The 144179-nt window shown below is 40.8% G+C and overlaps 3 protein-coding genes across 3 annotated transcripts; all 3 read right to left on the bottom strand.

The window, feature by feature from the left end:
• Positions 1-39018: 39018 nt before the first annotated feature.
• Positions 39019-110621, bottom strand: iars1 (isoleucyl-tRNA synthetase 1). The gene is made up of 34 exons (XM_034218904.1): positions 110531-110621; positions 107988-108111; positions 105261-105417; positions 105025-105144; positions 104247-104329; positions 103781-103898; positions 103523-103670; positions 100077-100164; positions 99444-99504; positions 99114-99209; positions 96131-96253; positions 88194-88285; positions 87011-87109; positions 83194-83320; positions 79959-80032; positions 72321-72515; positions 71921-72007; positions 71239-71322; positions 69685-69829; positions 69073-69193; positions 68712-68803; positions 68252-68329; positions 67683-67804; positions 57843-57945; positions 57367-57450; positions 53516-53690; positions 50087-50199; positions 48198-48293; positions 46325-46501; positions 45984-46104; positions 45745-45870; positions 42703-42846; positions 40719-40871; positions 39019-40146 (listed from the first exon to the last, which is right to left on the bottom strand). Exons 2-34 carry the CDS (start codon positions 108104-108106, stop codon positions 40064-40066), a joined length of 3804 nt encoding a protein of 1267 aa, XP_034074795.1. The 5' UTR covers positions 108107-108111; positions 110531-110621; the 3' UTR covers positions 39019-40063.
• Positions 93300-96111, bottom strand: LOC117547990 (vimentin-like). The gene has a single exon (XM_034218905.1). It carries the CDS (start codon positions 95290-95292, stop codon positions 94156-94158), a length of 1137 nt encoding a protein of 378 aa, XP_034074796.1. The 5' UTR covers positions 95293-96111; the 3' UTR covers positions 93300-94155.
• Positions 110622-115765: 5144 nt separating the features above from the next.
• rpl29 (ribosomal protein L29) lies at positions 115766-117970 on the bottom strand. The gene is made up of 4 exons (XM_034218900.1): positions 117897-117970; positions 117409-117461; positions 117158-117222; positions 115766-115951 (listed from the first exon to the last, which is right to left on the bottom strand). The coding sequence occupies exons 2-4, from the start codon at positions 117443-117445 to the stop codon at positions 115850-115852; spliced, it is 204 nt and encodes a 67-aa protein (XP_034074791.1). The 5' UTR covers positions 117446-117461; positions 117897-117970; the 3' UTR covers positions 115766-115849.
• Positions 117971-144179: the final 26209 nt, after the last annotated feature.

Below are 144179 nucleotides of genomic sequence, written 5' to 3' on the forward strand. Positions count from 1 at the left end.
TCAACCCAGTTCAACCCATCAGTACTGCTCACTGTCCAATTCCACAAAATTCCCAAACAATGTCAAAAAACAAAGCTTGACAGAGCATCCTACATGAAAGCATATTTAATGTTACAGTTGAACTCCTTCTGAACCTGCAGCGAAGCCAATCATCTCACATGTTGTCGTTCCCTCAAGACTAACTAAAGCAGAGAGGAGAAAATAATGAAAAATGAACAATCTCATCTTCAATGCAACTAGTGTTGTGTATTGTCCAGGCTCCTGTGACAAAGAGTATTATGATTCAGGGTAGGGCTGTACAATTAATCGTATTTTCATCGCAATTACGATTTTGGCCTGCCACAATTACGATAATCAAAAAAAGCGATTATTTTGCTTTGCTAGGTTGTGACTAGGGGTGTTGAAAATAATCGTTTCTACGATGCATTGCGATGCGGACGTGGACGATTCGGTCTCGATGCAGTGACGGAAGATAATCGGTTATAGCGTAGTAACGTTGCTTCCTGATTTTCCGGCCGCGGCTTTACTATAACGTTTTTTTTTTCTGTCACTTTAATATCAAATCGGTCGGTGACGCAGAGATCAGGGAACAGACGTGACAGCGGCACAGCAACACCAAACACGGAGCAGTCTGCTTTATCCACCAACACAAGAACACCAGTCCAGAACCAACAGCAGAAGGACCCGCTCTGAATCACTCCGTGTCGCTGCGGCACAGGGATTTATGTTTTTCAAAAATAATCGCGTTACAATCATGTCAGGTTTTTGGTGGATTTAATTAAGTCTTGGATTGCAAAGTATGAATGTCCTCTATCAATTTTCAGACGATATATACGTGTGTAAAGTTTGTGAAGGCAGGAGGAAAAAAGCTTCCGCGATCACCGTCTCCTCTCCGTTCCTCCAAACCCCGCCCTGAAAATAATGAGTGACAGGCTGATAGTGACCCGATAGAAACTTTATTATTCACTTAATCACTGAGATATAATGAAGCTAATTTAATCTCATACATTCATGGGATTTATGCAACAGTAAGACAGAGAATGTAAGTGTGCACCCACATGCACTATTTTAGTTGTTATGCTGTTGTAAATACTCCTGTTGTCTGCTGTGTTCAGACTCAAGTCCTGTGTGTGATGCCACATTCAGGACCTTCAGTGTCCTTTTTTTAACAGCAGACCGTTGCTAGAAGCTGCAGCTAGACTGCAGAAGCATAGTTTTTTTGTTTTTGAGGATGGAACAATTTCACACACAGATATAGGGATGCTAGACCTATACAATTCATTTATTTTGGTTTATAAATGAATGTCAAGACATTTATGTTATTGATTTCTGAAGCACTTTCTAAATAATAAAAAGAGAGTTCATATGTATTTACTGCATGTATGCATTGATGAAAAATAAGCCATGTGCAGTAATATAGAAAATTGAGGATGCAACGCATTGGTATGAATCGTGATGCATCGGGATATCGAATTCAATCGAATCGTTGAAAAGATAATCGTAATCGAATCGAATCGTGAGACCAGTGAAGATGCACAGCCCTAGTTGTGACTGCAACATATTTGATCTAATGTATTTGTATTTATCATATTAATATATATAGTAGCTTGTGGAAGTGCGCTCCAAAATATTTGTTGATCTTGTTTATTGGTATTTATTATTTATGTAAATGTATCATTTATTTTTGTATTGATTTTTCAGTTGAATTATACGTTCAGGGTAATCAACAGTTAAAAATATACTGTTCAAATTATTATTTGTGTTTGTTTTAAAGTTCAATAAATGGATGTTTTCAAAGTCAATGAATAATCGTATTTAATAATCGTGATATCAATTATTGACCAAAATAATCGTGATTATGATTTTTACCATAATCGAGCAGCCTTAATTCAGGGGTAACAATTCAATATATCACAATACTGTAAGCAAGTTGATTGAATTATTTTAGGATATTTCTTTCCTATTGGGCATTATGCAGGTAAAGTTATTGGTTATTATGACGCTTTAATACTTAAAGAGTGATTACTTTGATCTCCAATGTTGGATGTCTGGTCAAGCTTTTCCTCTGCGGGGCTCATTGTTGTTAGGGTGTTCATAGTTTATTTCTGCCAATGAAACACGCCAATATACTAAATTGTTTTTATTTATTTAAACAAAGGCATAATTAAAGTGTAATTGGCGTATGCCCAAACATCGTGCAACACCAATCAACCGTGAGTAAAACCGACTAACACGCCAAGCCATACGCAACCTTACCCATTGCGTTTGCCTGTTGCCAGTGTGCTACTGAATTACTTTGTATATTGAAAAAAGTATTATAAATCATCCAATAAGCGTTGAAACTATAAGAAAGTAAACAAGGTAAAAAATATAAAAGAGGTAAACTCTCTAATTCAGGATGTCAAGATAGTCCTGACGTCCCTACATAGAAACACATTTAAGAAGGCGCAGCTCAGAAAGAAATGTTCCTAAGTGCAAAAGCTCCATTAATGGATTCAAAAGTATACTCACCAAAGCCATGATGACTTAAGGTCTGACATAATGAAGGAAGCCCTACCAAAAATATAAAAGATTTAAATGCCATGAGTGTCCCATTGCGTGACACATCTTTCATGACCTTATAGAACGAGAACATCATCTCACACCCCAACGAGCAGCTCCCTCGTAATGTCAATACTTACAAAAAATGAACAGCAGCATGCCTTTAACATCATGGCTATATTTATCTTTGGCAGTATACGCAAGAAAAGCGTAGAAGATATGCCGCACATTTAGCATACAGTGTGAAGTATGTAAGTCTGGCCCAAAGCAAGCCAGGCTTCTCTTTCAAACCTTTTGTGAGTATGACATAAGAGGCGAGGTCTTTGTTGTATAGACCTTTCACCCCTTTAGCTATAAGGGTTCTCTTATCCTGCATGCAAACTCATCAAGAGCAGAAAAGGTGACAAAATGCACCCGTTGCAACACAGTCAAAACGAGTCCTTCCAAAAGGAACAAATGTATATATACCAATCAACGTATACACTATTGTAATACATGCGGAAAGGAATTGGTGATGATTTTCGTAATTGATCATTTAGCAGATTTGGGAAAAATGCCAATGTAAATAAGTTATTTTCCATTTCTGACAAGTCGAACTGTTTGCCCCTAGTTTTAGTCGTTGAACTGAACCAAGGTACATAGCTCCCGGCACCATCTCTGTGCAAATAGGAAATAAAATATATTTGAGAAATGTTCTTGTATGAGTAAGACGATAATCACATTTACAAAAAAGTGCAAATGTTCCCTTTAGTAAGAGGATGTAGTAGAGGTACACACTTTAAACACCTGCATAATTTCACATGATATATATCAAATCTATATGACAAATAGCATCCATTTCATCTTTGTGTGTACAGATCTTCTTCCAACATCATATCATGCACACTTAACATGGTCCATGGGATTCATAAGGTATACATCAGGAACAGAAACATTAAGAAATAAAATAAAGACAACAGAAGTGATAACGAGTCCTGAAAACACAACATATCTGGCAAAACAGATTTGGGTTGGTATGGTCTATGCATGCAAGAAGGAAAACATTATTGAAGAACAGACAAAGAAATGCAAGATATGATAGACGAAATAAAAAATGGTTGAAGGGGATGCAGATGGATGTGTTCTCGTCTTTCTCAAAGCTCCAGTAGCTGTTCGTCTGTAAACAGTAAAAACAGCACAACTGGATCTAAATAAAAGTTACAGGAGTCCAGAATGAGAGAGAAAAATCAGTTTAAATGAATAGAAACGGGATTAGCAGCAAGTAGGTTTATGTGAAAGTTAGAGCCCCCTCCACTACAGTTTCAACAATGTTGCAAAAAGAAGGTGGGCAGGCATCCAGTATAACCTCTGCGGCAGAATAGGATGATATATAACTCTTTCTCTCTTTACTCTCACAAACACACACAAAGTGAGCTTCTGAGGGACAATGAGGTGAACTTACTTACTTTTGGAAGGAATAGCACCAAAAGTAAATGTGTGTTTCTTTGCAGGTGGTCATATGCATGTCAATAAACCCTACTTACATCCAGATATAATTGCATGAATTTGGGAATATTATATACAAAGCAAATGTATCTATAACATGTGAACAGATAAATTGCACATTGTTGACTGTGGACTGAATGACACCTTAGAACAGGGGCACCAAATACAAATCTTAAAAGTCCAAAAAAAAAATTCAATAGGACAAAGGTCCGTTTATTACGGTCATTTAAACCTTTAAAGAATTGCAACAAGAATCTTAACACGAGGTTGCAAAAACAAAAATAATCTGTATGCAGCAGTTTTCATTGTTATTGTGTCTGTGCTTGACCCCTCAGAGTCGCAGTGTAAGAGCTGCACAGTTATGAATAAAGGGAGCGGCACCCTCTTTCATTCAGCATTCCCATTATTGCTTTATAAATGTCTTCCCCCCTTGTGTGTCCACTGAGGTTCGTCAGGCCCAACACATCTTCAACAAACTCCTCCTTTGCCTCATCATAAAAAACACCAGCAACTGAGCATTGTCAGTGGTGTCAGTGGACTCACCCACAGCTAAGGAAATGCACTGTGCATTTTTTATTCCATCACAAAGCTGATTAATCAAATCACCAGCCAGTATTTATGTTCTTCTGGTTGCTGTGGAATCTGAGAGGGGGATTTGCTTGATTTTATCTGTTATTTCCTCTTTTTGTTTGCCTTCAACATGGTCTCCATCACTTCAGTCATGCATTCTTTTATACTTCAGTTATTATCCAGTGGAAAGTCCTACTGGCCTAGTTCAATCAAAGTGGTTACTTTTTTTGGCTGGGCAGTGTAGTTTTACACACCGTCTTATTTGACTTTCTCAGGACTTAAAACAGTTTTTTGGGGGCAGACCCCCTCAAAGAAAACAATATATTTACACACGTAAGGTCATCATCTTAATAGTTGTGTATGCTCATCCGTGAGCAGAGCATCAAGTTGACATGTCTATTACAGCTGAATGCGGCGATTACCATCTTGTTCAGCAAAACGCCTCACAAACGTATTAAGATCAACAGCTTTAGTGCGTTTTGATTTAATGCTGAGTACAGCCAAACTTGACAGTCTCTTCTCTGTCATTGTAGACCGCAAATACCTCATTCCTTCAGTACTTGGGTCAGAATCGTCTATGGTCAGAATGCTTCTCGTTTTGCACCGTCCCGTTCAAATGAAATCGCCGTCAATCATATTTCCACGCTCGCGCCAGGGCCGGGGGAGGGGTTACAAGACGTGCGTCTTGTGCTGCATTCAATTGCACTCGGACATTAGAGACTTTCTCTCATAAATGTCTGATGAGCCACAACTTTTCTTTCAAAACAAAGCTGCCAACTGGGGTGGCAAGGCTTATTTTTAAGGTGGCAGTTGCCACCCCGGTAGGTGAAACTATAGGCTACTAGCTACAGTACAGATGCAACTAGATGAGCTGTTAACTCTCGATCTGACTTTTTTTTTTTAAACTCTCGCTCTGACTCAGACAGGTTGAAAGAGACGACACACACATTTTTCCCACCGGCATTCGGCGAAGACCCGCCCTACTGTGCCTCTGATTCGCAGACTGTTGGTGGGGGGAAAAAACGCTGACGGGATGCTGAATGTGATTGGACCAATGCGTGCCGTTGACAGACACACACAGACAGTGGAACAGTCGGACATGCAGAGCGCTGTTTGCAGTGGACATAGCGGAGAATTTTGACTCGTTGTTTTGTGGCGATGTCTCGCAGATAACACAGATAATACAGATAATACATATGAAAAGTATAATTTGCTCAGAGTCCAGAGACAGTTGTGGTTCGGTCCGGACCCGGACCGGAGTCCGGACTTTGAGGATGCCTGCCTTAGAAGTTACTTTTTTAGATTTACTTTTACAGATTCTTCCTTAAGGGCATGGTCCAATCCATTTACACTCATTATTCAAAGGATGTTAGGCTCCAATTAATTGCCGAGTGTATTTGGGAATATGGATCCGGAGAACTCTGAAGGGCTCCTCCAAACAAACCAAAAGGCATTACATTAGTTTTATCATGAAATCTCCTCTACTGCCACATTGAATCTTTTACATTTAAAATAATTGCGGGAGGATTCATAAAAGTCCATCTTATTAAACAAACAAGCATAAAGCAACATTATCGGAATAAGGGACGGAAACTGGTGAAAACTGGTTCAAACCAAACATTGTGTATCCACTAGTGTTCATTTTGTCAGCTATTTTTTTTATTTAGTTTAAGTCTTAGTCCTGTATCAAATGTCCTTGTTAGTTTTAGTCATATTTCGTCACCTTCCTCCTGTTTTTATTTATTCAAGTTTTAGTCGACTAAAAGTCTGAGCATTTTAGTCTTATTTTAGTCAAAGAAAACTAACTATTTTAATCTACTTTTTGTTAATGAAAACTGTTGACATTTGAGTCTTTTTTAGTCATCAGATTATATAGAACATTTCAGACAAAGTAGTCTAGCCAAAACCAATAATTTGGTATTTTAATCAAACTTATTTCACAATAAGATTATATCTTATCCTTATTTGATGAAAAACACAGGTTGAATGATTAAGAATGCAGCTTTGCAGAGAGTATCTGGTCAGGTTTGTGGTGTTTTTACCAGCTGTGTTATGGCCACATTGCTTCCCTTCTGATAAAACAATGCATTCGCTTTTTTTCTTCGTCTCATTGTAGCGAAAATGGGCCCAAATATCGCCTTGTTTCTTTCTCCCAAGCAGTGGTAGCGTTAGACTGTTTCGTTGTCAGTCATTTTGACAGACAGGATCGTAACATTTCCGTCATAATCCATTATTACCCGTCGGGTCTGTACACAACACGTCACTCACTCGCGCTGACGGGGGGGGGGGGGTAATATTCGGTTAACGCGACCACTGCTCCCAAGCCCTGTTGCTGCCATTTTCCTTTCTGTTAAATAAGGTTAATTAGATCTGAGTCTTCCTGACAGTTCATATTGTGCCACTTGCCGGTGTAATTCAAATGTACCGCCGTGCGCAGCACAGACACACAACTGCTGCCCAGCCGTGGCACCGGAAATGGAACTGCTGGGAGAACAACTGACTATCAGATGTAATCTTTGATTATATTTCGTCTCCTCCTTTTTCGTCAACGAAAGTAAAGAGAGATTTTGGCAACGTTTTTATTTAGTAAACTACATTTTCAACGATATCGCATGTTGATTTCGTTACAGTTATTGTTTACTGACGTCGGTGCCGTCCTCTAAATAATCCAAAAGAGAGGGGAAATCAATTAAGGGAGGGTTACAACATGTTTTGGCCAATGAAATGCATGTAAAATGCTCTTGTTATTCACACTGAACAGTTAAGAAACTCTCCTTCCTCTTCTTCACTTCTACAACATCATCCTATTCTTAAATGTTTCTACATGTCTCTCGTTCACCTTCTACAGTAGCTGCAATCATTACAAGAAGCTAATTAACTAGGCCCTATGACTGAACTGAGTAACCCCATGAGCAGACTGGGGCAGGTGGCTATTTTAGGAAAAGTTTGCTCTTAAGTCAGCATAGAGATACTATGCATAGATTGGACATCATTCCTCAGCCCAATCAGAAACAAATACAGCTGGCAGAGAGGAATATCTAAATCCCTGTATTTCTGTGGAGCAGGAACTCTGAGTGAGCACGAGCGTGCAGGTAGCTCCTCTCTGTGCTCCGTCCTGCGCTGTTCTTTGGTGCACTGAGTGCGTGGGTTCATTGATTGTATCTCTCTCCTGGCACTTTAATGGCCGTGGTACACTCGTCTCTGGACCCGGCATTAGCATGGTCAAGTTATTTCCTCTCAGGGGCTATTTCCACTGACCGAACAGGATTTTTCCGTTCACTCCTTCAAAGTAGTACAAGAAAACGGTAAGCTGGGTTTTTCCATTATTTCCTGTACACTGCCTAGTGATACAGGGTGCCCAGCACTTAATAACAAATAATAACTTAGGCCATGAGATGAAGTTGAAAGCTCTGGAACATTTCCAGTGAATGGGCCTTGTGCAGAAACATTTAATGTCTAACTATTTTCAAGGTCAATGAATCAAGTTCACTTTATCATACTGAACTTTCACCCCAGCATATTTTTAGCATATGAAGGACTAGTCAAAAATAAATCCACAAATGTATATGTTATGGTGGAATGCAGATGAAAATAAAGCCTGCACAGACTATTGTAAACTGCACCACAATCAAAGGTATCTACAAAACATCAACAATTATACAATAAGATTGCTGAATCTCCTATACACGGATAAAGGAAGATTGACGAAAAATAGCTTGAAGTTCAGGAGAAGGTTGGGAGGGTAAGTGAGAATGGGGAAAAATAAATAAAAAAGACAAGAGGGAAAATTGAAGTAGTAGTGCTCCATCGAGCAGTTTCTCCCCTGCAGTAAAGGATGAATTGCTTGGGGGTAACTCTATACACAATCACACACAAACACACACTATGCACTGCAAATAATTGGTGTCATGAAAACTAGCCTGCCAGTCCACCAGTAGGTAGTATTACACTTCGACCCCTCACCCCACCTTCTCCCTGCCCTCCACTCCCATCCCTCGGGGGCATTCGGTGCTGCACTTTTCAAGCATCTTCAGTCCACTAACTGCACAGATCTGTCCTAACCCAATGATTCTTCTTGATAGTCAATAAGAAATATTGAGAATCCAAAAAAAAGGAAACCGCCCTTCCTAATGGTTGAGAATTAAAAGTATGTTGAATACTTTCGTAGTGAAAAATCGGAAAACTGAATGTAAATGCTGAATAGTTCCTGTCCAGAATCTAAGAATACAAACAGAAATCTGGAACAGATGATATTAATTACATTTTGATTAAAAAGGTAACTCCTGTTACTATTCAGGAAGCCCCCTGCGGTATGCCATTAGATTACAAAGCCTTGAAACAGAACATATAGCCACATGATGTCTCCTTAAAGACCAGAGTAGAGCGCAGCAGGCGGGCTGTGTACAACAGTGTGCGGCGCAGGCAATGAATGGAGCAGCAGATCACATTGCAACTTCCCATGTAGGGGCAAAATGAGGCTTGGGCACACATTTCGCAACACATGTAATCTTATTTATCATCATATTAGTGACAAGGCATGAATAAAAGACACTTCTTTTGGTAATTGAAATCTTCCAAATAAAGTTAATTGGCCATAAACTCATCACCATTAGCCAATGTATTCAAACTATCATCCAACTAACATCCACTTAGACATGTATGCACATGTGTGACTGTGAGAGAGTGTGTGTTCAAGCCTCTCTCAGGAGACTTTCCAGTCCCTTCATGTTGTCACAGGGTTTGGCCCTGGTCTTGTTTCTCCAGATGTTCCCACCATCCTGTCTCTCTCTTTTTTTTTATGTCTGCCTACTCTATGACTTTCCATTTTCAGGGATGAGAAACTTACTTTGAAACTTTCCATGTCTTGCAGTCTGCTTCCTCTGTCAAATGCAAACACAAACACGGCCCAAATCCCCCCCCCCCCCCTTTCCCTTTGTAACTGATGAGTAAGAGAAATGTTTTAGCTGCAGACAAATATGTATCTTCCTCTAACATTTCCCTATTACAACAAATGGAAAGCATGGCGTTTTAGCATGGAATCAAAAGCAGTCAAGTATAAGGATTAAAAAGACAGTGACACTAAAAGTAATGCCGTATTGAATTTTTTGTTTCAATAAGCCTTGTTATAACACGCAGTTGTGTTTTAACAAAGTTTACCATACCTAACTAAGTTTTTGTACAGGTCAAGACTGTTTTTAATTCTATACATTGACACTGTCATAATAGTCCAAATTGTAATGCTTTATATCCCACAAAGTCACTCACAAGCCATTCATTGCTTTAAGGGAACAAGAAAAGAGCTGACAAAGTGATGAACCTCATATTTCTTCACATTCCAGTCTAAAGCAATGCTGATTATTGAGCCCATTGCAAATATAGTTTGATACATTAAGGCATACAGAGATGTTAAGTGTTACCACTGTAACATGGTAAGTGCAACTAATCCCTTTGTGCCTTCTCCATAGTAGAAAACACAGACTCAAATTAAACAGAAAAGTCATTGTTTTAAAATAATTTACTTACAGTGAATCGGCAGAGAGAGAGAGAAATGCAGTGACGCTGAAAAGTACAGTTTTTCCAGATATCCCTTTTGGTGCTGATGATAGTTGTAGTAGCAGGGCGGCCTGTCCAAGACTAAATATAACCTGGAGAGCTTGTAGCAGCAGCAGACAGCAGGCCGAACTGGGCTTTTCCACGCCGCGTGGACAGTGTATTTGCCATAAGCCAACTCATTCTGAAAGACTGGAAAGCTGCACAGCACAAGAAAGTATAAGAACAAGAAGCTTCACACTAGGGCTCTATCCCTAGAACAAATGAAAGGAGGGAGGGAGGGAGTGAGAAAAGGAGGGAGGGAGGGAGAAAAGGAGGGAGGGAGAGAGAGATGAAGGAAGAGAGAGGGAGAGAGGGGCAGGGAGGGACAGAGCTGGTGTTGTGTATATATAGGACTTGCGAGCAAGACCTCTTGTAATGAAACCACAAACTGACACACACAGTCAGAGCCAGTCAATCTTGACAAATATCAACATTGTACTTACAGGGATTCCTCTTATTCTGCAGGCGGTGAGTATATGTTTGATTTAAGGTATCTGGGGATTCTGGGGTTTAGGGGTAGTTGTTTGACTTACAAAAATAAAAGTAAAATTAGATTTCTAAATCATGGCCAAAGTGCATTGTTTCATAATGTTTCTCATAATTAAGACCACTCATCATTAGGCTCTTTGCTTGAGGTGATGTTGCTACCTGTCACTGCCAGACTTTTGCTCAGTTCTCAACCTTGCTTTGATGTATTCCTTTTTATTACCAGCATGAAGATGAAATAAAGAAACATAGAGCGTTGAAAAACTGGTAATGTGAGTGTCATTTCACCTTCAAGGCTATGAAGCTTAAAACTTGGCTTTATCCCTGACTGCAATTTATCACTTTACTATCAAGACCAAAATGTGGACGCAGCTAAGGAGCTGACACACACCTCTTACATTTTCAATATCTTGGAACAGGAATATCAAAATTGCCAGCAGTCATGAATTAGATGAGGGTAATAAGTTACGGTAACAAACCAATTTCATTTTACTTGATTTAGTTTTAGCAATAATAACATTTCATTTGCAAACTTAATTTAACTCTAAAAAACACAATTACAATTTTCTCAAATTAGTTATTACCTTTAGATAATGTTTAGTTAATTTTAAAAATCAGGTAAGCTTTATAAAAAATACACAAAAAAGAGAGTAGGAGACAGTAATGGAGGGTTGACAAGTGAAAAGAAAAGTAATATCTAAACCAGGGGTGGCAAACTCATTTCAGTTAAGGAGCCACATACTGCCCACTTTGATCTAAAGTGGGCCGGACCAGTAAAATCATAGCATAATAACCCACAGGCCCTACATAACGACAATATTTCTGTTGAAGTGCAAATAAGTAGGCTACAAGTACATTCAGAAAATGTCCACATGTAATGAGACGCAAAACGTTATGAACAAACTGAAATCTATTGAGACAAACAAGTGCAATTTCAAGTGCTACACACATGTTCTTTACAACAGATCACAGTTTCCACCTGAACTGACTCACCACAAAATACAAATAAAAACGTGGGAGCTATTAAGTGAGGAGTTTGAGTTACCTCCCTTGCCTTGGAAATATAGAATTTCTATATTGAAAAAAAGTTGGGGCAGTGCAGCCACAGTGTCACATCAAATCAAACTATTGTTTGCCTAATGAAGCTGCTGATTTACATTATAATACACAATGTTCAGTGACATAATAATATAAAATGTTCAAATATTTCAGTTTTTCTTATTTTCACAGAACTGAGGTCACAGAACAGTAGGTCAACTCACTGATTAATTTGCTCCTGAAACTTGACATCTTTTAGCCCTCACAAGGGCATCAATATCAGGCTTAAAATCCTGACTAGCAGCCAATTTAATCATTTCATTCAGGCACTTGTGTGTAAGTCTTGAGCGCAGCTTTGTTTTAGTAATGTTCATTACAGAGAAAACCTGTTCACAAAGGTAGGTGGTCCCAAACATGCTCAACACTTTTGCTGCCAGGGCTGTCAATTTGGGGTATTCTGGCAAAAGATACCGATAAAATGTGCCCAAGTCCGATGAGGCAAAAGTGTCCTTTAAATCCTGATCACATATAAGTTGATTATCTCAAGTTGTATGTCGACGGGCAGATCCGCAGCCTTAACTGCAAATGGCGAGCGAAAAACTGCAAACTCTGTCTCAAGCTCACCAAAGACCTGAAACCGCCGCTCAAACTCCCGCAGCAATTCCGTAATTTTGTCTTTGTACCGACTCATGTCAGCAGTAACTCCGGTCATATGCACATTTCTTAGATGAGGGAAATGAGCAGGGTCACCACTTGACAGCTGTGTCTCTCACAAAGCCAGCTTCAACTTAAATGTGCGAATGCTGTCATAATATTCTGTGACAACTTTTTTGCGACCTTGCATCGTTTTGTTCAGATTATTCAAGTGCTCTGAAATATCCACCATAAATGCAAGGTCCTGCAGCCATTCTGTTTTTTTTTTTAATTCATGCACTGGCTTACCCTTTTTCTCCATGAACTGTCCAATTTACTCTCATAGATCAGAAAAACGCTTCAGCACGGCACCTCGGCTCAACCACCTTACTTCAGTGCGATATGGTAGGCTACAGGTGATGTCGGCCCTCTGGCTCGGATGAAATTAACAGTTTGGACAACCACTTTCATGACGTGATCCATTTTTAACGTCTTGCAACACAATGCCTCGTGGTGCAAAATACAGTAGAATGTCCAAAAACGATCTCCTCCATTTGCTGCTTGTACTTTATCCCTGAATTTCGTCGCAACACCTGCTTTTATCCCGATCATTGATGGTGCGCCGTCTGTAGCCAGACTGACAACACGCCAGAGTCCTGCACGGGTCTGATTTTCAAGACCCGCTCCTGCCCCGCACCCGTGACGTGCAATACCGAACCCGCCCCGCTACCCGCACATATTGCCAATTAGTTCCGCAACCCGACCCGACCCGTCGGCACAAGATCCGCAACCCGACCCGAACTCGCATAGCCTATATATGAGCAGTGAAAACATGCAATCATTAACACACGCAGTTGCATATTTGTCTCAAAAAGCATGGGATGTCGGTTATTTTCTCCATCTAGGATGACACCAAAAGCCTCCCAGGCGTTGGATTTCGCTCTTGAGGATGTGTTATTGAAAATGTTGTATTCTCCGCTAGAGAGCTTCACCTCAGCCATTTCGAATGTGGCGCGCACAGCAGCAGATTGATGCACTGCAGAGGTTATGATTATGCGCGGTCCCGCGGGGGAGAGGTCTGAGGATTTAAACATTAAACTAAATTATTATTATTTTAATATATTTATTATGCAATACCCGCGACCCGACCCGCATCATCTTTGTTTTACCCAGAACCAAACCCGGAAAAAAGCGTTTTAAAAAATACCACCCGCGAATCACCTTTTTTGCGGGTTACCCGTCGGGTACCAATGCTATTTCGTTAGCGATGAGATAGCTGGCTTTCACTGCTGTGTCACTTATATCTCGGCTCCGGGTAAAAACAGCCTGTTGTTTCTTGATAGCAGGTCATTTATCTTCTCTTTTCTCCGTTGTCCTTGCAAGCAGTCGTATTTCTCTCCATGGTGAGTCTCATTATGGCGGCGAATATTATACTCTTTGGGTACAGCAACTTACCAAGCATACAGGTTTTCCATTTACCCCTGTAAAAAAATAGGATCCGGTCCATTTTTCTTGGAAAACTCGGCACTCCGTGTCCACTTTTCTCTTTTTTGACAGAGACATTTGGGGATGAGGGTGTCAGAGGTTATTGACTGCAATCACTACTCTTACTCATTACTTGTTTTATAGTCTGGCTGCGCTCTCACTAGTCTCACTGGTACCGGTGCGGTACCAGTGAGTGGACGGATTTAAAATAGCAGTTTTTTTCCCCTCCTCTCATAGCCTAATTAGCAAAGTCCTTCAGCTCCGTGGGCCAAGCTGGAATGCCTCCCGGGCCGGGTCCGGCCGTATGTTTTCCATCCCTGATCTAAACAGTCTCTTAAAGGGGACATATCATGCTATATTTGAACAATATATTGTAGGGCCATACAGAGTTCCCGTTAGCCGGTAATTATCGGACTATGACCGGTAAAATATGCTGAAGACCGGCAAATCTAAATCTCTCCGGTCAAAGTGTCCGGTCAAAATAATTTCCGTTTAACGCAATACCGCATCAGTTGCGCAACTTGCGCCACTTATGTGACAGACAAAAGAGTATGTGACAGACAAGAATAGTCCATTCTAATGTCTAACACTTAATGTAGAGAAAGAGATGTCCTGTATGGGTTGGATCAGCTGCTGCTGACGAGTCGACACGCAGCTCTGCATGATCACATGCAGCGGTGAGCGGACAAAACACACACTTCAGGTTAGAATATCACACGTAGCTATTTTAATTACCTCTCAAACTACCTAAACTAGTTATAGATATGTTTAGTTTTTACTGTCGGGGTCACTACTATTACTGATCCGCGAGCTGCATGCTACGGGCTGTCAGGAGAAGGAGAGCGCTCCGTTTATTATTCCCGTGTTATTGTAAATTACTGTACACTTTTGAATAATGTAGTTAATCTACTATAATTAGTTTGTTTATCGAATCATATCAATTTGTTTTAAAGCTCAATAAATAACAAAGAAGACCTTTGACCGGCACTTTTCAAATGTTGTCCGGAAGATTTAAACTTTAACGGACATGTTGACCGGCGAAAAAATATTCTAACGGGAACTCTGGGGCCATACCTATATAAAGTATATAAATATAGTATTTTTTTCAAAATACCAAACAGATCCTGCATTTTAGCCATGCCTCATTTCGCTCTATTTGCTCTTTCCAGCACTGTTTTTGCAGAGGGCTGATTCTGTGAGCTGCAGCTGACCACGCCCCCCTGCAGGAGAGGGGAGCGTGCTTTGAGATCAGCTGCTGGGCAGCAGCGGGGAGAAGAGGGGGAGAAAAAGAGATCTCCATCCTCCGTGTTTTATTCTTATAGAAGTAAAGCTACGTTCACACCGGACGCGATGCGAATATTCGCTTCGCTTTAAACGCTCCTATCGCATCGCTCTAGTCGCTCGAGTTTCACCGCGGCTGCCAGCTGTGTTTACTCGCATCATTCAAACAAGACGCGCTGGCTCGGGAGCTACAACTACAACAACATGAACATATTTTACCGTGATTAAATTGTAATACACGTTTCTAAATGATGCTGACGTAACAACATACTGATACCGGTTAGTAAAAACCATGAATTAATGCTCGACAAGTCTGCAGACAAGACGGCAGGCGAAAAACCTTTTAAAATGCTTGTTTTCTGAATGGAGATTGGGTCGACCAGGCTAAGCTAACGTTGTATATGCTCACTCCACACTCATAACAACGGCCTACAGACATAAATAAGCCAGCGACTGTATTCGCCATGACACAGACAGTCTGTGGTTTGTTCTTGTTTAATTTGTGTCCAGTTTCTGAACAGATATGAGGAGCTGTGATCTCTGTGTGCTAACTGCTAACAGCTAATGGCTGATGTTTTCTGGTTTAACGTCAGTAACGGCAGGCTGAGATCCTCACCGCTGATTGGCTACCGCGAGAACGCGTCACATGAATTTGACGCTCGAGTTGAAAAAATTGAACTCTCGCGTTTGACGCGGCCCCCTTCAAATCGCCTCAATCGCGTGATTCGCGCCGCGTCCACCGCTTCATGCGCGCCGTCGGAGCGAATTCGCGTCTGATCGTGTCTCTGCATTGACTTTACATGTAATCGCGCCGCCCCCAAACGTTGCATCGCGTCCGGTGTGAACGTAGCATTAGAAGAGAAGTAATGAGGCAGAAACCCTCCTTTTTACGCAGCGGTCCAGACATAGACATCAAACGGCAACACATATTCAGTTGCCAGTTACTTTGGCATTAGGGCAGGAATATCTAGATACTTTCCAAGGTTTGACATCATGAATTGTGCTAATTTTAAAGCAAGCAACGATGTTTTCAAATCTGTAATCAAAAAGCTCCTCAAAAACGCTATCGAAACAGTTCCTGCCGTTGCTACGTTAGTTCAAACAATAACAACGGACTATTGTTCTTAGCGGATGCATGTCAATTTAAATCAATACAACTATTTTTTAAATCAATAAAATCATTTTCTAAATCCATAAAAGCATTTCAATTAATATTGGGAGTCATATCGTTACTTTGTTGAGAATGTGGCCATGTAATAAGCGGATAATGTGCACATTGCATAATGTGCTTTCATGCCGATCTTGATCCCTCCGCTTCGCGTTGGGCTCCTGATCAGCCTGTCGGTGTTCTTTTCCCCATAATGACCGCGTCGCTGCACATTATCCCTTACATATGATTATATAGAGTCATTATTCATTTGTTTTAAAGCAGGAGGTGCAAACGCTTGCCTCGGGGAGAGAGAAAAAGAGCCACAGCGGAGAATAAACAGAAGGGCAACCATGTCAACCATGTGCGGGAAGTCTTCTTCGCTGCTTTTGTGGCAGACTACAGCGCCACTTACAGGCCTGGCATATGTACTATAGCGTCTCCAGTGCTTTCGAGCGGCAACGGCCGGCGGTGGCCCAACCTCTCATTCCCCTGATAGGTGGAGAATTGACCACTAAGCGGAGCACCCCTTTTGTGACGTAGAAAATAATTCAAATCTGGATCAGTCTGTATCAGATCCGTTACAGCCCCTTTTTTAGAGATTTGGGTATAGAGGAAAAGAGAGAGGGTTGTATTTTCTGACACTTGGTGAGTTCCCTGACACACCGGGGACACATATTCATGTATAAAAGACGTACAAGAGTGCATTTTGCATGATAGGTCCCCTTTAATTAAAACGAAGAATACTAAGCATACTGTAGCATAGTTACAGATGAGCATACACTCACTGGAGATAGCAGAGCGCAAACCTCTCCCTGCCAACATTTGTTTCTCGCAATTTGAATTTGGGAATGTGTTGGGAATCAGTCCCATCTGTTCAATTTCCACCCACTGTTACACTCTTTTCAGACAGACACTTAGAGTATTGCTGGTGAAATGTGCATCATCGGCCTATCTGATGGATCAATTGTCAAATTGACCCTGTGTCATACGTAGGGATGGGTATCATCGTTAAGGTTTTAATGGTACTACTACTTTTATCGATACCGATTGCTTATCGATCCGGTACACTTATCGGTTCTTTTGGAGAAGAAAAAAAAAGGTAAATTAACTAAACAAATTGCGAACAAAATTAGCATTGTTTATTATTTAAATTAAATAAATAATATCAAAAGAAACAACAATGTTTTAACAAATTGTATTAAATTATCTGATGACAGAATTGTAAACAGAATAGCTGAAACTTTAACAAAATAAATAACTCAGTTACCTCTAATCATTAACCCATGTTTGTATAATTGAGTTAACTCCGTGTGTTGCTGCTAGCATACATAATACCTGACGTGGAAAAGTTACTCGTGGATGGGGCCACAGAGCTGCTAGAAAGACAGTCGAACCCGGTGCATTCCTCCGTCTGGATGTGGTGCACTTTTGCAAGATGTGTAGACAAATTGCTCGTGTTACCGCCCTACACTATTATTGCACTTTTGGCAACGAGCATTGTCCACATCGAGACGGGTAAAGTTTAACCACACCTCGGAGCGTGTTCTCTACGCCATCTCCTCCGTGTGTGTGTGTGTGTGTGTGTGTGTGTGTGTGTGTGTGTGTGTGTGTGTGTGTGTGTGGTGTGTGTGTGTGTGTGTGTGTGTGTGTGTGTGTGTGTGTGTGTGTGTGTGTGTGTAAACTGCCCCGCCCCCTCGCACACAGACAGGGGAGAGAGAGATCTCTCGTCTGGATTGGAAAGATCGAAAATACTAAAAATAACGCATTTTGCAGTCTTTTTGCATATTAGAAACGGAGTTGGCTACACTAAAACTGCAATATAATGTTTGTGTAGCAATAATATAAATGACATATTTTTTAGATGTCTCCAGTACCGATAAAAAGACCGATAACATCGGAGCTTAACGGTACCACAGTCTTTAATAATTCAGCCCCGGGGCCCGTTTAATACCGGGGCTCGGTACCCATCCCTAGTCATACGGGTGTCACCTGTAAGATTATTTGATTGGCTTTTTGCCGTTGGATAGAACAGATTATAGACAGGGGAGTGGGGGAAAGAGGGGACAAAACACGGGGGGGATCCAATCCGAGACCACTGTGGTCAGGACTCGGTATACGACCCAGGACTGGATATCCTAAAGAACTGCGCTGTATGCAACGGTGTGCAAAAGTGGATGCTGCATGCGTGTTTAGATATAGCAGTGGGAATCAAGAGCATTGTCGCATTATTTTTATGTTTGTGCAAAATTCTGTATCTCAAAATACAGTAGGGGTGTAACAATTAGTCAAATGTAAAAATAAATGAAAAGCCAATACTACTATGAACAATCAGTCAATCTGGTTGATATTCAAGCGTGGTGGTCCAGAAAGTCTATTAGAAGTAAATGGTTTACTAGCTCTTTAGTCACTACAGTGGTTAGATGGTGGTTTACATTTTCTTTGAGTGCTGCCCCACATTGGCTTCCAAGTGTTTATAGTAGGATGGTTGTAAATAGAGAATGTTGTTCAGTTTTGTGTCGTCCTGAGAAATATATTGTTAAGCCAAATGAATGTGAGCATCTATACACTTAAACCTACACAGACCCACTAGGCTGTTTAGGCTCCCTTGAGTATAGTAGGGAAACTACTCCCAAGAGCAAGCCTAGTGGCCAGCTCTAGAAGAATGTCTTCGAGCTTGGCAACTGAACATTTTCAAGTAAAACTTCATAAATTACCACAACTGGAAGGGGAAGTCCCCGGTATTTAAAAGCCACGACAACAAGGAATATGTGGGCAGGGTATCTTTTTGAGAGGGATTTATTTGTTGGGAATCAGACAGGAAAAAAAAAAGTATCAATCTCAACTGCTTTGTTGGGTTACAATTCAGGGTCAATGTGAAGTAATCTGGGTATTGAAGCATGTGTTCATTAAATATCAAATAAGAGTGTCTCCATTGTTATTCTTGCTCTCTGAAAATAAGGAATCACTATAAGTCAGGGATGCAAACACACGTATGGTGAAAAAAGAGAGAACTATTCGAAGAAGAAAAAAAACTGCGTAATATACCATCTGACAAAGGCCTATGCTATAATGCTTCAATTAACTGGCTATTCTTTATAATATACTCAGATCAATAGGAGACAGAGATGTTAAGTTATAAATAAAAGGTTTTTATTATTATTTACACCAGGGGTGGGGAACCTTTTTTCTCTCAAGGGCCATTTCAATTTTTACAACATCCTCCGAGGGCCGTACTGATTGAACTCAACCTCTGCTTAAAAAAACTAAAATCACACGACTTAACACGACTCGCGCATGCATGCATGTGCACGGTTGTGGCATGACCACCAAAACAGAAAGATATGGACACAAGACCTGTGCAAATGTATTTAGTATCCTATCTATGTGGACATCATTTAAGTGGGGGGGGACCTCACATCCTCTAGGGGGGTCCGGGGGCAAAACAATTCTTCCCCCAGGAAGATTTTTTTTTAATGTTGAAGTCAAAAGCATCAATCTGGTGCACTTTGAGAGCAAAATGAAGAGGTCTATGGATACATCTTGCATATGAAACAGAACTGTAAGCAGATTTTTATTTTTATTAATGGATATTTTACAAATCACTCCCCTTTTAAACTTTGTTCTTGTTATTTTTAACAACTTTTTTGGGTACCATTTCACAATAAGACTACCCTTATAAAGGGTTTACGAATAGTTTGTAATTAATTTATTAATTAGGTTGTGAACACTTTATAAATCATGAATAAGCTTTTATAAGACATGAGATAAACAGGGCAAACTGTGACCGTTGCTTGCCAAATAGTGAGCCCACACGTATCTGTACTCCTAAGCCTTATTAGAAATGGTAGTACCATTAAAAAATGGGAATGTGTTTTACACTTTACAATAAGGCTCCCTTTTGGCAACTATAAATGTTAGTAACTCGTAAATAAATGGTCATAAAGAGATGCCAAGAAACATCAAGATGGAAGGGGGGGAATCAACTCAGTGAACAACAGATACCAAGGATGCTGGCTGATGAAGAAGACGGAGTAAGCTAGTGCCAATATAAGGCTTAGGCATCTTGCCAAATAGTGAGCCTGTGTTGATGTATGAAAACTATGTTAGAACTGGTTTATAAATGGTTCTTAATGATTAATAAAGTGTTTACAACCTAATTAATAACCTAATTATAAACCCTTTATGAATCCATTATAAGGGTAGTCTTATTGTAAAGTGGTACCCTTTTTTGTTACTGTCATATAGTATTTTATACCTGTTTTTCATTTAGTCTCTTATTTTTTTATAACTATAATGATCATATCAAGGTGTGCCTTAACCTCACTGAGCTGAGGTTATTTGAGCCTCTCAGTCTGTCAGGACTCGGAGAGAGCAATCTTCCACCTGGTCATAGAAAAAGCTATCAGATCGCCACTGGGCTTACAACTAAAAGCCACGTAAAAACTGCGGCATGTGTACGGCTCCTTATGGGTACTGAAATATTTGAAGTGCTGGAGCGGGGTTCCGTCAGCACTACACCACGTGATGACACGTTACGCTTGTGTTGTGTTCAAGGAACCTGTCCTTGGCCAGGAAAAACAGGCACTCGCTTGTTTCATTATTTTGCGGGCTAGATTTCTTAAACATTTTTTGTTTAAGAAAAAACTAAATTACACAAGTCACCCAAATCAGCGTTAAAAAAGCAGGAGGTGCCGAAAAGCGACTAATTTGCATGCATGATAAGTGGAAGAGAAAGTATTTGCCATGCAAACAACCAGCTGTGAGGCGAGCCACAAGGGTAATCGCGTTAGACAATCCCCCCTGAACAATTGTGTGTGTGCATGAACAAGAGTGTCATATTCCTTGAGATATGCACTGAGACTATTTTCAGAAACCTTGACACAACACACAGTGCGCGCAACCACTAACACAAAACTACACACCACAAGTGCTTAAATAGAGCAGAAAATGATGACACAGAGGCAGAGTGGAGGTCTTCCCATGCCCCCCCTGCCCTTTCTGGTGGGACTTGGACATCTCCCACAGACTGAGCTGTAAATAGACAGGACCCCCAAAAACCTACACAAAAACCTACAACACACACACACACACACACACACACACACACACACACACACACACACACCAAACAACACACACACACCACACACACACACACACACACACACACACCACACACACACACACACACACACACACACACACACACACACACACACACACACACACACACACACACACACACACACACACACACACACACACACACACACACACACACACACACACACACACACACACACACACACACACACACACACACACACACACACACACACACACACACACACACACACACACACACACACACACATTCTATTTAACTGCCTAATACTCTGGCCTGACACCATATATTCAAACTTTTGACTCTAAACCGAGGAAAAGCTACATATTCACTACAGCAAGGTCACATTTGAAATTAACTTGAAATAAAAAAAACGTGAGAAAGTTTTTGCACACACTGACCTGGGGAGGTCTGAAAAAGTAAAGTATACAGTACCACTTGCTGGGCAGCTTCCATCCTCGCTGGCAAGCTGACAGAACATCTGTAACCGTAAAAGACTAAACATCACAGTAAGAGTTTATGATATGTCAAGAGGGGTCTAATAGCTAAACCACAACACAGAAACAAGGGTTTATCGAACCATTTGTCAGGAGGGAACCAATTCAAGTATTGCACAGTAACAGTAAGGTGCAATAAATGAGTGTAGTCTGAGATATTGCTCTTTAGGTGGGTTTTATTGTTACCGTCTGGTGTGAGTTGGTATGGGGAACATATGCAAACACATTACGTCACACAGACACTAAGATGTCTTGACATCTGATCCCTCCAGCCAAAAAAGCACTAAATAAATGTTCATAAGCTTATTAGGACAGGTCAGTGAAATTGAGGCAGAACTTAAAGGGGACCTATCATGCTAAATGCACTTTTGTACGTCTTTTATATATGAATACTGTATGTGTCCCCGGTGTGTCAGGGAACTCACCAAGTGTCAGAAAACACAACCCTCTCTCTTTTCCTCCATACCCAAATCTCTAAAAACGGGGCTGCAACGGATCTGATACAGACTGATACAGATTTGAAATTGTTCTGACGTCAGAAACAGGGAGCTCCGCCTATATGGGCAACTCTCCACCTATCAGGGGAATGAGAGGTTGCGTGGCATGGTAACAGCATGGTAACAGCATGGTAACATGACGCTCGTGCCTCGCCCCCCTCCTTTGCAAGGGGGCGTGGTCAGCTGCAGCTGATTTGCCACAGAATCAGCCCTTGTGAAGACAGGGCTGGAATAGAGCAAATGGAGCGAAATGAGGCATGGCTAAAATGCATGATCTGTTTGGTATTTTGAAAAAAAAACGTAGGTATCGCCCTACAATATATTATTCAAATATAGCATGATAGGTCCACTTTAAGTGGATATATTTACTACAGGAGATCAAGAGGAAGTGAATAATTGAATATGTCTGCTCAAAGCTGGGACATAGGGATGGCTATCGTTTGAAATGTATCGATTCCGATTCCGATTCCGGTTCTTATCGATTCCCCGTTTCGATTCCAAAATTGTAAAAGAGGTCAAACGTTTAGATAACAAAAATATCTTTATTCTTTTAAGCTTTAACTGACATTTTTACAAATAAAAAAATATACATGCAATACAAATGTATTGCACAATAGCTGTGCTTTATTTTAACTGAGCTATGCCTGTGGCAAGCTATTAACAGGCATTACACTGTGCCTTGTCTTTTTCTTTTTTAGTGTAGTGGAGCCTCACTTCAGAGCGTTTACCGCGACCCATCTTTGGTGTTATGAAGTGACTGAGCTTGTGAACTGTCTACGGGAGGGCGGGGGAGCCTCGCTGCGGGGCATCTGTGGACCTCTGTCGCCTGTCAGCGCAACTTACATGATGCCGTTTAAAAAAATTAAGGGCCGGTGCCGGCCGTCAGCAAACCGTGCCGGCCGTCAATGGCTCGCTGGCGACCGGCCGTTCTGTGATTCTCCAGAACACACAGATGGCCAGTCCGCCCTTACCCTGTATTCCACCGCAGCGCAGACGGACCCGGTGGAATACAGGGTCTACGGCATTTAGGAACCGTTAAGCAGAACCAAAATTGTGTATTTTGTATGGGTTCCCGGTACCCGGCATTTTCTTATCGGTTCTCATCTGGAACTGAGTTTCGGTTCCCAACCCTACTGGGACATGGATGTCATTTTGCAGAAAACAGTGGTACCCATCATCATGCATCTATTTACTTGTAGTCCTCCAGCATCCACTGCAGCCAATTACTTTCCAAGTAAACCTTACTAAAGAAGATAGCAAAACCAAGCAATCAGGATTGACTGACAATCACTTATTTCAGTTAGTATTTAAGAAAACTGAGAGGCTTTAAAACATTTACCATTACACTGCAGTGCAGCATTTGCTGTTGTACTGTGACCTTGCAGGAGAAGTGAGACGTCAACAACAGCTATACCTAAGGCTTGATACAATCCAGAGGCAGGTCAAATGCAATGGAAAATGCAATACATCCTGATAATGTTACTAATAATAGGTTATAAGTTGCCCTGGGTGATAGCATTTAAAGTGCATACATGTTTTTTAAAGTTTCTGCCATTCAAAAGGAATTTGTGTATTCAGAAAAGCTAACCATGCTTTTTAGATAACCAACTGAATACTGATCCTGCCAATTTGGTACTGACTTATTAACTCTGCATCAATAGTATACATTGATTCACTTTTAATGAACCACAACTCATAGACGTTCACTGCACCTTTACAAGTTAGGTGAACTGAATGTGCAAGAACGACAATAATAGGTGTGTGAATATTGTATATGACTATATGTGTGTGTATTGTGCTGCCAAATAAATAAAGTTGCGTTTGGAGAGCATCCCCCGCTCTACACAAAATCCACTGATATTGACAGCAAGCACTAAGTGTGTTACTCAATCCCACAAAACAAGTGACACATGCTATAGCAACATTGGTTACAAAATTGCCTACATACCGCACAGTGCTGTCAGAAAGAAAGTGGGGTGTCTTTTTACTTTTAGCCTACATTTTAGGGTTTTAAAATGATCATAAGAATAACTGTAGGAATTTAAGTCCATTAACTACTTAGTAGAGATGCAGTGGTCCAGCCACCAATGGAAACCGTCCAGCTGTCAGTCAATCAGCCATGACCCATCAGTATCTTATATCTGAATTTAAACACATGGGTTAGGGTTAGGGTTAGCTAACCTTGCTAAGCCTGTCTATTCTTACATGGGTCTGTAGCTACATTATTAATAGGAACCAGCATTGCTTGCTAATTGATGAAGAGTGGACATAGAGAGAAAAGAAAACAAAGATACAAGAGAAACATGATCGCCAAGGTACACTGTGAGCACAGATGGATTTCCAAATCCCTTTCACCCTGCAGGAATCCTGTTGCACAGCTTTAGTGGTATTTAGAGAATCTATGTCGTTTAAGCATTGGTCCTTCAGCAGAATTGATTGTGATTTAAGATATAAAAAAATGATCAGCATACAAGCGCTATAGAAGGGTTGCCACGATGACTAACAATATGTGTGTAAGAACAGCTTGTTCTGGAAGAAGACTGACAACAACAACAACAACAACAACAACAACAACAACAACAACAGTACAAGGACAACTTCAATGCCAAAACAATTCCACACAATGACATATGATTGTGTCTCCTGTAGGGCTGTACCCGAATATTCGACTATTCGTTCGTTGGCCAACTATTTGGGTTTCAATTTCATTATTCGGATATTCGTTTTTTTATTTTTTCCCCCCTAAATGTATGCTATCAATAAAGTCGAATTGCCATATTCTTATACTATATTTATACTTTTGAATTGCACTGTTAAAATGCGGAAATATATACAATATCAGTTTGTGCTCCTGACATCGCGTTCACTCACAGTCATGAACGCAAACGGCACGCTTCACCTCGCTTCACCTCGTTTCACACATCTGAACACAAAATGCCGAAGACTTCAGCTGTGTGGGACCATTTTAAATTGGACGACGGCAGAGATGTTCACAAGTCTTTTTTTGCAAGTCCAAGTCAAGTCTCAAGTCTTTGGTCACGAGTCCAAGTCAAGTCTCAAGTCTTTGTGGGGTGAGACTTGATCAAGTCTCAAGTCTTTGGTCACGAGTCCAAGTCAAGTCTCAAGTCTCTAAAAAATAAAAGTCTCATGTCTCTTCTGGTTGTAATAAGCCTTCTATTGTCTGCTGCTATCCAGTCTGTTAAGAATACTGCACAGCTATATCTAAGAAATTCAAAGCATTTACTGTATTATTATCACTCCTAGATCTATTAGCATACAGTATCAGTACTGATTAGTTGTTTGTTATATGATCACTTTAAACAGGCTATTGCAATGCAATATGAGGAAAAACATCACACTTTAGCTAAATGCAAACAACTTATAAGCAAAACACTTCAGAATCAGAAATCAGTATCACAAATACTTTATTAATCCCCCGCAGGGAAACTGTGTTAAAAGTACTTAAAAGTAAACATTTGTTCTGTGCCATTTGCAACTAAAAAACTATTGCTGCAATATTATCTGAAATATACTGAACTGGTGATATTAAAACATGACCTGTTCCAAAAGAGATATCTACCATTAACACCATTTACCAGCCAAATGCTGGTAAATCATGCAAGTGGCTGGTACTGTATGTTGCACGCACCAGCCAAAAATAACAATGGCAATCTATTGAGAGGCTGGTAAAATTTCAACATTCACTAGGCTAGCCATTTGGCCAGTGGACACAAATGTTAAAATTTGACCTCTGCAACCGTATTGTTTAATTACACTGGGTCTCTAATTACATCTTTTAAGTCTACTATAAATAAACATATTCCTCTATCCTCTCACTCAAACCCAGTGTAATGGTAACCTGATAAACCTGTAACATTAACGTTACGTGGTCAACAATAAACCTGTAACCTGCCAATAAACCGACAGATGTATTTATGTATGTAACTATGTATTTTTCTACGTTAACGTTAGCCAGTAGATGGTGGCAGCGGAACGTAATGATTAACGTTACCGACCTTTTTTATGTCATGTCAAGAGTTGGATGTCAACGCCACTCAACGCAAACAAGTGTGACAAGCAAACATTCACTCATCTTTTCAAATATTCAGTTACAAAGCTAGTAGCAAGCTAAGTTAACATTACATAGCTGATGCTGAGCTAAACATGTTTGCTAACCGTCCATATGCGTTAATGTGACTGACCTCTCCGGGTGAGTTTTCAAGTGCCTGATGAAATTTGACGTTGTTGCACCAGCATCCTTGATTTTAATATTGCAGACTTTGCAGTGTGCGCTCCTTTTGTTGGTGCCGCCGGCGTTTTGTTCGAAGTTTTTATAGTTGAACCTAATTACAAGCGGTACAGCTGCAGGTGTGCCGCCGGTCGCCATGGTGTTACCATGATGTTAATGTTAATGTTAATGGTGGGGTAGGTAAGTTTGAGAAACCGGCTCGAGATACACTTTTTGTTATATTCCATGGAATGCTCTTAACATCCCGATACCCGGCCCAGCTAAATTAACTGGATGGCCTACCTGCCTGTCAGCCTCCCATCGGGGCACAAACTTTTGTCGTGCCCTCATTGGTCATGCGCGTTCGTGTGTGTTGGAGGAGGGGCTCTGTGAGGAAGTGGCAGATTTTGTCGCTTTACCGCACCGTTGTGACAAAAAGGGAGCTGAGCCAGAAGGCAAAGCTCTCTGTCTACCAGGCCATTTTCGTTCCTACCCTCACCTATGGTCATGAAGGATGGGTCATGACCGAAAGAACGAGATCGCGGATACAAGCGGCCGAGATGGGTTTTCTCCGCAGGGTGGCTGGTGTCTCCCTTAGGGATAAGGTGAGAAGTTCGGTCATCAGGGAGGGACTCGGAGTTGAGCCGCTCCTCCTTCGCGTCGAAAGGAGCCAGTTGAGGTGGTTCGGGCACCTAGTTAGGATGCCACCTGGGCGCCTCCCTAGGGAGGTGTTCCAGGCACTTCCAGCTGGGAAGAGACCAAGGGGTAGACCTAGGACCAGGTGGAGGGATTATATCTCTTCGCTGGCTTGGGAGCGCCTTGGGATCCCCCAGTCAGAGCTGGTTGATGTCGCCAGGGAAAAGAAAGTTTGGGGCTCTCTGCTGGAACTGCTACCCCCGCGACCCGACCACGGATAAGCGGGAGAAGATGGATGGATGGACATCATTTCACACACCCAGAGGACAATGTTGTTTCATTCTGTGATGTAGATATTTTTGCAAGAGGTCAAGGTCCTTCTCAGCTCCAGTCCTACTGAACAGCCTTTGACATGTTAACCTCATGACCTTGCAGGATTACCCTCACCCAAAACCATTTCATATATGTCTTTATTACCAGTGTGATACTGCCAATTCCATATAACATGCCATAAACCCTTTCCAGTTCATGTAGCAGATATCAATGACATATGCATTGTATTAATCAATGACACTGGCTCAGTCGGTCTCTCCCTGCTATACTTTGATCATGAGTTGACACACATATTGTTAATAGTAAGAAAAAGGTCACTTACATTTTGAAACACACAGCTAAACGGATTGTTGGTCAAGTTCTATGCCACTACGGAAAAATGTATGGTGCTTAACAAGTGTGAAACCCGCACACATAAACAACCAGGCCGGGCACTTCACTGAACAGAACATTAGCTGCGAGTGCAAAACCATCCTGACCCTGATCCTGATACATATGTATAACTACGTGCATGGTGAAACTCATGGGGAAACTTATGTATTGAACCCTGTGGTTAAGGTTTAATCATGTTCAGGGAAAATAACTTGGTTATGGTCAGGGAAAAATCGGGTTGTTGGTCAAAATCTAGATTGTGGGTCTTTCTGGACATGGTTTAAATGATAACAGCCTGGTTATAGTTAGGGATTGATTTTAGTCATAATTACAATATTGTGTATTACTGCTGATTTGTATTCCATATTTTATTCTTTCTATTCCATTGCAATGTAAATACTGTTATATTTTATTTTTAATATTTTTCTAGTTCTCTACCTGCGCAAAAAAAAAAAGTTTTCATTTTGTATAATCATTTTGTATAATCATTTTGTATAATCATTTTGCGTAAAGATGGCACTCAAGGGCACACTAGTGGTGGTGTTCCTGGCGGGATTTGAACTCACAGCCTTCCGATCTTCAGCCCACCTCACTATCCATTAGATCAGGGGTGCCCACACTTTTTGGGCTGGTGAGCTACTTTTGAAATGACCAGCTCACCGAGGTCTACCAACCAAAAATAAAATCCCAAATTGCAAGGGTTGCTGAATAACACGTTTTATTTATACATGGGATAATAGGGCTGCAACAAACGACTAATTTGATAATCGATTAATCTATCGATTAATGAAACGACTAATCGACTATTCAGACTATTACTGTATGCCTTGCACAATTTCTCAAACGCTCTTATTTAGCCATCAACTTTTAGATTTAGCTTGAGGTTGTTTTAGGCATGTGGAAACTAACAATGAAGACAATAAAGATGAATACTTGATTCAAAAATACATATATTATTAAATTAACAAATTGTTTACAAAACTAACATTGCTTTTTATTTAAATAAAATAAATAATATTTCGCATCAAAAGAAACAACAATGTTTTAACAAATCCTATTAAATAATCTGATGACAGAACTGTGAACAGAATAGCTTAAACTTTAACAAAATAAAGAGTAACTCAGTTTCCTCTAATCATTAACCCGTGTTTGTATCATGGTGTTAACTCCGTGTGTTGCTGCTAGCATACATAACACCTGACGTGGAAACGTTACTCGTGGATGGTGCTACAGAGCTGCTAGAAAGACAGTGGAACCCGGTGCATTCCTCCGTCTGAATGTGGAGCACTTTTGATAAATATTTAGACACATTGCTCGTGTTCCCGCCCTCACATGCTAAACACTCTTGGCAAGGAGCATTGTCCACTTCAAGACGGGTAACATTTAACCACACCTTGGAGCGCTTCTCTCCGCCATCCCCTCCGTGTGTTGCTGCATGTAGCAGCCGCGTGTGTGTAAACTGCCCCGCCCCCTCGCGCACAGACGGGGGAGAGAGATCTCGTCTGGATCGGAAAGGTCGAAAATACACCGACCATAGACGCATTTGTTTGTCTTTTTGCATGTTAGAAACGAGTTGGCGACACTAAGACTGCGAGATAATGTTTGTGTAGCAATAATACATGACCTTTCTCTTTCTCAACTCGCTACTCGGAGGGAAGTCGCTGTCATATGCCTTGTGAACACTCCGATAATGCCTCTCCACGTTACCTTTCTTTGGCAGAGCGACGCTTGCTTTACAAATAAGGCAAATAACCTTTGAATGTGACATCACAAACAAATATTCTTCCTCCCATTCTGGGTGGAAGTGGTTTGTCTTTAGCTTTTTGCTCGGTCCCGCACTCATTTTGTTGTTTGTCTCTTGTTAGTCTCTTTAACTTAATTTGAGTTTTCCCGGCACTTGACTGATTTTGTATCGCTTTGCATTCTGGGTTAACAGACTGGAAAGCGATAGGTCGCTTTTTCTGTCAATCAAGTAAACTCCTGAATTAAGTGGCAGGGAGGCCAAGGGAGGAGGGATCAAAACCTGTTTTGTCTATTTTAACGGAGCTGGATTTTTTTTTTTAAGAATGACTCGCGATCTACCAGCATTGCCCGACGTACTGGGCACCTCTGCATTAGATCAATCACTACTCTCTCAAATGGAAATATGTGTTTACATAAATGGTGACCACACCGTTTGAGACCCACTGAGAACTTAGACTAAGTTAACTATCTAAACACTCAGAGAGTCCTTTACCTCACCTGAGCTGAGGTTATCCCGAGCTTGAATGACACACAGAGACCAATCAAGGGCTTTGATTTATGATCTCTATGACAGTGGCCATGTTGGCAGGCCACATCATGTAGACAGCCAGTCACCCTGTGTGAGGCAGGCCACTTAACGAGGCGAGATCAGAGCAAGGGAGCGAGGGATCATTGTCCACAAGTTAATCGATTGCAGATGGCGTCGTGGTCACGGACGAATAAAAAAATAAAAATAAAAAAAAACTTATAAAAAAAAAAATGGGTCGCGAAATATACTTGGGCGGCCGTTAATATACCTGGGCGGCCCGCCCAAGTATAGTCTATGTGTGGGAAACCCTGTGTTGTTATGGGTTCTTTTCTGAAATGATTTACGCTCTCTATTATCTTGGGAGGACAGTTTTGGCTAGCACTAACTAAATCATATTACAAACATATCAAATACAACCATAAATTAACAAAAACATTTTTGTACATATTTTTTCTTTGCCAATTGGCAAGATGTTCACAGATAAAAGTATTTCATTGATAATTCAGTTTGTTTCTTGGATTATATTTGGGACCATATTTGTCTCAAAGCAGACAGTAAATGAAACGGCATGGGAAAATAAAGAGGGCAGTTTCAGTCAATACATGTTACTGTTTCACTATAGTTTCACTGATTGCTTATTTTCTGTGATACTGGAAATTATAGTAACTTCTGATTAAATACATGCATCCTGCTTCATGTTGACCTCTATAGTTTGTAGATTTCTAAAAAATAAAAATGCTTTCCCATACAGATAGGCTGACCCTTTCAGAACACAGCAGCAAATACAGAGGATCCATCCGTCCTAAAACATCTCAGAAAACTGGTTTGATCTTTAATTTCTGGAGCCTAATCTGTCCTTCATACCAAAGAAAACAGTGATTCAAATGTGTTCCTGCCACTCTGCATTGGAAATAAGCGTTCTCTATCAAAAACAGGGTGTGTGCACTCCCACTATAAAATGTAAAAATCTCTCTTCTTTCTAATGCCACACAGAAATGCACAGTGAATTCTGGGGGAGTGCAACACAGAACAGCAAGTCAGCAGGAGGGAACTTAGGTGGCCAGTCAGGAGGTTCCTGCTGTGTTTCATACGAGGCAGGAATTTTAAGCCTAGGAGGTAGGAGTATCAAAAATCCCCAAAACAATGCATGTATAAAACATACAGAAACACACTATGATAAAAGCATTTCAAACGGTATGGACTGATTTCTATTCCATTACAAGTTGGTTACATATATGTTTGTTACTTACATTACATCCTGCAAGTTCCTTTAGTGCACTGAAGGCTTTCTTGAGCAAAGGTTTGGCCTGAATGCATCCAATACAAACAGCCTACTGTAAGCTCTTTAATATGCGCTTTACTCTGGAGTCTAGATTATTTAACTGCAAGTGCTGAAAGTCCACTTTTGCAAAGTCTTGGAAATCCGGCCAGTAAAGCCAGCAAGGCCAACAATAGCCTAATTAGACATTTCCTACATAATAAGGTAAACAGTAGCGCAAAGCTAAATATGGAAATATAAAAAGCAGCCGTTTCTTTCAGGGTATAATGTGAGCAGTCCAACAACCAAGTCTTTTGGAGGCAGTACTTCTAACATGAAAATGGTCAAACAAAAGTTTAACAGTTGTTTGACATGTGTGTGTTGTAGAAATGTGTCCTTTACAGAAAACTTGCTGTACTGATCCAGTGAACACTGTGCCTAGGAGTTGGTGTCAAATTCAACAAAGAATATAAGACAGAAGATGATCAAGAGAGGATTTTACATAATCTAAAAGTAAAAAAGGAAATGTGCATACCCCAGGGTTTACCACACATAGACTATACTTGGGCGGGCCGCCCAGGTATATTGACGGCCGCCCAAGTATATTTCGCGACCCATTTAGGTTTTTTTTCTTCTTTTTTTAATAATTATTATTTATTTTTTTGTATTCGTCCGTGACCATCTGCGATCGATTAACTTGTGGACAATGATCCCTCGCTCTACGCCTCCTGTACCCAGTCCCGGACTGGCCATCGGGAGGACCGGGGGATTTCCCAATGACCTGGCCTGTTAAGTGGCCTGCCTCACACAGGGTGACTGGCTGTCTACATGATGTGGCCTGCCGACATGGCCACTGTCATAAAGATCATAAATCAAAGCCCTTGATTGGTCTCTGTGTGTCATTCAAGCTCGGGATAACCTCAGCTCAGGTGAGGTAAAGGACTCTGAGTGTTTAGATAGTTAACGTAGGCCCATTCCAAACCGCCCCCTACCCTACCCCTCCGTTTGAGCGTTCACGCGGAGGGTCCGCCATATTGAGGGCTGTTTCAAACCAACGAGTGTGGAGCAGTGTGGAGGGGGAGAGGGCTATCAAGCCCTCAAACAGCGAGTCTGCATCGGTGCTGACTTGAGACCGGTCTCTACCTGACCGGAGTCACGCTGTGTGTGTCCGTCAGGAAACACGCTGTTTACAAGTAGTTCCAGCAAACATCCACTGATAAACTGCGATGTTAACAACCTCATGATAGCCTCATATGTTTTTAACTTAGGATCATACCTGTGTTTAGTCTAGAAAAAGGTAAATGTGTGCATTTTATTATAAAGTTGTGTATATTTACAGACTGTTGCAAAAACTAAGAAGCTTATAAACATCAGGTGTAAAACTAAAAGAGTTTTACAAAAAAGTAATACAATTAAAGATGTTTGGAGTTTTATTTGAGTTATTAATTTACATTTTTTGTAAAAGACATGCTGATTTGAAACCGTTGTTACATACAGTTACGGCATTTCCTGTTTCTGCCGGAGAGAGGGGAGGCCGTCCCAAAGCTTGCTGCTGTATTTACTCCCTCCATCTGACAGGAGGGAGCCTCGTTGAGCTGCGAGTGTGGCTACAGACAGAGTTCACTCCGTCACGGAGGGGTAGGGTCGAGGGAGTGGTTTGGGATTGGGCCTTAGTCTAAGTTCTCAGTGGGTCTCAAATGGTTTGGGCACCATTTATGTAAACACATATTTCCATTTGAGAGGGTAGTGATTAGTAAAATATGCACGAATAAATAATGGGTGGGGTGGAGATGAACAGAGAGATAAACACACAAGAAACATAATGAGAGACTGATTTTCCATCCATCTGTCCAGAGATTCTGTGAGGACCATAATGCCTGCAATTGTGTTTTTGATTTTTGCAGTAAAATTGGTCACGGTTAAATCACTTCTAACTGTGGCATGGTATGCAAATGACAGATGGAACACTGAATCTGCAACAGTAAATAACAGTCCTAAATGGCTCATTAGAATTCATGATTTGAATAGCTAATCAAGTATTTAATGTGCCTAAATTGTGTAAACATAATGCCTTTTTTCAGACTCAACCAAATGCTGAATTGAGTGTCTTATTTAGGCCACATTTCTGGATCAATTGCTCAACCAACCTCAGTATAGGAGCTACAATACCTCTATAAGTAATGACACAAAATAATGTCCACTCCTACTACATTGCAAACACAAAAAAACATGGGGAACACATCATTAATTGAAGGCGTCAGAGGAGCAGTAGTAATGAAGCTATATGGTTTGTGAAGAAAATGAATGGGTCTGCCTATCAACCTCAGATTATTTTATAGTTTTGAACAATACTCCTGTGGGTATTATAGGATGTTCTAACTAGTTTCTCTGCAGGATTCTGGGAACATTGCAACCCTGGTAGCCACACGTTCATAATGAAGTCAGGAACATGCATCTTATATTTGGAAGTGCAGTAACTACTAGACTAGAGTTGTAGGTAACCAACCAAAGCCTGGCCCACCTGTCTTCTAACTTAAACATAGGTGGTTTGAGAACTGTAATGTAGATATGAAGTGGTTTGTTTTTTTAAAAAAAAAGTAAATGTGTTCACATGGTTGCATTTCTCACCCTATATAAACCACCTAATATAAATTGTATTTTGAGACAAAGGTATTTCACTTTTGTGAGCAGGCTCCTTTTACAGTAGGTATCATTATGTGGAGTGCGTTTTCGTGATTTGCATTAGTTCACCTTGAACACTGTGACTGCTGACAAATGGAACAATTAACCTTGCAAAAATCACAAATACTGATCCACAACTGGTCATAACAGTTACACAACTAAAGTATAATAAAAACAATAATGCCAAGGGCTCTTTTAATCAAAGTAATGGTTCATTGGCTATCATCACAAAAGTCAACAACAATTAACATTACCATAAACTAAGTGTTTTACTTCATACTTTTGATTTTCAACAAATTAGGTAACCGTCAGTAAAAAGACAGGTAAACACATTTAATGAATCCCTGATTACAGCTTCAGTTGGGCTTCTTTAAGTTTACCCTATTTGTGAGATTGCATATTTTTGAAAGGCAGAGCTGGCTTCTTTGAAAAACACGAAAGGGTGTTTAATATCACACCTGTCAGTTGCACAAAAATAATAATATTTGCCATCTAGAATCTCAAGTTGTGAAACAATATCCTATTACAAGTATCTGAAAATGTCATATGACCTTGCTTACAATAAATTATGAAAAAAAATGATATGAAAATATAAAACATTGAAAAGAAACGGCAACAAAATAATATGTTTTTCTTTCTTAAAAGTAGAAGATCCTGGAAAGATATTTGAATCATTGGTATCTGTTTTCATACAATCTGATGCTTAGCACTGTGATTCAATCGCAACTGGTAACATAGAGGTACAAACTGGGGCTCCTTTGAGTACTGCTGCTCTCAGTGGAACGTATTTGAACTGAAAATGGGTCACCTTTTATATCATCAAGCCACAAGTATATCTTCAAATTGTATAATTTCAGAGATTATGCACCATGTGCAGCTCACATCCAGCAGTATAGAAGAGTGTAATAAAACAAGTAATTGGTTGCATCCTTCCCCTCTGTTCCACTGCATACCTGCGGCAGATTGCACAACTCTGTGGCAAAAGCAGACGGAGAGGGTAGCAACAGTGTACCTTTCTGCCGACGCATCTCACTACGGATGCTAGGGCATTTCCCATTATCTACAACCATGACATGGACAAACTAAAAAAGGCTAGTCAAGTGGTGGAATATGATCAACTATTTCACTCCCATTAACGGGAAGTGTGGGTTCTTTTTTTACCAAATCGGAAACGTGTCCTACCTGTTTCTGCTGTTCCAGGAGGAAGAAGAGGAGGAGCAGGCGCATCAGGATGAAGATAGGTGCCGCATTCAGAAGATCAGGAGAGAGCCAGCTGTAGCAGAGACGAGGTGGTGCTCCCCCTTCAGTCACCACGCACCTCCCGACACTTAGTTACTTTTGGCGCAGAGTCTCCTAAGTGCAGGCGAGGAGCATAATTGTTATACATTATTGTTCGAAATTAGTACTGATTTGCCTGTGATGTTCAGAAAAGGGTCTAACCAGTCATTTAATTAAAAGGAGGGCAAACCACGAACACGGTTTTAGTTAGAAAAAGTGAGCTGCAGTGTGCTGTGCAATGTCACAAGTCATACATCATTGTTAATAAACAGCCTTAACAACAGTATAAACCACCTATACAAGGGATTTAATTAAGATAGCTTTAATGTTACCTTTCAAACTTTTACAATAGACGGGACTTTCCTTAATATGCTACACACAGTTAGCTTTCTACGTTAGCTGCAGTGCAGGTGTCCGGTGAATTACGAATGTTTGCAAATCGGTTCACAAGCCATTAATTGAATTACAGTATTAATAATAAACCGTTTTTCCACTTACCTTTTGCTTTCCTTGACTGGCCCAGTGTGTGCATCATATAACGTAGCCTAAGCATTACATTGTTTTAACGTTTGAGATGTTGGTTGTGATTAGCTGATCTGAAATGAATGTGCATTCGAGATGTAAGCTAACTTGTGGCTAGCTTGTTAGCATCAGTTTGTATTTGGAAAATAAAAAGGAAAACTTTGAAAACAACACTTACCGCAGTTTCAATACATGTCCATTCCTCAAGAATTCTGCAATTTTTGTCAAATGAAAAATGTCCGCCTAATTATGCTTATCTGATATTAAAGAAAACTCCTGACACGTGCTTATTTAACATGATAAAGATGGCCGACGGAAAAGGGCAATGCCAAATTAACACTCGAAGAAGAAAACACCAAAAACAGTTTTTAAGGCGGCATTTATGTAGCCTTAAAGTTTTCTTTTTAATATATTGATGTTGGGTCATAATTTAACTGAATGTTAACCTTAATGTTATCATGGTACACTGATTGACAAGAACATTTTAAATGGCACTCCATATCAAAAGGATTGCCAACCCCTGCTCTTATGTGGAATATGAGAAAAGCTACAAGGTCTTTATTTGCATTATTGCAGGATGTAATTTATGTAATCACATTAACATATGTGGAACAGAGGTCACATTATGTAGGTCACTGCTTATAAAGAGATTCTGGCCAATCTGGACCTACTGGCTAAGCAAGCAAAAAATGCACTGTAGATGTTAAATCCAGATGTATTGTTTGTAATGTAGTAAACACAGAGTTGAGAAATGTTACATTTTAATTTAAAATAGAGTATATGACATTTGGAGTTAAAGAATTATACATAATCCTAACTCAATTTTGCTTTATGGATAACCTTTTGACACAACTAGCCTGGTTGCTTGGGTGTTTCTTTATTCTTTCATTTAAATGAAAATAAAATATTTCTTTGTACATTTTAGATGCAGCAATGTATGTTTACTGAGTCAGGTGAATTTGTGTAAGATCAGATACAGTACTGTCTCGATATTTTGTTTTCTTTTAATCATCTTTACTAAGGCTTGCTTCTTTGAAGTTGTTGCTGCTGTCTTTCTGCAGTGAGCAACATGCAGGGCCTGAAAATTGATTTACTGGCAGAGATTTACATTTTTCCATTACGCAGCACACGCATGTTGCCAGGGTGGGTTGGTTGGAAAAAGCCCTTATTGGTCGTTGTATTCTTGAAAACACACCTGTCTTTATTCTGCCCTGTGGAGAAACTTTTGTTCTATGCTGACTGTCACTGCAGCACACTGATGAGTTTTGCTGTCCATTATTAGAGGAAGATGAAAGGGGTCATGTTCACATCGCCCATGATGCAAAGAGTATTTCTGTGATGTCTATCTGACCTGCTCTCTTACCCAGGCTGGGGTGTGCAGAGGCACAAATGGAGCAGCAGGAGCAGATGGGAGCGAGACGGATGAGAGGAGGATGAGACAAGAGCTGTGTGCTTAATATTTAACCAGTGAAGCAGCATGCTGCTCCGCCCAGGAGGGGGGAGGATAAAACCATCAAACTGAAGTGACACTGATTATGGAGATGCTGAAATTCACAGGTGGAAAGTACTTTATAGGCTTCTTCTCACATTTGAAGTGGCACTTTTTCCTAAGCCTTTGAAAAATGTTCGAGAAGATCAGCCTTTTAAATGAAATTACAGTATTAGTGTAAACATCTACCCTCAAAGTTCCCAAATACTGAAGACACAAGATATCATGCAAGAGGAAAACAAGCAGTCACAATGATGTGATATAGGCCCTATATAAGTTGATAAAATCCTTTCTTTAAAGTATTACATTATGTGTATTACAATGTAAACAATGTACAGTATATCGTGAATAGATCGGTATAAAGAACTATAGTAACCACACTTTTTTTTTTACCTTAATCTATATACATGTAACCTCTTAACATTTTATTTAGTATTTTTTGGATAGTGTTAATTAAGGTTAAGGATTTAAGTAATTGTTTCACATCTGTGTGAAATCTAAAAAATTATTAATTATTTTTAAGGGGAGATGCAATTTAAAATTCTGTACTGGTGCCATCAGCCTGCAGAAACTAAATGTTTGTGATCAGTAAGATTAATATTGTATCCAAGAGTTTAATTTGGATGCAAATAAGTAGTACATTCAGAGTATAGTACTGTGAGTGTCAAAGGAGAGAGAGGTTCTGCAGCAGCGCCCCCAATTGAGAGTTACCTGAACTGCCTTCAAGAAGTTATCCCTCTGAGCCTCTTCACTAATGAACACATTCAGATCTACTTTAATTCCCCAACCTCAAGGTCACTAACCTAAGACAAGAATAAGGTCAAATTGATGAAAGCATGGAGTCTAATTACATTGGTGTCTCTTTGACTCTTAAAGTGACATCACATCATGTCTACAGTAAACCTCTGGTTCACTCTGGGTTTTAGACTAAAAACTAGGACTGAGGCATTCTTAAAAAAAAAAAAGGGGCTCCAAGAATGACCCAGTGGATGATAAATGTCTCTTTCCATGGCCATGTATTTACTGGGTCAGCCACAGAAAGGACATATGAAACAGTAGCTTTCAATTGTCAAAATGAAACTAGAAAGAGGACCATGCATGTTTATGACTCCATCAGTTGATATTAGCAATCCTTAGGTCACAAACAATAAGACGGTAAAAAGCAACCGTCACAATGTTTCTCAAAAACGGAATTCCAGGAGCCCAATATATACAATTAGGGTTTATCAAGTTGCTACAGTGATAGAGTAACAGAGTAGCTGCTTTCTAAAGGCTTATTTAAGATGATATATGAAACCAAGAAAAACTAGACAGTGCATTCTCCTACTGCCAAATCCTCTCGTATTTACCGTTAAACCACAATTCATTTTCTCACAGTAGATTTTTTTAAACAGTTATTGTGACAAAGCAGGTCCCAATTCTTTAACAAGGCTGACACTTTTTGCATGGTAAAGTACCATGAGTGTGTAAAAACATCTGAGGCAATCAGATGCAGCGACGTCAGTCCCAAACATAATGTATGCCTTCCTGCCAATCAGCGGTATGAGCAGAAATACAAAAAGAACATGTTGATTCTTAGTCACCTTTGATTTATTCCATTTGTTACTTTACATAGTATATTATCCATGTGTTGCTCTTTTTATGAGAGAATCCTTTTGTCCTTATGGTACAGCAGCCAGCAAATTAATTTCACCTTTGAAATCCCTATAATTGTCAAAGGATTCCAAATGCAGTGAACAGAATAGTCTTATCTGTCAAATTCAAAATTGTGTGAGAGTACAATAGGCCAAATTGGTTCCCCGGTGATGAGCCAAAGCAATAATTACCCTGGACTAAGCTCACCTCAAGTAAGCCTTTTAGAGAAGTAGTTTGCATAATTGTTGTCATTAACATAATAAAGACAAAAAACGTCCATTGGTTATATTGACAGCTAGACAGTTCCCTGGGATTTTAATTTCTAAGAAGAGATTTAAAAACAAGACTCAATAAAATCTGAGGTAAATGAACCCTTGGCATTTCTTTCTGGGTAGTTTAATGTCAGGTGTTCCTTTCATCACACAATTTCCAGTTTCCATGACCACGCTTAGATCCATCCAGCGGCACCATTTAGCTGTTATGTATGAACAATTATTCTGTTCTTGAATTGCATCCACTTTCTAGTGTAGAATTTATGTAAATCTATTCTCTGTCCAGAATAAATATAGCCTAGCAACACACTGTGCTTTCTTAGAAAACTGTCACTTATAATTGGTGACAAATTAAAAACAGTACGGGGGAAAGAAACTGCTAAAAACGATGATTCATTAGAGCGATCATCACATCTTGGAATGCTTTAAAACACATGAAGATCCTGTGATCTCTTGAGGCACGCTTATGTTTTGCTTAAATTCGTCTCAAGACATTTCAAGACATGGGTGACTCCATGGATTAACAGTTGTGAACTTGACAGACAAGACTGCTTTGCATCAGGATTCCCACAAAGGGATTTAAACAAATAGCATATCATCAAAGGGGCGGTTGGTGGTAAAAAAAACTTATTTCAGGGAACCTGTGGGCCATCTGTGATAAATGGGCCATCTGTGATAAATGTGCCTAAAGATGTCATCCCTGGATTTATGCTTCGGCAGTTGTAGGAAGAACTCTCACAAACAGAGTTTTGGTGTCGAGAAATTTGACTGATGAATCAGCTGGCAACTCTGAAAAACATAGAAACATTAATCAGTTACAAAGAAAGTTTGTATTTATGGCTTAATGTTGGTGGGGACAAATGTTCCAAAATAAAAAAAACTCTGTTTTCATTAAAACTCTAAAGATAGCTTCAAAACTGCTCAATTTAGGAGGTTAGGTAAGTTTATTTCAACCTGAAACCTGAAAAGTAATTAAAGAATTTGCTGTAAGTTTATGTATTCCAAATTGTGCCATCATATATTAGCCACTTTCTCACTGACCTAATAATAAGATATGACCCTCCTGAACTATACAGAACTGAAACACATGTAGGGTAAAGTAAAAGTGATATTAATGGTATTTAAAAGGTTACCGTCATCTGCATGTTTTGCACATGAGCATCAACTTGTGAAGTGAAATTTAAAGCTCCAAAAATGTTTTGTTAATGTAAAATGTTCATCTAATGTAAAAGCATAGAGTTGGCATAAATCAGATGATCCACTTGCTGTTTATTCGCCCAGAAACATTGGCCTTAACTCAGTTTTGAATTATCTATGTGGCTGCCGAAGTCAATATGATAAGCACCATCCTTTCATCTTACCCTGGGTCAGGTCCTCGTCCAGGTAGAGTTTGATCCGTCTGCTGCGGAGGCCGAACACCTTCCCAGCCTCAGACAACAGGCCCGAGAAGTCCAGCCCATTCTGGCCCACTGGGTTCAGCAGCAGGAGGGTGCCCACCTCTCCTGTCTGGCACTCTGGAGGAAATAGGAAGAGTGTTGAAGAGAAGTGAACCAGACATTACACTTCCTTAACAAATTAAGAAATCATTGGCTTGTTAGTGAAGCTTGTTCACAAGTCCAGGAAAGGTATCAAGCCTAAGCCCCAGCCATGGGAAAATGGAGGAGAAGGAGAGCAGGAATAATAGATCAAAAAGAGAGGAAGTGAGAGTGAGAGCCAGGCTGATCAATTGGTAGACGTTGGGTCAGAAGGGCAAGGTGAAAGGGTTTGAGTGTGGATGACTTAAAGGATAAAGCTGGATTGTGGTACATTTCCTCCAGCACACAGTCCAACACACAATGAGTCGACTTGATTCTAGTGGTGCAAAATACCTAAGCACATGTATTTAGAATTACAGTTTCTAATAACTGTTACTGATATGATCAACATGTTAAATAGGATGGATTGTTTTAGTTTAAATGAAGCTACAACCTGAACTTAGTTAGTGAAATGTTAACAATGAAAACAGCAAAAAGATGGCCAGGCTCTAAAGCTCACAGATGCTTTATAATCTGTACAAAAACAACATGTTGGACTATTTATTTGAACTGAGCCAGGCTAAATGTTTTGTCCTATTTCCAATATTTGTCCATGGCTCAGTTAAGGGATTGCTGGCTTCAGCCTCAAATTTACTGTACATGCATGCGATTGGCAGAGTATAGGGCAGAGAAACATTATAAACACATTAATCAGTGAATCAAGTTCCCAAGTTCTCTATGGTTTGAGTCGTAAAACATCAAGCATACAACATATATTTACAAAACGGTTTCTTGTGCTAGCGGAGTAGGCCTATCTCGGGAACGGGGGGGGGTGGATGCGGTGGTGGGCATGCCGTGAACGTTGTGATCAGCTGATTTTGCGCAGTTCTCCAGTGTGTGCGCGGGGCACAGAATGTGCACAGGGGAGTCTCCCTCCGCAGCCGGTTGGCGTAGTTTTGGCACAATTCCGTTGTACAGACCGACGTTAACAGCAGCCCCGCACCGTCTGTGCACACGGAGTCCGACTCTGGAAAAGCTTCACAAGTACGTCTGTACGCAAAGGCGCTTAGTGACACAAGTGACGGTACGCATTTCAGATTTTTGCCACGCATGCGTACCTGTTATGTGCACTCCTGGCTATAGTGCTGCCACATCTGTAATGAGCTTAAAACAACACATAGCCATCTAGCCAAAACAGTCAAGTGGTACACCAAGACTTAGAAGAAAAGTACATTTTTTTAAATATTAAATATAGCCCGAGAAAAAGAAGATATAAATACATAGGCATAACAAAATCAGGAGAGAATCATAAAAGCTCAGCAACGATAATATACAAACTCATTTCAACAGAGCCTCCTTCCTGTGACGCAGAATTAACCTTTGACTAGTGTTATAATTAGCTCCATCCAAAACATAATTGCTGGACTTTAATTTGTGATTTTTGTAGAGTGGTCTAACTAACTTTACGCAAGTTAAAGGTCGCAGGACTTTCTCCAATTAGAACTAATAAGAAATGTACAGCATGTGTCAGATTGTTTTTAGTGTGTCCAAAACAAAGAAAGGGTCTGATCTATGATACGATGCTGCCTACAGCGAGTTAAAATAAAGCTTTGACTTCAGAGACAAAACTTATCTGTATAATTTCATTCTAAGTTTTAGTCTCTCCGTGGGATTTATTCATTATAATTAAAAAAGATTAATGGCAGCCTTATAACAACGACAAGGACTGACTCATCAGTTGTGCATGGCTCTGTGTGTGTGTGTGTGTGTGTGTGTGTGTGTGTGTGTGTGTGTGTGTGTGTGTGTGTGTGTGTGTGTGTGTGTTTCTCACCAGCTGGTTGTGCATTGCAGAGCAGGAGGTTGATGTAAGGACAGAGGAGGGAGTCAGTGGTGGGGGCGGGGCCAGGGGCGGAGCCTGTTGTCACTGACAAAGTTTTACCGCTCAACGCCTGAAGGTCTATTTTGCTCGTCAACTCTGTAATAAAAAACAAATGGTGGTGATTAGCTTGACAGCTTAAACACTTTACCTACTGTCACATAGATGTTAATGCTACACTAGTCTGCAGTGCAGTATCTGGATTTACATTAACTTCAATGGCTGCTCTTTTTTAACTACAAAAGTTAGCGATTTGGCTAGCTGGAAAGAAGGTGCTCAGTTTTAATAGGTAGTGTTGTCGATTAAGCTAGCTGGCCCAGGAGTCCAGTTACACACACAAACACTGGATGAATTATTGCTCTTATTATCACATACCATGTTATTAATATATAGGCATTAGGAAAATTCCAAAAGTGAGTGGGAAAAGTAGTAATAAAAATACATAACGTTTTAATGAAATGATACAGAAAAAAGCACAACGCTTTACATTCATTAATTCATTACTTCATAAAAGTGTTTAACTCAGAGTTTTACATATTTAGTTAAAGGTGGGGTAGGGGCAGCTGATTCAGAACGCTGCTGCTCGAGTCCTCACTAACACTAAGAAAGTGGATCACATCACTCCTGTTCTGAAGTCTTTACATTGGCTTCCTGTGTGTCAAAGAATAGATTTCAAAATACTGCTGCTGGTTTATAAAGCACTGAATGGTTTAGGCCCAAAATACATTTCTGACCTCCTGCTAAATTATGAACCATCCAGATCTCTCAGGTCTTCAGGGACTGGTCAGCTTTCTGTCCCCAGAGTCAGAACTAAACATCGTAAAGCAGCGTTCAGTTATTATGCTCCAAATATCTGGAACAAACTCCCAGAAACCTGCAGGTCCGCTGCAACTCTGACTACTTTTAAATCCAGGCTGAAGACTTTTCTTTTTGTCGCTGCTTTTAATTGAACTATTCATATCTTAGACTGCACTGAAACTGTTATCCATGTATTTTTTCTTTTAATGTTTATTTTATTAGCTTTTCTTTTTAATGACTGATTTTAAATGCCTTTCATTTTTTGTAAAGCACTTTGAATTGCCTTGTGTTGAAAAGTTCTATATAAATAAACTTGCCTTGCCTTGCCTAGGTAAGTTTGAGAAACCGGCTCGAGATACACTTTTTGTTATATTCCATGGAATGCTCTTAACATCCCGATAGCAATGAATATCTTAAGTGCTTTGACACAAAATCCATAAAATAATGTCATCTGTGGAAGCCGTAGTACTGTAAAAAGCACGACCAATCATCTGAGCCAACTGGATGGCCTACCTGCCTGTCAGCCTTCCATCTGTGCACAAACTTATCTCGTGTCCTCATTGGTCATGTGCGCGTTTGTGTGTGTTGGAGGAGGGGCTCTGTGAGGAAGTGGCAGATTTTTCCGGTTGTGTATTTTCAAATTCTAGCGCACTCGAGCTGGTTTCTCCAAAATTACCTACCCCACCTTTAAGTATTTAGTTTTACATTTTTTGATAAACTATTATTGAAAACATTTTTGCTACATTTCGTCAGCAGTAATATGACATGGCAGGTGTTACTACCATAACCAGGGGTGCACATAACTTTTTTGCCCTGGTTCTCAAAGGAGCACCTGGAGATGTTGCTTGGTGCTCATCCTTAAAATGAAATAAACCGTAACTTTTGAGGGGTCTTGACTTTATTTGCCAGACACACGGCACTGAACACACATGCAGAGGTGAACACAGAACACACATGCAGAGGTGAACACAAGACAACATTAGCACGAGCAGTAATCCTACAAGCTGTCATCACTACCCTCCTGACTGTTCTCCTCACTGTCTTCCTCTCTGTCAGACATGGTAGCTGATGATGTAGGCCTACTACTTTCTCTCTGGTTGAGTCTGCGATTAGCTGCTTGCATCCACAAGTCAACAGCTGGGTTTGGGTCGAAAGTCTCTGTTGTCATCTTAGACAAGTGGATGTAATCAAATAAGTATGTGAACATAACCAATAACCTACCATAGCCAATAACAAATGAATGTAACTTATTTTATTTGTGTTGTTCATTCATATCTTATTTTACCTTAACATTTATTTATGCATTTTTTTTATCTCTCCAGTTTTAAAGGATATTTTTGGTTACTGTCCTATAGTATACATTGGAATGATTTAAAACCTGTTTATCCCAATAATTATAAAGGAGTGCCTTGGAAATATGTGTTTACATAAATTGTGATCAAACCGTTTGAACTTAGACTAAAGTGAACTATCTAAACACTCAGAGTCCTTACCTCACTGAGCTGTAGTTATCAGCCTCTCAGTCTGACTGGAGAGGACTCTCCCTCCACATTATTGTAGACACATCTTCTTCTTATATCCGTTAGAGCAGCTAGCACGGCACCAGATTCTAATAACAACAGCGCTGGTACCGGTGCACCCTCCTTCTCTCCCTCGCTCACTCGCATTTTGGCTGTGAGCTGCGGGCGCCAGATAAGCCAACATCCCCCATTTTCATCACTTACAGCGCCCATCGTACAGGGCAAATGAAACGTGTAACCGGGGTGAAAAGGGTGTTACATTTACTTAATTATGAATATTGTTACATCAAGGCCGAAAATTAGGATGAGCCCCAACGGTCAAAATGTTTTCTTCCCTCCCAGAACTGCCAGCGCAGCGCCTCCACAGATCTGGCGCCCTAGGCGAACATCTAGCCAGTGCTACGGGCCGACCCTGAGTTCATATCATGGTTCATACATGTATGCAACTCGCAAATATCTTTCTCTCTCTCTCTCTCTTCTCTCTCTCTCATCTCTCCTCTATTTTCTCTTTTCCCTTCTCTCTCTCCCTCTCTCAATGTTGGTACGCAAATGCGCTTTGTTTCAAATGACCCGGTGCTCTTTTTTTGGCGGAGTTGCGCATGCGCACCTGCGCACCAGTTATGTGCAGCCCTGACCATAACAGTGATTCGCTGCAGTTATGGCCAAACCCAGTCCTTACCAGTGCCACTATTGAAGAATCTGAGCTGGGTGTTATTGGTTCCAAAGATGCTGCTGCACACTTTCTTCAGCTTGTCCAAGTCTTGTCTGTTATCCCCTTTGGGGTTCTCCAACAGCACCACCCCCTCTGAACAGGAAACCAGGCAGACATGATTAGCAACATAGCAACACTTTAACATTACATACATATTCTTTAAAAACATTTCTGGCTGGAAAAACTGATTGTATTTTTCGCTTTACCTTGTTCTTTGTTGTTGACCTTCACCCTGATGTTCACGTAGCTGCAAGCTGGTCCATTTAGAGGAGCGTGAGGGGCTGAAGAACCCTTCACTATGGTTAACTCCAGGTCTGATCCCTTCAGCTGCAATACAAATACAAGAGCATGACCAAAACATACTGACATTCTTTGTTATTTAAACCAAAAAAGAGGTACTTGTACAACAAATACATTCAGTTAATAGTTACACAGGGATTACAAAGAGGGACATTGTCAACATGAGATTAAATTGACAATTTGGGCATAATAATCAATCAACTCCACACCAAAGTGTTGTGCTTTAAAACCGGCTGTGTCCTTATACCTGAGTCTTTTCTTCTATAATGACAGTGGCATTCTTAGGGACCGGGAAGGGCATCATGGGAGCCTTGGTGGTGGCCAGGATGAAGTCAGTGTGCGCCTGGATCACAGAGCCCAGGTACTGCCCCTCTGGCTGGCAGCGGTAGTACACAGTTATTTCATCGGAAGGCACCAAATGACCCTGTAATTCAAAGGATTTAGACACAGGTAGTTGGTTTTAAACTGAAAACAAATACTTAACTAAGCATTATTCAGAATCTGAAAATGATGTTAACAATTACCTGAAAGAAGGATGTAAGGGGGATGGGTAAAAAATGATAGAAAGGCCGACATAAAGAAGAGAGCGGGAGATTAAAAAGTAAAAAACAGACAGTGTAGGAAGAAATAAAGGCAGAAGGGAACAAGGGGAGATTTTCTAATGGATGAATGCCATTCTATTTTGGCAATGTGTGCTGACAGCTTCCTCTAACCTTGACACATTCAAACACATTGATCTCATCCTAATCTGCAGTGTGCACAGCCGTACACACAAATGGTATTGACTGTAAAGTACACACGAACATGCACACACTCCAATTGCAGTATGTGGCTCAAGGGCGGAGGAGTAACGTTAGCTAGATACAGAGGAGCAGTCAATCAATGGAGGAAGGTTTATAGGCTTTTCCTGCCAAGTCAAGGTACTGACCCTACCCTGAAGGGGTGGGTGTGTGTGAGTGTGTGTGTGTGTGTGTGTGTGTGTGTGTGTGTGTGTGTGTGTGTGTGTGTGTGTGTGTGTGTGTGTGTGTGTGAGTGAGTGAGTGAGTGAGTGAGTGAGTGAGTGTGTGTGTGTGTGTGAGTGTGTGTGTCATCTACAGTTTGCCAACACCTCAAAAACAAAATGCTTACACACAAATACCGACAAAAACACTGACAAACCCTCAAACTACTACCAAACATGTGGTAGAATTGTTTTAAAATAATTCCAATCCCCAGGGTGGAAAATTCCTATCTCAGTTTGAAATAACTGGAGGAATTTAGCCTGGCTGGGAGCCAGTGCGCACCACTGCTATAGGGGGACGGAAAAAACTGTTTGTTGCTTGTGAAAACAAGGGGCTAATCCGTCTTTACTCCCAAGACCACTTCAAAGCTCCAACATTAGAATCTGAAAGGGGCCAGACTGTAATTAAGCTTCCATTAAGCCTGCCTTATGATGGAGAAACTTCTAACTGTGACGCTGAAGTGGAAAGATTTCAAAACTGCCCTGACAAAATTAGCATGGGACATAAAGAGGAAGGGGGCAGCACGGGGTGCCCAAAGGGAGGGAAATGAAACTAAATAACACATCACAAAACATATACTATGCTGGGTTTGCATGTTGTTGATGACAAAACATACGGGGAGTTAGGAGTGTGTGGTAGGGATTAGGAAGCATTAGGATAAGGGCCACTGAAAATAATTGAGGCATAAGGTTACTTTTATATTATATCGGGAGAAATGTATTCAGAGTAAACAAGGTAAACCTCCTGAAAAGGTTCAAGTATTTTTGACCAGAGCTATATAATATTTGGTTCTAATTATTAATAGTATGCAGTGCCATACAAATATTCCATTAGAGGATGTGCAGGTTGTCATCATACTTAAAAATACCACACAGTTTGTGTCAGAAGTGTTTACAGCCCTGATGCTCCTAAATGCTTCTTGCACCCAGTCAATTTAACTGTCTTCCTCACCGTGCAGCACTCCTTAAGCTGCCTCAGCTCTGATTACACGTGTTGACAGACAGTTTCTAATACGTCATATTTTATTCATTAGACACTAGATTGTAAAATTCACTATTAGTGTGTTATGTGTCACCCTAGTTTCCAGAGCTAGTAGTGCTCCTGAAATAATCGTCCCACCTTCTTGCGTAGTTTCTGAATGCGGTTGATGACCTCACGGGCGACGCCTTCATCCATCATGGATTGGTCGGGGCTGACGTCCAGCAGCACCAGGACCTGAAAGAAAAAAGGAGGGTCTTAGCAAAACATTTAACTGATCCCAAAAGTCATCACAGTCTTAGAAAACTTTTGTTTTTTTCATTTAACCTGTTATTACCATAGACTGTATATATGGTTATCACCCATTCAAAGTTTTTTTTTTTTTGAGGAGGGGAGTGGGTCTTAAATGTACCTGCCTTAATCAACATGTCATACGCTCATATTTGAAGGTCATATCCTGCATGTTCTCATTTACATAACAATGTTTAAATACCAAATGTATGGATTCCTGACGACTAGCAAAATATTTACAATAAAAGGGTTCCAACAAATAAGTGTGTGCATCCAGGAGGATAGATTTTTTATTTGAGCACAATTGCCCACAATTCCGACATTAAGTTCTAATATTTGGGCGAATTGAAATGTATAATACTGAGGTATACTTTTATCAAGATGTTTGAATATTGTTTGATTTTTTTAACCAGCTAAGCTTGAACATTAGTCCATTTTAAGTTGGGAAAAATAGCCTGTTGACCTCAAAGCCAGAATGATAAAGTTAAGGTTTAACCTTTCAGTTACTGTAACAACAGACAGTGTGCTCTTACTGCACATATATTGCAATATGTATCTGACAGAACGCTAGCAGATAGTGACAGAATGTTCCCTTATGAGTAACCAAACTCCCTCAGTGACAGGCTACAAACTATTTATTTGAAAAGAGGGTAAAATCCACAGAGCAATGAATCTATCTTAGACTTTTTGTTCAAAGTTAAAAGTGATGAAGAAACAACCCGGCAGAAATAGCGACAATATTGTACTGTGTGAGTCACTAAAGTAAAATGAGTGTCACGTTGTGTAAGGCTGCTGCCAGCCTCAAACACTTCACCTTGGGAGGAAGGGAGGGAGATGACAGGGCGACAGAGTAAAGTACACAAAAAGCTAAATGAATAGAAAGAGAAAGAACAGAGAGGCAGACAGATGGGAGCTGGGAGGTCGGTGCGAGCGAGCGAGAATTAAAACGCCAGCTCAGTAAACTGGTATTAAGGTGCAGCCGTGTGGTGTGTATACGGTTGGAGGAGCACTGATTCGAGAAAGAGCCTCTGGGAAACGCATACATGCTGGTTTCCACTTAGTCGTGAAATGATTTCATACATCACACTCACAGTAAAGACATATAAATGCATTTACAGTATATGGCAGCTTAGTGCAGGAGCAGCAGATCAGGTTACATTACACTTTGCAGCCAGATCCATTCAATAGTATTGTAGCAGTAAAGAGAAAGGGGGTATGTACTGTGTGTGTGTGTGTGTGTGTGTGTGTGTGTGTGTGTGTGTGTGTGTGTGTGTGTGTGTGTGTGTGTGTGTGTGTGTGTGTGTGTGTGTGTGTGTGTGTGTGTGTATTTCTAAACCTTTTCATGGGTGTTAACAAATAACATTTACACATTTTCCATAACCAGTTTCTGGATAATAAAAATACATGATTGGTCCACAAGAGTCACGATACGATACATAATCACGGATGCCGATTTTCATAATGCATTATAACCTGCTGATACCACTGTATAATCATTGTTATAAGCACACATAAGTACTCATGATGCATTATGACAATAATAATACATTTTAACCATTTCATAATGAATTATAAGATCAAGTATCATAATACTTCATAATTGCCAGTCCCTCACTGACTAGGATTCATTACAGGTTGTTATAATGCACCATATGAGGTCATTGTTTCTTTAAGTTCATTGAAGTCAAATAATACATCTAAAATGAGAAATCAAATGTATTTTGGAACATAGAGCGTACCTGTGCATCAGAGTGCGCTTCATACTGTGTTGCGGAGCCAGAGCTCTGGTCGAAGGTGTACATGAGCCTCAGATCGTCCTCATGAAGCTCATGGCCGTCCACCGTGATGGATCCTTCAAATTAAAAACCAAAATTTTAAAATGTGCAAATCCAAAGTTATGGTACTGAAAATGCAATAACAAATAAATAAATACAAAGTCAGTTGGATGTTTAATAACAATGATAACACTATTATGTTTTTCAGATCACTCCCTGCATCAAGTCTATTCCTCAAAATACCTACTTGTTTTGATAAACTAATAGTTATGTTTCATGCAATAATAGCTAAAAAGACAAGTAACAATGATTGTTTTAGCCCTGGTACAATGTGGATAACTTGCTTTTTTCATTTATATACCATATTTATGTGAATATCTTTGGGTGTTGGGCTAATGAAACAATGCATTAAAAAACATCACTTATGACTTGGGATGGACATGTTTCTCAAATATAAACAAAAAGGATAATCTAGAAATTAAAGTGAATAGGGCTGTGGGCAATCTTTCTAATTGATCATTAGAAAGATTGCCCACAGCCCTATTTACTTTAATACTTAATAATTAAATTGGAAATTAGCATAGAAATTCAACTAGACAAGTAAAACCCTTTTCAGACGTTTTCCTGTTAAAATCTATAATATCACCAGACCAGTCTTATCCCAGAAAATCAATCATTCAAGAGGATGAAAAGGCATCCAAAATAGTTTATATTGATTGCCATTATAATTGAATCAATGCTGACAACAGACATTAATGCAAATGTAATGATAAACTACTTAGTGTCCCACAATTCTCCTATTTATATTTGAATAAATTGCCAACTGATTGTGTGAAATTAGTCTTTATTTTGGTGTTTGTCTCTTTAGAAGAATTCTAGAAATGGTTTCAATTACAGCCAATCAAACTGAATTAAGTGCTCTCCTAACAACATGCAGGCCGAGGCTTTATTTTTGAATGAGCTATGGATTGGATCAGTATTTGCTCGCATGCTGTGATTCCTTACATTTCAGTCATCCGGCCAGATCCACTCATGATCTGAACTTTTAAACATTACATCAAACCCATTGTAGTCAGGTTTAAAATCATTTTGGCAGTGGCAGCAATTACTCACATCTGTGTTTTGACTAAGAATCGTGACCGTTTTCTCCAATCCACCTCACTTCTCTACCCCCAGAGGCTGGGTGAAACAGTCACTCCTTTTTCTCTCTAATCTTTTATTTCCATGCTTTGGTTTCCTGTGTCCTTCCCTGCTTCCCTGCTCTTCTCCACCTTCTTTCTTAACCTCTTTTTCTTCTGCCCATCAAAATGATGGGATCAAAAGGTACTGCTAAGGAATAATGGGCAATACAACAAATGGCCTTGAACACACAATCAGTTGCTAGCCAAATTGCCCCCTCTAGTCTAAAAGGTTTTTTTTGTGTCACAGATTCTCAGCTAGAAATGGCACAAAAGGTTAAAAGTGAGTGTGAGCTTTTCCATGGGTGGATGACTGACCAGTTACCAGATTTTTTTCCCATATGTATGATAATTTTTACCATCGGATAGAGCAAGACTAGTCTTTTTCCCCTGCTTCCATTCTTTTTGCTCAAATAGTCAAACTTCCAGCAAGCTCCATACCTTTGATCCAACATAAATAATACAGTTTAGCATCTTAAAAAGGAGGTTTTGTGCACTCAAACATCCCATCTCTCCTGTGAACCTGAGTCAGTGTAATGCTACTTGGTTCCACAGCAGTAGTTTCCCTACACTCTCCATCTCTTTTCACCATCCTCCACCACAACTATGTCTTTCCTTCTCGCTCATCCTCCTTTTTCCCTTCCAATTGGCTAGACTTCAAACTGGAAGTCAAATTGGAAATGTTAAGTTCCCACAGCCCAGCTGACCTCCACTGCTTCCTTCCCCCGAGACTCTGGGGGCTCTCCTCGTCTCTCTATAATTGGAGAGACAGGATACCTTGCACTGCTTTGATCCGTACTCCAGCTCTGATTACAGTTTCAAAAGGGTTAGGGTTTGCTTTCTGACGATAAACTGCCCGACTGTCTGTGTCCAGACCTCAATGCAAGGATTCCTAGTGAAATAATTAGGGCTGTCAAGTTAAAACGTTAATAACAAAAAAAATGTTTTAACGTGCGATTAACGCATGTGTATTTGTCCTCTGCCCGCCCCGTAGTTTTAGAGCCCAAAGGCTTGATGTTGTTGTTGTTAGTTGGATGGTGGGAGATTCTAGCGAGATATGGATACAAAAAAATGTGTTTTAAACAGCAAGCCAAGCACCCAGCTGAAGCTGACAGCCCCGCTCCTGCCGCTCGCTTGCGGCAGACCACGCTTGAAAGTTCGCCTGGACAACAACAGCGATAGCTAAATGGGTGGCTACAGCTTAACATTGTGGAGGACGAGGGGCTGCGTTAGATCATTCGGATCGCATCCAACGTGTCGACTGCACATCACAGCGCATTATTTTGACCCACAGTGGGAACTTCAGTCTCATGCTTTGACTGAAGATGAAGACAAAGGAGCGGCATTTCGCCGACAACTGTAAACAGGCTTGTCTGTTTGAGCAACTGGCTCAGTGCAAAGAAGTACACAGGGTTGGGAGAGAGTTTAAGAGAGAGAGAGGTTCCAGGTTGTTGTGTTGAGAATATTCAGCAGAATATTTGTCATTGTTCAAATGATAATAAACAAACATTTGCATAAAGCATATTTGTCCACTCATATGTTGACAAGAGTATTAAAAACTTGAAAAATATTCCTCTTAGGTACATTTAGAACAGATCAAAAATGTGCGATTAATCGCGATTAACTATGGACGTCATGCGATTAATCGCTATTACATATTTTAATCGACTGACAGCCCTAGAAATAATATATACGATGTCAACACAATTTTGTATGGGAGGCGTGTGGTGCAGTGGGATGTGAGTTGGTATTCGGATCAGGAGGTCACAGGTTCAAACCCCACTGCGGTCAGCATGTCGTTGTGTCCCTGGGCAAGACACTTCACCCCAAATTGCTCCTGTGGGGATTGCCCACAGTATTGAGTATGTATATATTTGGATAAAAGCGTCTAACAAGTAACATGTAATGTAATGTAATGTATAATTGTGTGTAATATCCTAACATTCACCTACTACTCTTTACTCATTTATTGTTTGGTTGACAAATATTCAACTAATGGTTCCTTTTTTTGTAAGTAATTGATGAAGAATTATTACACAAAAATAATTGTAGGTTTTCAATTATGAAGATAATATATGCAGTTTTGTCTCATGTTAATACAAACCAGTTAAATACACTAGGGTGCCGACGGCTCGGGGACTTCCCTTTGCACCCCCAAATGTGATTCTTAAGATATGAGATCACGTTTTGTTTTTTTTTGAGCACACAGCCATACCTGTCTTCTGGAAGGCCTCCAGCTGTTCGTTGCTGAGCTCTTTGATAGAGGCGGTGATGGATTTGAAGGCCGCCTTCAGTCTCTTGCCCAGCACCATGTGGTCGGGCTCGGCTCTCAGACGGATGCCGTACTTGTCTTTGTCCGTAGACAGCGTCAACTGTCGGACATTAAGCTCCTAGAGGGAAAAATACAACTTATGTCTTAGAAAAGGTAAATCAGTGTTGTTGTTTCCTGTGTGACAAGCCCAAATATACCAATGGGTAGTAGTTAACTGGGCTATTATTGTATATACAAACATGAACAAAAGTATTAAAAAATAATTGAAACAAATTAACTAAACTGAAACTGTAATGTGCATTGCACAACTAAAAGGGAAATAAATGATGCATACAAGTACTTATAAGCCTCTGGGTATTTTATGCTTATGGACAAAGCTTTCCTGGCATCAGCGTGAAAGTTAAGGGATCTGACAGCATTTGTCCAGTTTAAAACTTTACTTAGCTCTTCCTGCACCCACATATGTCCACCCCAACCAAATGCAATTAGTTACAATAAAACTGCTTGCATTTATTAAACTGTTCATCTATATTGAACATTAACTCAAAACTGAACTTAATGGAAAACTAAATTCAAACTAAACAGAAAAAATAAGATTAAACATAAGTAATCAACACTTTAAATACCCTGGGCATGTACTGTAAAGACCCAATCGATAATTGATTACAGAGTCATTCACTCTATGAAATCAAACAGTAAGTCTGTAAGCTGTTCCTTCTATTCAGTCAATACTTCACTCCAGTACGATTCATTTTTCAATCTAAATGGAGATAGAAGTCTGTGAGCCGTTGGGGACGCTTTAGACATACTAAAGTTATCCAAAATACTGACGCTCACGCTGGCCGGCCGTGCACAGCTTCTCTAAGTCAACCAAACTGAAGCGTGCCACTGAGTTTTAGCTTAGTTGACTCGCTGACAGAGAGCACAGCTAAGCCCCAGAAAAGGACTCAATAATACACTTCAGGGCAGAGTGGGCTCGAAACCGTTCTTTCAACCTCGGGTTAGAGCTGAGCTTGGTTAGTGAAAATAGGAGTGAATCAATGCAAAGGTGAACAAAAAGAACCATTTATATCTTGGAGGCATATATGTCTTTGTTTGCATAGTAGAGATGTTTGTACATTACATTATATACACGCTGCTGTCATATAAAACAGACATTCATTTGATATTCCCAATGAACATCTTGTGCTCAGCTGACAGTGAAGTCATCAAAACGCTTGTCCGTAAAGAAGAGTTGACCAAAGCTAAAATGTAAACGGTCATTGACCACTAACTGCTAATCCCATTTTGTGTCTAATCTACTTGTTTCCCTTCAAATGTGAGAGAATTTGTCAAATTCATGTTTTGCCTCAAGAAATAGACAATAAAAATGTAAACGGCAGCATTAAGGATTTGCTGCTGCTTGGTTTGAAATGCCAAGTTGATGTATCTTCTTTTTGTATCTTACAACTTCAGCACTGGCCATTAAAGTGGTCAAACCAATGAAATAAATGCTAATGGTATCCACTACTCTTTACAAGTTGAGCTAGCCGTAGTGCTCAGTTACGTCCTGTAGGATCAAAATAAAAACTGTAATTGCTTCAGACATGTGCTGTGAAGGGACAATCAAAAGTCGAATTCACTCAGAGAGCAAGTCAGCCGTGAAATCAACCAGTCAGAGAGCCAGCAGACAACAACAGTAGATGCCCACTTGGTGCACATTGAAGCAAAAATAAGCGGTAATAATTTATGAAGATAGATAAAATTGGAGGGATGAAACCCTCTTTAATGGTCACACATGCAGAGCACACAGAGGGTGTTTCTCAATGTCGAGGACGCTTCCTTGGTAGGACAAGTCTTCCGAGTCAGGTCCTTCAGAAGCTAGGCAAGAATCCTTCCTGGCATTCGGAGAACGAAGAATGGAACAGGCTAGCAAGTGTGCAGGTGTGCGTCATATGAGAGGCCCCGCCTTACATTTTCCGCCACAGATTTTGGAAATTGATCCGTGCGCAAAGCATTGTGGGGATTTTAAGACCGCGGAGGATACACATGTGCAGCCTCGAAATTTCTCGCTACGAAGGACGCCGGGCTCGGTAGAATTACAAGGAGCCTGGACATTGGAACAGTCCTTCGGCAGGAGTCGATGACGTAGCATCCTTGAAATAGTGGCTCTGGAGCATCCTTCCTTGACATTGAGAAACACCCACAGTGAAATGTGTTCTCTGCATTTAACCCATCTTAGTAGTAAGAGCAGTGGGCAGCTATTGTACAGCGCCCGGGGAGCAATGGGAGGTGGTCCGGTGCCTTGCTCAAGGGCACCACGGCAGGGCCCAGGAGGTGAACTAGGACCTCTCCAAGTAGCAGTCCACACTCCATATTTTAAGTCTGTTCAGGGACTTGAACTGGCGACCCTACGGCTCCCACTGCCGGACAACTGAGCCACTGCCGGTAATAATAATAGAATAATAATAACATGATCTAACTAAAAGCCACCGTGAAAGCTTGAATCCAGACTTCACCTACTTGAAATGGTCAGCTCAACTTAAACGACATCAACAGTAAGAGAGTTTGAAGGTTCTTCCCTGGGCAGCAGGACCTTAAACTGCTCTCTATTCTGGTCAAATAAACCTTGTTCACTGGAGAGTAGCTAGAAGCCGGCAAGGTTAAATGTTTTCCTCACCAGAAATGAAACAGAGTGAGAGATAAGAAGTGGCTCGACTATGATTAATCTTGCAGGATCCAACAGAAGGTTGCACCAGAAGCCATTTTCGCACCCAATCCTTAATCTCTATATGTTCTGTCGACGTTCCTGGTCAGCAACATATGGGAACAAGAGAAATAATCAATTTTCCATCTAAAATTCATTAGTAATTCCTCAGCTTGGGACCTATTTAGACTTCACTTGGCTTCAGAAAGAACAAAGGTAGCTACATTTCCAGGCAAAGCATCAAAAAGGTTTGCACATCCTTACTTAAGAGAGTAGTGGGGTTATCTGTGGAAGAGCATTGACTTCTTTAGCTTTGTTGGTGGAAAATCAAAGCCAAAGACAAAGGGATATTGTCAGTTTAATGGCTTCCTGCACTGAAAGGCTATAACAATTAGTCTGCCTGAGAAGACATTTTTCCAGTCTTTCGGACAGCACTCGTCACTCTTTTGTAAATCATTTTCACTTTTTGGTGCATAATTACACACTGATTAAGTCTTAAATGTTACAGAAAGTGCATTTGACATCGTTGAAACCTATTTCTTGTTTTTATAAAAACTATTTTAATATAGAAAAAATAAACACTGTATGCCTCTGTTTGTGAAAAGAGAACTAGAAAAGTGGCGTGCACTTAAATGCCTCAAATGACTGACACATTAACAGTAATATAGAGTTCCCATGTGCTGCTTGTGTCTGCATTTCATATTTGATCAAGAGTTAGAATGTGTGGCAATTGAAGTAGATCAAATGTGAGAACATTTTCCGAGGCATCTGCTCCACCCCCTTTTAAATTAAACCAAGCACAGACATTTCAATTACAGCTGAAGATACAAACGCTGTGTGAAGATATGCTCTCTCTGTTGTACATCCCCTCTGTCAAGTACACTGGCTTTTTAATGTCAACAAGGTTCTAGGAGAGGTTTCTTTTTAACTAGATCAAAGCACAGTCAACAGACGAAAATAAAAACACTTAAAGGGAAGATGAGAAGAAAATGCACTTCTTGCGGTGAAGCAGAACACTGGTGAAATTACACTGTGATACCAAGGCGACTCAAGACCAGATAAATGATCACAGAATATACATGACAAAAAGTGTCCTTGGTTTACTTACTTCCAGGATGTATTTCTGCAGGGACTGGATGTCTTTCAAAGCCTCTGGGTCCTGGTGGATAACCACCACCTCCTTTAATGGGTACTGAAATACACACCAGTGTTACTGCGGGTCAATAACTGCAGCACCAAGACACACAAATAGGGTCGTTGTAATAAAAACCGACACATCCAGATACACTTCAATCTATATAAGGTTTTGACTGCAGTTTTTAAGCTAACAATGGCTACTAACATTGATAGTTGCAAGCCAGAAACGACTCAAAGGAATATATTCAAAGCTTTTTTTAATCTGTTTTACATAAATATATAACAATCATTTTTTACAGGGATCCACTAAGAAAGTAATGTGTTGGTTATTTCATAGATATGAAATGTACACTCTTTTGTGTTAAACAAAAACACAAGAGTTTTAATTAACCCCACCTTTTACACTGGATTGTATGTGTAAGGGTTTGAATAAGGTTAATGATTTACCTTAACGGGAAGGGTCCTCCTGTCCCGGATCACTCGGCCCAGCTCGATCACAGACTGCATCTGACAGACGGCACTCTCAATGCGCTTGTCAATCACACTCTCCCTGAGAAACAGAGATGAAAACATGTAAATCTGACAATGGCTGAAAACTAAGTAGTGTTAAAATGCCTGGGTATGAGCATTTGAATATGCTCTTAATTCTGCAGGTTGAACATGAAGGAGAAAACACGTTTTATCCAAAACTATAACCAGTTGGTGTCATCTGACCGAGCTGCCTTGTTATAATATGTTGATGAAGGGGAATGAGACCAACCTCTTTCAAACTAACCGATCTTCAAATGAAAATGACTTTGTATTCTGAGAAAATAGTACACTTTCAGGGCACTGTTAGGGAATGTAGGTGCACATCTGCAATAACTCACAGGCAGTGGACACCCCAGTGGTTTTCAGGGGTTTAGAAATTAAAATTGCTATTCTGTTGAGGTAAATGTATAATAGAAGGTTACAAGGTTCATCTAAATAAAGACAGAGTTCAGAACCCCCGGCTTAACTCCGGAGCATCCACTAATAAGGTACAATGAGACCTCCACCTCTGAATTCAAATTAGAGCTGCACAGCCACTGATAATCACGCATAATAGCTATATTAGCCCCAACAGTGTGCAGGAACACAGACTGTGTGTGTGTGTACGTGCTCTACGCTCATTCTTTTACTCCAGCAGTCTGCTTCTCCATGTGTGCACACAACAGTGCAGTCAAATGAGAGAGGAGAGGACTCCAGGGAGAGCCAATCATTTAATGAGCTGATTGAGGAGCAGCTCTTCCTCCGCTTGATTGGTGGCTGACCTTTGGGAGGGGGGGTGAAGTAGTCCCATTCGGCAGCAGGAAGGACAGGCGGCTAATAAAGCCGCAGCACCGAGCGCTGCCAAAGTGACAGGGGGAATTATATGAACCATTACATAAACTATTTTCCTTACGCTAAATCAAATGGATGTTTAATCATGTCAGAACTTGTGTTTTAGTTAAAGATGATGCAATTAAGTTTGGGCAATTAGAAATTCCTCTCAGGCATTATAGAGAACTGATCAGCCACCAAGGTACACATTTTACTGAAGTAATTAAAGTGAATCATATTTGAGAACAAGATCTATTTGCAGGGCTGAAAAAGGAAAGACCTGTGCACTGCTGTGTATATTTCTGCTCTAATGAAGCACAAACTGTTCCCTACATCACCTGTGACGCTCTAAAAGAAGGTATCGACAGTTCTATGCCAAAAATACAAATAGGGCTAAGCTGCTTTTTGGAAAAAACTTGAGAGGATGTGCACAAAGATTTCAATGTATTTTTCACGTATGTCTTCTTGCTTTGAACCAATTCCGTATTGCTTTGGAAAAAAGAGCCATCTTTTTGACACATGAACAGAAAATCTGCTCAGAAACGACTCTAATCTCTATCTACAGAACCAATCAATCATATAAAAGGACAGGTATGGTCATACATATTAAAATGGAACCTTTGATAAGAAGGGTATAGTATAAACTGACAACACAGAGAGCAGTGAACAGCAGGTGTTAAAGGGAATAAATGGTGAAGCCTGCCGTTATCTAGAAACCACTGCTGTGGACTCTGCAGCTTCAACATGTTCTACTCTTTGAGGAATTCAGTGTGATCAAATTGGGGTAAAGTAAGGCCATGCACTCTGGCTGAAACGGATTAGGCTCTGAACCAGTAATGGATATCCTGTGAGGAAAGGCGCTAACACAAAGGGGGGTTTACCGTGTGAGGAGCGGGAAGGAGCGGGAGCTTTTAAACCACATCACCTCGGTTTTCCATTACATGTGATCTACACAGAGTGGTGCAGGGATGACGTATTCACCCGGAAGTAAGTGTTAACATGTAATCTCTTTGCGCCTATACTACTGGCCTTACGGTAGTCTAGGTTGCCCTCTTGAGACTGTGAAACGCATGCGCAGTTAGTCTGTGTCGACCTGGAGCATGAGGTCCACTGTTCGTGAATGGCTCTGTATTGGTGTTATGCACGTTGATTGAATAAACCAAGTTAACAGAAGATAAACGTTGTGTTTATTTGTAGTAGACTAACATTGGTAGCAGAGGATGGTTAGCAGAAGATGGCTACTGCTAACTACAAAGTTCCACCGAAGTTCGACGAATCCCGACCATACGAGTGTTGGAAAAATGAAATCGCCATTTGGAAGCTGGTTACTGAACTTGATAAGAAGAAACAAGCCCTCGCCGTTGTCCTGGGGCTGGAAGGAAGGGCAAGGGACATCTCCATGGAAATACCCGCTTTGGATTTGAACAACAACAATGGTATGGACACACTGCTAGCAAAACTAGATGGCATGTTTCTCAAAGAAGAGAGAGACTGCGCATACGATGCTTACTCTTTTTTTGACTGTATCAAAAAGGAGAGCTCCGTGTCCATGGCGGACTATGTGATTGACTTTGAACAGCGATACAACCGAATGAAAAAGTACGACATGACTCTTCCTGACGCCGTGCTAGCTTTTAAACTTTTGGACACGGCTTGTCTAGACGAGAAAAATAGACAAATGGCGCTGACTGCGTGTACAGATTTAACGTTTGCTGCAATGAAGTCCGCGCTGAAGAGGATCTTTGGGGGGAGAGTGCAAGGCGGCACATCAAACGGAATACACGTTAACGATGAAGCGTTATTCACAGAGCAACGCTCACAAGGAAGATTCAGACGTCCAACAACGCAGCAGTTTGGACAAGTTGGACAACAAAGGCAACCGTCACAGGGTACCAACCCACTAGATAGGTTCGGTAAGAGATCAAAATGTGCTATATGTCAGAGCACGTTCCATTGGGCTAAAGACTGTCCTCACAAGAGTAGCGAACAAGTAAAGCTAACTGAAGATCGAACAAAGGTAGAGGAATGTGACATTACACTGTTTACTAAAGCCTCACTGTCTGAATCAGAGGTATTCCTAACTGAGTCTTTAGGGACGGCTATCATTGACACTGCATGTACCCGCACAGTGTGTGGAGAAAAATGGTTGGACAGCTTCGTCGCTGATCTCAGTCAAAGTCAAGTGAACCAGATTGTGAAAAGTGAAACTCCAAGCTCCAGACCATTCCGTTTTGGAGATGGAAATATAGTGCATTCCTCCAGAATACTGAAACTGCCTGCCAAAATAGGACAGACAAAATGTCGAGTGGAAACTGAAGTGGTCAAAGCTGATATCCCACTACTTCTGAGTAAGACTTCACTGAAAAGGGCAGGAACCATCTTGGACATGGAGAATGATAGAGCTGTGATGTTTAAACAGAATATCCCTCTTGAACTCACCAGTTCAGGACACTACTGTATAGATATCAGAGACAAGGACACAGGAATGAATCAAATTGAAATTAAAGATGTGGTCCTTACAGTCACAGAAAACAGCCAGAATGAAGATGAGGTCCTTACAGTCACAGAAAATATGACCTCAAATGAGAAACACAAAGCTCTCCTGAAACTACACAAACAGTTTGGTCACGCCTCCGCAGAAAGACTACAGCGACTCCTCCGCAGTTCGGGAAATAAAGACAAAGATTGGGACACTATTTTACAACAAATAGTACAGGAATGTGACATATGCCAGAGATACAGCAAGACCAAGCCGAAGCCTGCTGTGGGCTTGCCTCTGGCTTCAGAGTACAATGAAACGGTGGCAGTGGACCTGCACGAGTTGGAACCAAGTTTATGGTACCTCCACATCATTGACCAATTTACACGTTTCAGCGCTGGAAGCATTGTGAAAACAAAGAACTCCTCTGTGATGGTGAACTCTTTTCTTCATACATGGATCAGCGTCCACGGCCCACCACGGAGACTTTACAGTGACAATGGAGGAGAATTCAACAATGCAGAGTTCCGTGACATGGCAGAGAACTTTAACATTGAGACAAAAACCACGACAGGATACAGCCCCTGGAGCAATGGGCTACTGGAGAGACACAATCAGACCCTCACCGACATCATCCAGAAGGTCAGACGGGAAAATGGATGTGACTGGCAAACAGCCCTAGACTGGGCTCTCATGGCTAAGAACAGTATGCTCAATGTGCACGGCTACAGTCCTCATTAACTGGTGTTTGGCCAGAACCCCAACCTTCCTTCTGTACTGGTTGATAAACCACCTGCGCTAGAAGGTACCACTATGAGTGCTAGAGTAGGGGAGCACATTTCAGCCTTGCATGCCTCTAGAAAAGCATTTACTGAAGCAGAATGCTCAGAAAGGATAAGACGAGCACTACGTAAGCAGCTCAGACCCACAGATGAGAAATATGAGATGGGTGACAAGGTGTATTACAAACGAGCTGAATGCACTGAGTGGAAAGGACCAGGGATAGTTATTGGTCAGGATGGGGCTGTTGTTTTTGTGAGGCATGGTGGTTGCCTAGTGAGAGTGCATCACTCTAGGCTTTCCAAGGTGAACACAAAGGTTAATGAAGAGCAAATGGTACAAAATGATGCTGACACAGAAGCAGGAAGTGAGCAAGGTATAAACAATGCAACTGGTAGTTTAGACAGTGAGCAAAATACAGAGAATGAACAACAATTCGGTGACAGGGAAGCCAATACAAGTGAAGCGATCGATCCTCCAAACACTTTGAGTAGCGTAACACAAACTGAAATGGCGCATAGGCCTAATGCCCATAATAATCCTGCTCCTTGTGACAAAGGTAACTTCGTCACTGTGAACTGACGGCTTCGGGCCTGGTAACTCAGCACTTTAGTGAACAGTTTTGCACTCTATTAGCGTGATTGCACAGTACCGTTTGGTATGGCATATTTGCACCTTTTAAATACTAATTATTGAGATAGTATTTATTAAAGGATTAAACCGTATTAATTGAAATGCCGTCTGGCAGGTGCTGGTCGGGTCCTCGGCTCCGCCTGACAAGATAGGGGAGTTAGCGAGAGCTCCGAAAGTGCTTATGCTGGTGTAGAATGACAGCGGTTAAGAATAATCCGGGTGCAAATAATATGTGGGGGTGTAGACATCATAGCGTTAAGTGGCATTAATTGTACAAGTGCTGACTGCGTTTAGTTGGGTTTGTATGTGTGTACTTCTGTTCAGTTATATGTTTGTGTTTGAAAAGTGTTCCCCCTCCCGTTATGTCTGTTGCTGGATTGTGTGCACCTGGTGCCCTGTGTTGTCTCCTCCCCCCTCACCTGTGTCTAGTTGCTGATTAGTGTGTGTGGGTATTTAGGCTCTGTTTCCCTGTCTGTTAGGGGCAGGGAGTGTGTGTGTGAGATCCTGGTGGCTGCAGGCTGGGCTCACGTGAACAGCAGCAGCAGGATTGAGGCTGTGTGTAATGTGTTCATGTTTTAATAAATGCCCACACCGGGTTGTATTTTTGGACGTTCTGCCTCTGCCTCCTTGCTTGGTTGGGCCGCTCAATTGTCAGCTTCACACTCCTTCTGCAGGTGTGAGTTTAAAAACAGGACAGACTGTAACATATATGAACAGAGGTGACAATACTCTACTTAAAGCAAGAGTCTTAGGGAGATCAGGCAAGGCTACGGGGAAATATAAAACCTGGTATAACATGCAACATCTAGAGAATGATGGTAGTGATGGGCAAAAGGAATCAATTGATATCTCACAGGTTGATAATCTCAACATTGAAACAGAAGACAGAGAAGCTGATGTACTTGTAACCAAAGACATCTCATTTGATGCAGCTAAACAGGAAGAAATAAAGAACTGGCACAATAATAATGTATTTGAGGAAGTTGAAGATGCAGGGCAGAAATGCATTTCCACCAGATGGGTTTGTAGTCTTAAGGACACTCCCAAGGGTATAGTGCCTAAAGCCCGACTGGTTGCCAGAGGTTTTGAAGAGCTGAATATTCAAGAGTTACCGAAAGATTCCCCCACATGTGCCACAGATTCACTTAGACATGTTATCAGTGATATGTCAAAACCAGTGGGAAGTCCATTCTATGGACATCAAATCTGCATTCTTGCAGGGTATGGAGCTATCCAGGGATATTTATATCCGCCCCCCTCTAGAGGCAGGATGTCAACATGTTGTATGGAAACTAAAGAAATGTGTATATGGTCTTGCAGATGCATCACTATATTGGTGCAACAAAGTGAAGGAAATCATGCTGAGTACTGGTGGTAGAGTGTCACAGGTGGATCCGGCAGTCTTTTACTGGTTGGATGAGCAATGTAAGGTCACTGGGGTGCTTGCGTGTCATGTAGATGATTTTCTTTGGGCAGGCTCATCAAACTTTTCATCCAATGTGATCCCCCAACTGCAGTATGCATTCAAGGTTGGGCGTGAGGAGCATGAAAAGTTCTCCTATGTAGGAATGGATTTGGTAACTGTTAACGGTGAAGTTCAGGTACATCAACAAAGTTATATCGAGAACCTGGAGCCTATTCCCATACAAGCAAGTCGGGCCACACAGAGAAATGAACCCCTCAACGAAACTGAGAGAGAGCAGTTACGATCAAAAATAGGACAGATCCTATGGATTGCTAAACAGACAAGACCTGATGTAATGTTTGATTCATGTTGTTTGGCTTCGAATATAAAAGGGGCAACAGTACAGTCTGTTCATGATGCTAATAAGATAATCCGTAAGCTAAAGTCTGAAAAGGTGACACTCAGATTTCAACATCAGATTTCAAACAGTGATGCTTTGAACTTGATAGTTTTCAGTGATGCTTCATTTGGAAACCTCCCAGACGGAGGTACACAGGGAGGTACTTTTATAACACTTATGGGAGAAAGAGGGAAGTTTTCCCCCCTCTGTTGGCATTCAAAGAAAATCAGACGAGTGGTTCGCAGTACCCTTGCAGGGGAAACTCTTGCCATGTCAGATGGGGTAGACAATGCAATTTTTCTAGCCACACTATCTGAGCTCACTACTGGAAATGCTGGACTGAATGCACCCCCTGTACTCTGTGTGACTGATAACCACTCTCTGTTCGATGCGCTCAAGTCCACAAAACAAGTCACAGAGAAGAGACTCAGGTTGGAAATCAGTAGCATTAAGGAGCTCATACAGAGCAAGAGGATCAAGCAGGTGCGTTGGTCAGACACAAAATCTCAGCTCGCTGACTGTCTCACAAAAAAAGGAGCTTCGGCTCTTGTGCTCTTAAAAGCACTCAGTGAAGGACAATGGGATCTGGGTTAAAGTGTCTGTTGAAATGGAACATTGAAAACACCTTTGTTTATGTATTTGTTTCTTAAATGTTTCCCTAATTTATGTTGACTACTCAGGGAATTTAAAATGTTTTGTTTTAAGTCACTGTATGATTGTTTTATGATTCATGCAATGTAAAGTTGTTTTTGTTTTGTTTATTTCTTTAAAAAGATAGAATGAGATTGTTAACATGTAATCTCTTTGCGCCTATACTACTGGCCTTACGGTAGTCTAGGTTGCCCTCTTGAGACTGTGAAACGCATGTGCAGTTAGTCTGTGTCGACCTGGAGCATGAGGTCCACTGTTCGTGAATGGCTCTGTATTGGTGTTATGCACGTTGATTGAATAAACCAAGTTAACAGAAGATAAACGTCGTGTTTATTTGTAGTAGACTAACAGTAAGCTGCACATGGGTTCCATCGACAAAAAAGCAATGGGATTTCTCGATAGGATTTTGGAAAATAGATCGAAATAAGGTCTGTGGACAACGAATCTATTTGATGAATGCACGTTTTGATCAGCCGGATAATCTCCACATGTACTACTTTTATAATTTTCGATTATAATTCGATAATTGTACAAGTTGAAGCGTTTGTTTTAACAGTTTGCAAGAGAACAGGGGAAAACAAAGTTAGTGTTAGTGTTTGGCGTAATGACGTACAACGTCCTCGACAACTTCTGTAGTCCTATTCAGCCACTTGTTGACAACCATAGTTTTTCAGACACGTAAACTCTTCAAAAATCACCAGTGGGGTCACTGCCAGCGTTTCCGCCAGGGGGGCGTCTTGCCGTCATTTGACGCCCTTATTCAGCTCGGGACGCCCTGAACGCGAGCCGAGGGCGTCCAAAAATATTAATAATTCGAGAGAAGATCGAGTTTTTATCGCTTGAAATGACGAAAAGGAAAAAGGACAAGGACATCCCTCTGTTGGAGGGGCAAAGGAGTCTGGTGGGATTCTTTTCGTGGTATTGAAGATCGTTTCCCCAACATCGAAGGTGCCTGCTACATGACAACACGGAACGTGCGCGATTTGGACGCGATGAGCGGGGGGGGTTTTAGTGGAGCACGCGCGTGAGCTGCGAGTGCCGGAGCCTCGCAGCGGCGAAACTGAGGCTCCGTGGTAAACTGTGGTAACATGAAGAGCCGTTTGGGAGCCGAAACAGCCGGCGCTTTAAGAGAGCCGAGCCAAATGATCCGGCTCACTGATGTAAAAAGACAGTATCTATAATAAGGGACGGCTCAAGTCAAAATTCAAGCACCCCCCCCCCCCTTCCTCTCGGGGTGGACGCCCTCTCAGCCCTAGTCTGGCGGAAACACTGGTCACTGCTGATGTATTTAATGTCGTAGATCAAAACGTGATGCATCTCTTCAATGTGTGTCAACCACAGACCTTATTTCCAGCTATTTTCCAAAGTCCTATGGAGAAATCCCATTGGCTCTGAGACGAGGGAACCGATAGTGGTAAAATGCTAACTCACTTCCGGGTTTTAGGACTCGTCACTGCATCACTCTATTGTATCTACAAAAGGTGCTCATGATGAGAATGTACAACATATCTTTATCCCAAGCAATGTTCTGCTGTATTAAATATGTACTGGTGTGAAGGCTCTGAGTTGAGCAGGAATGATCCGAGCTGGAGCGTGGGAGCAGAGCGAACACTCAGCTCTGTGAGTGAGAAGAGGACGTTCTCTACTCTCTGTCCCCCTCATATGCCCTTGACTTTCACAATTTCCACTTTCGGCTACTTGTTAGCAACAATTCACAGGCCACCTTTGTCTTTTTAAAGGTCACATGTCATGGCCATTTCCACTGATCATAATTCCATTGTTGAGGTCTATTAGAATAGATTTATACTGTGCAATTTTCCAAACTCACATTGGTTTCGCATACAGCATCTCTGTAAACTACGTGTATTCACTCTCTCCACTAAACGGCTCGTTGCAGCTCTTGCCCCCCCCTCCCTGTGAGCCCAGTGTGCTCCGATTGGTCGGGACCAGTAGGGACGTTGTGAATCGCGCTGAGCTCCGTGGAGGTGTGATTTCCTTGTTTAGCGATACCCAGCGAAACACAGCCAAACTCACCCTGAGCACACACAAAGTCACAGCCGAAGTAACAACAATAAGTGTGGCTTGATATTGAGTAAGAAAAAGGTTGATAAACGCTGTGAGAATGGGTCTGCAGAGAGAATTTCGCCACGATCCCAACTGTCTGTTATCAGCCTGCAGCCAGGGAGGAGAAATCAGCAGAGCTGCCTGCACTGAGTGTGTGAGGAAGTCCGTGGATTGGTCAATTTGGACCAATCAGCGGGGGCTTAACGTAACGGCTCCGCGGACGTAACGTAACGGCTCCACGGATTGGTCCATTTCGTTCCGGGGATGACATGACATCATGATGTCCCCGGAAGAATCAAATGGACAGTGACGTATCTCCAACGAGGCGTTTTGGGGAGGTATTTTCTGTTTTAGAGTTTTACTCCCTACATGGTGTACTTTGAGGGTTTTGACTCTGCACACCGTTTACATGCATAAAAACCTTCATAACACACAAGGGGACGGGTACTAACCGGAAAAGCATGACATGTCACCTTTAATATAAGTGGCATAAAGCACTCGATCTTTTTTGCTTTGTTGGAGGATTTCTCTCACCTGACTTGGGGCAGCATGAGATAGTGGATGCTGCTGCTGTCCTTCTCCTCCACAGAGGCCGGGTCAATGAGGTGACGCAGGTTTTGGTACATCATCTCTGTAATGAAGGGTGTGAAAGGAGCCTGAGGGTAAGAAGGGAAGGAAGTAAGTAGACATAAGAGAAAATGGAAAAGAGAAGATTATTAGATGCTCTGTACTGTATTTGATATGCATTCCTTGTTGCTCTAAAAAACACATTTTTACTGTATTTATTTTTTCCTTAATGATGCAAAAGGTCATGCACCCTTACCAGAGCAAGTTCATTTCTAATGTAATTCCCTTCCATTTCAACCACGGCTAATTAATTTGTGCAGCAAACAGCTGATCCGTATTGATCCGGGTTAGGCTAACTGGTTTTTAGCATGCATCTCGCCTAACATGCAAACATCTTTAATGTGTTATAAATAAAAACTCCTACTGTTCATGCATAATTCATCGCCATGCAAGCACACCTCTTCCATAACAGCATTATTTCTTAGTGCTCTGCATACAGAAAAGCAAAACCATAACACACACACAGTATGACTCACCATCAGCCTGCACATGGAGAACAGAACACTGAAGAGGGTTTCCAGCGCCCACAGGCAGTCCTCAGTGCCACTCTCTCCCTACAAAGTTCACGCACATACACAAAGAGTCAGTCCCCTTGGAACATTAAATAGATAAAAGTGCCTGAGCACGCATCAGCGCATGTATCCCCAATTCAATTAGACCACATTTTGACCAGGAGGGCCACAAACTGATAGTTACAAAATATCTGCCTTAGGGGTAGCTTAAATCAGTTTTCCCTTTAACTATGTGTATGAGCTTAACAAAACAACATCAAAAACTAAAGATACAGGACATCAACTTTAAAGAAGCATCGTCTGCATTAATGCGACTCATCAGATCCTGGGACTGCATACATTTGAGTCATTAGCTGCACCTTGCATCTGCCTTACATAACAATGTTGACTCTAAACAGGCACTGATTCGGAGCTGTGTTCTCACCTTCAGTCGGCGTCTGTTGGTCCTCACATACCAGTTGGTGAGCATGTCCACAAACTTGACCAGGCGAGGCACGACAGTGTACAGGCGGTATGCTGAAACATTATATAAAGTTAATTAAATAAATAAATGTGGTGGGTATGCCGAGTCTGTAGGTTATTAATTGGAAACGCTCAAATAATCATTGATAATTCCCTTTGGTATCAGACAGCTAAATAGTTATAAAGTCTTGCAAAATGAATATTAAGCATAAACACATCACAATGGCAATATGGTGTGCTACGCCTAGTTCTTATTGTCTTAGTCATTGTCTATATCATATAATAACACCAGAGTGTGTGTGTTTTGAGGATGTCTGTCTCACCGTCCATCTCAGCCTTGAAGAACTGGATGAGGGACTGTGTGAAGGACAGAACCCATTTGTCCATGATGTTGTCGCTCTGCTTTGCCGTGTTTTCATTGTACAGGAACTGAATGTCATCCTCCTGACGCAAACATACACAAGATTGAACACACACACACAAACACGTATAATCGACACACATAACAACCGGATCTTATGCCATTTACTATAACTGATTAAGACAGATGACGGGAATCTAGGGGACAGGTTGTTCATGTAGCTGCAGCAGATGTTACTTTCTTTGATTGTAGGTGTCAACATTGATATGTTTAGATGTGTAGTGTATTACTAGCTACTGCAGTCACCCTTTGAGAAGAATCTGCCTGTTTAAGCATCATTCTCTTCTTAATATATTTTTAAAGTTGCTCCAATGTGCAGATCAAAAGAAAAATGTCTGCTTCTAAATTGTATCCAATGTGGACCCATATAACCAGTCATCAGTTAACCAACAAAAACAACATTATTTCATGGCACTAACTATATTTAAATGATGAATAATAGTAACAATGTTCTGTACTCTCAGCATTGTGCTTTTTAGACCTTGATTAGGGGGGTAGGGAATGTGTTCATTACCTTCTGTAACCGCTGTACGTTCTGCACCAGGAAGCGGTAGGCGTTATACCACGGCAGGAAGACATCCTTCAACACGTCACGCACACCCTCCTCTTTGAAACGCAGATTCTCTGCTCTCACTACAGGAGAGTTGATGAGGTACAGTCTACAAAGAGGGACAGTAAATCAGCTGTTGGTGTGTTTGGCAAAATTGGTTTTCACTTAGTGTGTACACAGGTAGTAACTCCAAGGTGTGCACACTGAACATTTCTATGAATGAGTGAGGCTGTTTGTGTAAGTGGACCTACACACATTAAGTCAATCTTTAAGAACCTGTACACAAATTGTGTTTTGTTTATGTAAACATTGGGAAATATGCATTTCTGCTGCAATCATGTGGTGTTGGAATAATTGGAAAAATGAGATTCAGACTCGAGATTTGAATCGAAACAACAACTCGGAAACATGTGTGTATTAACGAGTTGTTCAAATGCATAAAATGCAACAAATCTGAAACTGTAATCTGACAGCAAACAAAGCAAGAAGAGCTAATCTTTGAGGCTGTTTCAACAACAGAATAAGGCAAACACTACTCTTCACATGATTATAAAAACACTTATTGGACACCAATCAAAGGCAAGCAATGACGCAGGCTACATTTTCCTAATGGCAAGGATATTTTGCTGTCAGACAAATCTTGATTGGATTAGATTCACCATTTAGTCTAAATGTTCACGTGAATATTTTCTGCAAAACATTTTTGGGCCAAAACCTAATTTACCAGCAATCTCTAAAAATGTATCTATTCTCTTCATTAAAGCCAAATAAACACAGAATTTGACAGAATTTCTAAATAATGCATATCAATATAATAGTCTGTGGCAGGCGTCAGCGCGCCGGGGTAGACTGGTTAGAAAAGGGTTTTCAGTATAAGGGTTGATGCAACTTCAGGCAACCAAAGGCAATATTCATATAATTGAATATTAAATTATAAATATGGGCAAAATGGGCACATATGAATGGTTTGCTGGTAGCTACTGTAAATACAAAACACCCTCACAGTCTATGCTTCAGTCTCTGGTTCAGTTTCCATATAATGTAAGAGTAAACATACTAAGAAACTTGCTGTACCATAACAGTGTGAGTGAAGTTTTAGGGACAAAAGAGTGATTGTGTTTACATATGGTAAAGCTTTAAAGAGGAACTTTACCATTTACCACTTTTATCTCTGCAGCTCACTCTTCATCACTATATAGGTGAGCATATGGCGAAACTGCATAGTGCTTTATTCATAAGGACCATATGGCCGTGGCACTCTCACCGCTCAGGGCAAGGGAGCGATTATATGATGTATTGAATGATTGTACAAACAACATGTATATGAATGTGTATGTACAGTATGCGTGTGTTTGTGGGACAAAGAAAGAGCCTAGATAAGCGTGGATAGCGTTTTAAACCTTTTAAAACCATGCCTGCTAATAACATAAGGTAAGTTAACAAACAGAACCCTGCCACCGGCACACACGCATTCATGCTTCAGAGACACACTCATTCACAGTGGAGCACGAAGCTAACCTGAGGGCATCGGCTCCATATTGCTGCACTACCAGGCCTGGATCCGGGTAGTTCTTCTTGCGCTTGCTCATCTTCTGTCCATCGCTGTAGGAGTGGGACAAGCAAAGGCATTAATGCACATCCACACGCATGCATGCCCAAAAGTGCATGTTAGAAACTTGGTATTCAAATGAGTCAAGTCCTTCCAGGTCAGCAGGCCTACGAGCACAGTGCTGCGTTTAGACCCCGGGGCTGAGGACAAGTAGCCCTATTGTAGAGCAGCACTAAGGCTAAATGTTATGGCACACATACCACACTGGGAAAGGAAACGGCAAAACAATAGGAGATGAATGGACAGGTGAAGAAGAAAGGAAACAAACAAACAGGACTGAGTTACATAAAAAACAGTTTAAATGTTTTTGAAATTGACTGAAATATACAGTTTGCACATGTTTTAACGAAACCCATTGAAGGCTTGAACCAAACATGCACCCTGTTATTGAGTATTGCCTGTGTAGCTATGGCAAGCTTAGGCAATTGAAGGGACTAGTAATTGGAAAGTATCAAGATGCTTGGTTTTGATCTTCTCACAGCATTGGGTGACAGTAAGAAAAACATAGATCAGCCTTTAAATTAAATAAAAAATATGTATATCTGCAAATTAAAGGAAGAAGAGGAAGAGGGGTTTGTTAATAAACCTCACCTAGCAAGGACCAGTCCGTTAACGATGACATTCTTGAAGGGCGGTTTTCCGAACAGCGCTGTGGAGAGCACCAACAGGGTGTAAAACCTGCAGGAGGATACACAATGACATTACACAAAGTCAGGGTAATGAGCAGTATATTTTTACAATTGAATCCTTGTATGGAGTAGAACTGAGAAAAAATACAATTAAACTATCCATTTTTATTCAGTCATTTCCCATTATTTGATACTTGTCTATTCAATTAAAAAAAATGTATAATGAAGTGTTTTAGAACACCACTCGTGTCCATGCATTCATGCTCTGTCTTGTCAATTTCATCAATGAACTCAGCAGGCTCTCAATGTCCCTATCCCTCATCTGTTGACCTCTTCCAGCTCTCATGTCTTCCGATGCTTACCACCCCCTCGTTTGGTCAATGCCTTCGGCGATGAAGTCCGCTGGGAAAGTGTCCTCGAACTCCTTCCTGTTTTCAAAGGGGTAGTGGGCCTGGGCGTACGGCATGCTGCCGCTCTCAAACCAGCAGTCGAACACCTCTGCGATCCTGCGCAGTGCCCCCTTACCACAGCGGGACGGGATGGTCAGACCATCGATGCTGTGCAGAGCAAAATGGAACGAAACGGAGAAAGAACAAAGAATAAGGAGGAACCATTTTTAAGACAAATGGCAGCAATAACAATTTGACCAGTTCTTTTTTATTTAAGGGTTTTATTATTGCCACAGGGAGCTTTTTGTACACTATGTGGATGCAGGGGTCTATAGGCAGTTTGGCTGCAGGCCAAAGCAACGATTGTTTAATCTTTCACCTCTGGGAACGAGGTTTAAGAAAAGTACTGTGGTGCTTACATTGTGCTGACACCCACTAGAATAAGCTTGGTTATTGCTTTGGATGAAAAACTAAAGTTCAGACATGGATATGGATTAATTTACTCAATTTTCTGACTCACACAGATAAAGCCCATGAACAAAATCTTTGTTTCTTTAGTTATAACCTCAGGAAAAAAGATGAACCTATAAATTGTCAAGCTGCCGACTAAATCTAGTTTAAATTCATATGCATGGAAAGTCCCCTTAGATGTAACATCATATATCCACATAAAGATGGACCAGGCTTGGATTTTCGTCATTTTAGGGGCAAGGCCATTTGGCCTTTGGTGTCACACATTTTTTCAGGGCGGAAAGGCCACATGCCAGGGCACAAAGGCCATTGAGGGAAAAATTAGGATTTGGAGCTTACAAATAAATAATGTCACTTTCTAATGACAAAAAACAAATCACTTTTTTAATATCAATAATCGTATCATTATATAGGCCTATGCCTCCTTAGTATTACCGTATATAAAATGAAATACTTTACTTTGAATAATTAGTGTTTGGTATGTTTTCCATCTACTACTACTCCCATTCACAAATCCGAAATCAAATCTAATAATCAAAAATTCTATTAATATGTAACAAATATATTCAATTTCAGAGCAGAAGAAACAGCCTTCAAGGGTCAAACTCTGCACATACATCATTCAGCAGTGCACAGTGAAGCTCCAACATCCAACTGTATGAACAAGCAATACTTTGGAATGCAAAAGTGTGTGTGTGTGTGTGTGTGTGTGTGTGTGTGTGTGTGTGTGTGTGTGTGTGTGTGTGTGTGTGTGTGTCTCTTTAATCAACTCCTCACAGCTCCTCATATCTGTTCAGAAACTGGACAAAAGTTAAAGATGTACAAACCACAGACTGTGTCATGACGAATACAGTCGCTGCTTTAATTCTGTCTTTAGGACGTTGTTGTGAGTGTGGACGGAGCAGCTACAACGTTAATTTAGCCTGATCGATCCAATCTCCATTCACAAAACACGCATTTTAAAAGGTTTTTCGCATGCCGTCTTGTCTGCACACTTGTCAAAGCATTAAAGCATGGTTTTTACTAACCGTTATCAGTATTTAGTTACTTCGGCATCATTTTGAAAGGTGTATTACAATGAAATCACGATAAAATAGGTTCATTTGGTCGTAGTTGGTTTCCACCACAGTATTTACATGGAGATACGCCCCGCCCCCTCTCCAGCGCGTCCCGTTTGAATGACAGGAGTAAACACAGCTGACAGCCGCGATGAAACTCCAGCGGTTAGAGCGATGCGAGTATTCGCATCGCGTCCGTTGTGAACACAGCATAATGCAGTTCAGAAACCACTGTTCTGACGCTTTTAAAGCAACTTTTAACAGTGCGAGGGGCCCAAAGGCCATGGTGGCCGTAGGACGTACAATTATTTGTGGGGCATAACGGCCAGACCGAGGGGCTACGACGGCCATGGCCGTCATGAAAATCCCACCCTGTTAAGCACACTTTTTTTTTCTTTTCGCCTACTTCAACAACCTTTTTGAATCATTAACACTCAGGCCTATAAACTGCAGATTACACCTTTAATAATCTGCTGTTGGCCCCTAAAGCTGCAGTACTCTGCTGCAGAGAGCTCTCTGCTCCTGGGCCCATTTAGAAAAGGGAGAGTGTTAAGGAGTCATTTTCTAAAAAGAAATGCACTGCCGAGTGCATTTTGAGTAGTTTAAGATTGTGTGGGGTGTTGCTATAATTTTCGCAATGTGTGCCGAGTCATCACCTCTGGGAATTTTCTGTCCACTTAGTTGTAAGGGATACATACATATTTAGCATTGAGTTTAGTTTCAAAAAGCAGTATTTTCTTCCACTGTACAGTATTATATATAACATTCTGTGTTTCTTTCGTCTTATAACATTTTTCAGATTTTTTCTCTTGCACTATTTATTTATATTTATTTATCTTCTTGTACTATTTGTATTGTTTTATGTATAAATATATATACATTTATGTTGCATTGTTGGAAGAGCCAAGGACATAAGATTTCCATTGCCCAAACTACACTGTAGCTAGAGGTCAAACTGCCTATAAGCTCCCTGTAAACACACAGGCCAAACACAGGATTGGACAAAGGCGACCTCTTTCTCCCCCATCAATTAAAGATGTCTAAAGCCATGGAAGTGATTAAAGGTAATTAGGGAAGAAGAGAGGAACAGTGAAGTGATCTGTGTTCCACAGCACACGTCTGGTTCAGGCTGACAGGTCACATTAGAGAGGCCGAGGGCAGATGTAACACAGACACTTCATACACCATATCATCTTTTTTAATAGCCGCGTTCACACAGCAGTACTTTTCCCACTTTAGTTCCGAAATGTCGCGTTCACACCAAGCGGCAAACTGTGGGGTAGAGCCGGGAAGCCAATACGGAAGTGCCACACACTGCAGTTCATACATGGGCCGCTAGGGACTGGCTGCAGAAAGGAGCAATTTCCATAGACCCCCATGTTAAAATGCCCAACTTTACAGCAGAAAAAAACATGTAATAAATATGATTATCGATATAGTTAGATTCCACCTTCATGATTATGAATCTGTGAGTGAATTGTTTTCTAACACGACCCTTTTATTTATATTAGGTCTTAAGTTTTTGCATAAATTAGGGCGTGGTCACTTTGATGGACACGTACATGCCTCACTGTCAGCTAACAGCAACTTGTCCACTCTGCTAGGCTACAACCATAGAGGCTACAACGTTAGTTAGTCATAGTACTGTACTTGACCCTTTAGCTTTAGCCGTGTTCGTGGTGATTGTGCCTTTTAGGCAGGGGCGGCGGGTACTGTAGGCTAGGGAAGGCTAAGCCTTCTCAAATATTTGTGTAACTGCATCCTGGTAAAAATAAAAATATAATGTCTAATGTGTGTCTTTGACATTAGCGCTGCTATGCAGGCACCTGTGCCATGTACGAAGCCAGTTCAACATACCCTGGATACGTTTGAGTTATCTTAACTAACCCTAACAAACGAGATCTCGCTAAGCGGTCCTACGACGCTGGTTAATATCAACTCTGGTAAATCAAGCCAGGGTTTCTCTCTCCAGCTGAGAACGCGTTCACGTGAAAGGGGCGGGGTTAGCTACATTTGACCAATCACAAACAGGGACAAGTGTACTGACAGCGCAACATCATACTTCATTAATGAAAAGTAAACTAATATTAGACAAATATGAACTTTAAACATCCATGACTTAAACATATAATCCAGGATACAAGCCACATAGTTGCACCTGCAAGGAGAATACAGAACAACTCGTTAAAAAATAAACTACCGAGTGTTTGAAAGCGTACAACAGTTTTATGATACTGCCCCATCTAAGACACGAGGGGATCTGACTTTATTACATTTGAGTTGAGTGTTTCGTCAACTTACAGTAATGTGTTGCATAAAATAATACGTCTGCATACAGTATATGTGACAAATTCAATGTAACTAAGTGTTGCACGGCCAGATACGGCTCGAGAAGCTGACTCAGATAAGGAAACATTGTGATATCGATGTGAGATCGATGATCTGATTGATGATGTGATGTCAGTGTGATATGAATGATAAGTGCGACACGTCGGCGTCTTCTCTGCATACGGCAGTTCAAACTGCATTTCCTTTTTCCTGTAATATGACTTGATAGATTTAAACTCCGCACACTGAGCTCTGATCGGTCAGCAGGCAGTGCTTTCACTGAGTTGATCTCTTTTCTATAGACGCCGGAGGCGGGCAGCGTAAGATGAAAAAAAAGTTATTTAGCCTTCCCAAACCTGAGCCTCACGCGCCGCCTATGCTTTTAGGGAATATTGTTACAAATACCAGACAATTCCAGAACTTCCAAGAAGTCTAAAATGATAATATTATACATGTTAACCCCGTTCGCAGGTGTTTGTGTGCTTGGTAGCTTAGCTTGTTACTTATTAGCCAGCTAAGGACGTAACCCTTTATGCATACATATACATTTTAGTTTATGATTCAGCCTTGGGTAAGACTTGTATAGTCTATGGCTAGACGCTCATAATGCTAAACGGGAGCAAATGTTAATAGGGGACCCGATTATCCCAGTGGTGGCCGCCGGAGCTAACGGAGCCGCAGGGGGCTAGCTCCAGCCGGCATCCCGGAGCTAGCCCACTGCGGCTCCGTTAGGTCCGGGCGGTGGAGTCCGTCTTTTCTCAACGTGTGAATGACATGCATTAAGAATAACAAAATATAGCTAATTCTCTTGCAGATTGTCTCATTTGATTATGAATGTAACGTTTATATAGGGGAACTACACTGTTAGCAGTAACTTGGTATGCATGTATTTCATGTTAGCTTAGCTTCTTAGCCTGAGCTAGCACTGTTTACTTCCAGTTCGGAGGCAACTGGTCCCGCCTCGGCTCCGCCTCTTTGCCCTTATTTGGAGCAGGCGGGATTAGACTCTGACGTCACAGTCGAGCCGTTAGTGGCCGACTCCGCCTACTAAGGGCTTCACGGCAACTCTGCAGAATCCTATGGGTGACGTCACGGACACTACGTCCATTTATATATACAGTCTATGGTTCACACCAAAAAGAGCTGGAACTAAAATTAGTTAATCAGAACCTTTTTAGCCCCTTTTCCGTCCCTGCTAGAGAGCAGTACTTTCGGGGTTCCGAAAGGGTTCCTATGTTTGATTGGCTGGGCGGAATGTAAACCACGCCCCGTAAAACTCCCAAAAGGTTTTGTGAAGCCGCCATTTTATTATCCTTGCATTAGCATTATTAGCATTAGCATAGCGCACAAACGCAGAGAGACTAATTTATGGCAACACAAAAGAAAACATGGGAGCAGTGGAGATGAGGAGGTGTCGGCGTTCTGGCGATTTACTCGGAAGGCTTCAGTAGAAGCTGCTGGGAGTCCCAGCAGCTTCTACTGAAGCCAGTCCCCAACTCCGGGGACTTCCGGCCGGGGACTTCGGGTGGCAGTATACGCCGTGAAGTTGTTTGCGGCCTGCCAGTAAACCCAAAGCAGAAGAAGAAGTGACGTCAGCGGCTTCATTTGCCTAATCCTCCCTCAGGAACTTATTCCGGTGTGAACGCGATCTGAATTTAGTTCATGAGAACTAAAGAGTTCTCATGAACCTTTGTGGGAAAAGTACTGCGGTGTAAATGCGCCTATTATTAGGTTAATGTAGTCTTTTATTCTTATGTTGTGTATATATATATATACAGATATAGATATCTATATACAGTGGGGCAAACAAGTATTTAGTCAGCCACCAATTGTGCAAGTTCTCCCACTTAAAAAGATGAGAGGCCTGTAATTTTCATCTTAGGTATACCTTAACTATGAGAGACAGAATGAGGGGAAAGAATCCAGGAAATCACATTGTAGGATTTTTAATGAATTAATTTGCAAATTATGGTGGAAAATAAGTATTTGGTCAATAACAAAAGTTCATCTCAATACTTTGTTATATACCCTTTGTTGGCAATGACAGAGGTCAAACGTTTTCTGTAAGTCTTCACAAGGTTTTCACACACTGTTGCTGTCCATGCAGATCTCCTCTAGAGCAGTGATGTTTTGGGGCTGTCGCTGGGCAACACGGACTTTCACTCCCTCCAAAGATTTTCTATGGGGTTGAGATCTGGAGACTGGCTAGGCCACTCCAGGACCTTGAAATGCTTCTTACGAAGCCACTCCTTCGTTGCCCGGGCGGTGTGTTTGGGATCATTGTCATGCTGAAAGACCCAGCCCCGTTTCATCTTCAATGCCCTTGCTGATGGAAGGAGGTTGTCACTCAAAATCTCACGATACATGGCCCCATTCATTCTTTCCTTTACACGGCTCAGTCGTCCTGGTCCCTTTGCAGAAAAACAGCCCCAAAGCATGATGTTTCCACCCCCATGTTTCACAGTAGGTATGGTGTTCTTTGGATGCAACTCAGCATTCTTTCTCCTCCAAACACGTCTAGTTGAGTTTTTACCAAAAAGTTCTATTTTGGTTTCATCTGACCATATGACATTCTCCCAATCCTCTTCTGGATCATCTAAATGCTCTCTAGCAAACTTCAGACGGGCCTGGACATGTACTAGCTTAAGCAGGGGGACACGTCTGGCACTGCAGGATTTGAGTCCCTGGTGGCGTAGTGTGTTACTGATGGTAGCCTTTGTTACTTTGGTCCCAGCTCTCTGCAGGTCATTGACTAGGTCCCCCCGTGTGGGTCTGGGATTTTTGCTCACTGTTCTTGTGATCATTTTGACCCCACGGGGTGAGATCTTGCGTGGAGCCCCAAATCGAGGGAGATTATCAGTGGTCTTGTATGTCTTCCATTTTCTAATAATTGCTCCCACAGTTGATTTCTTCACACCAAGCTGCTTACCTATTGCAGATTCAGTCTTCCCAGCCAAGTCTACAATTTTGTTTCTGGTGTCTTTGGTCTTGACCATAGTGGAGTTTGGAGTGTGACTGTTTGAGGTTGTGTACAGGTGTCTTTTATACTGATAACGAGTTCAAACAGGTTCCATTAATACAGTTAACGAGTGGAGGACAGAGGAGGCTCTTAAAGAAGAAGTTACAGGTCTGTGAGAGCCAGAAATCTTGTTTGTTTGTAGGTGACCAAATACTTATTTTACCGAGGAATTTACCAATTAATTCATTAAAAATCCTACAATGTGATTTCCTGGATTCTTTCCCCCCATTCTGTCTCTCATGGTTGAAGTGTACCTAGGATGAAAATTACAGGCCTCTCATCTTTTTAAGTGGGAGAACTTGCACAATTGGTGGCTGACTAAATGCTTTTTTGCTCCACTGTATATATTTTATATGTATATATTTACATTTCCTGTCATTTATTTAGCCCTTTTACGTTCTTGCACTAATTTTCTCTTGCACTATTTGTATGTTGCATTGTCTGAGGAGAGTGGGTAATTTCTGGGTTATCATTGCAAAGAAGTACGCTGTAAAGCCTTTCGATTTTGATCCTTTTCAGCACGTTTGTTGTTTTAAATACGTTCTATAATTACATTTGACCTTGACCATGAACTTGACATACAAGCACAAACATCACATTGTAAACGTATCGTTTCATGTACACACACACACAGTCTGTGAATCTGAGGGTATCACACTACCCCAGCAGTCACACTCCACTGAGTGCATGCTCAGGTGGTTGCCTGATAATCTGGGTGTTGGATCAGTGACTCACCTCTCCCGATGCAGATCAGTTACTTTGACTCCGGACAGTTCCTCCAGTTCAGCAATGGACCCTATACACACCACCTGACGGACAAACACAAACACACTCTTATTAAGAAATGTCCTAAAACAGCATTCAGGCACACATTTTACAAAAGTATTGATGAAGTAGGCCTACTTTTACAGACTTCCTGAGTGACTTTCCCTTAGAAAGTACAGTATGGTTAAGTGCAGGCTGGGAATTTCGTCATTTTAGGGGCAAGGCCATTTGGCCTTTGGTGTCACACATTTGTTTAGGGCACAAAGGCCACATGTCAGGGCACAAAGGCCATTGAAGGCCAGTCAAGTCACCAATTCACGAGTCCAAGTCACTCTCGAGTCACCACTCTTCGAGTCCGAGTCCAAGTCACCAAGGGAGAGTCGTAGTCGAGTCCGAGTCCAAGTCCGAGTCACCCAAGGAGTGTCCGAGTCGAGTCCGAGTCATCATTACCTGTGTTCGAGTCCAAGTCAAGTCCAAGTCACAAGTCTTCATGTATTAATCTTCGTGGATATATGTGTTGAAATGTAGCTGCTCCTCTACATTGCTTTTATCCTGTCATGTTATACTAATCTGTCTATTGAACTACTGTGAAGCGAGTTTGGCTACTGGCTACAATTCTTGTAATAGGTGCTATACAAATATAAAGCTTACTACTTACTATTATTGTAAATTACCTTTAATATGTCCAACTATATTTAAAATGAGTTAACTTTTAGAGAAGTGATTATATTTGTATGCCAATATTTTCCTATGGTAAAGTTTTCGTTTTGCACTTTTATTTTGATAGTAATAAGATCGGGACTCTTATTTTGAAGGAAGTTTTACCGGTTAAATCAGTTTACTAATAAAGATTTAGCCCAGAAAGCACATGGCTACTTAGCATGCAAAATTACATCATTCTGCATGTTAAGTAGCCATGTGCTTTCGTGTTATCTGCTGAATCTTTATTTATTGATTAGATCACGTTACTCTGAATATAGTGTTCAACACAGCCTATATGTCTGAACTCGATCCTTAGAGTAATGTCGTGTTATGGAGCCTTCTCTTCAATCTTGTTTCCCCATAACATAACAAGCATTTTGCGCTGCTCTTTTCCAATGTGGAAGCAGAATGTGTGAAAGCATACAGCATGATGCGGGGTGTGTCTCTAGACATGTTTAGACTGGAACAGCGGGGGCCAGTACGTGAACTCGCCTCACAGGTGCACAAGCCAGGATAGAGGACATCAGACTCCAGAGAAAACTTGCTCGAGTCGGAGTCCAAGTCAGAGCGTCAATGTACGAGTCGAGTCCGAGTCATCGTGGGGGGGGGAATTCACGAGTCCGAGTCCAAGTCGGAGCGTCAATGTACAAGTCGAGTCCGAGTCATTGTGGGTGGGGAAATTCACGAGTCCGAGTCCGAGTCATCGTGCGCGAGAATTCACGAGTCCAAGTCCGAGTCGCGTCAATCAGTGCGCGAGTCCGAGTCGAGTCACGAATCCCGAAAATCGGCACTCGAGTCCGACTCGAGTCCAGGACTCGAGTACTCCATCTCTGTCAGAAACTGGACGAAAGTTAAACATCTACAAACCACAGACTGTCTTTAGGACGTTGTTGTGAGTTTGGACTAGGTTAGTTTAGCCTGATCGATCTGATCTCCATTCAGAAAATGCATTTTAAAAGGTTTTTCGCCTGCCGTTTTGTCTGCAGACTTGTCAACAATTAAATCACGGTAAAATATGTACATTTTGTTGTAGTTGGTTTCTACCACAGTATTTACATGGATATAAGCCCTGCCCCCTCTCCAGTGCGTCCTGTTTGAATGACAGGAGTAAACACAGCTGACAGCCACGGTGAAACTCCAGCGATTAGAGCAATGCGAATATTGCGTCCGTTGTGAACGCAGCATAACGCAGTTCAGAGACCAGACCACTGCTCTAACGCTTTTAGAGCAACTTCGAGATTTTAACAGTCCATGGTGGCCGTAGGACGTACAATTATTTGTGGGGCATAACGGCCAGACCAAGGAGCAACGACGGCCATGGCCGTCATGGCCGCCGTGAAATTCCTACCCTGGTTAAGTGTGTTATCTGGCCTCCTCAGAGAGTTAACCTATAGGCTCTGCTCTAGTTTTACCAGATCACGTTCAGAAAGAGAGAAATAAGACACTGAGAGTTAGAATTATCATACTGCCACACGCATAGATCCACACACATTCACTTACATCTTTAGCGTTGTGTGTGTGAGGCGCCAGGGAGTGTAAGTGTTCTGGAAACAGTCACAATGCTATTTCCAGCAAGCAGGTCGCTAGCTGTTCTTCTTTCAGCCAGGGGACACACACCTCATTTTTCAAACGCTCAAACAACCCAATTCTGACATCTCTATTCAGTTCAGTCTTATAGGTTTGGCAATAAACACCCATAACCAGGCGGACATTTATACAGTTTGGCTGGCTTCTCCACTGTCTGCCTCTCTATCCTCTTCCATTTATCTTCCTCGCTCACTTTTCATCTTCCATTGCTCCCCCCCTTAACCCCGTCTTATGTATTTCACTTCCTCATTTTCTTTGACGGCTAATTTATTCTGTCCCCTCTTCCTCCTCCCCTTATTTTCCGCGTCTTCCTTCCCTTCCTCCCCCCTATCGCTGTTTGAAAAGAAACCAACACATTTTGGTTTGAGTTTATTTTCTGTTTACATTAATGAATCATTCATGTGTTGAGTTTACGGAGTCACTGGGTAATGGTGCCTGAGGGGAGCAGACTGACTGCAGTACGGAGTCACTCTCTGGTTTGACACCATGGTCAACTCACCATGAGACATCCTGATGGGAAGTCTCTCCTACACAAGCCTCCACACACAAAGAGGTTCACATATTCTAAATGATGTGAGTGTCAAAAAGAGGTGGGAAACATTCACTCAGGAGCTGGATTTCTGTACTCTTGCAGCAGACTAAAATTCTCTTTGGAGAGACATAAAATAGTTTTCTCCCAGACTTATTTCATGAGTTAATAAAAGTGAGAGTTATGTTCAACTTTTCAATTATGCTCTCGCATGCAGAGCCCCTATTGATTTGTGAGTGTTGCCAACCCTGTGAAAAGAGTAAGTGTCTTGGTATTTGGTCATGACACAGACTAATTGTGTGATCTCCGCAGAGTACAAAGACACATTAGAAGGATTAAGCACTCTATTAAATGCACAACAAGTGTGTGTTTGTGTGTTTTCCTGACCTCCTCAAAGTCGTCGCTGACCCAGAGAGGGATCGGCGTGCCCCAGTAACGGTTCCTGGAAATCGCCCAGTCTCGTGCGTCTCTCAGCCAATTCCCGAAACGCTTCTCACGCACAAACTCTGGAACCCTGCAGAGACAGAAAGATTATGAATTGGGTTTTAGTTATTCTTTAAAAATATTAAACATGATTGGAACCACCAGAAGATTCAGGTGTGTGTGTGTGTGTGTGTGTGTGTGTGTGTGTGTGTGTGTGTGTGTGTGTGTGTGTGTGTGTGTGTGTGTGTGTGTGTGTGTGTGTGTGTAGGAGGGAGGTCAACGTTTGCTTGAAATGACACGTAAGACAAATATTGCAATCAACTCTTGTTTTAACGTTTATATTCTGCAGGGTTCATTATGTTCAGACTTTAAACACCTTTTCCACACCGCATAGATTGCATTTTAATGGGAATGTCATACCATAAAATGTCTGAAAAATACAATAGAAAACAGCAGGGACGTGACTTCAAATAATTTAATATAATCTTATTCTTTCAGTACCTGCCAGCTGTAAATGAAAATGTTTACCTATCGCATCATTTCTTAACATAGCGCAATCGGGATACGTGGCATACATATATATAAGTACTCAAAGATAGATGGATAAATCAAATGCAATTAAGATTCAATTTATTGATGTTCCTTTAAACTTGCTCGTTATAAATGTATGCGCCTTCTAGCTAATGTAGTAGGCAGTAGTGACAGTTTTTAGTATAAATCTGAAACAACAAGACTGAACAGCCACCTATCAGAGTAATCCCACCTGTGGGTAATATTTCTTGGTGCTTTTTAGGCCCTATAGATACCATGTTAATTAAATGTACAACATATTACTTCCAACAAGAGCAAGAATGACTATAATGTCTATTATGTTCCTATTGAGCTGAATTATGTTCCTTTGCTGCCTCGTTTTTGCCCTAAAAATAAACGCTTCACTGCTCTCTCTATGAAGCTCATCGGCAAAGGTTAACATTCCCTTCAAGGCATCTTCCTCCTCTGCTCTCTTCTTTTCCCATTTTGCCTGGACCGATTTCTAGCTTTAATCCACTATCTCACAATCTCTTCCTCTCTTGCTGTGCCAGGCCGTGTTGCTCAGCAGAACCGAGCAGGGGGGATATAAATCCTCGTCTGGATCCACGCGCTAAGCAACGAGTTCATCAATTCCCATTTGTAGGAGGCATTTCTATTTAGGCCGCTAATATATCAATTTAATGATTTTTTTTTTTTTTTACTGCTGCTGCTCACCAGCCCCCCTCGAACACTCCTCCCCCCCTCGCCCTCCCACTCCTGCTTGGTGCTAAATGTAGAATTAAAGTGTGCTGTCTTGTGCTCGAGACGCACAGAAGAGCCATTTAACATGTTCAGGCTTCTATTATAAGTCAGAGACGCTGGGGATGGAGACAAGAGGGAGACAGAGGTTGTGGTCAGGACTGAATGAGTGTTTGCAAGATGGAGGCAAGGAGGATGGAAAAGTAAAAATAACTGAGGGTAGAAAATTAAAAGCAAATGAACATTATGCAACATATATAATAATTGACTGTTTGCTAAACCCTTCCTCGTGAACAGCGATTTTTCTCCCACATGGCTTTGTGATGGACAGGTCTGTCAAGCGTTGGATTTTATCACAGGATGAAGCTGTTAGCAGGAGTCTTTAGAGAGAATTACAGTCAGTACATGAAGAGTTTGGTTGGTGCTTTCTTCTTACAACCCACTCAGGTGTGTGTTTGTCTGCTTTAATGTTAGCAGAAATTTTAACATAAGCTATTTGCTTAAATCTGCAACAGTTGCTGTGTTGAGAGAGAAGGAGAAGCCTACTTTTGTCTACCAGGGTCTAAAATCAAGGAACCATTGTTTTAAATAGAAAAACGGTTGGGTTTGAATCCAATAGACAAACAAACAAGAGAAGAGAAAAATCCAATGGAGAAAAAATTGAATAATCCAGCCTGAGTTATCTTAGGACCAATCACTCAACACTCACTTATGGTCAAGAAACTACATTCTGAAATCAGGCGCCAGTTACTCAGCTTCCTGCCCCTTCAGCCTCAAAAGGGACCAGCTCCCCCTGCAAGCACTCGTTAATTTGGCCCTTAATTTTATCAGAAAGACAGAGAAATCAGTCTGAACCTGCTCAATATATACTTAGCCTGAGTCAACCCAATGCACCATTTAAGGAATGCCACAAAAAAAATGAAAATCACTTCAAGAATATGGTAACGAGCACTTTGCTTTCTCAAGGATTATTTTAAGTGTCACACGAGTGAACATGAACTGAGCCCTACAAGCAGACATACACACAGACAGAGCCAGACAGACACTCTTCCTGAGATTAAAACTAAAGTAAGAATGTGGAGTCCAATCAAAAAAGAAAAAACAATCTTATTTAAAGAAAATCAATTAATTAATGATGGAGAATAAGTTTAATTAGAAAACTCTAGGAGCACCAACCCTGCACCCACAGACACAGTGAGGGAATGTGTGTATATACTTTAAATTACATTTCCTCAAGGCTCACCAAGCATAACAGCTTTATAAATTATAGAAATGGTTAGATTAGATATACAGTCTAAAGCAGTGTTTCTCAAACTTTTTCATACCAAGGACCACTTAACCAATAAAAAAACACTCGCCTGACTCCACAAATATAAACAAACACATAGTTGTTCTAGAACAGATTACAAATCGCCTAAAAATGGTACAAACAAGTGGCAACATGTGTGATGAAGGTGTTGCGCTGGGCTATATCATGCAATCGAAAGTGAAACTTAACCTCGCTCCATTGCGGAGATATTCCCGCGAGAGTGCGGAAAACTGAAATAAATGTATTTATTTCAAATGTGAAATGTTACCAATATACTCACGGACCACGAGGGGGCGCTCACGGGCCACCAGTGGTCCGTGGACCACACTTTGAGAAGCACTGGTCTAAAGAATATAGTAATACATGTTTCATTATGTCAACAAATATTGTAAATGTATTATCCTTTATTCTACTGCCGAACGATTAGTAATGCATTGGATGTGAATATTTACTGTGTTTTTTTAGTTATCTATATAATATTACATGTAATATCATGGGGTTTGGAGTTTTGAGCTGATAGAGGATTTCACCGTGGGCTCTGTGTACCTGTTATGGCCTTTTGTAGCTGTATTGTGAGATTTTATATACCAAGTGTTAAGTTAGAAAAATAAATTCAATCAATGGCAGAAATAAATACCACATTCTACATTACAAAAGCACAATAACATACTGTATTGTACGGTAATGTGTACCATACAACACTTGTATCCCTCAGAAAAGGAATATGGCCTTTAAAGTAATGTGTGCGTTAGTGCAGGCCTCCGTGTTCATGAGTGCGTCTCCAGCTTCCTGGCGGCTAGTCATTCATCTCTGTTTGACAGTCCCATTACCAGAGGCAGTTACTGTGGCTCAGGAAAGAGCACTGGGAGCAGCAGGGGTAATACCATTTAGCAAAGCCATCCTGCTGACGCTCTCTTTTGCACGACATTCTGCCTTTAAAATTAGCATCATGCTAATGTTTTCAAGTACAGATCAGTCCCATGTGCATCATAATAAAATGCTATAATTAGGTTTTTTTTTAACACCATTTAATAAGAAATACAGATTTTTTTTATTAAAACTACGCCCAGTAATAGAGAGCTCTCCTGCAGAGACATAAAACCTGCAGCGTCATGGTTGTTTTTGTGTGGGAACTTAACAACTTGTTATTTTTAGATCACTTGATGCTAAGCTAAGCAGCCAAGCTAACTATCCCCAGTTTACCAGTAGCATTTGTCGTTGTTGGCCAGTAGTTTTTCCACCATGTGCTCCACTCGCACAAACCAGCTTGGAACGGCTTTGTAGATCAGGGGCGTGTCAGACCTAAAAAAAAGCATAAACACATTTCATAAAAGATCAGCTACAAAATAAGGACTTTTTATAAAAAAAATGAAAATTGCCTTTTTCATTCGGCTAGTCGGTCCACCGTCTTGGACTGATATATCTGTATCATTTAACAATTGGGCTTTTATAGTGCAAGCCATCATCAAGTCAAAAGTGTAATTCGTCAAGAAGTTTGATTTATCACCAATAATCTGCAAAAACAATGACATTCACATCAGTCTCAATCATCCGCATAGAGTATGAGCATAGCTGTAGACTCCATCTTGAGAAAAAAAGTTTTTATTTCTCAACCACAGAAAAACTGTGGAAATTATAAGCAAAGTGACATCAAGTTGAATGTGCACCTAATGTATATAAGGTCAGTCATTTACAAATTAAATTGTAAATCTCACTTTTTATGAACCTAATTCTATTAACTTGTTTGACTCTTTACTGCTTCATGTCTTATTAGCGTTGTTATTTTCAGCTCCACCACTTATTTGTAGTTTAGAGAACATCATTTTCAAGTTCAGTCTAAACCAAGTTCCCTCCTCTACCGTACAGGGGCCGAGTGTTTAATAACACAACCGTTTCATCTCAACGAGCCAGTGTCTCCTTGTGGCTTAGAAAGAATATTTCTGCACATTTACTGGGTTAATTAATCCTGCCCAGGTCAGTCTGCAGCCGCTTCAAGTGAGACAGTGATTTAGTCTGCTATGTGTGTATGTGTGTAGGTCTGCATGTGGCTGTTAGTTACAATGTGATAATGTGGGACCTTGAGGTTGCATGTGAAATGATTCTGAGTAGAGACCACAAAACCTCTAATGACATCCTGCTGCACTAATGCTCCCAAGGGAAAAATGAACACAGAAGAAGCCCAACCTCTGCTCTGACACTGAACTGTTCAGTGCCTTTAACATACAATTAGCTTGCCTGTATTGAAGTAGAAAAAATACCATATTTAATTTGTACAGGCCAAACATCTGCTCTTATTTGTGTTTAAAAGGGTCTACAGTGGACGACTGAAACAAAGCTGCTAATGTGACACAGCGTTCAGATTTTACAGTTTGACTCTTTGTCTCACCTCCAGCAGAAGGGGTAACTATGTTTGAAGCTGCTGGCATTGATGAGGCGACCATTCTCCTTCAGCCACTTGATGATATTCTTGTCAGCATCCTGTAAAAAATAAACAACAAAGCATTAGACATGACTTAAAAATGCAGCTTTAAAAAGTAATGACATTTAAGTGTAAGTTCCCAAGTGATTAGGGTGTGGGCAGAAGTGTGCAGTGACGCACCTCCAACTACACTAGACTGCTATTTCATAACGTGTAAAGTGAAAGCAAAGAAGGAGGTGAACATCATGGGAAAATACCATTAAATTGGAAAAAAGGAGATTAATAAATTGAAGTTACTTTCTTTTTTTATAAATCCATTTTGCATCTCACCATTCTTTATATATATATATATATATATATATATATATATATATATATATATATATATATATATAGGATATATCAGAGTTTCCGTTAGCCGGTAATTACCGGACTATGACCGGTAAAATATGCTGAAGACCGGCAAATCTAAATCTCTCCGGTCAAAGTGTCCGTCCAAATATATTTCCCCTTAGCGCAATACCACATCAGTTGCGCAACTTGCGCCTCTTATGTGACAGACAAAAGAGTATGTGACAGACAACAATAGTCCATTCTAATGTCTAACACGTAATGTGGAAAAAGAGATGTCCTGTATGGGTTGATTGTGCGTTGATCTGTTGGTAATGCCTCTGGGTTCCGGTCGACATGTAAACAAATGCATAATTCTGCGCTATACTTTGTGGCCTCACCCGGTTGCGTAGCGACACTTATTGTTTAGGTGTCTTTTAATAAGCAGGTAGTCATATCATTAGCTAGAACTAACTAGATCTGATCGATATGGACATAAACGCGAGTAAAGTCTAATCTGACGGGAGAGAGAGATCAGCTGCTGCTGACGAGTCGACACGCAGCTCTGCATGATCACATGCAGCGGTGAGCGGAACAAAACACACACTTCAGGTTAGAATATCACACGTAGCTATTTTAATGACCTCTCAAACTACCGTAACTGGTTATAGATATGTTTAGTTTTACTGTCGGGTTACTCATCACTGTTCCGCCTGCTGCATGACGGGGCTGTCAGGAGAGGGAGAGAGCGCTCCGTTTATTATTCCCGTGTTATTGTAAATTACTGTACACTTTTGAATAATGTAGTTAATCTACTATAATTAGTTTGTTTAATATCGAATCATCAATTTGTTTTAAAGCTCAATAAATAACAAAGAAGACCTTTGACCGGCACTTTTCAAATGTTGTCCGGAAGATTTAAACTTTAACGGACATGTTGACCGGCGAAAAAATATTCTAACGGGAACTCTGATATAGGCATATATATATATATATTAGGGGTGTAACGGTTCACAAACATTTCGGTTCGGTACGTACCTCGGTTTTTTGGTCACGGTTCGGTTCGGTACGTTTTCGGTACAGCAGAATTTTTTTTCACAGAACAAAACATATATATATATTTTTTTATTATTATTAAACTGTGAATAATGTATTCACTCAAATAAATACAAAATATAATAAAATAAACATTAAGGTGCAGCATTTCGATGAACTGAAATAATCTGTATTTGAACTTTACTGTACTAGTACTCACAAAACATAAACTATTAGTTTTGGGTTTTTAATTATTATTAAACTGTGAATATTCACTCAAATAAATACAAAATATAATAAAATAAACATTAAGGTGCAGCTTTTCGATGAACTGAAATAATCTGTATTTGAACTGTACTGTACTGCACCTAAGCAGCCAGTTTGACATTATGACTTGCTTGTCATTGTATTTTCATGTTTTTTTAAAGAAAAATGAACTTGTCCACATTGCTTGCTGAAAGGGCAGATCTGCTGGCACTAACAATGTCTCCTGCTGTGGAGAACACCCTCTCGCTAGGGACAGAGGTAGCAGATACAGCCAGGTAGCGCTTTGCTAACATGGCAACATAAGGATATTTGGCGTTTGTAATAGCTTTGGCTCGGTCTGAACTCTCTGCGAGTGGTGGAGGCTTACATGCTAGCGGGAGTTGGGTTTGCACTTCAGTCTTTTTTCTTTTGGTACCGGTGATATTCACGTTCGGGTGATGCCTTTTCAAGAGTGTGCAAGTTTGATGTATTGCCAGCCGCGTAACTAATTTTAGTTGAACAATGCCGACAAACAGCTTTGGTTCGGTCCACCTGTCTTTGTCCTTCATCCTTGTACGTAACTGCGAAACCAAAATGTTCCCAAACCGGAGACTTCAATGATGCTGGAGGATTTTCGAGCTCAACTTTATCTGCGTTCGCCATTAATTTTCGATAGTTCCTCAAATTACTTACTACATTTGAACGCATCCCTCTGACCAGCTCTCATAGTATGCCTCTCATCCAATGAAATGACTTGCTCGCTCTATGACGCGTTGAACCCAATGTGACCAAATTACTCTGAATGCTGCGACGCAGCACCTGAGATTACTTCCAAAAAGTTGTTCACGTTCTCAATTTTTTACGTTTAACGTTATATTCGTTCGGTACACTTCGGTACACACCTGTACCGAACCGAAGGGCCCGTACCGAATAATTTCGGTACGGGTACGTGTACCGTTACACCCCTAATATATATATATATATATATATATATATATAATATATAAACACATTATTATTATTATTACAGGCCGTTGTGTCCTTGGGCAAGACACTTCACCCAAATTCGCTCCTGTGGGTACTGTCCACAGTACATGACCATTACATGTATGATATGTGTGTAATGTGTACTTGTAAAGCGCCTTGATGACTTTGAGGTGTGAAGATGGGCGGAGTGGCGCAGTGGGCTGTGCGTTGATCATCAGATCAAGGTGATGTTGGGGAACACCAGTTCGAAACCCGCTTCCGCTGCGTCTGTAAAGCCTTGGGCAAGACACTTCACCTGAATTTGCTTCTGTGGGTATTGTCCACAATACATGACCGTTACATGTGTGTAATGTGTATTTGTAAAGCGCTTTGAGCATCTAGAAGAGCGCTATAATAAATGTAAGGAATTATTATTTATTATTAGGGCTGTCAAGTTAACGCATTAATAACGCATCTGTATTTGTCCTCGGCCCGCCCCGTAGTTTTAGAGCCCAAAGGCTTGACGTTGTTGTTGTTATTTGGGTGGTGGGAGATTCTAGCGAGAGATATGGATACAAAAAAATGTGTTTTAAACAGCAAGCCAAGCACCCAGCTGATGCCGACAGCCCCGCTCCTGCCGCTCGCTTGCGGCAGACCACGCTTGAAAGTTTGCCGGGGAGACGCCTGGACAACAACAGCGATAGCTAAATGGGTGGCTACAGCTTAACATTGAGGAGGACGAGGGGCTGCGTTAGATCATTCGGATCGCATCCAACGTGTCGACTGCCCATCACAGAGCATTATTTTTGACCCACAGTGGGAACTTCAGTCTCATGCTTTGACTGAAGATGAAGACAAAGGAGCGGCATTTCGCCGACAACTGTAAACAGGCTTGTCTGTTTGAGCAACTGGCTCAGTGCAAAGAAGTACACAGGGTTGGGCGAGAGTTTAAGAGAGAGAGAGGTTCCAGGTTGTTGTGTTGAGAATATTCAGGAGAATATTTGTCATTGTTCAAATGATAATAAGCAAATATTTGCAGAAAGCATATTTGTCCACTCATATGTTGATAAGAGTATTAAAAACTTGAAAAATATTCCTCTAAGGTACATTTAGAACAGATCAAAAATGTGTGATGAATCGCAAATTAATCGTGATTCTATTAACTATGGACATCATGCGATCAATCGTGATTAAATATTTGTATCGATTGACAGCCCTAATATATATATTTTTTTTTTTGCATTTCAGTGCTTAATTAAGAACATTCAATATTTGTCTTGAAAAATTACTAAATATATATTATTGTTAGATTCTGAGATTGTGAATTCAACACAACTACAGGTGTACATATTCCTAGTTATAAAAAAAAAAATGTGCATTATTATTTTTGTTCAGTGGTTTCCCTGCTCAAGAGCAACCTATAACAAAATGTTTGTTACTAATTGGCCAATTGGTAAAAAAAGTATTATTTACTTCTTGCCCTACAGAGAATCACAGGCAGTTTGTTTCACTAAACAAAGTTAGAGTTAAGGAGAAAACATTTGACCCCCTTTCTATTACTAGCGTGAATGTTTAGATTTTTACCTTCAGGAAGGAAAGCTCAGGATCCTTAAAAGCCCTGTGGCTTTATACTTCCCTTTACGAAATAAAGAAGGTGAATTTGCAGCAAAGGTCAGTCTGCTCATTCAGGTCTGATATATACCATCTGAGATGTAGGGAGACATTTTGTCATCCAGCTCATTGTTTATGACAAACAATCTAATACGCAATCAGCCCTGTGCCTTATAACACACTTTTCATCCCCCTCTAACGAAGCTCCCAGTACCATTCACAGGAAGCTCATAAATATGACTTTTCACGAGAGGTATGGAGAACGTTGGTCGTGACTTCTTTGTAGATCGAGGGCTTTTAAAGTTTCTCAGCCAGGAGTAAATGTTGTTATGCCCTGACCCAGGCTCATTAAAACATGAAAGAACACCTGTGATGTGGAGATTCGTTGGACCTTTGCCTACAACCAAATGAGAACATTTCACCACCTGGCCAATTGAGATTAAACAAGGGTTACTCGATATATTTACTAGACTATTCACACATATGTGTGACTCTTTTTGTGACAAACTATATAATTACACAGCATAGTTTCTGCTTCTCTTGAACCTACCCAGTTAAAGTAGCAGACCCAGCGTGCAACCTAAGGCTAGATTCACACAGCCATTTTATTCCTTAGCGAATTATTTCTTATTTGGGGGATAAAGCTAACGACTAAATAAACTAAATAACTAAAATAATTGTAATTAATTGAGCCTGACTCAGTAAAACAAGGCTTTTTAGTAGATGGAGTGTTTTTTGGGTTAAAATAAAGTAGGATACACTGAGGAAAAGGATAGAGAGTTGACTGGAAATAAAGCAAGAGAAGGAGTAGACCAGTAAGAAGAGATTCATCATAAAGGGTACAACAGGTAACTCACAAGAGAAATAAATAAGGCCAATGCAATATTTGGTATGCACTCACTTCAATCTTTATTAGGCAACGGTTGGTCAGAATTAGTTTAAATGGTCAATAATTGTTTGTCTAAACAGTTGGAATAATCAGGATGTGGAGTTAAGAGCAGGCAAAACCCTGATGTAATCAGGTCTGCTTTAAATGGGTTGAGATGTGGTGCGTCACAGCAGGACAAGAGTGTTTTTTGTAAAGGAGGTAGGATCATTAAGTTGGATCAAGAGAAGCACTGGTGGCTAAAAGATGTTAGAAAGGAGGTGAAGGACGTATTACAGTAGGGTTGATTTGACAGAAATTCAACCAGTGTGTTTTAGGAAAAAGGAATAACTAAGAAGGGCCATGAAACGGGAACATGGTTGACAAGGTAGAGATTGTTAGTAAAGAAGAAGGACAAGAGAGTTGTTTTAAAAAAATGATGTAAACATTTAAATAACGAAGGACTGGGAGGCACTTGTAGGCAAGCAGACTATGATCACACACTTACTGATTCAATTCAACATTTTGAAAAAGCCACATTCAGTCTTTTTAAATGTATGTCTGCAAGCCAACACCTCGGTAGAGGAGTGATACTTCTTCTCTCCGTTCTTTGAAAAACATCTTGCCAATTTTAAAATATGAATCATAGTCCTCGTCTGTTGGATCGAGGTGTCGAATTGGCACTTGTAGTTAGACATTTCAAATGACACCCAGTTCTTGGAGTTATCTTGGAGTTATCTTGGAGTTGGGCAAGGTTAGAGAAGAAGGGAAGGATGGAGAAGAATATTTTTAACAAGTATGAGCTGATTGCTCCTCTCCACAATGCTCTGCTGGTCTTCGCTGTTGCTGCTTTTGACTTGCTCTCGTCACGAATATTTAGACATCTTTGGCAATTCCAAGCCTGGTTTCCTCTCCTTCCAGCAGCTTCCTGTAGGTGGCGATCTCTACATCCAGCTTGAGCTTAATGTGCAGCAGTTCCTGGTAGTCATGGAGATACTTGGTCATCTCGAGTTTGGTTTCGCAGAGCTGGGTCTCCAACTGAGCAATGACACCCTCGAGGGTCTCCGCCTTATCCATGTGGGACATCTCCATATCCTCCAGCTGCTGCTCCATGGCTGAGTTACGAGCCTTCAGCCCATCAATCTGGTTCTGCAGCTCTGTCACTTGGTTGTGGAAGGTCGTTATCTCGTCTTTCATGGTCTTCGTGTGTTCCTCGTGTTTGCCAGCGTGCTCCTTGAGGGTGTTAAACTTGCCCTTGTACCACTTCTCAGCTTCCTGGACGTTTCGGGCAGCGACCGATTCTATCTCTGCACGCATGTTGCGCAGATAAGCAGCCAGGTCGGGCCGGTCGCCATCCAGCTCTGCGGTAATCTTTGAGTCCTCAATCTGCTTCATGAGGTCAGCCACCTCTTCATCGTGCAGCTTCTTGAGGAACTCTATCTCGGCCACCAATTGCTCTATGCGCTTCTCCAGCTCAGCCTTCTGTAGTGTGGCGCCGTCAACATCCTGGCGGAACTCCCTCAGGATCATCTCTGCCTCTTCCTTGAGTGCTAGCTCTTCCTCCAGCTTTAGTCTCCATACTTCAACCTCTTCCTCAATGTAGCCTCGTTCAATATCAGCCGCTCCCTTCTCATTAGTCAGGGCCTCGATCAGGTCACGCACCTCTTTAAACTTGAGCTCGTATTCCCCTCCGATGCCTGTATGGCCTCCCTTGTAGCGGCTCTGCAGTGCGGCTAACTCGGCTTGAAGAGCACCATTTCTCTGCTCTAGCGCCTGGACCTTCCCGATGTATCCCGCAAACTTGACATTGAGTTCCTGCATTTCCTCTTTCTCGTTGGCATGTTGCTCGTGTATCTCTGTGCCCAACTCAACGGCAGTGCTGCGATTACCGGCGCGTCCGCGGCTGTCATAGGAGGATCCACGGCACCGGGAAGGTGACGGGCTCTGGACCCTTACTTTGCTGCTGGAGCCTCTGACCTGTAGGCTCTTCTGGCTGTAAGAAGCAGCTCTCATGTTGTGCAAAATACTGGGTTTGTTTTTCAGTAATAACAGAAGAACAGCTGCTCTCTCTGCTTCTCTTTGCGTGGCTCAAGTCCCGACTGTGTCTCCCTCAGATCACCTCCGGGTTTTATGCGGCAATAAAGAATGTCTCAGACCGCAATGAAATTCACGCTCTGTTTTAACATATTTCAAAAGTGGATAATGACAGACTCTCAGAAGACTGTGGCTGCTTACCCTTTATTAGCTAACGCTGTACTGTTAGTGTCCAGGCGGGTGGAGTCCACTCCCTGGCCTTCTTCGCCAGGATGTGAAATAGTGATCACATCATGTATAACTGCTATTTTTCATTTACTATTCACTTAGGATGGTAATTAAGTTGGGTGTGACAGGGAGGGAACCCAGTGCTCTGGTAAACAATGAATGTGCTTTGGCAGCAGGTTTTGTACACAACTGTGTGACAATGACGATAATTCCCTTACCTCTCTCCACCTCAATGAACAAGTCATGCTCATAAAGAATCATTTACAATTACATTACAAACATAATTATTTCAGTGTCTTATCATGTCAAACTAACTATTTTAGAAAAAGCCGTGAAGAAAGGGCTTGTTTTAGTACACCAGAACGAAAGAGGAAAACATAATTATAGAAAGATGTATTTTCCAGATATCCACAGAGGAAATGGAGTAAAATAGGAGATTGGATGCCCAGCAAGCGGTAAATGAAATGCCGAATTACACCAGCTATCAATATTGTTGCGGGTTTTATCCCCACAGCGGCTTTTATCAGTGGTTGAAGGCGGAAATTTCTGCTTGCCTAATCTACATGTAAATGTCTGATGTGTCACTCACTTTGACATACTGTCCCACGAAGTCAGTGACCTCTGAAGTGAAGCAGCCCGAGGCGTCCACAGGGCAGATCGGAGCCTGGTCCCTCGCGATGATCTTGTATTCAGTGCACACCCTGAAATCATCCTAGAGAGAAAAATACACAGATAAAGGGTTTAGTGGTTGAAAGCATTTCTACTTCCCATTCATCAGTAATGCATATAAAAATGCATTAATATATAATAAATATTTTTTTTTCGATTAAGTAATTCTATAAGACAGAAGCTACTTCATTTTTACACATTTTCCAAGGTTGAAAAAAACATCGCCAAACACTCGATTTGATGATTTGATGTGGCCGTTCAAAGTAAGGTTGCTGTTAAATAACACACTTTAAACCGTGGAGCAGTAAGATGAGAGTATGAACTAGGTATGTTTGATGTAATTACACTCAAAGTGTTTTTTTATATAAAAAAAAACTGTTAATGGATTAGTAAATCCTTCAGCTTCAGCAATTATGAAAAGTGTAAATTGAGGCCCTTATTATAAAAACAAAAAAAGACTGCAGCCTATTACTACATCTTGAAATTGTGATTGTAATTAAGTTGCATCATCTATAAACAGTGACACTGTATTCCAAGGTAAGGTTTTGTTTCACTCGCTCAGAGATATGTTATGACCTCATATCATACGCCTTGTTGAGCTACATACTTTGCCGTGTTGGAAGAAGCATCACTGGCATGTGACAGCTATGCATGAAAGGTCGGAGTCCTGTCCAGCTGTAAATGTATTTTGTATTCAAACACCCTGTCAAGATCCAAGATGGATGTTCCACAGGGTCATTTCACATCCAGTCATAACAACATAAAACTTGAAAAATGTGTTTTGGCAGCGCATTTCTCCTCACTGTATATCTTCAGAGCAAATGTATGCGTGTTTCAAATGTTCAACAACCAATCCACTTGAATGTGATCACTGGATAACAAAACTGTTACCAAATAGAACAAATTCTAACATTTAAATGCTAATGTATATGTGTGATGTTGATGTGAAGGGCTGCTTTACGTCCCCATAGGGACTGAGCTGCAGTTAAATAAGCAGAGTGCAGAAGAGGAAGCTAAGACAGAGAGACTGAGCGTTTGGCTACAGCCGCAGGGGCCTCAATCTGCCTTTGGCAAGGGCATCTCACCTATTAGAAATAACCCAATACCTCTGATAGCACTGTAACCAGGGTTTCCATTACCTGGTTATTACCCCTTCTTTAAGCAAGGAAAGTCTGTTACAGTCAGACTTATTTACATCCCTCCGGTCATCATTTCTCTTTCGGCTACATTGAAGGTGTAAGAGACATGGATTTTTCATGTGCTGCAGACTATATCTTTTTGCTCAGAGCACCTGTAGTGCACATACGGCTAGGGGTTGTGTGGGTCGTAGGAAAACAAGACAGTGAGCTTTTGTATTGGGATTGTGTGGGACGGTTTTTGGACTCAGCACAGCGCTGTGAAGCTTAGACTTTTCACAGTTTGTGTAATATTAGTATATGAGGCAGGCTGTACGAGCTGAGCAACTGCCACCTGGTCATGGCAAAAATGTCGAAACTCTTAAAATACAAAAGCAATTCAGCTATTTACCGTATTTTGATAGTTGAGTTAAAAAAATGATAAATAAACACCACTTTATGTTTCAAATGTATGGTAAATGTGAAATATTCCAAGACTCATAAACCGGACTACACTGTACAAATACATGATGTAGGGTTCAATACAAATAGCCCATAAAACTATCTTAAGCATCCACATAAATGTAACTGGGTTAGTTCACAAATAAACATAACAAAAGTTAAAGTAAACTAGAAGGAAGGTAAAAAAAACACAGATATAGAATTCAAGACCAGTGGGTCCTGATCATCCTAATTAATGAAATATGTTTGCCTTGAGCTTAAGCTTTGAACAACCAATTGTTTCAATCATTAATAAAAATCCTATTGTTTCACATACATTTCAAGCACCAATGTAGTTTCTGGTTAAGTTTAGTCCTCTTTTAAAATGATAGATATCAATGACTGCATGTGCTCATAGAGGGACATGAAAGACAAAACAGGACTGGGTGCGTTTTTATGAGCATAAGATGCCGAGGAAGCCATCCACAGAGTTACACTTGACAGAAGATGGCCTTGTTTTCCTCCAGAGTGTGCTCCATATAAGCATCTGCAAACCTGGATTAACAAGCCTTCTAGTAGCAACGTTTCAGAAGTGTTTCTCAATTTCATTCCAAATCACTCAACGAAGTGAAGTACATAGTATATAAAAAGGAGGTGGGTGAGGCTCACCGGAGTCAGGTGGATCTCATGACAGTGACAGGGGAGCAGGATCAACAGCAAAGGCTGCAGTGTTTCCCCGAGGTTGACTGCTTTAACCAGTGACTGTCACTCAAATATTCATCTGACAATTTCTAAATCCACTTGAACCACTCTTCACATTGTCATAAATAAGACAGAACACCAAACACTTGTTTGAAAGGAAAATGTGTCACTGGTTTGTCTGTTCCTTCACTTATTGCCTTCTTCAAAAACAGCACTCATCTTGTTAACCAATTATTCTAGTGCAGCTAAAAACGAAACTGTTAGATTACATCCATTTTATATTATTATTTGACTGGTCTGGAAAACTTGTTGTCAAAAACACTTGTTAGAAAATGCTAATTTTGTTAAACTGCAGTAGTGGTACTGAAACTATCAGCCAATAAACTGCATTCTTACTACTATTGAGTCATGTATCAAGTCAAAATCTTAAGTATTTGCTAGTATGTGCCTCAAACATATTATTTCTGTTTCAAATCATTATAACTTCAATATCTTCAATATCTGGGCCTTTTTGTTCACATAGATAGAGAATGTCTATGGTGAATTTTGTTTATTTGTGATATCTTATAAACCAACAGATCCATCTCTTGATCTAAATAAATAAATACATGCACAGTGTGGGAGAACAAAAAAGAGGACACTCACAGCTCCAAAGTAAGGTGCCTGGTGGACCACTCCTGTGCCCTCTTCCTCCTTGACGTAGTTATCCAACACCACCTGAAACGCTCCTTGCTCTCCGCACTGAAGAGGAACAAGGAAGAGGAGAATCAGACGAACAGCCGACGAGTGGTGAGGAAGAAATAGAGCCAGATAGTGAGAGAAAGAAAGATTAAAAGACAGATGAAGAGAGAGTAAACTGAGATGCCAATTTGTGGTCAGACAGGTAATTAAAGTGAGACATAGGTCTGTCTTCATATTGTGGCAAACAATATATATCACATGCAGCAGGCAGGAACAAAAACACAAACTACTAACCTTGGCAAAGTACGGGAAAAGAGGCTTGTATTTTTTCCCTTTCAGCGTCTTGCCTTGGAATCTGATCACATCAACAAAACATATCATTGTTTCATTATCTGTCATTCACACTTTATTTGATCTAATCACGATTCAATCCCTCGTAAACAGTGTCCTCTGACTGTTCAGCTGTTCAAAATGTCTCTGGAGGAGGCTGTTGCAGAATGAAAGGAAGTCTGCAGATACTACTTGAGATTAAGAAATGTACTGACAACTCATCTGCATGTTTTGAGGGTAATAAACCTAAATAACATCAAACTTAAAGGTTCATGTATAAATCATGCTAGCATGGCGACGTCAGCAGGTATATTGTTTAACATGTATTAGTTTAAACTTTTAATGTGGTAACATTGGCAAAGTAGCCCCCACAAGCACAACCAATGGGTGATGGTAGTGTCATCAGTTAAGAAGGTATTTGCTCATAAATCACATTTTAATTTAACCTGATTGAACTGGATAAAAAGTGAGGGGAGCATAAATGTGTCATGGCAATATATCAAACGATTTGTCACATTTCACACAGACCTAAAATTAAAAGTATTTACGGTATTCATTCTTTACGGGGGTTTTTTGCTATAGGTTTTGTGAGCTTACTTGTCCAGGATAGTGTACTCGCTCTCCGACTTAAACAGAGCTCCCAGCCTGGCTTCCATCAAAATGTAGGTCTTCTCTGTGGCGTTATCTGAGGAGAAAAAGAACTGAGTTTTCACACTTTGCTGCCTGCCTGCGTTAAGGGGACAGAATTATCCCACAGCTTCCTAAAAGAAACCCTAGCGTCTGTAACATGGAGGCAATTGAAGACACATTCAAATGCGCTGACGCGACGAGAATGAAAATCTTTAGTTTCACTGCTTTTAAAAATACATTAAAAGGTGTCGTCAAATATAAATCTGCAAAAAATAGAGCATCACTGGATTATTCTTGGTATCAACTTATGTTTACATTATTTTGAGCAGATTCATTGTCTTTTTTAATGCAAACTGTTATATTTCTTGAGTGTTTTATTTATTTTTGCTGCATTGGCCTTTGTATATTTAGTGTTTCATGGAGCAGAAACTGTGTCTGTGTTTTTTCTTTTTCCTTCTTTTCTTTCGAACCTCACAGATGTGTAATGAGGTGAGAAAAATAAATATTGATTGATTTTTTTTTGTGAAGGAGGTGCGGGCCATTTTTCAAAGTCTGCCACGTAAATAGCCCCTGCAGAATGATTTATGTTTATTGAGCTGAATTTCATGTTTGATAAACAACAGCTCATCCTACCTGGTTCAAATCCAGGTATCTAATAGCCGCGCTACATGCACATCTGCTCAAGGTCAAGTCCTGCTTCATAATAATACAGGGAGACGTAAAGTCAAGGTCAGGTAAAGACCCTCTCATGTCACCCAGCATGTGGGCTTATAGAAAAGTTGCCACCTCCTGTAGGGTAACGGTCTGACATTTTGGGAAACTGAACGCTACGGAAAAAACTGGCCAAATGGGGATTTTAGGAGAAAAAAGAGAGGAAAAGTTGGGAACAGGGACAACTGTTGTGAAGAGGGCGAACACCAAAGGGCCTGAGACAGGGAGACACATTACAAGAGAGGAGGGGGCAGCATCAATAAAGGATGTTTCTTCCCCTCAGTGGTGTGACAAATGACTGCACAGCTCAGACCTGCTGACAGCCCTCAACTCAAACAGCGACAAAGGCAGTGAGGGGAAGAGATAGACAGGAGAAAAGGACAGAAAATAAGAACAACCAAGGACAAAAAACAGGTGGATGTGGATGCAAAGAGAGCGATAAGAAAATGAGAGGGAAATAATTAGATGGAGATGGAGGGAGAGAGAGGAGGGGAGATAACAAGAGAGAGGCTGAGCTGAAAAAACACTTCATTGGTATTCTGGGGCGGTCTCTCATGCAGCACAGCACAGGCGGTGCAGTGAGACGACAGTGTGTGCTTCAACAGTGCCCCCTGCAGGCCCACAGAGGCTGCTGCATGCTGGGATGAATCTTGGTCACCCTTTCTAAAAACCCACCAGTTCAAGACTACAGCAGGAGCACGACACAAAAACAGGAGCCACCTCTCTGGAGTCATTTATTTATATATTTCAACAAGGACAACAGATTCTAACGTGACCCGATTTGTGGTTCATCCCCATTTTCTCAGGTCTGTAGCACACACTAATGTAGAGGACGTGCATTTACATGAATAAAACCGTAGATTTCAATGATAGAATACTTTTATTTTCTTCTAGTATTAAAAGGATGTTGAATTTATTTTGTGTGTTTTTAAGACATTTTGCAGGTTTCAGGCAAGATTTCCATCACAGATTAAACACTGATTTCGGATCGCGCCTATAGAGTGCCACAGTGATGCGTCCTAAAACCCGGAAGTAAGCTGCGCATGGGTTCCTTCAACAAAAAAGCAATGCAATTTCTCCATAGGATTTTGGAAAATAGCTCGAAATAAGGTCTGTGGTTGACACACATTTGAGAGACGGATCACGTTTTGTTCAGCCGGATAATATCCTCATGTCTACCCTACTTTTATAATCAGAAATCTAATCGATAGATTTATGATCGATAGATTTATGATTTGAAAATTATATAAGAATAGTTCTATAAGAAGTCATTACTTATAATTACAAAAACACTGATGCATCCTTTATGCGTGTAAGCAAGTAACTAAATGTAATTGTCTTTTGTGTGAATCCGACAAGGTGATTTAACCATGGACCTGTTATGCTTCAGCATGATGCTGAATGTGAAGTGCTTCTTAGTTTAACAATAACACAAAGAACCAGTGACAGAGTCCCTGATCATACAACAACAAAAGTGTTTTATTTCATCAGCTAGCACTAAGCCAAAGGCTGGGAAGCTCTGCCAACACATTGTGTTAAAAATCCTTTCCTCGTGGTGCAAATGTGCAGTTAATTTGTTTTTGTTTGTTCTTTCTGATTAAAATCGCCCTTCAGCCAATACTTTAGTCCAGAACACTCACTCACGAGGGTTTACGTTTGCCCTAGGCAATTCAAGCAGAATCATTAAACAAAACGATTCATCCTGGTAACTCTAGTAATCCACAACACAAACATGTTTGTGGCAGGATGTGTGAGCATGTGTAATAGTTATGCTGTTTCCCTATAATGGCATGAAAGTACAGACAACAGCAACAAATTATTGTCGATTCTTGCAATAATCTGAAAGTATCCTGACTACAGGATAACACTGGGAACAGGTTTGTACAAAAACGTGTTCTCAAACGTAAACACACAAGCTCCACAGAGCAGCAATCAGTCCCAATCAGCACATCAGGGGACCTTTGTGTTTGCTCAGGGGAACAATCACTGATTTTCAAACCTAACCTGTGGCCTAATTTGATCCTACACAGGATAAGTAATTGTAGGTATAAAGCGTGTTCACAGTAGTTAAGTGACACAATAAATATATACTTAAAACATTCAATATGCAAACTTAAAACAGAAAAACGGTTGTATGCCTCGGACAACCGCTACATTTGCAGTTTGCAAATGTCTTCACTTCAGTTGTGATTTTGGGCTATATAAATAAACTTGAATTGAAATTGAATTTTGTCTTAAATATGTATCTTAATTAGCATATTAATTATTGAGTAATGGTCAAAAATATGTTTTGTAAGGAAACTTTGACCTTGCCAAAATCAAATCGGTTCATCCTTGATTTGTAGTGGATGATTGTGCCAAGTTTGAAGAATATTACCCTCAATGCTTTCCCAAAAGGGTATAAGGACGTAGAGACGGACAAATGTACAAAATCATAAAGTCTTACAAAAATGTATACTTATAGTGGATTGTGGGGAAACAGCTACAGGAACGTGTAAGAACAAGAAACAAAAAAACAAGTTGCAAGTAACTGTTAGTAAAACTTTATGCTGTCCCTAAGCTTAAGTTAATTGGGATAAGCATTGTAAAGTCCGAGTTTGATTGACATCTAATGATGCAAATGTCATCCATAACCAGCACAGTGTAAAGCTCAGCAGCAGCAGCTCACACTGACACAGCACTCGTCAGTCTTGGTCTCTCACCTTTGACCTTGACGTAGAAGAACTCCGGGTTGACACAGAGGGCCAGGTTGCTGGGCAGGGTCCAGGGTGTGGTCGTCCAGGCGATCAAAGACACATCCTCATCCCCCACCAACGGGAAGTTGACGATCACCGACGGGTCCTGAACGTCCTGGAGACAAAAATAAAAACAGAGATGAAGTCAATTCAGCATTTACATCCAGACAGTAAATTGTGTTAGTGGTGCTGCACTTTGTCACTCTAGGTGGGATGTGTGCAAACCTTGTAGTTCTGGTGGGACTCGAAGTTGGACAGGGGGGTGTTGCAGGCAGTGGAGAAAGGCATGACTTTGACTCCTCGGTAAACCATACCCTTGTCGTACAGCTGTTTGAACACCCACCTGTTCAATGATTAAAAGACACATTAAACATTTAGACAGGAAGGAGAGACAAGAGGACAGACTGGAGACATGAAGTGTGGATTGCAAGAGGATGGTGATTTTCATTAACATCTCTGAACTCATGTGACCTCACTGTTTAAAACATGGCTGGAACCCATATTTACTTTTGGATAACAAAGTTAAAGCTGCCGTAATGAATACTTTAAATTTAAAGAAATCTCAGATGAAAATGATTTTGTGTTTCTTAGAGATCACATATTGCTTTAATTGAATTCCTTGTATACAAGTACAATATAAATGATGTGTCTTCAGGCGCACACTTGTACATGTAAAATGCTAAATCCTTACCAGACGGTCTCCATGAACCATGGGTAGAGAGTCTTGTAGTCGTTGTCAAAGTCAATCCACCTTCCCATTCGCTTCACTGCAGTCTGGAAAGGAAAATAATAAGCATTGGTTGAATGGGTAAGGGATATGAAAAGCAATTAAAAACAACAAAAATTGCTCTTTTTTTGTTTCACTCACAACATCCAAGAATATCTTTATTTTCGTAACTTTTTCTTTCTTCAATTGATATTGCTACTGATGGACTTAAATCCCCAAAACCCATTTCAAAGTAATGTTGAGCATTATTGTGTGATTTGTTGAAAAATCCCAAACACAAACAGTTTTACCGTTTTATTTGTTTACAATTTATCTTTAAAATTGGCAAGTTTCTTAAAAATATATAAAAAGATGACCTTGTTATACCTTAAGTCACTGAGAATTTAAAGGTGTTTGCAAGTTTAGAATGAATAAATTATAACCTTGTCTTAGGTTTTTCTTGATTAATACAACTTGATATTGTTGATATCACTTTTTCAAATATTATAACTTTATTATCTTCTTAATGCTCATCGAAGCTGCTTCAAAGCCATCATTTCCCACACTGCCTTCATTGGAACACAGCTGTCTTGAGCAGTTTCTGAAATGATCACATCTTTTAACTGAATCCAAGAATCAGTTTTGAATCTAAATTGATTTACAATTGTGAGACTCTAAAAGTTTCACACTTCTAGTAAGCTATTTGATTGACACATTCAAATAAAAAAACATGTTCACACATTGTTCCTTCCTGAATGCTCACCTCCCACTCGTTGGAGTATCTCATGACAATGCCTCTGCACTGCTTGTTGTACTCAGCGATGCCCATCTTGGCCACATCGTCAGGCCCCTTGATGCCCAAAGACTTGTCAATCTCATACTCCTACAAAGAAAGAAAGGAGAATGAGAAAAACAGAAACCCAAGAATACATCTGATAATCCACGCCAAACTTTCAGTAAAAAGTGATTTGAACAGTATTCAGAGAGACAGATTCTTACCACAGGCAGGCCGTGACAGTCCCAGCCGAAGCGCCGGTCCACATGGAAGCCGCTCTGGTGGGCGAAGCGAGTAACGACGTCCTTGATGGTGCCGGCCAGGATGTGTCCGTAGTGAGGGAGACCCGTGGCAAAGGGAGGGCCATCGTAGAAGGTGTACCTGGTCGGGAAATGGGATGTAGACTTATTTGAATAAAAAGCTTGAAAGTGAATGTGAGAGGTTAAGGCAATATGACGATGATGACTGTAAACCTTTTCAGTCAAGTTATGAAGTCTATTCATGGTTTCTTTGTATAGAAAATCACATTCACTGCCATCTCTGTTTTTAGCTTGCAGCAAGAAAAATGAAGAAGAGCTGTTTGTGTTTGCCATGTTTAAAAAGGTCATGCTGTTCCCTTTTATTGACACGGTCACATCAGTGGTTTGATTCTGTGTTCATTTCAGAGCAGGTGATTTAGAAGTGTTATTAAGAAAATACCGTGTTAAATCATTGTAGTGTTGGGGAGGGTTTGATTATTCACGGCAATTTTTTGAAAATGATCAAATGTCATCAACACATTTAATATGTTGATGGCTTGAAAGGAAACATAATAGATAATAAAAAACTGTATTGTTTTGAAACTTGTGAAAATAAATACATTTTCACAAATAAAACTAAATGCAATGGGCCATTGTTTCTAAGTACATGTAGTGTATATATATATAGATATGTTTATTGATTGGGATAAACCCCTTGAGATGCACCATCTCGTTTTCAAGGGGGTCCCGACAATAGCAACAACTTACAGACATAAACAAAAAGACAAAATGCAAAACATGACACACAAGACAAACCACATACAGTCTGTTAAGTAAAATTCAAGCAATGCATACAATCATTACAATTTGACAGTCAAGCAAATCAGTTTCATCAATATCAGTTTCATTAATAACAAGTACAGACCAGTTGAAAGTGAGATGATAATGCATGTTTAAACATACCCAATGATGCAAGAGATCTAATAGCAGCAGGTAAAGTATTCCAGTCAGTTGGGGCTTTGAACATGAACGCTCTTCTGCCAATCAATTGTTTTGCAGAGGGGACAGAGAAATAAATCTGAACAGAATGTCTAACTTCATGATTTGGTGAGTAGGGTACAAAATACTGCTTTAAATAAGGGGGATAGTTAAGATAAATGCATTTAAATATCAGCTGAAGCCAATGCGTGTGTCTTCTTACATTTAAAGAAGGCCATTTAAGTTGGTTATACATTGTGCAGTGATGTGTACGAAAAGGACAACCAAGAACAAATCTGCATAGTCTGTTGTAGGCTATGTTGAGTGGAGCAAGATCTGATTTATGTGCATTTTGGTAGACAACATCACAATAGTCCATAATCGGAAGAATAAGTTGAGAAGCAATTCTCTTTCGGACACTGAGCGTAAAACAATTGCGAGAGCGGTGTAAAACACTGATTGCGCAATTGACTTTTTGTATTACATGCTTTATATGTAGTTTAAATGAAAGTTCAGAGTCTAGCCATACACCAAGATATTTAAAGCTATCAACTTTATGCAGAGAAGTGCCATCCTTACATGTTATTACTACATTAGGTTTGGATTTGAGCTTCTGCCTGGTACCAAAGACCATGGTATAAGATTTTGTTTTGTTAAGCAGTAGTTTATTGTGTGATAGCCAGTCCTGTAAGATATTAAAATCCGATTGAAGAGAGATCTGAATTTGTGAAAAATCTGATTTGGATGTATATATGACAGTGTCATCAGCATAAAGGTGAGTACAACAATTAATGAGACAAGAAGATAAATCATTTATGTAAATAGACAACAGAAGTGGGCCCAGAGTTGATCCTTGGGGTACACCCTTTTGTTGGATCAACAGGTCAGACTGTTTTCCATTAACAACCACACATTGCTTTCTACTGTGAAGGTACGAGTTAAACCATAACACTGTATTATTAGAAAGGCCAATGCCGTGAAGTTTATCCAAGAGCAGATATCGATCAACGAAATCAAAGGCTTTTGTCAAGTCAATAAAAAGGGCACCTGTGAGTTCACCATCATCTGCAGCAGAGTACAAGTCATTCGTAAATGTAAGTAGGGCAGTTGTTGTGGAGTGATTAGGCCTGAAACCAGATTGAACCGGAGATAAAATATTATAAGTATTGAGATAATGTGACAGTTGATTATAAATAATTTTCTCCAAAACTTTGGAAATAGAGCAGATTATAGAGATTGGTCTATAATTATTTGTATCAAGTAAATCACCACCTTTATGCAGTGGAATGATGCGTGCACATTTCCAAATAGTCGGCAACTCACAGGTGGACAAAGACAGGTTGAACAAATCAGCAAGTGGGTACATGAGAATATGGGACGCCAGTTTTATGAACCTGTTTTCTATACCGTATATTACTAACAAGTACTGATAGTCATGATGATCAAATTCTGAACGTATTAAATGGTAACCGGTTGGTCAGGAGAAGCCACTTCTTTACTTGGCAGCAGAATAGCTTGACTAATAATCCCTTGTAAAATTCCTAACCACTGCCAGAATTGACAGATGTAGAAAGGTGTGACTGTACTGAACCACTGAATAAATGTTCATAATCATTTCTCATTCAAATACATTTTTAACAAATATGATCAACTCATCTCACACTTAAACAACAAGTTGTAGAGATACATTTTTCGTATAAAAAACAAATATAAAGAAGAAACAGTTGGATTTACTTTGGCCGGTTCTTGGACTGTTTGAGGCATTCCTGGAAGCAGTCCTTATCTTTCCAGAACGTCATGATCTTCTCCTCCTCAGAGGGAAAGTTGATGGACTCAGGGACTCGCTCCACCATGGTGTCTGCAAAACAACAGGAAAAAATGTTTGTTGTTAGACTTGTGGACCAGGGGCCTATACTACGAAGCTGGTTCAACCTAACCTGGATATGTTTGAGTTAGCCGGTTGGCCTAATCCAAAACATACGCGCTCTCGCTAAACTGTACTACGACGCGGGTTATCAAGTGGATCGCTCAAGCCAGCCGTGTCCTATCTAGTTAGGTGCGCGTTCACATGAAAGGGGTGGTATCTGGAGCATTCGACCAATCACAAACATGGAGAAGCGTACTGACAGCGCAGCGTCATACTTCCTGAATGAAAAGTGAACTGTAATACTAGTCAAAAATGAAGAAGTTAAACTTTAAACATCCATGACTTAAACACTTTATCCAGGATAAAAGCCACATAGTTGCACCTGCAAGGTGAATACAGCTGGCAAAAGAAAAAGTGTTTGAATGCGTACATTAACAGGTTTATGATATCACTGCCCCGTCTAAAACACGATTTGACTTTAATTACATTTGTCTCGAGTGTTTCGTCAACTTAATGTGTTGCTTAAAATAATACTTCTGCATACAGTATGTGACAATGTGAGTGTTGCACGGCCAGATACGGCTCAGCTGACTCAGATAAGAAAATATGATACATTATGAAATGATATGCTGCGGACTGTAGGCTACTTAATGTTACTCTGATCCGGTTACTTATGTTGTGGCAGATATTTAAGTAAGCTTTCTTAACGCTAATGTTATAATAGTCAGATTGCTCTGAAGATGGGAGGTGATATTCTATTAATGTTCACGTTCACACAGTCGGTGATTTTTGCCGGCCGTCTTTCCTGCACGGCAATATTTCTGTATTTCCTTTCTCCTGTAATATGACTTGATCGCTTTAAACTCCGCACACTGAGCTCTGATTGGCCAGCAGGCAGTGCTTTCACTGAGTTGAGCTCTTAGCCTGCAACCTAACCTGGTCCCGACCAGGTTAGCCGCTAAGCATAAGTTACCATGGAGATCTAGCCTGCTAAAAAGAGAACCAGCTTCGTAGGACCGGAAAGCCGGAGTTTTCCCTGAATTTAGCCGGCTAAGCGAAAATCCTGCTTCGTAGTATACCCCCCAGGAAGACAATGTCATAAATAACAGTGTCTGAGTCAAAGATCATGTGATGAATGGCTTTGATATTTAAATAAAGTAGGACTTTTACCCATTCAACTATACAACCCTTAAGTTAGCTTCTGGTTGCTCAGTCAATGGGTAAATAATGGATATCTTAACTACATTGCTTATTAACCAATCCTCAATTTTTTGCACATCTTATTGTTGTGAAAGAGCGTTAGACATTTTAGGTAAAGCCGTAATGCTGTCTGTAACGAACCAATTTTTGAAACTTTTATTATAAAAAGGTTTTCAATGGATTTTGTATTTAGGTATTTTTTTAAAACCTCCATACCAAGACCCAACTTGGTCAAGATAGTGACAGAGAAGCCAGATAATCTTTAAAACAGTCTCAGTTTTTCTGAACTACATTATCCCAGAGGTCTAATATTTTTAACACAGTTTCATATTTTGAAGCCCAACTAGAATAAAGGAAGCTTACTTATATACTGTATTTAAAATGAGCCCTAATCAGAGGTGGGATGTGACTAAGTACATTTACTCAAGAACTGTACTAAAGTACAATTCTGAGGTACTTGTAATTTACTTGAGTATTTCCATTTAATGCTACTGTATAGATATCATGTACTTTTACTCCACTAGATTGATTAAACAGCTACTTTTAACAAAATACATTTCCAAAATTAAACTAGTGGACTCACTCTTAAGTCACAAAAGTATTTTGACAATAATGTATTGGTATCTTTTCCTCAGGTTAAGCATCTGAATACTTCTTGCACCACTGGCGCTGATACAAACAACTGAACCAAGACTGCATGAGTATATCTAATTTTGGCACGTTTAACAACAATGTTAAGTATTGTTAGGGACAAGTTTAACCTACATTATATGCAACATGTGTCTCAGTAAATGTCTCACACCCTCCTCAGATCCTTTCAGATGTTATTAATAGCTGTCAAAACAGTCAGTGCTCGATACTTTGGCAACAGAACACGCAGTCTTTCTTACATTTTACTGTGCTACAATCCGGCTATTTAAAAGAGATTTTCCATGCCAAACATACAACCCCAGAAAGTATGCCCAAACTAACACAAAGCGTCCAATAAGTCACTTTTTCACAGCAGTGAGTTCCCAAGAATGACGTCTCCTTGTTGTTAGCTAGCAGGCTAAGCTAGCCGGTCAATGCTTCAGGTAGTTAGCTTGTAGCTAATCGGACAGTAAAGTTTGGCAACATGTGTTTGCTCACACCCTCTATCAGGTGTTCATTGAAGTGAGCCTGTAATCAAACTTTTATGTTGTTCATTTTCAGTTTGAATGGATTTACTCACATGTTGTACGCCACCGGGTGCACGAGAGAGACAAAAAATGATGCAAGCTGGAGACAGCGTGAGCGGAAGTGACGATGCGACGCAAATTGATTTGTTGCTACAGAATAAAATACAAACTAATTTACTATTTGGGAAAATGTCACATTCACAGGAAGATATTGATTGACCACATCTTGCACATTTGTACCGAATATTCCAATATGGCACCACTATTCAAACTATTAAAATAAAAATAAGAAGGCAACATCAAATCAAAATGTGTATTTGATTAATATTTTACTTTAAATGTTACCTTTTGTTTCTATCACTGTTTCCTTTATATTTCTTTAAATGATTATTTAAATAAATGTACTCTATATGTACTGCTATAATGTGCGTGCGTGTGTGTGTGTGTGTGTGTGTGTGTGTGTGTGTGTGTGTGTTGTGTGTGTGTGTGTGTGTGTGTGTGTGTGTGTGTGTGTGTGTGTGTGTGTGTGTGTGTGTGTGTGTGTGTGTGTGTGTGTGTGTGTGTGTGTGTGTGTGTGTGTGTGTGTGTGTGTGTGTGTGTGTGTGTGTGTGTGTGTGTGTGTGTGTGTGCGCAGTAATGTTTGATGTACAGTACATATGTTCCTGATAAAAAATGGAAAAAAGGAATGAGAATAAAATACAAAACAATAAAATAATAGAAAAATAAATTAGACATTTAATTGTGCGAGACAAACATTACATTACATTGCATTAGCTGACGCTTTTATCCAAAGCGACTTACAATAAGTACATTCGACCAGGAAGACACAAACTTGAAGAAAACAGAATCATATAAGTACATCAGGTTTCATAGAGCCAAAACATTTCAAGTGCTACTCAACTGGCTTTAGATAAGCCAGTCCTTTATTAGTATATAAGTGCTTTGTTAGCAATTCTTTGTTAGTAATTCTATCGCTCGAATGTTCAAACAACATTGAAAAAAATAAGATGTATGGTACTTCATACTTATACTCAAAGATAAGATAAGATACAATGGACCTTTATTAATCCCGGTGGGTAAATTCACGAGTTTTAGCAGCAACAGAGAGCGATCGAAAGTACAGGAAAGTATATACACATAAGATTAATACAATTACAATAAAAAAATTAGAAATGATATACAGGTAAGTAGCTGTTAAAACAAGAATTTAGTTAAATTAACATAGCATACATATCTGCTTCCGGATTGTTAAATATATTTACATGTATGTGTGCAGGTCAAAGTTGTAACATTTACAGTGCAGATTTGATGAACAGTACTTTGTGTTACATTGTTGACCCCTTGTTGTGCAGCCTGATGGCTACAGGCACAAAGGAGTGTCCCAGACGCTTGGTGCTGTGCCGAGGAGGGATGAGTCTGTGGCTGAACGTGCTCCTCATCTTCACTAGCTCTGCATGGAGGGATGAGTCTGTAGCTGAACGTGCTCCTCATCTTCACTAGCTCTGCATGGAGGGATGAGTCTGTGGCTGAACGTGCTCCTCCTCATCTTCACTAGCTCTGCATGGAGGGATGAGTCTGTGGCTGAACGTGCTCCTCATCTTCACTAGCTCTGCATGGAGGGATGAGTCTGTAGCTGAACGTGCTCCTCATCTTCACTAGCTCTGCATGGAGGGATGAGTCTGTAGCTGAACGTGCTCCTCATCTTCACTAGCTCTGCATGGAGGGATGAGTCTGTAGCTGAACGTGCTCCTCATCTTCACTAGCTCTGCATGGAGGGATGAGTCTGTGGCTGAACGTGCTCCTCCTCATCTTCACTAGCTCTGCATGGAGGGATGAGTCTGTGGCTGAACGTGCTCCTCATCTTCACTAGCTCTGCATGGAGGGATGAGTCTGTAGCTGAACGTGCTCCTCATCTTCACTAGCTCTGCATGGAGGGATGAGTCTGTGGCTGAACGTGCTCCTCATCTTCACTAGCTCTGCATGGAGGGATGAGTCTGTAGCTGAACGTGCTCCTCATCTTCACTAGCTCTGGCATGGAGGGATGAGTCTGTGGCTGAACGTGCTCCTCCTCATCTTCACTAGCTCTGCATGGAGGGATGAGTCTGTGGCTGAACGTGCTCCTCATCTTCACTAGCTCTGCATGAGGGATGAGTCTGTGGCTGAACGTGCTCCTCCTCATCTTCACTAGCTCTGCATGGAGGGATGAGTCTGTGGCTGAACGTGCTCCTCATCTTCACTAGCTCTGCATGGAGGGATGAGTCTGTGGCTGAACGTGCTCCTCATCTTCACTAGCTCTGCATGGAGGGATGAGTCTGTAGCTGAACGTGCTCCTCATCTTCACTAGCTCTGCATGGAGGGATGAGTCTGTAGCTGAACGTGCTCCTCCTCATCTTCACTAGCTCTGCATGGAGGGATGAGTCTGTGGCTGAACGTGCTCCTCATCTTCACTAGCTCTGCATGGAGGGATGAGTCTGTGGCTGAACGTGCTCCTCCTCATCTTCACTAGCTCTGCATGGAGGGATGAGTCTGTGGCTGAACGTGCTCCTCCTCATCTTCACTAGCTCTGCATGGAGGGATGAGTCTGTGGCTGAACGTGCTCCTCATCTTCACTAGCTCTGCATGGAGGGATGAGTCTGTAGCTGAACGTGCTCCTCATCTTCACTAGCTCTGCATGGAGGGATGAGTCTGTGGCTGAACGTGCTCCTCCTCATCTTCACTAGCTCTGCATGGAGGGATGAGTCTGTGGCTGAACGTGCTCCTCATCTTCACTAGCTCTGCATGGAGGGATGAGTCTGTAGCTGAACGTGCTCCTCATCTTCACTAGCTCTGCATGGAGGGATGAGTCTGTGGCTGAACGTGCTCCTCATCTTCACTAGCTCTGCATGGAGGGATGAGTCTGTGGCTGAACGTGCTCCTCATCTTCACTAGCTCTGCATGGAGGGATGAGTCTGTGGCTGAACGTGCTCCTCTCTTCACTAGCTCTGCATGGAGGGATGAGTCTGTAGCTGAACGTGCTCCTCATCTTCACTAGCTCTGCATGGAGGATGAGTCCTGTAGCTGAACGTGCTCCTCATCTTCACTAGCTCTGCATGGAGGGATGAGTCTGTGGCTGAACGTGCTCCTCCTCATCTTCACTAGCTCTGCATGGAGGGATGAGTCTGTGGCTGAACGTGCTCCTCATCTTCACTAGCTCTGCATGGAGGGATGAGTCTGTGGCTGAACGTGCTCCTCATCTTCACTAGCTCTGCATGGAGGGATGAGTCTGTAGCTGAACGTGCTCCTCATCTTCACTAGCTCTGCATGGAGGGATGAGTCTGTGGCTGAACGTGCTCCTCCTCATCTTCACTAGCTCTGCATGGAGGGATGAGTCTGTGGCTGAACGTGCTCCTCATCTTCACTAGCTCTGCATGGAGGGATGAGTCTGTGGCTGAACGTGCTCCTCCTCATCTTCACTAGCTCTGCATGGAGGGATGAGTCTGTGGCTGAACGTGCTCCTCATCTTCACTAGCTCTGCATGGAGGGATGAGTCTGTGGCTGAACATGCTCCTCATCTTCACTAGCTCTGCATGGAGGGATGAGTCTGTGGCTGAACGTGCTCCTCATCTTCACTAGCTCTGCATGGAGGGATGAGTCTGTGGCTGAACGTGCTCCTCATCTTCACTAGCTCTGCATGGAGGGATGAGTCTGTGGCTGAACGTGCTCCTCATCTTCACTAGCTCTGCATGGAGGGATGAGTCTGTGGCTGAACGTGCTCCTCATCTTCACTAGCTCTGCATGGAGGGATGAGTCTGTGGCTGAACGTGCTCCTCCTCATCTTCACTAGCTCTGCATGAAGGGATGAGTCTGTGGCTGAACGTGCTCCTCATCTTCACTAGCTCTGCATGGAGGGATGAGTCTGTGGCTGAACGTGCTCCTCATCTTCACTAGCTCTGCATGGAGGGATGAGTCTGTGGCTGAACGTGCTCCTCATCTTCACTAGCTCTGCATGGAGGAGTGGGAGAGGTTCTCTAGGTCTACAAGTAGTAGAATACTCTACAAGATTTTAAAAGACAATATTGTGTACTCTTTCACTGTCTGTCCCCTGGTCATTTAAAATGATATCCAAAACGTTTTATTTAAAATATTTTTTTTATTAGAATTTTCTTTTTTATTGTCATGCTTAATATCCTCTATCTGTGTTGCTTACTGTCCAGACACAATTCAACCAAAGCAAACAGAGGACCAATACTAACAGTCATACCTAAGTGAGTCCATAATGCACACACTACGTTTACAGTACATGAAAAAAACAAACCTGTAATGTTAGGGGCTTAATGCAACCTACATGCACAGGTGTACTTCTGCTGTATGTATTCATATCTGATAACTGAGCTCATTTGTTACTAATGGCTAGTTATTTATAATATCGGGGAATCTAAAAATCAAGTCATTACTTTTTTTTGAATAAAACGTTGTACCTTTTTAATGGTAGTGTCTCCTTTTTTGTCCTAGACTCACTTTACTGCCTTGTGTGACTGGCTGTTCGAGGACCATTAGATACAAAAAAAATAGACCATTTTTTATTTTCTTGTGCAGGATTGCAGGGACAGAAACCCCAATTTATGTATACCTTGACAGTGATGAGTGTTTATTTTACCAAGAGATCTGTAGCCATGAGCCATGAAACTAAACTAAGCAAGGAATTGAAATAAAAGTGGACAAAACAATGACCTTGTCGTTTTCTATTATTTGAATGTAAAAATGTGCTTAACTAAGTGGTAATGCACTTAAAGATCACAGCCGAGTTGGAAAACCAACAGAATCTGATGTTGTTAAAGAAATAATGTTCACTCCATGCACAGCAGCAGCCTTTCCCACAATGTTTCCTACAGGAAGGTACAAACCAAGATAGATTGGGATTTCTAAACCAGTAATATAGTAAGTAGAGGATAGCAGGCCTCTTGTGCTAATTTAAGATTGTATCAGGCTTTATCTTAAGAGCTTGTTAGGCACTAGAGAACCACATTTCTAAAATGTCAAACACTTAAATATATGGTTTATTTTCAACAATCAATTTTTCCCTGAGAAGGATCCTAACCAGAATCCAACTTGAGATGCAGCAGTTATATTGTTTAGCTTTTTACATTTGTATAATGAATTAGCTACCTGACGATATTTAAAAAACTTAAATTAAAATCTTCATTCCCAATTTTGATTTTGATGAATTAAGACAAATCCCAGGTACCCAATCAAATGACTTGTTACATACAATCAGTGAGGCACATTCAATAAAAAAGGAAAACAAGTGATGGTGGTTTGTTAACAAAGCATAGCTTTATTGTGATGGTGGAAACAGTCTATGGAACATTGACAACGTGGCAGGGACCGGATGACTATTTAGACTGCACTGCCTTCTCTGTCTTCTGTCCCTGCTTCGCGCCCTTCTTATTGTGCTTCTTAGCAAAGCGCATGTTCTTCAGGAACTTAGGGTCCACCTGCAGCAAAGAAAGAAAATTAAAGTGAGTGTTGAATTATAGTGTTGAAGTAATGAACAATTCCAAGATGCGTTTTAAAGCAAAATAATAATTAAACAGAGCGAAAGACACAAAGGCTCAAGCTGGCAAAAAACAAACAAAACACTTGTTAGAGTTTGAATGTTAGTCTTCGTCATATGTTCATATCAGGGTAAAAAGAAAAACGACATGATAGGTCTGTAAGTTAAAAATATCTGCTAACACATCATTTGCAGTTGCTGCCACTGTTGAACACTGACTGACCAGTGGCAAAGATCAGACGTACTCTCATTCAGACACAGCAGTCCGTCTTCAGCCAAATCATTCTAAACCCTTTATAAATGACAACAACCTTGATAATAATAGTAGCAGAATTTTCCAGGCACTTGTGTGCAATATGTTATCCACATGGAAGATGGATGAAGTAGCAGTTTATTATAAATGAGCACACAATCAGATCAGCTTCCAACTAAGAACATATATTTTCACATAATCTTCCAGGGGATGTGCTTAGTGGAAGAAAACGTAACTTTCACAATTCTCCAGACAAGGCTTGACATTATCAAAGTGACTAAACAACACGTATAACTAAGGATCTTCCTTACACTCAATATCATGTATGTGAAAACATACGTTCTCTAATTTAAGAATTTGAAGAAAATTGATTTCGCCAACATAATTTCTTTTTTAAATTTGCCATTCTATAGAAGTGTAAAGATCAACCCTTTCAAAGAAAATTGCATCGTGAGGAGACTTGTGATTTGTTGTTTTAAAAAAAAAGATACATGGATATGAGCCTATAACTAGTTGGGAGGCCTCATCAACTTAAAAATAACTGACTCAAGACAGCCACTTAAACAGAATAGTGTCGATAAATCTGGAATCCACATATGGACTGAAAATAAGCTCTAGGGCGGGGGTTATTGCTCAACGAGTCTGTGTTTCGCAGATTAGTTAGTCCAAATACACAAAAGCAAATGAACCACTAAAACACCTAAATCGAATAAACCGTGACTCCAAAGTTAGACTGACAAGAGTGTTACGTCTAAATACTGACCAGCTTCATGTTCACAGAAACATTCCACTTGCAGGTAACCACCTTTCATGCAAACACTTCAAATGTCCAGGTTCTCACTAAAAACCTGATTTCTGGGCTGAATGCAGACATACAACAGAAACAGTACGTACCCCCTTCAGAGACTCATATCGCTGAGATGTGGGCTTCTTGATGCCATTCCTATGGGCCTTACGAGCTGTTAAGAAAAGGACACAAACAATTACACTAACAGTTTATACCAAACCTTGCAACATCCACTTCTGCAAAGACCACTTTACAAGATGGATAGTGGTGGTGCATGTAAAGTCAGTCAGACATTTGTGTTACAGCTTTCAAAAGTAAGCTCCTCAAAGAGTAAACTTCACACTGCAATAATACTTACACTGGTTGTGGGTTGTGTGATTCTTTGACTTGGCCATTTCGACACTTGTTTATCTGAAGAAAGGAAAAAGTAGACGTTAGTCTTTATTCAGCATGTTTTGTGCATGTTTGAATCGCTAGCCGGTAGCACAGGAAGCTTTGCAGCATGTAAACAGATGCGTTGGTTCAAAGACAAACTAGCAACAATTATAGCAGGGAAGTGTAATTATAAATGTGCATACAAGACCAAAAATATGCTATTAGACTACAAGTGAGCATTTTAGTGCACTGCGTTGAACTGAACGCTAGCTGCTTGGCTTTCGGCGGCGTTAGCACTTTTCAAATGTAAAATGTAACCATTAATGATGATCAAATCTTATACATATTGCCGTATACATATGAACAATAAGGTTATGTATCACACTCGGTAGCTGTTGGTGTATTTGAGTGTAAAATACACGAAGATTGATGAAGATTTTAAAAGTGCACATAGATGGGAAAACTCTGTACCTGCCACACGAACAGACGACAACCGGAAGAGGAAGAAAACTTGACCCCGCAGAAGAAGAAGAAGAAGATTATGAGATCAGCGCCGCCTGCAGATGGTTTATGGAACTACCGGTGAGAGCCCTCAACTGACCACATGATGTCACCCTGTGCACACATATGACAGCCACCCTCTGTGTGTGTGTGTGTGTGTGTGTGTGTGTGTGTGTGTGTGTGTGTGTGTGTGTGTGTGTGTGTGTGTGTGTGTGTGTGTGTGTGTGTGTGTGTGTGTGTGTGTGTGTGTGTGTGTGTGTGTGTGTCAAAAAGAACACAATATATTACAGGTATACACACCTTACCTACCTTCACTAAAATAATTCATTAATAAATCATTTTCAGGGGTACAAACACAAGGTGATCCCCAGTGTGTCTCTTTATCCAAAAAGATATGTCACAATGTAAACAGAATTGTATCCTTCCTGTCTTTCCTCTCATAACTTTGTTTCTGTTTTCCTTTTCATATAAGCCTTAACTCTTTGATGTGCAGTAGAGAGCTCTTTCATACACAAAAAAACATTAAGGATGAGTCTTACACATGTATAGTTATTGATCAAACTTGATTGAAATACCCATTGAAATCATTCATAATCTGTACAAACTGTAAAGCCCACTGAGACAAATGTAACATTTGTGATAGTGGGCTAAATAAACTTTGATTGATTGATTGAAAGTCAGAATTGAAGATTTGGACATCATGATTTTGACTTAAAATTGCACAATAACTAATTTTCCATGAACCTTAAACAGAAGCAGGCTGGTGTTAGATATTTAGCTCAAATCATCTAGCATTATTCATTTGTAATTTAGACTAAAAGATACATGTTTTGCTTAAAATATTTGTTGATATCATACTTTTTCTAATATTGTTTACTTGGTGGGTGTCTACCTGATATTTAGTATTTTACTTAATATATTTTCACACACACACACACACACACACACACACACACACACTGGTTCATACACCAAGTGATTTTTGTAAACAAGTCCCTAACTTTCTCTTTCTCCTTTCATTCTCAGGTCAGCTCATTCATTTACAGATTTGGGTACATGTGTTATTTCATATTTTCTGCTCTGATAGTGGTCAAGAGAGGATTGGTTTCCTTTTCCTGTGAGATTCTTCACACATGTAGTGTTGTTGGTGTGGGAGCGGGAGCTTATACTGTACTGCAAAATATCTGTGAATATGTTCTCAGTTATCCGTGTGAAATCTTTTTTAATGAAGCCAGATGATCTCGCTTTATTCACTGATAATTCTTCAAACAAACAGCTCCAGATAACTTGGATTGGGCTCTATCTATCTATCTATCTATCTATCTATCAATCTATATATCTATCGATCCATCTATTTATCTATCTATCTATCCGTCTGTCTGTCTGTCTATCTGTCCATCCGTCTGTCCCTAATTGTTATCTATTCTCTGTTCACACACTTTTCAACACCTACACACACACGTTCAGTTCTCTGAGGACCGACACTAATTTAATTAGATAAAAGAACATGAAGGTCTTGTCTGCTGTACTGAGATATTACATGTCTGAGAAAAATGTCCAACAAAAGGAAAGACAAATCATTGCATGTCCACCCGCATAATTTGTTATGTTTATTAGACATGTGTCCCTGATATTGTATTGCCTATTCGATATAATAGAAACAGTTGAATTACTTTTACATCTCCATTTGATGCCGTGATCCGTTTGTTGTCATTCTCTCTGTTCTGTACCAAAGAATGGTCTAGTGTCAGGAGGATGTTCTAGTTTAAGATCACAGCTAGTGTAAACGATAATGATGGTTCTGCGGAGTGATTTACTGTAAGAGGGACATATTGTACTGTTTACTCCACTGCAATTATATCACAGCTACAGCTAATGGTTACTTTACACTTTGAGTAAGATTTCGTATCAGATAAACACATCATATTAAAAAGTCCGTAGGTTTAAGGGTTGATCAGGATGGGACCTGGTTGCTACATTCATAAGTGTGTTGTATTTGTATGAATTCTTGATAAATGTTTTACTTGTATGTGATTTGCACTTTGTATATGTGTTTTTTAAATGTAAATGTTAATGAACTAACTTGTGTAAAAAAAGGTTTCATGTGAATAAAGTGTCTCACTGTCAACTTTACTCGGTACAGCTGCAGAATATAATAATAATATAAAAAACACAGTATACAGGCCTGCAAAAGCATTTATAGTTCATCATGTTTTTTGGAAACGTGGAGCTTAATCTACTACTGATATAGCACAGCATAGTTAAAGGTGGTATTGCACTGGAATACATTACATTACATAGTTTTGTTTCTCAGTTTTTGTCCATTTACATGAAGTTGGTATTCTGTTTTACAATTCTAACCTCTCTGCTTTACTTTCTTTCACTTTAACCCCCCCTTTTCTAATTCATGAACCATCTTCCCATGCTCTCTTTTTCTTTGCCTCCAACTCAGTCATTTGCTCGTTTCTCACTTGACACTTCTCTCCCAGTTTTACCCCTGAACTCACTCTGTTTGCTCTCCGGCTCCCTCTTTTGCGCTGCTTCCCACCCACTTTCATTTCCTTTTCATCTGTGAGAGGAAATCTTGTCTTTGAGCAGCAGAGCATCAATCCCTCAGGGACTCACTTCACCTCAACACATGAAAGAATCTGCTTATTATGACTCTGGATTTTGGAGGCACAACCAAACAGAATGGAAGATCCACGAAGTGTCACATACACATATGATAATGAATATAAGAACATGGGGAGAACACCAGAGTATTGAATACTTAAAATGAAAGGAACATGTTCTTTATTTGGGATTAAAAAGTTAACAAATACCCAATTGTACATGAATGTGTTTACTGTAAGGTCTTCTTGACTGCTCATAGTGCCCTGAATGAGAGCTAATGAATGGTTTTCCAAACATTTGGATCCAACATATGGATCAACTGAACATGCAGCCACCACACTCTGGTCACGCCCTGAAAAGGAGCGCACTTCCTACACATCTACAATGACCAAAATGCATTTGAGCGTGCAAAAGTTCTGAAAAGTTGCCTTAAACAACATAATCAATGATTGTTAGGTCTGACTGCCCAGCAGGAAGAATTTGCAGAGGTCGTGTATTTGTGCAAAACCGTCACCTACCCTAGCACAACAAAACACTTGACTGTGCTCCATCAGATGAAATCACTGGTATATCACTCGCTAAGTCACTCCACTTCACCATCAAGCTGGTATTGACTCTGAATGATTCTCTCACTCTTGCTGTGTGAATTATGTGTGTGTGTGTGTGTGTGTGTGTGTGTGTGTGTGTGTGTGTGTGTGTGTGTGTGTGTGTGAGAGAGAGCTTGTGTTTTGCACTGGAGGTAGGTCCTGAATGCTCAAGTACAGATATTGTGTTTGAGACATCTGTCCTGACCTGCAGCTCAGGCAATAATTCATTGCACACTATCTCTCTTTTATACTGTCTACTGTAGCTATCAATCTTCCATTTAGGCTTTAACGTTGCTTTGTTGCACTGATTTAATTCATTATGCTCTAAAGATCGACAATAGTGTATGGATATAAAAAGCAGAATGAAACATTTTAAGAGCAGAGGAGGGAAGCGGTTTGTATTTGTGCTGGGAGAAAACAAGGGGGCGGTCTTGGCTAAGATCAAGTGTTCCTATTGGTTAATGAGAGGAAATGAATGGAAGGACGCTGATTTGAATGAAGGCCTTCAGGAGATGAAGCACCATGGATGGAGGGAGCAGGAAGAATTTATTCTCTTCCACTCTTTGTCCATCCATCCATCTGTCTCTCCTCCGTTAATCCTCCCCAACGCTTAGGCTCAGCTCACACGCTCTCTCTCACACACACACACACACACACACACACACACACACACACACACACACACACACACACACGACCACAAGAACAAGTTAGAGCTTAGTTAGGGCTCAAGCAGGGCATTAACATGTGATTCCACACTGAAAGTATCATTTCTATTTGTTTAATACTGTAAAACACAACAGCTGTTCTTTTTTCTTCGGCCACTTGGGGGCAGTAGAAACAAGTTACAAACACATATTATCGAATTGGTTAGAAAACACTTTCCCCAGAAACATCCAGCTAACTTTTAGAACAAATAGAAAACAAAGTGTATTTTTGTATACTTTAATTTGAGCAACATAAACATATAGTCCATAAAACCTTTTTTTCATAACAAAATAACACATTTTTGTCTCCACACAACTAAAGTACAAGAATATGGTCCAACACATTTACATTAACTTTTTAATTGTCAATACTCTTTTACAAGGAGAGTACAAATCTGACATTTTAATTCAGCAAGCCAAGATTCTTTGATCAAATACAGAAACGTTTAATTGTAAAAAAAAACACATCCAATCGCCTCTGTTCTACACTTTCTTGTGGCTCATTTTGTTCAGAGCCTGCGTTCAATGTGCATTGGAAATATTAATACTTTGTTTATGTCTTTTATTTAATATCCCTGAGAGAACAAAAGAGAAAAATTAAGGCAGTGTACAAAGTTTTTCTTTTTTTCAAACAAATACATTATTCAAAACATGATTTTCAGCACATCCAATATTTTTTTAAATGCATGCAAAATAAGGCTTTTTCTCTATTTAGACAACCCAAAAACTGAGACATGCTATCATTTCTTCCAGTATTCATCACTGAAATGTGTTTGTCTCAGGCCTTCCTGCACTCAATCAAAGTCATTCAAAACTCAGCACCCAGAAAATGAATGTGAGCCATTAAATATGATTACATTATCCCTGTCCCTTTTCATTGTCTCATAATGAATGCACTTGCTGATTATAAAGTTCTGTTTCTAACCACCAAAGATAATGCAACTTTACAACACACAATAACTCACACTGATTCACTCTAACATATTTTTCTTCCATAGCTTCATGTAACTGAATTTCCGAATGCTCGTGTGAATATATGCAATAATTATATAATCCACCAGTAAACAGGATGTATAGAAATGATAGAAAGCAGTTTCATGTAACCGACCTCCTTTATACGCAGACGTTATTCATTCTATGATAGCGTTTGTGGCTCCTCCAGAAAGGCTGATGCAGAACTTTTGCGAGGACAGTCTCCATATCACAGATTACAAAGAAAAATGTGTAAAAGTGATTCACCTGTTAAATAATTGACCAAAAACTGAATGCACACACATTTGTATCAATCACACATTCAAACAGTGCACACACATTTGCTGCACATACACATATATGAATTCTCACAACACACCTACGCACACAAACTCGCACACAGTGCAGCTCAACTCAGTATTGGATATTTTTTAACACAGTGTTGTTGGGTAGCGCGTTATACAATATGTGTCAGGGACAGCCAGTCTCACTCTGACCTGCTTTCTGTCTCAGTGGGAAGGTAGGAAGAGACCGGCCTCACAAACAGGCACGACTCACTATTGTCCTTCTAGAGAAACAGAGAGAGAGATGAAGATTAAAAACAATCTTCTCTGCCACTGGGCATTTATAATGTATTATACTGCAAAGATACTCAAACTTAAAATGAGCTATTGGTGTTGAAAGAAAACACAGTGGGGGTGTTGTGATGTGAGATGCCCTTCATATGAAAATAAGTAATAAGCAAGTATTCATGCTCTTTAAAGGAGGTTTTGAATTAAATAACACATGGTTTTAATGAGATTATGACACGTTGTTATCAGTGACCTTTAACATTTAGATCTAGCTCAAACTGTATATTTAAAAAAAAAAAAAGCACACATCAAATGCAGTAGATGAGTGTCAGGGATGCAGGCAGATCAAGCAAACAAAGCCTATGGAAATAGAAACAAAATCCTTCAAACTGACAACAGGGCAATATTTATTATATTACACTTTCTCGTGAATGAATTAGTTTAGACTATTACAGCTACTCTAAACTAATTCATTCACGAGAAAGTCATTACAGAGTAAGCATAACTAAACAAGCATCAAATGATGAATCATCATAGATTTATTCAGGTGTTGTTTGAAGGCAAGAGGAGGAAGACAAGCTATGGAAACTATTTGTTTTGTTCTTTCATGGCATTCCAGTAATGAATAGTGTCACTTATCTTTTAATTAGAAACATTAGTTTCCCTAAAGGAAAAGTAGGTGTGCACTCTACCACAATAATGCACTTTGGTTAATAGAAAATAGATCATCTGTGTGATTGTATTTAATTCTGTTAAACACATACTGCAGTGTTTGGGAGAGCGTATCTGTTAGGAACCGTGACTCACTGATACGAGGACTCAATTGCACAACCCGGAGACGAAAAGGTTTGAAGAAAAATAAACTTTAATGGATCAAAAAACAAAGAAACACTCTTTCCAGAGGGAGTGACAAAACGGTCACAAAACAAAACGCTCTCATGGAGGATATCAAAAAAGGTACTTGGTCTCTCTATGGCTGCTTGGATATGACTTATTGGCATGACGAACAAGACGAACTGACAACAGACAAGGGGAGACAGGACAATATATACAAGAGGTAAGTGGGAACAGGTGGAAACAATCAGGGGCGGGGCAGACGCTGACGATGGCGGGAAACAAGAACCAAGGAAGTAAAGGCACCTGGAATGAGACAAGAGGCGCATTCACACTGCGGTACTTTTCCCACAAAGGTTCATGTGAACTTAGTTCATGTGAACTCTTTTATCGCGTTCACAAGAAGCTGCTGGGAGTCCCAGCAGTTTCTACTGAAGCCAGTCCCCAACTCCGGGGACTTCCGGCCGGGGACTTTGGGCGGCAGTATACGCCGTGAAGTGGTTTGCGGCCTGCCAGTAAACCCAAAGCAGAAGAAGAAGAAGTGACGTCAGCGGCTTCATTTGCCTCATCGGGACTTATTCCGGTGTGAACGCGACCTGTACTTAGTTCATGAGAACTAAAGAGTTCTCTTCTCATGAACCTTTGTGGGAAAAGTACCGCAGTGTGAATGCGCCCAAGGAGTACAAAATTACATTACATTACATTGCATTTAGCTGACGCTTTTGTCCAAAGCGACTTACAATAAGTACATTCGACCAGGAAGACACAACCTTGAAGAAAACAGAATCATATAAGTATATCAGGTTTCATAGAGCCAAACATTTCAAGTGCTACTCAACTGGCTTTAGGTAATCCAGTCCTTTATTGGTATAAAAGTGCTTCGTTAATCGTTCTAACGCTCGAAGTGGAGTCGAAAGAGATGAGTTTTCAGTTTGCGCCGGAAGATGTGCAAGCTATCTGCCGTCCTGATGTCAATGGGGAGCTCATTCCACCATCTTGGAGCCAGGACAGCAAACCCACGTGTTTTCGCCGATGGGAACTTGGGTCCCCCTCGCAGCGAGGGCGCAACGAGTCGTTTGGCTGATGCAGAGCGTAGTGCACGCGCTGGGGTGTACGGTTTAACCATGTCCTGGATGTAGGAAGGGCCAGATCCATTCGCAGCACGGTAAGCAAGTACCAGTGTCTTGAAGTGGATTCTAGCAGTTACCGGAAGCCAGTGAAGGGAGCGGAGGAGCGGAGTGGTGTGGGAGAATTTAGGAAGGTTGAAAACCAGACGAGCCGCTGCATTCTGGATGAGCTGCAGAGGTCGGATGGCACATGCAGGTAGACCAGCCAGGAGGGAGTTGCAGTAGTCTAGGCGTGAGATGACGAGAGCCTGGACCAGAACCTGAGTCGCTTTCTGAGTCAGCTGGGGACGTATCTTCCTGATGTTGTAAAGCGTGTATCTGCAGCAGCGGGTTGTAGCAGCGATGTTTGCAGTGAAGGACAGGTTGTTATCTAGGGTCACACCCAGATTCCTTGCAGTCTGAGTCGGGGAAACAACTGAGGGTGCCGATGTTGATTGTCAGGTCAAGAGTTGGACAATCTTTTCCCGGGAGGAAGAGCAGCTCAGTCTTGTCAAGGTTGAGTTTGAGGTGGTGAGCAGACATCCACTGAGAGATGTCAGCTAGACAAGCAGAGATGCGTGCGACGACCTGGGTCTCTGAGCGGGGAAAGGACAGAATTAATTGGGTGTCGTCAGCGTAGCAGTGGTAAGAAAAACCATGCGGGCTAATGACTGAAAATAAAACAGGAAGTGAAACAAACAAAACAAACATGAACGTGACAAATACATAACAAACTAACATAATTGACGGGACAAAACAGTATCCAAAGAACAAGCAGGGGCATTCTTTGTATAAATATGGAAGGTTACTGTAAAGAAAGTATATTTAGAAGTTGATCATTGTTTTTGATGAAGTAGTTCACCTTAGACATGAATAACATGCTTATTTTTGACCTATTGGTTATTCTCTGTGAAAAGAAACAGTGAAATAAATAGGCATCGTCTCTTTCAAGGACAGGCTCTTGAGAGAGTTAAGTCATATGACTTAACTCTCTCAAGAGCCTGTCCTTATATATATATATATATATATATATATATATATATATATATATATATATATATATCAATGGGCTTTGTGTGCTCTGGGTTAGTTCTTATTATTAACCCTGCTTCTTTTCTTCAAGCCTGGACAAAAACACTTGCCAGTCCGATTCAGCGATCTCCTTTGTATTTGTGGTTTTGAAACCCTTTTCTCTGAGAATCTATGTACCAGACATTTGTTTTAATTAATGTGTTCAAACCACCACAGATCAGTCAGTTTCCAACTAGTTTGTGTTTTTGCTGAACTTTTTGTTCACATGTGTCACATGTCAACATGATAAATCAGATTGACCAGAGATACTTTCAATCAACTTACTGAAAATTAAAACCACAACATGTAGTCAATATTGTAGCTGTCTATTTCAAATACTGCATTTTAAGCTGCTACACCACTTTCATTTGTAGACACCAGACACTTTCCCACCACCCAATTTAATATCATTCAATGGCAAATTTAGTAATAATTCACTGATTGCATTTCTGTTTTATAACAAACAAGTTGTCATATTGACACCCTCAGAATTCAAATAAAATGCATTTTGGTATTCTTTTTATTGTGACATTGCTTCAGACCCTACAGGTGCCCTTAAAACTTGGAAACCCGCTGATGTCGTTGTGAGGGGGAAAGTAGGTCTCATCTTGTTAATCACACTGCAGTGTGCTGCTAGAATTCAGGGATCACCAACTACATTTGTCCAAGGGCCAAAATGTATCCAATAGACACTATCGCGGGCCAGCGAATTGTATATAGTCCAGAATTTTTAAAGTTGGGGGGGGGGGGGGGGGGGGGGGTTATTGAGTGTTCTGTAATCAGTTACTAATACTGAATACATGGCTCTGAAAGTAATCAGAATACAGTTACGTGTCTTAAACGTTGGAATCGGTTTAACGTATTCAGATTACTTTTGGAATACTTTCTTTTTCCATAACAGATGGGTATGTTTTGGTGAACAGGAGACACGTATTTTACTGTTTTAATGGCTTATCAAGAACTCAAACACAACATCTTGGTGTCATTCTGGACAGCTCTCTCTCATCTGCACCACACATAAAAAACATCACCCGGACTGCATTCTTTGTACTGTCTTAAAACCTTTCCTTAGAATATGTTGTGAATTGTAAGGTGTCCTTGGGTGCTTTGAAAGGCGCCCCTAAATAGAATGAATTATCATTATTATTTATTATCTGAAACGATGTTATAACTTTTAAAACTTTTTCCAGTCACTTGCCCCAGGCATTCAGCAGCAGCAGGCCATTCACTTTGATTTGATCCCGTTATGAAATGTCATCATTTCGACAATAAAGAAATGTTACATAAACGTTATCTTGCACATTTTATCTAACCATCTCCGTTTCTAACTTCAATATATTTTAAAAGAGACCTCTCTCTCATCTGCGTGCGGGGGCGGGGCCTCACAGACGCGCTGCATCTCTCTCTCGCTCACAGACATGCTGCAGCGCCGTGCAGTGTGCACACAGCTCTGCCGGTAATGAATATTACATTTTGTGAGGAAATTTTTCCACCAATAATTCCAATAAGTATTCCAACATGTATTCACTTCAGGTTTACTAAAGTAACTGTCATCAGATTACTCGTTTTTCAAATGTAACGCCAGCTGAATACAGTTAGCCTACTTGATTTTTGTATTCTGATTACGTAACGCCGTTACATGTATTCCGTTACAACCATAGACTGTATATATAAATGGACGTAGTGTCCGTGACGTCACCCATAGGATTCTGCAGAGTTGCCGTGAAGGCGGAGTCGGCCACTAACGGCTCGACTGTGACGTCAGAGTCTAATCCCGCCTGCTCCAAATAAGGGCAAAGAGGCGGAGCCGAGGCGGGACCTGCAGCCTCCGAACTGGAAGTAAACAGAGCTAGCTCAGGCTAAGAAGCTAAGCTAACATGAAATACATGCATACCAAGTTACTGCAAACAGTGTAGTTCCCCTATATAAACGTTACATTCATAATCAAATGAGACAATCTGCAAGAGAATTAGCTATATTTTGTTATTCTTAATGCTTGTCATTCACACGTTGAGAAAAGACGGACTCCACCGCCCGGACCTAATGGAGCCGCAGTGGGCTAGCTCCGGGACGCCGGCTGGAGCTAGCCCCCTGCGGCTCCGTTAGCTCCGGCGGCCACCACTGGGATAATTGGGTCACCTATTAACATTTGCTCCCGTTTAGCATTATGGGGTCATAGCCATATAACTATAAAAGTCTTACCCAAGGCTGAATCATAAACTAAAATGTATATGTATGCATAAAGGGTTACGTCCTTAGCTGGCTAATAAGTAACAAGCTAAGCTACCAAGCACACAAACACCTGCGAACGGGGGTTAACATGTATAATATTATCATTTTAGACTTCTTGGAAGTTATGTTAGTACTCAAGCGCACAGCACGACATTTTAATTGTCTGGTATACAATATTCCCTAAAAGGCACAATCACCACGAACACGGCTAAATCCTACCTGGAGGGGAGAGAACAGATGGAGGTAAACGGTACTCTGTCGTTCCCCCCCCCTCCCAGTGAGCTGTGGTGTTCCACAAGGAAGCATATTAGGTCCGTTACTGTTCCTAATTTATGTAAATGACATGTCATCAGCATGTGACTGCAACTTGTTCCTGTTCGCGGACGACTCAGCCCTGCTGGTCTCTGACAGGAACAGGTTGCAGGTTGAAAAACCCTCAGCTCCGAGCTCGGCAGAATCTGCACCTGCTCGCCGATAATAAATTATCATTACACCTGGGTAAAACAGAGTCCATTCTCTTCGGTTCGAAACATAATCTCAGCAAATCCGACGACTTCTCAGTTGCAGTGGGCGACATTATTGTCACAAGTAAGAAGGAAATTACATACCTAGGATCTATTCTTGAGGCAAACCTCTCCTGTGACAAAATGGCATCCAATGTAATAAAAAAAGGCAATCAAAGAACTAGATTCCTATACCGGATCTCCTCTCTGGTAAACAAAAACACCCTGAAAACTCTGGCAGGAGCACTCATTCAAGGGTACCATGACTATTGCTTGCACGTCATGGTACCATAGCACCTCCAATGCGCTAAAATAAACTCAAACATCGCAAAATAAACTGTCAGACTACTGCTTGACCTTTCATCTAGAAACCCACCTCACCTCTGCCCACTTGACAACCTAGGATGGCTTAGAGTAGACGACAGAGTACAGCTACTTGCAATGGGCCTGGTCTACAAGATCCACTAACACCTCTATGGTACCCATGTACATGTCAAAATTATTCCCAAAGGTCAAGGAATACCATGATCATAACACCAGAGGGAGCTCCACAATCAGTGAAACCCAGATTTGGCACAAAAAAGGGGGAAATACACGTTTCGCAATTATGCCACATCAAGGTGGAACGCTCTTCCCACAACTGATAAAGGAAAGTAAAACTATACTTACCTTCAAAAACCTCTCTTAAAGAGCACCTTCGGGGGAGAGCATTGCAAAACTGGCCCCGGTAATGGTACAAATCTCAACCTGTCGTTCAATGGACAGCTTCCCCCCCCCCCCCCCCCCCCCCCCCCATCTATGTATATACTCGCATTTTAGACTCTGTTACTAACTGTATATTGTAGACTTGGTATGTCTTAAATGTCCGGTTAGGATGTATTAGAACGAAATCTAAAATGAAAATTGTAAACAAGCAATCTGTATGTAAAAAAAACCACCTGTATGTAAATTGTAAATAAGCCATCTTGTATGTCAAATATGTCTTATATAGTCCTTAAATGACATGATGAATTGGAAATGGGGGGACCCTGATGTAAACAAGACGAAAGTCTTTCTCTGGTCTGCATCCCCTTAACAATTGTATGTTTTGAGCTGTACTGTACTGTACCCAATATACAAGCTGTTAATAAACTTTTCAATCAATCAATCAATCAAAGCTAAAGGGTCAAGTACAGTATTAACTAACGTTGTAGCCTCTATGGTTGTAGCCTAGCAGAGTGGACAAGTTGCTGTTAGCTGACAGTGAGGCATGTACTTGTCCATCAACGTGACCACGCCCTAATTTATGCAAAAACGTTAAGACCTAATATAAATAAAAGGGTCGTGTTAGAAAACAATTCACTCACAGATTCATAATCATGAAGGTGGAATCTAACTATATCGATAATATAGCATCCATGGGTAGAAACATGTTTTTTTCTGCTGTAAAGTTGGGCATTTTAACATGGGGGTCTATGGAAATTGCTCCTTTCTGCAGCCAGTCCCTAGCGGCCCATGTATGAACTGCAGTGTGTGGCACTTCCGTATTGGCTTCCCGGCTGTTCCCCAGAGTTTGCCGCTTGGTTACAACCCAACCCTGCTTCTAGGCTACTGTCCCGTAGCTCCTGCCTCTCTGTTGGACTCTGTCGCAGCAGGGCTACTGCTGTGGTGCGGAGCGCACAAACCAGACTCTTCACAACGAAGGATCACTTCTTCTTCAAGGCAGGGAAGGTTTTGCAGTACGCAGTCTACTGTCCCGCATCTGCTGCCTCTCTGTTGGACTCCGGTACGGCACACAGTGGTTACTGCGCAGTAACCACGCCGCAGTCACCCCCGTCGTGCGGGCCGGATGAGAATGTCTGGCGGGCCGGATGTGGCCCGCGGGCCGCCAGTTGGTGGTCACTGTGCTAGATGAAGGTGTTGATTAAACATGTTGGCAGGAGGGGAAAAAGCTGCAGCTCCGCCTGAGGGTTTCTTTTTTTTATGCTGAGGGAATTTTAGGGTCAGCCTAAAAATGTTGTGCAAACTATGAGGGGCCGTACAGGCCGTAATTCATACTGGTCCTTTCACGCACATACATTCTTCTTTTACATACATATATTTTCACTCTTACATACATACATTCTCCTTTTACATACATATATTTTCATTCTTACATACATACATTCTCCTTTTACATACATATATGTTCACCTTAATACATACATTCTCCTTTTACATACATATATTTTCATTCTTACATACATACATTCTCCTTTTACATACATACATTTTCACTCTTACATACATACATTCTCCTTTTACATACATATATTTTCACTCTTAAATACATACATTCTCCTTTTACATACATTTATTTTATAATATATGCATGTCTGAAGAGAATATATGTATGCAAGAGAAGAATGTATGTATGTGTGAAGACAATATATGTATGCAGTGAAGAATGTAGTATGTGGAAGACAATTATGTATGTGAGAGAAGAATTTATGTATGTGTGAGAGAAAGTATAGTGGAAACGGAAGGAGTATGGTTGAAACGGAAGGCAGGTCATTCTTGCGCTGTGATTGGCTCAGAAGGTCGAGCGGGGCGGGCTCATGTTCAGAACTTCTGATTCAAATCAACATGATGGAGGGAGAGGGTTAGGGTTAGATGACTCCGTGTATCTACGGACCACTTGTTTTTCTTTATTAAACAAGTAAACGGAAGAGTGTCTGCGAGGCGTTTTGCTTTTTACCTTACTAAATGGTCTAATGGTCATTGTAGCGAGGGGGGGGGGGGGGGGGGCGCGATACTCGCGGAAGTGATTTCAAAACAAAAGCACTCGTTTGCTTGGAACGTTGAACATAATTATAAACAAGGGGAAACAAGGTGAATTTAGCTATCACAACGAAAACGGCCAACACACACATTGAGGCCAGAAAATGAATGTTATTAAGGCTGTAAATATAATAAGCATGTGTCTAAAATGGACAACATTGTTAGGAGATTTAAACTATACAGCGATTCTGCACTGCGGTCACTCAGCCGTCTCTCGCGTTTGTCTTTTCAAATCAGCTGCTCTTCATATTTTACAAATATTTTTTACTGAAAGTTCTTAATAAAACAGACACTGTTGGACTCAAGGGGAGAAGAATAAATGGACAACATTGTTAGGAGATTGAAACTATACAGAGAGCCGTTTTTTCAAATCAGTAGCTCTTCATTTTCTTTTTACAAATATATTTGACCACAAGTTCTTCATAAAACTGACACTGTTGGACTCGGTACTAGTTTGACTGCTACTAACAATACATTGAAGTACTTTTACTGTGTACTTTGTGAGAAATACTCTGTCAAAGTCCCCTCCATATAGCACATAATCTAATGCATCAGTCCGTCCCAGGCGGGAGTTTATAAACCAAAGAGTAACCGCCCTTACGGCACGCTCTGATAAGTAAAGCGAACGCACCCGCAAGGACACCTGGCCAGGGATGTGACAGTTTCAAGGGTTGACAAAAATGTTCCTTAAAACCCCTAATGCTTGCTGCAATCTACGCGATTCATCTCCCTCCATCATGTTGATTTGAAATCAGAAGTTCTGAACATGAGCCCGCCCCGCTCGACCTTCTGAGCCAATCACAGCGCAAGAATGACCTGCCTTCCGTTTCAATCATACTCCTTCCGTTTCCACAATACTTTCTCTCTCACATACATACATTCTTCTCTCACATACATATATTGTCTTCACACATACATACATTCTTCACTTGCATACATATATTCTCTTCAGACATGCATATTATAAAATATATGTATGTAAGAGGAGAATGTATGTATGTAAGAGTGAAAATATATGTATGTAAAAGGAGAATGTATGTATGTAACAGTGAAAATATATGTATGTAAAAGGAGAATGTATGTATGTAACAGTGAAAATATATGTATGTAAAAGGAGAATGTATGTGCGTGAGAGGACCAGTATGAATTATGGCCTGTACGGCCCCTCATAGCAAACACTGTCTGCTGATCAGATGTTTTTTTTGACTGGTGTTTAAAAAAATCCTAAATACATGAAAATACAATCTTCTCTGCAAGTTTAACGGAAACTGTGTGTGTTTATAATGCCTAAGGCGCTTACAAATATTGAAAACACAAACAAAAAAGAGTAACATTGGAAGGATTACATTAATCCTCAACATCAAGTATCCCTTTCTATATGGAAACAGTGTTCCAGGATATTTCGTAGAAGTAATCAAGAGTAAGTTCACCCCAAAAGTAAGTATATCCCTCAGTGCACTGGAAATCAAGTATGATGGCTAAAACCCTGAAAATAAAGCCAAAGTTTGAAGGAAAATACATTTTATTTTATTTTAAAGCACAACATAATGATTAAACAGTTGAAATACTTAACTTCTTCATGGGTGCATTAGACACATTTGATCACAACAACAATATAAACATCATGTACTCTCATGTTGACCAGAGGCATTTAACATAACCATTGTGATTAAATATAATATTCATATTAATTATAATATAAATAATTTGAGATCTCTATTTCTTGGCTAACCGTGCCTACATTTGTGGCCTCCTTTAGTTCATCCTTAAATGTTTTTTGCATGAACTCTATACATCCTGTGATATACACTCTTTTCAACATCAATTACCAAAAAAAAGACATCTCTTACACAAATGTGATCTGTAAAGATAGTAAAAAATATCACTGCTTCTCGGAAATCACATTCCAGCATCTGGTTTGTATCTGCTGCTATGGGAAACAGCACAAACTATCAGAGAAACAGGGACCCGATCCATAACATTTGTATCCAATTCTAGGTCCCACAGCTTCAAAGTGTGATCCATAAGGGCTGCATGTGTCCTGTCTTCTAGCAGGGTGAGGTAGATAGATAGATTTCCAATAGAAAACACTGGTGGGAGTGAGATGATGCATCTGCAGGGGTTTGGGTTGCAATGATTGGAAATCCAGCTGGAGTGGGCGAAAAAACACTTTGTGGTCCTAGTGTAGTCGTGGATTTTTTTTTCATCTGAAAAGTTATTATAGTTACCCTTGACACTACATCTGTCCCTTTATAGCCAGAGAGAATCAGTAACGAAGCTGATGAACACAAGAACACTAACATGCTTCTCACATTCAGGTGGAGAAGTGGGAGAAAAGCCTGACAGCGTGAGATGTGATCATGTTCCTCTGCACTGCCTCGTGTGTTCCTGAGCGGAGGCCATGTGACAGCAGATCCTAGCAAGTGAGCAGGCAGCGTAATTGTGCGTGCATTCACATAAATGTATCTCTCCATGCGTGAAAGTGAACGTGCTTTATTAACGCATACTCTTAGCCACAGATGTACTATTACATCAATGTATGTGCAGACAAAATCAAGTGCGTGTGACAGGAAAACAAAATATTATCTCCTGTTTTCCAGACTGTTGTCTGTTTCACTAACTCAAGGCCAGTGATAAATGAAACTGAGATGTGCAGCATTAATGAATGAATAGCTTTCAGCAGAGAGTGTGTGTGTCTTGAGTATAGTGGAATTAATTCTCCCTTTGATCTTCTCTAGCGGATCACTCAGTACTGTGGTTGGTTATGCATATGTGTGTGAGAGAGAAAATGCAGAGGAGGGGGGTGTTAGCAAATCCCTCTCATTCAGCAGCCAGCTTCTGTTTGATATAACACTCAACCAAAAATGAGTCTTGGAGGAAAGGATGGGGGGGAGCAAGGAGGATCAAGGCAGAAAAATGAAGCTAACAAAGATGAAGCAAGGCGGTATGAGACACATTTGGATAACAAAAAAGGTATGAGAGAGAGAGATAAAGAAATAGAGAGGAAAGATATATGAGAGAGAGAGAGAGAGAGAAAGAAAGAGAAAAGAGGCCACTGCGAAGGATAATCTAGGATCTACATTTCCTCTCCATTGATTAACTATGAATGGAGCTCTGCAGTGCAGTTCAGCAAGGCAAACGCAGGGCACTCACTCACTGTGTGTGTGTGTGTGTGTGTGTGTGTGTGTGTGGGCACGCGTAAGTGTGTGTGTGTGTGTGTGTGTGGGTGTATTTGTTTCGGTCTGGCCTCCATTGTGTATCCGAACACACAAACGTGGTCGAGCAGAATCACTCGCTATGTCCAAACATCCTGAGTGAAACACAGTGATCTGTGAACAGTCACATGGTCAGCTCTGCTCTGAGGAGCACACACTCCAGTAGAGATTGATGCAGCAGTAGCTGAGCTTGTACTAGGAATGAGAATGGAAAGAAAAGAAAGACGAAAAACAAACCATGGATTTCATGAATGAGTTGAGAACAAGACTTTAGTGCAAACTTGAGATAATGTTTTTTACTAACGGTTAACCTTGCCAATCCACTTACTTATAGAATTAGTCCGAACAGTGAGAGGTAGCATTGAGTTGTACATTCATCTATCTTTTCTTTCCTCTTCTTTATTTTTCTCATCAAATGTTCCCTTGTTTCCCAAGTCAGTGATCGCCAAATCCTTTATAAATGTCTTCTTTTTATTACGTCATCATGGTCTACATCTCTTAAATGCCACACTATTTCAAGCATCCTCAAAAAGGCCTAATATGCATTGCTTATAATCACAGACTTTACATTTTTTGCATCACCTGATTTTGTCATAGTCTGCTCCATCATTCACCAGTAGTTTTCCATTCACCTGTCTTACCTGTTTTCCACACCCACTCGTTAGCTCACTCTCTTTCTCTTCTGCACCCATTAGCTTCTACCAGTATTTAAACCCGCATCTTACACACACTCTTTGCCAGATTGTACTTTGCCTCATGCTTGTCTTTCCCGCGTTTGATACCAGATTGCCTACCCGGTTCCGACCCTGCCTGTCCTCGATCTGCCTGCTCTGCCTGTTCCCTGATCCTGCCTGTCCCTCGACTATCCTGTCTGGCCTGTTATCAGGGGCGGTTCTAGGGGGGGGGGGGGGGGGGGCAGTGCCCCCCTAACACTGACCTCTGACCCCCCTGTGGCCCCCCTAACAATGACAATTTTTTTTTTTTTTAAATGTTAAATGTGTTAGTGCAAACATTGCACTATAACTTAAGCTGAAGCTAACAGTAATAACTATAAGATCTATCTGAAATAAATAAGTGTACTGAAACAAATACCAATAACTGTATTGCAGGGGTGCCCAACCTTTTTTGAATCGAGAGCTACTTTTAAAGTTGCCTGTCTGCCGAGATCTACCAGTCCAAATAGAGAGGCGTAGCCATTACTGACAGCCTACTACCAGGTACATTTACACACTTCTACTTGTATAAAACTGACCTTTGTATGATTAATACTTCATAAAATACTGCAGATCCTTTATCTTACCTCTTTCTAATCTACACACATACAAGTATTTAACTGAAGTTACACAACAGTGTTGTTGATACAGAGTTGGAGTTTATTCACACATCACATACTACAGTGGGTAATGTTTTCAAGAAACATTGAACAGTGCTGCCACATATGACACAGGAAAAAAGAAAAGACTCTGAACCCTTTCTTTGCCATTATATAAAAATAGTGTTGCTACACAAGTAAAAATTAGGCTTACTAATAAGACAACTCAGATCTGAAGCTACACAGGAATCTGCCTCTTAAAATAGGATGCAAGCAACACTAGTTTCTTAACCTGAATTGATAATAGACCAGGGATGGGCAAATGGCGGCCCGCGGGCCGCATGCGGCCCCCACCTCCTCTTTTTGTGGCCCTCAGATTAATTTATAAACAACGTCATTTTTTTACTTGTAGTACTGATACCGTCCACTAGACTCCTAGTTACGTCGCGAGCTGCGTACATGATTTCAAATACCGCAAAATAATCTGTGACGCATTTGTGTGTATTGTGTTTGTTTCCCGGGGAAACCCTCACAAGAAACACCAGCTGTTGTTATTCCTGCTGTGACGTTAAGTTGCCTCTTGTAATTATGCCTTTACAAGCTTAAAAGTTGTATTTATCATCTGAATTTGGCGAAACAAGTTTAATATTCTTAAAACCAAGACTTTGTTTATTTGAAATCAGATGAAAACAAACTGTCACGGACCCTGCCATGTTATCTATGATTACTATGCTTTTCATTCATAATTTCAGCAGGAGGGAGGGGGAGTGGCGCTGAGGAACAGCAGAGTGCGGGCTGACAGGTGTCTGTGTTGACATTCCCCTTATTGTGGAATAAGGGGAATGCAGAGACTGGCTACAAGTGTTTTAGGTTCAAGTTAGACAACTAATGTCTGGATTAGTGTTCATGACTTCATCTTTATGTCATCTTAATGGTTAATCTCAATACACACACATTTTCCGTGCTTTCCAATAGTTTAAAATAGTTTTATTCCACTGTTTAATAACCTGTTCAATACAAACATGCCACTTGTAAAAATGAAATAGCATTTCTGTGAACTGATATTTGTTTAATGAGCTTATTAGAGGATGTTCCCATTTTTTGGGGATGTTCCCTTTGATTGTAAAATGTCAATGAAGATGTCAGACTTAGTATATTTGTTAATAATTACATACAACACATGGAATTTGTGTGTGTGTGTGTTCCAAGTGAATCTGCGGCCCCCTGGTGGCCAGTACATCAATTATGTGGCCCACCATCAAAGTTGCCCATCCCTGTAATAGACTATAATCAATTTAAGTTTGCATTCTTATACCATTTTGTACAATAATTATAATGAATAAGTTCAAACAAACTAAAACTTACAGCTGATTAATAACGGTATCTAACTTGAGTTTTTATTATATCAAAAACCTGTTGAAATGCTACTGTTATTTTTACTGTCCCCCAAAAGCGCGTCGGCAGCCTCCAGGAATGCTTCTTTCACAACTTTGCCGTCTTTGAAAGACTTCATGTGTTTCGCAAGAACGTGACTGACACGACAAGATGCTATGGTAGCAGCCTTGCTCTTGTTGTTGGGCCGGGTGAAAATGGACTGCTGTGCATTTAGCTGTCCTTTCAGGCCCCTCCCCTTTTGGGAGCGTAGGGCAGAATTAGGAGGGAATTCCGTCTCGTAGCGTTTGTGCACTGTTTTGAAATGCCGCTCCTAAATTACCCTTCTTCGATAAAGCTACGCTCGCATTGCAGATGAGACAGATGGACTTTGAATTGGAATGGATACAAAAATAATCATCCTCCCACTCGGAGTGACAATTATATATGTTTTGCTTCTGCCATAATTGCGGTCTTGTGTGTGTGCGGACGGTCACTCCTGTTGACACGGACAACGTTAGCGAACTAGTGCACTGCCCACTGCCTGCCCACCAGCCCACATGGCGTCACGCCGGCCAATCACAAAGCTTTGATGCGTTCAAGTGCATTATTCTGGCACAGGAAGATTATGTTATAGGACATTAACGATAAAACAGAATATTATTGTTCTATTTTTGGACACATCTCGCGATCGACTGGGAATCTCCCCGCGATCGACCGGTCGATCGCGATCAAGGGTTGGGCACCCCTGCTGTATTGCATTGTTTTCTTATGCGCAATTACTTCATACTGTCTAGTTCTCTTTTTCGTCCTGCATTTATTGTGCCCCCCTCAGAAAATAACTGGCCCCCCAGTGGCCCCCCCAGTCAAATTGGTCTAGAACCGCCACTGCCTGTTATCCGACCCTGCCTGTATCTACGCTGACCGCCTCGCTTACTCCCTGACTCTCTGCCTGTCCCTGACTCACCTTCTGCCCGCTGTCCTCCGGTGCGTTAAACTGCTCGGTTGGTATTCCTCAGATCCAGTGGAATCTCCAATAAAGTGTATTACCAATTCTCCTTGGTTTCTCGAGTGCTGCATTTGGGTTCTCCTTAAGATTGTGACAGATTTCTCATTACGTCACCAACAGATCAACTTGTCTAAGACTCAATACAATGTTGTTTAATCTGTTCTTTGAAATTGCATACAATAACAACATGATATTTGACCTGAGCAACATGGTAACCAATGCTGCTCATCCCACCTGTTCAGTAGATGGTTATGTTCAACGTTTAAATGTATTTGGCTATAAAAAGAACCTATTACTAATAAACTCCTTTGGCATCACCATTCTTGTAAAATCCTATTGGCTGAAGTGTCAGATTTGCAAGAGGCTGTCTTCAGAAGCACAGAGTGTTTAAAGACCAAATATATATCTGTGGCTTATCCTGACAATATTCTCCATAAGTGATAACGATTCTCAGCTAACGGAATACGTAATTATTCCAAAGCTGTTGAGTTGTACATTAGTAATACCACAGAATGAAGCAATTACAGTAGTGAAAAGCTGTTCGCATCAGATCGTTGTTGTTTCAGAAGGTGCATATAATTGTCCGTGTGTAATACTTTGAAAGTGAAACCCAATCTCTTGTTTTTGTTAGGGCTGTTCTGTGGAGCAGGCCTGTGTGCTTCGGTTCTCACGAGACACCGGTCCATAACTCTGACTGTGTGCCAGGGCCTCCACAAGCTATCGATTCTCTGGTGCACTTTAGATGTAACCCAACTCTCGGCCCCCATCAATCCTCCCCCCACCCCTCCTCTGCATCCCACTGCAGCATCCAAAGCGGCCTTGTATGGGTACCGGGTCTAACTGGAAATTATCGATCCTGGCGTGGACCATCTGATTATAAAGTGTTTTATGACTCTCTGGATGGGAGTTTTATTATTTTAGTGGACGCATCTGGTTTCTGATGATGGACTTGATGAGGTCATTGTATGAGGAGAGGAGAGAAAGACACATAGAACAACAGAGAAAGAGAGAGAAGGGGCGATGAGTTAGAGCGGGGAGTTTAATCGATACTCTAAAGCATGACATCATCGTTTAGCCCGTCTGGAGGGACGTCAGGCACTCTGCCAGTAACCGACAACAACCGAACCCTGGCCATGAATCATTAATGTCATCCTCTCATCCATCCCTCTACGCTGGTGCAGTCCGTTCCTGATGTCCTTCAAGCCACGTAACGCTTTCAAATGCTGGCTTTGTTTTGTTTAACTAATTAAGAGAAAATGAGCTTCACACAACATACCATTAATACTACTCCTACTACTTGTTTTAAAGATAATACAGTGATGCACTTTTTTTTATTGGACTTTATGCTTACGTTTCACTTTTGCACATTTGTTTGATTGATATTATCTCTAATTTTTCTACTAACTCTTTATTTTTCTATCTTCATGATTGTGATTTGTGGTAGCAGTAAAAGTTGTTCTGATTAAAACTTGTACCAAAGTCTCTCCAAACAAGCATTAATTGTTATTTTCTTCTTCCTCTTCTTTGCGACCCAGCAAGAGCTGCATACGCCACCAGCTGGACAAGTCATGTTGACCAAAACACATTCTCATGGATGTGGAAAGGAGGCATTGGCCATTACAGTAACTGCAACCTAGCTACTATTACCTCTATATGCTCCCCAAAGGTACAATTATGTGTTTACGTCATTATTTGGTACAAACCTACAACTCAGTAATACACAATGTGCAATTTTGAAACAATACAACATACTTTTCATGTCAATACATTACATGTCACTTGTTAGACGCTTTTATCCAAAGCGACTTACATACTCAATACTGTGGGCATTCCCCACAGGAGCAATTTTGGGGTGAAGTGTCTTGCCCAGGGACACAACGACATGCTGACTGCAGTGGGGTTAGAACCTGTGACCCCCTGATCCGAACACCAACGCACAACCCACTGCGCCACACACCTCCATACATTTCAGGAAACGTAAGGAAACGTATTAATGATGGAGGACATCGGCACAACACTATCCACATGCTAAATTAAGCAAACCTTTTAGATGGTAAAAAGAAGACGTTCTCATATCTCAGGAGCTGACCTGCTAACCGGACTCGATGACTTCTCTTGAGGTCACAGAAAAACACACAAAGATGCAAAAGGCAGACCACACACAGCTGAAGACATGAGACACACACTTACACAGGCAGAGACTCAGAGAGAGGAAGAGGTCAGTTAGTATTCCTGCCGTCTCGATGTAAATTGGTCTCCTATCGAATATTAATGAAGCTGGGAGAGCCCTATGTTGTAACCAACACGCTCACTCCTAAATGTTATAAACCATAAATCCATAATGTTTTTTATGGTAAAATGTACTACTCCTCTTTTCAAAAGCAGATATTATGAAGTGATTCACAAATAAAAAGTACAAACATCACTGAAACAACACACATTACAACATGAACACACAGACCACAAAGAATTGGGAACAATTTACAAAAAATAGTTTGGACTGATGCTGCTTTGTTTACTTGTTAATTAGCATTGCCTCCTCTGATACACAGAGAGTCACCAAGAGCCTCTTAGCATCTACATACAGGGGGTTTACTGGTCATGAAGACACGACCCCCCCACTGGCTTCCCACCTGGGAATATTTCAAATTGGATTGGGCGTCAGTATAATGGATGTATCAAAGTAACTGAACACCAGATCTTCTTAGGCTGTTTAAACCAGTTATGAGGTAGAAAAGTGCCATATCAAATATCAATATCAAATCTATGGTTCTGATGACAACTAAGGGCCATTTAGTCAGCTGATAAAATATGTAGCAGGTGGTTTTACAGGTATTTGATGGTTAAATATAGTATTACAAAACTAAAAGTTAGACTTGATGATGGCGCTAAATGAAAGGTTAACCAATGTCAATAGGAGGCATCATCTGGGAACCATGAACGTCCAACATTTTAGGTCAATCCATTTATTAATTTAGTAGATATGGAGGACACCCAATGGATGATCAAGTAAATGTTGACCTGCTGGTGGCACTAGAGTAAAGGTGGCGGTGGATACCAAAGTAAGATCAATGCATCCTATTGGGAACATGAATACAAAGCTCAAGGCTAAATTTAGGTGAAGTCTTATAACCTTAAAGTAAGTTCAACTTTTGCCAACCTTGCTGGGGCAGGAACAATCACACAGTAGCTCTGAGGCGGAGGACATGATATATACTCTGAACTTTCTTCACATGTGTGATCTAAGGATTCCCACTGTAGCTCCTGGAGTATTTAATGTATTTAACTCCACTTTAAAATCCTCTTCACAGAATTATGTGAGATATTACTCTACATCCATCAAAGTAATCACTGCCACATACACAGACACCTCAACACATACGCACATATTTGCATACACAAACAAATGTTTACATGCATAGAGGTACTTATACTCTCACACTTAAACACGCTCACACTTCACCACACGAGTAATTGCTGAGCGACAGTTGCCATAGTGACAGGGTGACAGAATATTGAGAATATATGTTTTTTTGTGTGTGTGTGTGTTTTTTCAACCTCTCCTGTTGATTTTGAGTGTTGATTTGTGAGGATTTCATCAGTGCTTTGCCACAGTGTTGGTATGTGAGTGCACGCAAATGTGCCTCTGCTTGTATGAGGGACTGTGTGTGTATGTGTGTGTGAGGGGATGATAAAACAGAGGAAACACTTGAGCTTGTCTGTTGGCACTCCAACCAGAAATAGGCCTTCTGAACACCTACTCACCAGATAAGGGCCTCTTTTCCATTGAGCCCCAGACTGAAAATCACCCTGACCGCTCTGACTCAAAAATTACTCATTATTTTCTCCCCCTGAAAGAATCAGCCGAGAGCTGACTTTTGCAAATGATGGTCTACTTTATAACTTTTAGTTTGAGAACATACTAAACTAAGCAGTTTTATGCAATATGGGAAATATGTAGAGCCAGAATTTGTATCTGAATACTGCGCAAGACATCAGACAAGTCATCTTTTGATTAGGCCTTCTACGTGAAGTCATGGTAGATGGATTTGCTCACAAGTTTACAAGTACCATTTCCGACTTTAAGGGCCTTTCCATTGTGTTTTATCCAGTAAAAGTTTGGAAGTTTTTGACTTCCGAGTTGTCAGGAATTCAGTATGACATGTTGATATGATACGATACGATACAATAATACTTTTTTGCCAGATCAAGTCTCAAATTGTACTTGGTTCACAGCAGCTCACAACAGCAACAAGGGAAACTACCAAGACAAGGTACAAGGAAACAAACATTTAACATAAAATTACAATCCCTGAAGACAGAATGCTCAAGACCCTATAACGTACATGAACAAACACAGTATTGACTGTATTATATCGCAGGTATAAATAATAAAATGAATAACGGCATAATCCTATGAAGCATTTTTCTTGTATTTATACATTTTACATTTTGTTTTGTTTGTAAATTATTTTATTTTCTCATCTGTGTGACCAGGAGTATGAATGGTCCTTCTGCTCTCAGTAACTTGATGCGGCCATCATTGCTTTAAGAGGAAGCTCGGTGGTTAGCATGTTGGAAGTTAATGGTCATCGCATCTATTTTAAGGCTGAGTGCTGCAACCTGAGCCGGCTGGCAGCTGTGTGGATCCGAACTGGGCCACTAGCTCAGAGCACGGGACAGGAAGGCAGATTGGACACTGGGTTTAGGTGTCAGTATGTGTGTGTGTGTGTGTGTGTGTGTGTGTGTGTGTGTGTGTGTGTGTGTGTGTGTGTGTGTGTGTGTGGGTGTGTGTGTGTGTGTGTGTTGTGTGTCCCTGTGACAGCAGGAAACGGACATGGACACCCGAGTCGTCTGATATGTAGGGAATCTGTTGCCTCCGATCACATGGTGGAATCTGTTGTACGGGCCAAGGACAGGCCAAGACTTTCCCACAGTCAGACCATTAGTCAGAGAGAAACAGACAGACAGAAAGAGTCACTGCTCTCAGATCAGACAAAAACACAAGGACAGATTAGCACTTCCTGTTACACTACTGTGTGAATCAAGACATTTGAGCCAAGATGTTTACTAAAATAGAACTCAAATACTAAGAAATTGGCCCAATCTCAGACAAAACAGAATTTGATATATAATTAGGGAAAAACTAACCAAAAAGAGCAGAACAATATATCATAGCATGGCATACATGTAGGGAAAAGCAAACTGTACTAAGCTGTACTTTTTTCCTCTTCTTCAATGACAATCACAATTATCATTACATTTGATTGTTTAACTCTGACAGTAAGAAAATAGTAGAAATAAAATACACTTCTAATTACCGAACCAGGGTGACACATTTCTGGCAAAA

The sequence above is a fragment of the Gymnodraco acuticeps genome, unplaced genomic scaffold (assembly GCF_902827175.1).
Source record: "Gymnodraco acuticeps unplaced genomic scaffold, fGymAcu1.1, whole genome shotgun sequence".
NCBI lineage: Eukaryota > Metazoa > Chordata > Actinopteri > Perciformes > Bathydraconidae > Gymnodraco > Gymnodraco acuticeps.

What these genes read in the sequence shown, in the direction of transcription:
- LOC117547990 (XM_034218905.1), bottom strand. Translation starts at nt 95,292, where the DNA reads ATGAGAGCTGCTTCTTACAGCCAGAAGAGCCTACAGGTCAGAGGCTCC.
- iars1 (XM_034218904.1), bottom strand. Translation starts at nt 108,106, where the DNA reads ATGGTGGAGCGAGTCCCTGAGTCCATCAACTTTCCCTCTGAGGAGGAG. An exon ending in CTCATGCTGCCCCAAGTCAG is followed by an intron (nt 57,946 to 67,682) that starts GTGAGAGAAATC and finishes TCTGTTTCTCAG; the next exon opens with GGAGAGTGTGATTGACAAGC. An exon ending in GGTCAACAACAAAGAACAAG is followed by an intron (nt 45,871 to 45,983) that starts GTAAAGCGAAAA and finishes TTTCCTGTTCAG; the next exon opens with AGGGGGTGGTGCTGTTGGAG.
- rpl29 (XM_034218900.1), bottom strand. Translation starts at nt 117,445, where the DNA reads ATGGCCAAGTCAAAGAATCACACAACCCACAACCAGT. An exon ending in TCACACAACCCACAACCAGT is followed by an intron (nt 117,223 to 117,408) that starts GTAAGTATTATT and finishes TTTTCTTAACAG; the next exon opens with CTCGTAAGGCCCATAGGAAT. An exon ending in GATATGAGTCTCTGAAGGGG is followed by an intron (nt 115,952 to 117,157) that starts GTACGTACTGTT and finishes TCTTTGCTGCAG; the next exon opens with GTGGACCCTAAGTTCCTGAA.